Source organism: Pinus tabuliformis, chromosome 9 (assembly GCF_031772625.1).
Source record: "Pinus tabuliformis cultivar Carrire ecotype Pingquan chromosome 9, CPIR1, whole genome shotgun sequence".
NCBI lineage: Eukaryota > Viridiplantae > Streptophyta > Pinopsida > Pinales > Pinaceae > Pinus > Pinus tabuliformis.
In genome coordinates, this window is record NC_142307.1 from 1,020,446,536 (window position 1) to 1,020,590,714 (window position 144,179).

The following is a 144,179-nucleotide window of genomic DNA, read 5'->3' on the forward strand; positions in this document are numbered from 1 at the left end:
AATGCATACAAGCACAAACTAAAAAAAATTCAATGTTGGTCCCTTTCACTAGTCACTTTGTGTGGGGTAAATTAATTAAAGCATAATTTAAAATAATTGGTAAATGTTAATTAGTAGTGGATTTCTACTTAGGGATAGGCCTACAACAAGTAACAATAAGCTTGACACAAAGAGCATGAGAGAGACATATAATAAATTATGTGTGATTCATTAAGGCATTATGAAACCCCCTTGTAGGAACACTTTTCATGGGCAGTCATGGGCCAAAATTACTTCTTTTTTACGGGGGCCCCTTGCCAATTCGGGCTGACCCACCAACTCATTGTACAAACACCCTTGATGGGTGGGCACCCTAGCATGCCCAGCACGTGACACCCCCATGGGTGCTGAGCATGCTGGCATGCCCAACACACAATGCCCCCATGGGCATTGAACATCCTGGCGTGCCCAACACGCGACACCCCCATGACACGCCCAAGGCATAGCCATTTTCCCTACTATGCAAATAAGTGAACAAAAATTATTAGCGCATCAATGACAACAATGTATCATCATTCATTATTTCCATGTTGCACGATCAATCAATTATAAACTCACTTTTAACACATAAACATTAATTTAGCTAATTTTTCTAAAAATCATTATGAGACCCCCTTGTGGGAACTCTATTCATGGGTAGTCATGGCCTTTAGATTACTTCTTTTTTGCAGGTGCCCCTTACCAAGTCAGGCTAACCCACCAACTCATTGCATGGGCGCCCCTGTTGGGTGGGTGCCCTATTGTGCCCAACACATGATGCCCCCATGGGTGTCAAGTGCCATGGAATGCCCAACATACGATACCCCAATGGTTGCCAAATACCTTGGCGTGCCTAGCACACAACCCCCCCATGGATGCTCGGGTGCACCACCTTCATGTAGGCAGGCCTAGGGCATGGGCATTCGCCCTATTGTGCAAATCAGTGAACACAAATAATTAGCTCATCAATAAAAAACAAATATTGTCATTTGTTATTTCCATGTTGCATGATCAATAAATTATAAACTGACTTTTAACACTAAAACATTAATTTAGTTAATTTTCTAAAAATCATTATGAGACCCCCTTGTGGGAACTATGTTCATGGACAGTCATGGGCCGACATTACTTCTTTTGTGCAGGTACCCCTTGCCAAGTTTGGATGACCCACAAACTTGTTGCGCCGGTGCCCTTGGGTGCCCAACATGTGATGCCCCGATGGGCACCTGGATTCCCCTCCATGTGGTTGCACCCATGGTGCGGGCACTCACTATGTTGTGCAAATCAGTGAACAAAATAATTAGCTCATCAATGACAATAAAATATCCTCATTTTGCATTTCTATGTTGCATGATCAATCAATTATAACTTTCTTTTAAGACCTGAAAATTAATTTAGTTAATTTTCTAAAAATCATTATGAGGGAGCCTCTTTCCAAGTCGAGCCAATCCGCCAACTCATTGCATGGGTGCCCTTGCTGGGCGGGAAGTCTGGCATGGCCAACACATGATGCCACCATGGGCACCATGTGCACTGGAATTCCTAGCACACGACACCCCCATGGACACCGGATGCCCTAGCGTGCTAAGCACATGACGCCCCCGTGGGAACCTAGGCGCCCCGCATTTGTGTGGGCATGCTCAGGGTGTGAGTGTTCACCCTGCTATGAAAATCAGTGAACACAAATCATTAGCTCATTAATGACAACATAATATCATAATTTGTTATTTTCATGTTTCATTTCAATCAATTATAAACCAAATTTTAACACCTAAACATTAATTTAGTTAATTTTATAAAAATCATTATGAGACCCCCTTGTGGAAAATCTATTCATGGGCAGTCATGGGAAAAAAATACTTCTTTTTTGCGGGCACCGCTTGCCAAGTTGGGCTGACCCACTAACTCATCACATGCGTGCCCCTGTCAGGCCTAGAGCACAATGCCCCCATGTGCGCTAGGCTCCCTGGTGTACCTATAACATGACTCCCCCATGGGAATAGACGCCCTATCATGCCCAGCATGCAATGCTCCTATGGGCACCCGGGCACCTCACCTTTGCGCAGGCACAGGCACGAGCATTCGCCCTATTTTGCAAATTAGTGAACACAAATCATTAGCTCATAAATGACAACAAAATATCATCATTTTTTATTTCCATGTTGCATGATCAATCAATTATAAACTGAAGTTTAACACCTAAACATTAATTTAGTTAATTTTCTAAAAATCATTATGAGACCCCTTTGTGGGAACTCTATTCATGGGAAGTCATGGGCTGACATTACTTCCCTTTTTTAGGTGCCTTTTTCCAAGTCGGGTCGACCCACCAATTCTTCACATGGGCACCCTGGCGTTCCCAATATGAAACACTCCCATGAGCGTCGGGCACCTTGACGTGCCCATCACCTGAAGCCCCCATGGGTGCCCATGCACCTCGCCTTTGTGTGAGCACGCCCAGGGCATGAGAATTCACCATGTTATGCAAATCAGTGAACACAAATCATTAAGTCATTAATGACAAAATAATATCATGATTTGTTATTTCCATGTTGCATGATGAGTATTCAATTATAAATCGACTATTAACACCTAAACATTGATATAGTTAATTTTCTTAAAACCATTATGAGACCCCCTTGTGGGAACTATGTTCATGGGCAGCTATGGGCTAACATTAATTATTTTGTGTGGGCACCCCTTTCTAAGTCGAGTTGACCCACTAACTCATCACATGGGCACCCCTTAAACCCCTAATCGTTAAGTCCTTAACCCCTAACCCCTAAACTCTGAAACAATAACCCCTTATCCCTAAGCCCATAAATTAATTAACCTCTAACTCGACCTAACCCCTTAAATGACCCTAACGAAAATAATCAAATACTATTTCTAGTCGACATCAAGATGACAACATAATTCAAACATAAAATCTCCACGATGCCCTTGGGTTTAGGCCTTGCTAGTTTGGCTGATGAGTATATCCTTCAGGTTGATCTACCTAGATTTTCCCGTGAATGTAGCGGCCACTCAGTGTCCATGAACCACCTTTAAGAAAAAAATAACATATTTCAAACACCTCTCAAAAGAATATTATAAAATACATTTACAATATAAAGATAATATAATTTACATTACAAATATATACAATTTAAATACAATATACATATAAAAATTTACAAAAATAATCTACAATACAAATACATATAATAAATAACTTACAAATGGATGATATTCATGTCTTCCTTCAACATGTCCATAGTCTCTACAATGATTTTTAGCTGATTTTATTAAAATTCTCCTTGGACTCAATCCCTTGCAATTTATACAAGGGAAATAACATTTTCCATCCTCAGAAGCCCTCGATGTCGATCCCACGTATCCTTGGTCTCCTTGAGGAATGTTATGTGACATTTTTTGTCACCAAAATTTCAGTGATGATTTTGTTCAAAAATTAACCTCAAAATAAGCCTACAACCTTTCAAAACAATCACAAATAATATATATAGCAACTATGTCAAAGTTATATGATGTTAGGGCCTCCACACACACACACACACATATTTAATTACATTATATATATATATATATGATATATTTAATTATAATATTAATGTTATATTTATTTTAATTAGTCAAACTGATCAATGTAAAGTAGTCCCATATTAGACATTGTTAGCGCAAAAAGCCATTAATGGTGGAATTGAACGTTATGCAATAGTTATTTTCCATTTGTAGGAAATTGGACAACACATTTTTATATTGGATATAGCGTCAGATATCCAATGGTCAACACCCATCGATTATTAGATGCGAGGAGGGATTATAGGAAAACATTAGATACTCGACGGGACAGGGAATTTCATTGAACATCTAACCTTTAAAGAACTCTCATCATATATTCGTCGGTTGTTGGGATTTTATAAAAACAAAAAACAAAGAAATCATTTAACTTCTGACACTTTTTCTGATTTTAGCCATTCTGTCGGATTCCACTGTCAGAAATTCTGCTCAAATGTGATATTGGACAATGGTAACATAAATCCACCTAACAATTTACAACATAATTAAAAAAACAGTACTACTTAATATAAATAATATTAATTGTACATATTGCATCAAAATTTTACAGATGATCAAGTAGCATTAAAAATAGAGGAAAAACCAAAACCTTTATCATAAAGTACTAAATGTCACAAAATATATTACATACCATAGGAGCTATGTGACTCAAGTTTCTGACAAACCCTTCATAACCTTTAAGTTCACCAATAGAAATATAGCAAACAGAAGAGTTGTTTTGGAAACTTCATAAAGAGGTTTTGTTGCCTTCTCAATTAAAGGTCTATAAAAAACAAAGTATACTTATTCATCATCATCATCCATTCCAAAAATTTCAAATGTATCATGGGTCAATATATTTGTACCCTTTTCTTCAACTATGTTATTATCATCATCATCTTCTTCCATAGGATCATTAACTTGATATTCAATATTCTCTCCATGTTCCTGAGCAGGGGCTTGTATAACGACCATGACATCTTGATCCATGGTTAGTGCCCTAGGTTGTTGTTTCTTTATAGTTATAAACAATTAAATGATAAAAATAAAATAAAAAATATAATATAGCAAAACAAAAAAAAACAAATAAATGATTAATCTTGTACAATTTATCAATACGTTGAAAAAATATATGAAAATTGTTAGTTTTCTTAACATTTAGAAAGAGATACACTTTATGAGATATATTCTCACAACTAGAAAAAAACAACCAATTCTTATTTCACCTTCATCATTATGTCCTATTTTTTCTTTATTTCACTTGGAGACTGCGAGTTTGATTTCGATGGCAACTTTCCTTGCCCAACTAATTCAAGACAATGGTTTAATTTATAAGGGGTTCAAAGCTGAGGGATTAGGGGTTAACACATTAGGGGTTAAGAGGTTATTAGAATCCAAGTGTTAGGGGTACTTAGGAGTTGGTAGTCTAGATGGAGCAATCAACTTAGGTGAGAGTGATAAAAAAAACAAATCAATGATGAAGCTTGTGCAATTTATCAAGATGTTTATGGAATATGTTGAAAAAAATTAGGAAAAATGTTACTTTTCTTGACATGTAGAAAGAGAGACACTTTTTGAGATAGATAGTCACAACCAACAAAAATAATCTATTATTATTTCATCTTCATCATCATTTCATATTCTTCATTGATTTCACTTGGTGACCACACATGCTTTTAAGTTGTGACAACTTTCCATCTAATCCCTAGCCATTAACCCACCCCTAACCTTTAAACCATTAACTAGCCCTAACCCTTTAATCTGGCCTAACCCCTAACCCCTTATACCCTATCCCCCTAATCCTTAACACCTTAACCCCATTCCCCCTAATTAATCCCTTAAACCCCTAACCCCTAATCCCTTAACCATTAACACCTAAACCATTCAACCCTAAACCCTTAACCAATAACCCCTTACCCCCTAAGCCCCATTAACCACTAAATCCCATAGGCCCTAAACTTGATAAACCTAACTTAAACCATAACATATTATCCCCTAACCCCTTAACCTATTAACCACTAAGTACCCTAATTTATAATTTGGAGTACCCTAATTTTTTATAATTTGAATATTTTAATATTTTTAAAGGTGTAACTTTATGATACATTTTAGGTAACTTTTTTGGTTGATATTGTTTCAAATTTAATATGTATTAATAAAAAGCTATAAATTTTAATTATACAAGTAATTTTTATTTTAAATTATACACACACACAAATATTATATATTCCGACATTGTTATATCTGACCTGGTCAGTGTTAAATTTTTAGATTGTTTTATGTTGTATCAATTACTTTAGCCCAATTCAGTGTTCCAATTAGCAACCATTTTAATAACAATTAGTCTTTACAAGCATCAACAATAATTGAATATAGAACAATAAATGCAATGACAAAGGAGACAATCAACACATCAACAAGAGACACCATGTTTGGTCAAAGACCAGGGAAAACCCCGTGAGGGGGAAAACCCTTTGAAATTATTATTCTATTATATTGTCATATAATGTTCAACAAAGAGTACAATGAGACCAATATAATATCATTAGAAAAACAACCCAATAACTTTCAGAAATATGTTTCCAGCATCAGAATATATAAGAGATAACTTTTCTTATTGAAAGAAATCCTCTTAACCCCAGAATTTACGGCCTTCCGAAGGTCCATAAGATTGGGATCCCCTGAGACCTATTGTCAATACAATAGGTGGGCCCACTTATCTTCTTGTTAAATTCCTAGCTCGAAACCTCAAATCTCTTATTGGTTGCACAAAGTCCTTTGTTAAAGACCCTTCTTCATTTATCAAATAGGTGAAGAATATAAGCCTTGACCTAGGGGATTTGTTAATAAGCTTTGATGGTGTCTCCATTTATACAAAAAATCCTATTCAGGAGGCCATCAATGTCATTAATTAGATCACCAATAATGACACAACCAAATTGGTTGGTCTTTTCCTTACCTCCACTTTTTTCAGCTTCCAAAGTGAGTTACTTGAACAAACCTGTGGGGTAGCGATGGGTTCTCCTCTTTCTGCTATAGTTGCCAACTTATTCATAGACGATTTTGAGACCAAAGCTTTGGCATCTGCTCAATTTCTCCCTAAGCGATGGAATATGTTTGTTGACGATGCATGTGTCGTTTGACCCCATGGTCATGAAAAATTAAATGTGTTTCTCAATCATCTTAATTCCCAATTTGAGTCCATCAAATTCACAATGGAAGTCGAGGTAAATGGGTTCCTTCCTTTCCTTAATTTTATACTCTCTAGAATGGATTATGTTTCTGTTTCTCACCAAGTTTTCCACAAACAAACTCCCATAAAACATTATTTTCATGCCATTTCTCATCATTTTCTGGCACAAAAGTTAGGATTTCTTAACACTCTTACCACCCGTGCTCTTATGATTTATTATGAAAATCACTTAGAAGAAGAAAAATCTCATCTTCTAATTTTTTTTTGAAAATAATGGCTATAACAAACAATAAGGCCTCAGAGCGTTTCGATGAGCTAGTAAAGAATCTTGAGTTAAGCCTGCTCGTGATGGTCAAATTTCCAATGTGCAACTTTCCTTTATCTAAGGGACCACAGATAAGATTCGTCATATTATTAAGAAGAATAGAGTTTTTTATATCTTCAAGCCTCGTAATACCATCATAAATTCTCTTAGATCTGTTAAAGACCCGGTCAACCCTAAAGACATGAAAGGGGTCTACTCAATTCATTTTTCATGTGGGATTCCTTACATTGGTGAAACTGGTCACTCCATTAACCAAAGAATCCAATAACATGAAACAGACATTAGGCACAATCATTCCCATTCCTCAAATTTAGTTGAACATGTGGTGAAATATAAGAACCATGTCTTCAATTGAGGATTCACAGGTCATTGCAAAGGTTGATCACTTCCATCATAGAAAAATATGAGAGGCTATTGAGATTGAGAAGCATGCGATCAATATCAACAAGGAGGATGGTTGGAAATTAACCAAGAGTTAGATTCCTGCCCTCTCCTCTTGATGGCCTTTTATTATTTTATTTTTATTTCTATTCATTTTATTTTACTTTATTCTATTTTTTTATTGATTTATTTATTTATTTGACTAAGTTCTTTTAATCCCTTTTAGCTTTCTTAAATAATTATTCCCCGATAGTTTAATATTTAATAATAATATTAGAATCTTTTTTGGATTTCTTTTTCTTCTATTAAATATTAATTTAACTTAATTTAAAATAACAATAGTAATAATAAATAATTAATAAATTAATTTTTCTTCTAAAATTCTAATGCCCAACCGCTATTTCCTAACATATTTCTTTATTCTATTTTAATTAATTAAATTTTATTGTATTTAATATTAATTTAATAATTAAAAGAATAAATAAATAATAAATTTTCTTTTTTTCTTATTCCCAACAGCTAATTCATAACAACCAATTCCTAACAGCTAGTTCATAATGGATAACTTTTAACCAAGATGCATCTATGCTATTTAAACATTTGCGAAGATTGATTTTTTCATCTTTGTCCTAAGGATGAACCACATTAGATGGTTCGAAACATCGACCAAATCTCAATGATGTGATTATTCCAAAATACAATCTCATTATCAATATGGATCACAAAAGTCTGAGATCTACCATGAGAACTTTTCTTGTTTGCGGTCAACTGCGGTCAACCACAGTCAATGTTCAATTTCAGTCAAACTTCCTCGTTGCATGCATGAGGAGTTGTGTGAGTGACTGGAAGCTTCCATTCATATCCTTAATACAAGCAAGCTAGCGACTGTTGTCAAATTTTCCCTGTGATGTGCTTGTGACTGTATTTCAAAAATCCTAAAATAGATGCAAGCCTTAGACCCTGTAATTTCAAACTTTTGCAAACTTCTTTTGCTGTCCTAGCCTCAGACCTATGTGAACCAATCAATGAAGAAGAGAAGAAAATTATTCTTGGTCATGTACAAATGAGCTTGTGGTCACTTGTGTTTATAGGCTTCCATGGGTGTCGAATTTTGTTTAGGGTCGACCTGTCCAAATGTGCATATTTGGGATTTTCTTCATAAGTACACTTTCCCTTGTCCAAATTTGATGATCTTTAGGTCAATTTTTGTCCTCTCAAAAAGATGAATTCAATGAAATCATAATCTACATAAAATAAGCTATACAAAGTAGAATTTGACCATAGTTACATAATTTAATAATCCCTCTCTACTAGGGAGAATTCCACTTGTCAATATCTAACCATCAATCAATATGTCATGAATTTCTTGTCATCATATCATGTCCCATCTCTCATCAACTCTATCTGCTGAAACATTCTCGAATCTAAAGAAGAAGTATCATGGAGGAGCTAATGCTACTACCCTATATATCATCGGAGAGCATATATTAATCCGAAACTACATCAGGGAGTACATCTCAACCTCAAATATCATGGGGGAGCTAAATATATCCAACCCCATATCGAGAAATTGGTGATATAGGGGAGCACATATCAACCCATTCTATTGCTACTGATCTTCCAAACAATGACCATCAAGAATCATGTGGCAGAAAACCTACATCATAATTCGTGCTTGGGCGAGATACCCGACTTACCAAAAGGTAAGGATCACACGCCCCCAATCCTCCTCAACCCATTGGCCAGATGTGGAGGGACAATGCCAACAATACTGATCCAGATTTAAACAGGAATGCAACAAATTACAGAGATAACCATAAATATAGATATGCAGTGGAAATAATACTTCATTTCATTGCTGTAAAATATTGAAATATGCTTACAAACAGAAATGGAAAGAAACCAGCTACGGCAATGGTAGCTTATCTCTGAGAAGAGATGTGGCGGCTACATGCCTCTGAACTGTGTTACAATGAGGCTCGAAGGCCCTTTTATTGTTGAGAAATAATGGAAAACCCTTAACATCCCAAAACCTAACCCTAGAAGATGAAACGCCAAATTGTGGGCCCCGTTTTGGGTAAGTTGGTACATCAACTTCCAGGGGTCGTAACTTTGGCACCGGATCTCCGTTTGACGCATACAATAGCTTGTTAGAAAGATATATCCGAGCAATACAACTTTGGGAAGAGAAACATTAGTCCATGGACCCATGTTGCTCCCAAAGTTCCCAAAAAATGTCGTTTAGGGCCTCAAAACGGCTCCAGAAGTTCAAGACCCGAAAAACGGCTAAAAATAATAAATTGTGCTACAATTACGAAAACTAAAAAAATGAAAGTGACAGTTGTGGGGGTCCAAATGGGACAGGTGGGTGGCCACCAACATCCACCTGGATCATTCCTCCTCCCTTAGGAAGCAATGGTCCCCATTGCGTTGAGTTCCTCCATCTGCTGAACTTGGTCCCTGGTGAGATGTTATGCAATCTCGAATGTGTCTAGTAATGGTGGGAAGAATGGTTGAGGGCGGTACACATTGAACACTCAGTGCAATCAAACGAATGGGGGAATACTATGCTTCAAAGCATTGTTTCCTGTAGCCTTGTTACTGGTGTAAGGACCATGTCGGAGTGGTCTAGTTTTCTGATGGGCTCTTGTAAGGCATTCTTTCTACAGATGCAACCAAACTTTGTTTCCCACCTGAAGCTTGTGTGTTACCCTTGTGGTTGAGGAGAAGTTGTTCTTGTGTTCTGCCATGACCGTATCCCTTTGCTGCTGCTGCTGTTGCATGGAGGAACCCTTCACGGGGGTCATGGATGTGGCGATGATATTCCCCTTACTTTGGGAGCAAACCAGACAGAAAATAAATTTCCTAGTTTGTGAGATGAGCTTGCTGCCTTTCTTGGCAGTGATCAAAGAGCTGGCGATAGGTGGGGCTACCTCTGGTATCTTGTATAATGAATTACACAAAGAAATAATGACAACACGAGGCCTTGACTCATACACAGCATGTTGCCTCCACAAGTATGGCTAGCATAATAGTACATCACAAACATCCATAGGTGTAACATCACACAATACCTCGTCTATGAAGGGCTTGATGTTGTAGGGAAGGCGGCACTGCTGGCAAACTTTGAGATCTCGTCCTTCATGAAGCCACCTGATACTATACGGCTGCAGGTGTGGTTTAGTTGGTAGGCCCAACCGCTTCACAACCTCTGCTGAAATGAGGTTCTTTTGGCTGCCACTATTGACAATGAATTGCAGCGGCGAACCCTTCACCCACATCTATGAGTGGAAAAGACGCTTCCCCTCCTCTGGGTCTTTGGGCCCATTCTTCTGGATCTTGGTGGTGGCAACAGTGACGCTGGGCTCTGCATCAATGATCTGCTTCCCTTTGCCATTCCCCTTGTCAAGTTCTGACTCAGGGTCGGAACATGCATCTGATTCTGAAGCCTTCAACTCTGCCATCAATGGCTACTTGGTCTGATACTCACTTGTATTGTGAGTCGGGCTCTTGTGGAACTCGCACCACTTTCCTGTGTCGTTCTTTGACTTTGTGGTGTTGTTCTTTTCTTGCCGCTTCGATGGGATGTCTTGGGTGACCCTGCCTTGGCTTCGTCCTCTGGTCTTCAGATTTGCAGATCCAAAGTCTCGCTTCTTCTATTTGAACTTTTGCTCGATTTTGACAGTGTATCGGTATGTTGTGCTGAGCGAGGAGATGTTCCGGAACTCCATCTCTTCCTGGATGTATCTGTGTAGGCAGTCACGATATTTGAGTACCAAATTTAGCTCAGAGTAATTAATACCCAACTGTGTGCGAAGGGAATGAAAAATGTTTGTGAACTCTGGCACATCTTGGTCCCTTCCCTTCCGCAATGTGGTCCATTTGATGTATTTGTCCTCATAGCTTTTGATAGGGTAGTATTGCTCCTTGATGGCATCCCAGAATGAATCCCAAGTGGGTGTGGCCGAAATTAGTGAGCCCATACTTTTATTCTTCTACTCGCAGTAGGTTTCCCACCAGTCCTTGACATGGGGGGCTGCTTTGAGAAGAGCGAAAACAATTTTTTCTCGACTCGAAAATTCATGAACAGAAAAATACCCATCTAGCAGATTTAACCATTTATCTATGGCATCTATGTCTATCTGACCCTCAAATATGGGGATTTCAAAATTAACTTGTACCTTAAAGGGCGTGGCATTTCCAAAGTAGTTGTTTGAAGCCAATGCGTCGCCCCTAGGTAGCCAGTGAAGGATTTGTGCAAAGCTGTCCATCATCGCGTTCCTTTGTCACTCGAGGGCTTCTTTGAGCAAGATTTTGATAGGATCTCCTGCCCCCTCATCTTTCTTCTCATCTGCCATGGGAGGGCATGAGGATTTTCGAGGTTGGTATTGCAAAGGTTCGACCAGTTCAAGCCCTAACTCCTTATATCCCGACCTCGTTGGGGACATGCAAAGAAAAACAGAGAAAAATCAAACCGCTCTGATACCGCTGATCCAGATTTAAACAGGAACGCAACAAATTACAAATAAGCATAAATAAAAATATGCAGTGGAAATAATACTTCATTTCATTAGTCTAAAATACTGAAATATGCTTACAAACAGAATGGAAGGAAACGAGCTAGGGCAATGGTAGCTTATCTCTGAGAAGAGATGTGGTGGCTACATGCCTTTGAACTGTGTTACAATGAGGCTCGAAGGCCTTTTTATTGTTTAGAAACAATGGGAAACCCTTAACATCCCAAAACCTAACCCTACAAGATGAAACGCCAAATTGTGGGCCTCGTTTTAGGTAAGTTGGTACATCAAAGTCCCGGGGTCGTAACTTTGGCACTAGATCTCCGTTTGACATGTACAATAGCTCGTTAGAAAGATCTATTTGAGCACTAACACTTTGGGAAGAGAAACATTTATTCATGGACCCAAGTTTCTCCCAAATTTCGCAAAAAAACATTGTTTAGGGCCTCAAAACGGCTCTGGAAGTTCAAGACCTGAAAAACTACTAAAAATAGTAAATTGTGCTACAATTATGGAAACTGAAAAAATGAAAGAGAAAATTGTGGGGGTCCAAATGGGATAGGTGGGTGGCCACCAACATCCACTTGGATCAAAGCCAAGCTTGTGGGTATGATTCCAACTGGGGTATACTTTGCAAAGAACAATATAGGGGAGTAACATCTCCAACCTTATGGGTAACATATAGGGATGATACCCTATTTTCTGGAGATCCCTCAACCCCAGGAGCCCTCTATCTCAATTCCACACCTTGGGAACTCAAATAGGGGGGAAGAGTTGGTTCAATATCCTGTATCAACGATGCCCCTTATCAGGAGGGGTCACATCCATCAGTTCAAGATGCTCTCTGAAGACTTGTCATGAAATACGTGATTCTCTGCCAGACGAATCCCACTCTTGTTGTCACAATATATCATTGTAGTATCTAGGACATGCTCAAATAGCTCTCTAAAGAGCTTCATCAACCAAAATGCTTCATAACTAGCCATGCTAGCGGAAATATACTCTAATTCAGTAATACTCAATGCTACATACTTCTCCTTCCTGCACATCCAAGATATCATGGCAGATCCAAGGCTAAAACAACTTCCATTCGTACTCTTCATGTTGACAATATTTCCTTCCCAATCAGCATCGGTGTATCCATGAATTCAAACATCTCTGAAAAAATATCTCAGAGCAAGTGTAATCATCCCATGGAAATATCTCAAAATATGTTTGGTAGCGATCTAGTGTGCATGGAGAGGCTTAGTCATGAATTGGCTCAATGTATTCACTACATACAATATGTCTGAACGAGTGTTCACTAGGAACGTAAGAGCCCCAATTAACTATCTATACTTGGATGGATTTGCCAAATCTGGTCCTAGAACCTGTCCACATAACTTCTTGAAGATCATTTCCATCAGTGTAGGTAGTGAATTGCATTTTTCCATTCCAATGTTTTCCAACAATTTCACAATATATTTTCCTTGTTAAAGAAAAATCTCATCGGGCCTTTGCCACAACTCAAGGCCTAGAAAGTAGTGCATGAGTCCATGGTCCTTCATCTCGAATTCATATGCTATCTCCCTATTACACTTGATCATCAATGGATCACTACCTATCATTAATAGATCACCAATACATAAAACCAAAATCAACGACATACCTTGGACTACCTTGAAATGGAGTTTGGGATCGACATTTCTTCTTGTGAATCCCAACTTTATCAAGTAACTGTCTATGCAGTCTTACCATTCTCTGGGGAATTTTTCAAACAATACAATTCCTTCTTCAGCCTACAAACATGTGTCTTTCAATCCTCTACTTCAAATCCCTGAGGTTGCTCCATTTACACTTCTTCTTGTAACATTCCATGGAGGAATGCAGTCATCACGTCCATATGATGAAGGGTCCATCCTTGATTTGTGGCAAGGGAAAATATTGAAGGTATGGTTGTATATCGAGTCACAGGTGAAAATATATCATCATAATATTCTCCTTCTTTCTGGGAGAATCCTCGGGCCACGAACTGTTCCTTGTATTTCTCAATGCTACCATCGACTCCATGATTAATCTTGAATAGCCACTTTGAAGTCACCATAAATTTCCCCTTTGGTCTAGGCACAACATCCCATACATAATTCTTCATAATCGATTCATATTCTTCAGCCATAGCATCTTTCCAAACTTTTTCCTTCACGACTTCTTCGAATGTGGGAGGTTCGACTTGAATCATAGTGCTCATGGCTGCAACATATCTCTCGTACCTTCATGGCTTCTTCCTTTCTCTAAATGATCTTCAAACGAGAGATCGTCTCTCATTAACCTATAATATGTCTCGAAGCCAAAGTGGCCCCTTCTTGGTGCGAGGATCGTTATACAGGAAAATGACCTTTGAAATCTCACAAAACTTGGGTAACGTTATCCCTTAGGTAACACAGTGAGTTATCCTATGGACTAACACCCCTGACTTATGCATAGGGATTGTTCTAACACTTATTGCTAGTTCTTGGGGAGCATTACCTTGGAAAATAGGCCTATGAACTAGGTCATTTCTTCAGTCAAAATGCCTTTCTCCTCTAAGCTCATGAGGAGGTCATTTTCCTGTATAGCAGATGTCCCCTAAAGTGTGAGGTTAGAGATGAAGACGATGGCTAACATACTTTATAACTTGTTGGAAAAAAGAGAGAAATGATTAGAGATTCGGGACTATGGGAAACCTGATTAAAACCACAATATGTTAAAAATCTAAAATCATGTTCTAAGTCAAGCATTCCCATGCTTAGTAGCTCTGTTAGAGTGATTTCTCAAAAAAGAGGTATGACGATCATGTCCATTGATAAACACAATGTGGATCTGTGTCATAATATGATCATCCTCACGAGTTCTCTCTGAAAATAATACACACAAATTGGGAGAGGAAACAAGGCTGATTGATGTAAGCCTCTACCGAAGGCCTTGATCACTACTTTCTCTCAACAACATATTTCTACACATGTGAATAAAGGAGTTGATGTTGAACATGTGAGAAATTGTTTGATTACCAGTTAATAATGAAAACTATTGACATATGCGAGGATGACCACCAATCATAATGATGGTCTCCAAGATGCATAGTACAATATATCGAGTGTGAATAATGATGTTGTCATCGAACACTCGTAGAATCATTCAATTGGGAGCCAATGATGAAAACCCCCAATTAAACACAAGGTAACCTGCCACTGGTGACTGCAAGTTCCAGGGTACTGATATGTTTTTGGATTTTCTTCCTTGATAGAATGTTGAAGTTGATAGGAAGAGACCTGTCAAAAGGTAGGCAATGATGTGTCCTACATTAGTTGACATGAAATGGGACAAGAATGATTGTTTTGGAGGATAAATTTTGAGTAATGGTTCAAACATATATAGGGAATGATGGAAGTACACGAGCGATGGTTGATATAGGAAGCAGAGGATAAAGGAATCCCTTGAATAATAGAAGGCATGACACAAAGGCTTACCAGGAATATTTAGACTCATGAACACCAAAGAGTGTTAGGATATAGGGATGCAGGAACATCATAATATATAGGCTAAACTCATAGGATGGTAAGGTTCATCTGAGAGGCTGAAAAAAAGGAGGTTTTGCTAAGGGAGTGCCATGTTCAAGGGAACGAATGTTGCCAAGAAATCTTTCCAAATATAGACATAGAGCCATTGTGTTGTCTAATTTTTCCCAGATGATTAAGTTTAATGAGTCCAAATGGGTAAACTCGGTGGTCTTTTCATATTTAGAGAGTCTGAAAAGATCTTAAAGAGCAACTCCACGGGGGTCCCTTTGTCATAGTTGATAACCAAGTGCAACAAAGGTTGAATAGTATACCTAGCATAGTCCCTTTTTTGTAAGTTAGTCTATTGAGTCTGGAAAAACTGATAAACCTATTCTCAATAGACGTTTTCCTCATTTTGTTACGAGTATGAGGGGAAGAAGTAAAATTGATATTCTTCGTGAAATTTTAATGAGTCATGCAAAGACAAACTCAATAGATCTTCATCGAATTTTAATGATTCAAATGAAGAAAACTTGATATATCCTCATCAAATTTTAACGATTCATATTAAGAAAACTCAATATATCTTCATCAAATTTTAACGATTCAAATGAAGAAAACTTGATGTGTCATTTTCTGTTTAATGAGTGAGAGAAAAGATAAAAGAAATATTGATGTCTTCTTTGTAAATGTTTACGAGTCTGAAGGAGATAACTCGGGGATTTTTCAATTTAAGAGCGAGAAAAGGTCCCAAAAAGAAAGTCCTCATATCGTCTTCATAGGAGTTTTACGAGCCCGAAGATGGTAACTTGGGTATTTTTCATTTCAAGAGTGAGAAAAGGTCCCAAAAAATATCATGCTCATATGGAGTCAAATGTGGTCGATTCTATATTTCAACACTAAAATTTTGTCATGGCATGAGCAAAATTTAACAACACATCAATATGGCATCTAATTAACAATCTAGGAATGAAAAACTTCAATTTTAATGACTATAAGGTGAGTCATACCTCTAGAGTGACTATAAGAAAGGGAAAATGCCTTCATTTTCACTGTTTTGAGTTCCGTGAGACTTTTCTCGAGTAAAAAGGAGTAGATCTTCCACAAGCGATTGTGAGGAATCCAGGAAACCAACGCTGTCTATTCCTGGTAGATGGCCTATCCTTTATCTTGCATTTCATTACCTTTTTCATTTCAGTTTGGCATTAAAAATTATTTTTTGGGTAGGCCCTAAATGGCTGGCATGGCTAACATTGTCTCCCAGGCCTGGGGGGAGCATTAAACACTCTTCCCATTCCACTGGGGTGCGTTAGCATTCCCTGTGGGCCTTAGGGGGCAATGTTAATCATGTTAGGTGCAATTTCGAAACCTCAGCTTGATTTTTGATGAATTTAAATGGCTGAAAGTCTGATTTATGGGTGTTTTTATGCAGATTAGGAGTCAACAACATGAGTTTGTGGTGCGAAAGATCCCATGATAGTGAGGAACTTCAAATACTAAATGATCCAACAAGTTTAGTACCACTGCGAAGATGCGATTTGCTAAAATATGCCAAACTTGACCTGATGAAGGATCAGGAAGACCTTCTCAACTGGATCATTGAGCAGTGGGATGAACATCAGTGTGTGTTCAGGATTAGGGATCATGAGCTCTCTATTGAAAGAGATGAAATTTACTTCCTCACTATTTTATTATGCAGAGGCGCCCGAGTAAACATAACAGGAGGGAGACCTGATCCCAGGACCATTGCAGATTTGGTCTGGATACATTGTAGACCAGGAAGTGCACTAGTGAGCAACTGGGTTCCTATTCAATGGATCAGAATTGTGCCAATGAGTGAAATTATATGGATGATCATACAGTTGGTAAGGTCCAAGAGCTAGTATGTTTCTTCAAAGGCTCATTTTCTACTAGGCTTATAGCCACAGGTATTCAATTGGTGCAAGGGAGTCCTTCACCAAATGAAAGCAAAATTGATAGCTTGCAAGACTCAGGCCCAAAGAGAGTTTGGGTATGGTACTTTGATAGTGTCATTTTTCCTTAAGAGAGTTCCCATGCTAAGGCCTCGCATGAGTCTAGACATAGCTGGTCCGAGGGAGCCAAGATAGGAGCGATGGGCTTCCTTAGCACCTCGTATTGAAGGGGGGCCCACTAGACACTTTTTTGAGCATGACTTCTTCGAGTGGCTCAGTGACCAGATCATCATGATAGATGATTATGCCTATGCAGGTATGGATTACACAAGAGATCCAGAACTGATTTTTCCACCTAGCACTCAGTGGGGACCACAAGGTAAGAGGTTTAATCACAGTACAAAAAGTATTTTTTTAACTTTTGAAATTTATGTAATGTTTTTTATTATGGGTGAAAAATTACTAACATGGAGCATTTTCTTGACACATATATGGCACCAGTATGTCCTGTAGGCATGCCCCTCCATGCTAGGTGGGGTGATCAGCTACCTAGGGCTGGAGTAGGTGCGATAGCTATCAAAGAGGGAGATGACACACAGAGTCTCCACAAGGTTGCTAGGATCATCGAGGGTTTGAGCATGGGTGTGCCGCCTCTTCCCATGAGGAAGATACCGTCTCATATGCAATGACACACTGTGGGTGTGCCAAAGCGATTTTTGGTTCCTCTTAGGAGGTTGGCTAGAGTTGTTCAAAGTTATCATGAGCAAAATGCTTAGCAGTACTATGTTATAGACAACGGGTGTCATAGAGAGACTTAGTAAAGCCATTTTGTACTTACAAACACCCAATTTTTGAGAATTTTTTATGTAAAAAGACTGGACTCGATATATATGCATATATAGATATTTTGGCAATTTATGTTTGTTTTAAATTTTTTGTAAATTTTTAACTATGTAAAATTTTACTTTCATGCATGGATCTATAATGAATGAGACATATACCAATCTAATACATAATTTTCTAACGATTCAGCTACTACATCAAATTCTCAAGGAATGTGTTCATATGTAATAAACTAAAATTGATGTTCCAAGAGTCGTACCCTTAAATAATGACATAACAATATTACATTGTGAATGTGATAATGGTTTGTCAATTTCATAATAACTAGCTGAGAGTTTAACCTAACCACCAAATTGGAGATGTCCCAATATGATGCTTCTATAAGAAGTGCAATTACAAACATATACTCATCAATATTGTTGGTGGCAGTGCCGAGAAAAACTCCCCCATAACTAAATAGTTCTGGCTCAGTTGTGTAAATGATCCAAGCATCTAATGCAATGTGTCATGTGTGACGATTAGCACCATCTGAGTATCCTACGTATGGTAAGGGTAATGAAGACATCTGTGTAACAAGAGACATACATGAAACAAATACCCATAAAAAGCCAAAAAGTCTAGTCACAACAAAATTAACAAAACTTATAAATACATAAAATTACAAAGCAGATGCCCAGTGTGTTATCACCAAAAAAGTTGATCATCTAGCCTAATTTACTAGATGGATTGATGTACAACATGTAAAGCAAATTTTACCATAGTAAAATTACCTTCACTGTGAGAAATTACTTAGTAAACCACCTTTGTTAAGTAATTTATAGTTAAACCCATGAAGAATAATTAAATAAATCATTATTTATTTGATTTTATTCTAGGAATAATTAATTAAACCATTGTTTTATTATTATTCCTTGTCATATTTTACCTAATCATGAAAAGTAAACAGATAAATCATTAATTATCTTATTTTTCTACAAGAATAATTAATTAATCACTAATTAATTATTATTCTTTGTCAAATTTGACTAAATCCCTTAGGAATAATTAAATAAATCCTTATTTGTTTATTATTCCTTAACTAATTCCTTGAGATGATAAATAAATCATTTATTTATTTATTATTTCTAAGTAAAAGTTTAAATACTTTTTCCCTCCTAAACAAATATAATAAAATATTCCATGTCGTTATTCCAAGAATGGGATCAATAATGTTTTATTATTTCTCATTATTTGAGGATAACTCAATATTTTTTTATTAATAGAAGGGTTTTCCATTCATTATTCACTTTTGATTATTTTCATTGTCGCACACCACATTTTTTCTAGGTTTACACATTACAAAGCAGAGAGACTCTACACAGGTTGAAGACGTTTGAGGATAGCCAAGAACCTATCCTATAGAGGGGGACTAGTAACATTTATTTGTTTCCTTCACATGTGTTATAATAAAACTATTCTTTTTATATCTGGTTTCCATTGGTTTATTGGAGTTATTACTCTTTCTTTTTGTTGTTTAACTATGATTGTGGCATAGATCTGGACTTTGGCAGGTTTTGTTTCTATCAGTTGCTGCAGATCTACAATGTCTAGCAGCCATTTATATTGTTGAGATTGTTTGTCATCAACAATATTAAGTGGCTTCTTTTCTTATATCTTTGAGAATAAAACACTACAACAAAATTGGCGACTCTGTTGGGGATTTTTTTAATGTTTCCAATCACAAAATTGGCAACTCCACTGGGTTTTATACTTTAGATCCAGAAACCTAGGTGACCTTCGTTTTTCATCTTAGGGTTTCTTATTTTTTCAGTTCTCTTAATTTTTCCTAGTTTTTTAATCCTAGATCTATTAAATTTTTGACTTCCACAAGCTTTCTGGTCTTTTCCATAGGTCACAAGAACCAGCTGTGACAAAGGCAACACATTTTTCTGAGATTTGCCAACTGAGATCCATGGAGAAGAAATCACACTTTTTCGCCCAAAAGTGTGATCTGGAGGCCAAAACAAACTTATCAAACCAAAAAGTGCAATCCCCACAGAGAAACAGGTCAGTACCTGCGATTTCTAGGTTTCTCTCAGATCTATTTCTAGGTTTTACATAGAGCTATATGCTGGGTTGTTTGACCTCTATCTCATCCCACTTAGGCTTTGATCCACTATGATTTACTTGTCGAAGTCAAATTTATCCTCCCCTATGGCTTATAGTACACTTCCACCTTTCTAGGAGGAGTTTAGATGAGTGAGTAGTGGCGAGCATGAGTATTGCAGCAATAACGCTGCAACTCCTAGGCTTCATAATTTACTTTTATCAACCCGGTAGTTTGTAACAAACTTGTAAGCGATGGTGTTATATGCACAAGTACTAGTTCTTACTGCAGGCTGTCACTTGGTCAGCTGGTGCAAGATCACTAGGAGCTCAAGGCAACTTGTATGGATTCGAGAAAAAGCTCTATATGTGATGAAAGAAAGGAAAGCTTACTCTACAGAGGCTACTCTACCTGCAGAAAGGAAAAGAAGACTGAAATGTAAACTAAACCTAGCAAACCCTACTTAACCAAATAATCCTACTTTTGCAGAAAGAGAGATGAAAAACCATGAAATGAATGCCATTACCTACTTAGGAAGTAAAGAACATCTACTCAAGCTATTTCTAGAAGTAAATGAGCAAAAACATCTTTTTGGATTTTTATGTATTTTTATGTGAAATTGTCATGCATGTAATTTATTCGATTGTGAATGTGGTAGTGATTAGGTGGCGATGGAGGGAAAATTTAGGATTTGTAGAGGTGTAGGATGGTGTGGATGGGTCCTAGGAGGTCTCAGGTGGCCTTCTAGAGGTTTTTCCCACAATTGGACTTCAAAAATAAGCTAATAGGAAAATCTACAGGAGGTATACAAGAGGATGCCGAGAGCAGTTTTGGAGGTTTTGAAGGTAGGAAAGCAGGTGGAAAGGGTAGATGAAGGCTAGGATGATGTGTTAAGGTCTCTAGGGTTCATCAAGAATGATTAGGAGGGAGAAATATGGTTGGATTTGTTCAAGGAAAGAGAGGAAATTCTATGGAAAAGAGCAGGAAACTAAGGCAGATTTGAGATGAACTGTGGGCAACCTATGGGGCATAGATCAAAGAGAGTTTGTGATGGCTGTTTGGATAACTTGTTGTGAGAAGATATTTGCTGCAAGAGAACTAAAAATCAAACAATGAGATTAAGCAAGCAAGGAAACTAGATACATAAAAAAAACAGAATTTTGCATCAAGCTAGTCTAAACTCTGATCTAGGAAAGTAAATGTTGAGAAATGCTATAATGAGAGAAAGCATGGAAAGAAAATTATTGCAAGACAAAAATGAGCATGGTGAAAGAGATCTAAAGCAAAGCATTAACCTTCTAACAAACTGCAACACTAGAAATCCTATGGAGAAGGCAAATCTGTGTTTTTTGTGGCAGCAAGAGGGTCTTGGCCTCAGTTCATGGTCCCAAGGGAAGGAAAGGAGGCCAAGGCTTTGTTGATTTCCTTTTATATCTTCTTTCTATCACTGTTCAATATTCTATGGAAAACTCAAATGGAAACAACCTTCTAAATCACCGAAAGCAACCTATTCTTAACCAAGCAAGAGATTTATCTAACACCAACTAATTCATAAACTGAAACAAAGCATATAAATACAAGCATATAAATACAAAAAAGAGGAGATTGGCTGCTTGGATTGGGCCCTAACCCAAGAGATTCAGCCCTATGAGGCAACTCAGTGCTAGCTCAAAAAGGATCTTATCTTTATTATGAAAATAATAATAGGATTACATGAAACTATCAACAAAAGTAAGCTCGAAGTTTCTTAGAGCAAAGTTGCAACAAAAATTCAAAAATTTGACTAACTTCCTAATGAGGCCCTAGGTCTCTCTACTTATACAACTGAAGCTCCCAACAGCTTCTTTAAAATTATGGAGGTTTGGCTCCCAAAACTTGAGATAAACAGAAGTTATCCTCCACTTGCTCGGCTGCCTCCTAGTGCATTGATGTGGCTGTTTGTGCTCTGAGCTGCATGATGGAGAATTCAAAGTGGGGAGTCATAAATGAGGGGGATACCCTCCTATAAATCCTTTCCCTTGTCTACTTTGAATTATTGCTGCCAATTGTCCATTAAATCTTTGACTTTATCTCCAAAATTCAACAAAAATCTACATTAAACACATATTAGACTCCATGGCATAATGACCAACCCAACTCACTCCATAAGCATAAATATAATCAAAAAACATGTAATAAGCTAAGATAATGGTTGGTTAAACTATGTTAGGAGGCAATATGAACCCATATCATTACCCATTTACGGGGCTCATCGTCACCCCCTACTGAAGGTGTTGCTCATCCTCTGAGCAACTCAATCCATCTCCTCATATTTGATGGCCCTGATGGCGTCCCTAACATTCCATGCTTCTGATGTGAGGTACTTTTCTTTGTCATGGAATCCTACCTTTTTGTCTACCTCTTCCCGCTGTTGTTGTTCTTCTTCCTCTTTTCTGCCTTCTAGCATGCCTAGCAGCAGTGGGGGAATCAATTTGAGGCCAATCCAATTGACCTTCAAATTCTGCATAGAGCGCTCGCACAGTGGCACTCTCCTTAATGCTTCTTTCATCCTTTTTCGGGAGTGATACTCCCTGATCTGTAGACTATGTGGTAGGGTGTTCCATCTCCTCATACAAAAATGAACACAATCCTCCCCAAGTAACCTTTCCATGTCCTCAAAATGTGCAATGGCCTGAGCCTAATCATTGATATACTTAGGGGAAATTTGGGGATTATTTGCAAGCAGTTGGTGTGTGCTGATGAGAGCCATGGGGTCTGATGGCTTAGCTCTGATCATTAAGGGCTCATTCTGCTCCTTTATCATCAACTTCCTTATCTCTGTTTCCCTTAATTCCTCATGATTCATCCACCATTCCTTCTTCACCTACGGGCAAATTTACTCTAGAAAAAAGTCAGCAACAACATTTTCTTCCAAAAAGTGGTGAGCACCAGTATTGTAGCAATAGGGCTACAACTCATGGGCTTCCTACTTTACTTTTATCAACCCGGTAGTTCGTAACAAACTTGGAAGCGACAGTGCTGTATGCACAAGTACTAGTTCTTACTGCACACTGTCACTTGGTCAGCTGGCGCAAGATCACTAGGAGCTCGAGCCAACTTCTATGTATTCTAGAAGAAGCTCTATATGTGATGAAAGAAAGGAAAGATTACTCTATAGAGGCTACTCTACTTGCAGAAAGGAAAAAAAGACTGAAATGTAAAGTAAACCTAACAAACCCTACTTAACAAACTAATCCTAATTTTGCAGAAAGAGAGATGAAAAACCATGAAATGAATGCCATTACCTACTTAGGAAGTAAACAACATCTACTCAAGCTATTTATAGAAGTAAATGAGCAAAAAACATCTTTTTGTATTTTTATGTATTTTTATATGAAATTGTCATGGATGTAATTTATTTGATTGTGAATGTGGCAGCGATTAGGTGGCAATGGAGGGCGACTTTGGGATTTTCAGAGGTGTACGATGGTGTGGATGGGTCCTAGGAGGTCTTAGGTGGCCTTCTATAGGCTTTTCCCGCAATCAGACTTCAAAAAGAAGCCTAAAGGAAAATCTATAGGAGGTTGCAGGGGATCTACAGGAGGTCTACAAGTGGTCTACAAGAGGATGCCGAGAGCAATTTTAGAGGTTTTTAAGGTAGCAAAGTGGGTGGAAAGGGTAGCTGAAGGCTAGGATGATGTGTTAATGTGTCTAGGTCCATCAAGAATGATTAGGAGGGAGAAAGATGGTCGGATTTGTTCAAGGAAAGAGAGGAAAGTCTATGGAAAAGTGCAGGAAACTAAGGCAGATTTGAGATGAACTCTTGGTGGCCTGTGGGGCATAGATCAAAGAGATATTGTGATGGCTATTTGGCTAACCTGTTGTGAGAAGATATTTTCTGCAATAGAACTGAAAATCAAACAATGAGATTAAGCAAGCAAGGAAACTAGATACATAAAAAAAACAGAATTTTGCATCAAGCTAGTCTAAACTTTGATCTAGGAAAGTAAATGCTGAGAAATTCTATAATGAGAGAAAGCATGGAATGAAACTTATTACAAGATAGAAATGAGCATGGTGAAAGAGATCTAAAACGAAGCATTAATGTTCTAACAAACTGCAACACTAGAAATCCTATGGAGAAGGCAAATCTGTGTTTTTTATGGCAGCAAGAGGGTCTTGGCCTCAGTTCATGGTCCAAAGGGAAGGAAAGGAGGCCAAGGCTTTTTTTACTGCCTTTATATCTTATTTCTATCACTATTCAATCTGCTATGGAAAACTCAAATGGAAACAACCTTCTAAATCACTGAAAACAACCTATTCTTAACCAAGCAAGAGATTTATCTAACAACAACTAATTCATAAACTAAAAAAAAACATATAAATACAAACAAGAGGAGCTTGGCTACTTGGATTGGGCCCTAACCCAAGAGCTTCAGCCCTTTGAGGTAACTTAGTACTAGCTCAAAAAGGATCTCATATTTATTATCAAAATAATAATAGGATTACATGAAACTGTCAGCAAAAGTAAGCTCAAAGTTGCGCAGAGCAAAGCTGCAACACAGATTCGAAAATTTGACTAACTTCCTAATGAGGCCCTAGGCATCTCTACTTATACAACTGAAGCTCCCAAAATCTTCCTTAAAATCAGGGAGGCTTGGCTCCCAAAACTTGAGATAAATAGAAGTTATCCTCCACTTGCTCGGCTGCCTCCTAGTGCATTGATGTGGTTGTTTGTGCTTTGAGCTGCATGATGGAGAATTCAAAGTGGGGAGTCATAAATGAGGGGGATACCCTCCTATAAATCCTCTCCCTTGTCTACTTCGAAATTATTGCTGCCAATTGTCCATTAAATCTTTGACTTTATCTCGAAAGTTCAACAAAAATCTGCATTAAACACATATTAGACTCCATGGCATAATGACCAACCCAAATCACTCCATAAGTATAAATATAATCAAAAAACATGAAATAAGCTAAGAGAATGGTTGATTAAACTATGTTAGGAGGTAAAATGATCCCATATAATTACCCATTTATGGGGCTCATCAAGTAGTCTGAGTTTCTCCAACGCTTTCAACCACATTTTCCAGATTTGTACCTTTTCATTTCAGATCCATTAAGATAGGTTGTTACCATCTATAGTTTCACATTTAAACTTGTTTGGTCATTTTCCTTAGGGTCCGATCGATTACCCTAGGTGTTTCACCCATCTCCCTATATTTTTGCAGTGATCTTCCCCTATGGTTTTTTGTTGTTGCTGCAACACTTTCCAGCAGCTTAGTGTCACTTGATCCCCTTCACACTGAAGTTTAGATATCTCGACCTTTTCAATGTATTTTCCATTGGTTTAGCCACCAACCAACATAGTGTTTGCAAACCCAGTTTGGGTGCGGTTTAGTTAATTATTTTGCTATTCATTTTCTCTTATTAATTTCAGTTTATTTTCAATAAGATTTTTTCTTTTTACAAACATGGTCTGGGCTAATCAATTAATACACTTGCACACATAAGCACACCTTAAGCGAAGGGCTCTTGGTCTACACCGCCAAGACTTAACATAATAAATTTATCTCCCCTCGTCGAGACAAAGAAATTTTGTTGATCTCCCTTCACAATTTCCATGTCACATGTGTCTTACCACCATTACGCCACCAAGGTGTTTTTCACGGAGATTATTAGGTCTTCACCCCCAGTTTTCACTTGGGCATATTACCCCTCCCCATCGAATTATAGTTCATAGCCCTCCGATTCCCCATGCCAACTCTTCTCCTAGTTCTTCTGATTCCTCGTTTGATTCTGAGCCTCCTTCTCTGAATATCATCACCATGCCTGGACCCACAGCTGGTGCAGAAACCCAACCTGGTGTTGGTTCCAGTTCTATCCCGGTGGTCACAAACAAGTGGAACAGTCTCAAGAACTATTCCAATAGCCCCCATGCTCCCCTTTATGGCTGGGTTAAGTCTACCAGATTTTAACTAGTTGATAAACGACCCCATACACCACCATGCTGGTTAGCCTTCTATGCCGACTAAGCTTCCCTCTGACATCCCAAAGTTTGAGGGTAATGCTAGAGAGGATCCTACCAACCATGTTCAATCCTTCCACATGTGGTGTTCATCCAATTCCATAACCTATGACTCCATTCGTCTTCAGCTCTTCCAATGCACGCTCACTCGAGATGCTGCAAAATGGTATGTGGACCAGCCCTTCGCCTCTCATTCCATTTTCCCTTTCATATTTCTAGTTACCTCTCCGATATGACACTGATGGTCTGGTACGGAGCTATTGATCACATTTCGTGAGTCCTCCACCACTCGCCATTTCGACCATGTTCAAGAGTGTCGTCAAAGGATGAGCACATGTCGTGCCCCGGCTTCCAAAGATTGTGTCTATCTAGATTGGTTTCTTAGGAGCCTTTTATCTCCCATTGGAAAATATGTCGCGTCCCATTTTCCATAGACCGAGGAAGAAGCTCTCCAAACTGCTCTAAGATATGATATGATTTATGCACAATCTGGTTATGTCTATATCGTCATTCCAGACCTCCCTCATCCTGTAAGTTCCAATGCACCGAGGGCATCTCACGCCGCCGACGGTATCGTTGGATCCCTTTCACACTCTTCGCCATATACTCAGCAGAGTTATGGCTACTTGTAGGGGTGCACCAGTTCCTCTAACACTTATGCCCCTCTTGCTAGCAAAGTGTTTCTAGGGCCCCAACCCATATACCAAACTGTTTCTTGTCCTTATGCACAACGTGGCACTCCAACCCCTCAACCATTAGCGTCGCAGCCTCCCATGCATCCTCAGCCCCAGCAGCTGCTCCCCTCTCAGGGTCAAGTGTTTGCGCAGTACAGTGCTACCAATCCCCAAAATTTGAAGAAAAAGAATAAGGGGAAGGGTAACAAGGGTAACCAGGGTAATCAAGGTAACTAGCCTGGTGAACCCCAAGGGAACCAACCAACAGCAACAACCATCAACAGGGTAGCCAGCCCAAGCAGAAAAAGGCTATTCATATGAACAAGCCTTATGCATGTTGTGGTGTACATGTCCATTATACACATGAGTGTCCTCTCTTAACCCAAATGTGCCAAATGTGGGAATCTCAAGCAGCTTCTAGAGGTCAACAATCACCTCATAATCCTGCACCAACTCAACTGAAAGTGCTCACAAATCCTTTCCATCAGCAAAAATTTGTTGCTACTCAACCTCAACCAAGTCAAGCAACCCATCTCTCCCAACCCTCTGGTCCTGGTGACTACTGGATTCTTATGATGAAATCTGATAAGGTTAACCCCTCCAATATCAACCTGCAAACTCGGTCACGTCAATATGACAAGCCCTCGACTTCATCTACCCCTGAGTCCAAAACCAAAGCATATGATGAGCCACTTATGACACCAAATGGTCCTTTACAGATCCCTCAACCTAAAGTTGAGGTCATTCCTATGATCCCAAAGGGACCATTACATCGTAATCCAACTTCTAACAGAGTTGCACATACATACAGTATAGTAGATGACTTGGTGCAATCACCTACTACCATGTCGATGCTAGAAGTCCTCCAATCATGCCCATCTCAAAATAAATCTCTATTAACTTCCTTGGGTGCAGTAGATCCTTCTGACAATCATTTGATTGTCTTCCTAGTTGATGCCATCAGAGCATCCCCCATTTCCTTCATCTTTTGCTTTCAAGATATCAATTAGAGTTTGTAATGCCATCATCTCCCGATGCATTATTGACTAAGGTGCATCCACCTGTGTGATGTCCACTATTGTTTGGACACAACTTAAGTCACCTAAGTTGTCCCCCTCCACCATGACTTTGCGTGCTTGGGATGGACACTCTTTCCAGCCCCTTGGCATGTACCGCAACTGTCCAGTGATCCTTGCGGGCAAGACTGTCCATGTCGACATTGAAGTCATTGATGCCCCTTTGGATTAAAACATTCTCTTAGGTCAGATTTACACATATGCCATGTCAGCTGTCGTGTCTGTGGTGTTCCGCAAGATTAGATTTTCCCAAGAAGGGAAGATTGTTACCATTGATCAGTTGAATTACTACAAGTTGGGATCTGGGACCTCCCCCAAGTCCATTATCGTGTCAATGTCCGACAAGAGCTCTTCAACTCCTCCCACCAATTTTTCACCCATATTCTATAAAGATTCCTCATTATTGGGTGCTTTTCCTGGTCCTCCCCCTCCCATCTCAGAGCCTAACTCTATGAGTGTTTGCATGTTACAAGCGTCTTGGTCTACCCTTAAGCAGTCTATTACACCTAATAAATAGCTAGCTCCTCAACACCTTGTTGTTTATCTTCCATCTAAGCCCTCTAAATCCACCCCCCTAGGACCTCCTTTGTTGGTGGGTGCCTCTCCTATGTTTCCACAAGGAACTATTCCTCAAGGCCTCAACCATCTAGGAGCTATTCTGCTAGGAAATTACCTTGCAAGCCAGATACCTTTCTTATTCCCCCCTCCAAGAGTATTTTCTATCCCTATAATGGCTTTGTTGGTCCTTCCTACCATGACTTTGGGATCCCAGTATGGTACATCGATCCACCAGCGAACACTTTTCCTGGTCATATCAGACCATATCATTCTTTGACCCTGTTCAACAGTCCATACGACCCCTATTGATGCTCCAGTTCCATCAAAACCTCAACGCGAACCAATTCCTGTTGCGAAAGCATCTAGAAAGGGGGGAAACACTAAGAGGAAAGAACCTAAGAACAAGGCTCCCCAAGATCCTCTAGCCCCTAAGGCCCGAAAGTCGTCACCTTTGTTCGCTTTGTGTAAAGTTTTTGGGCATGCCACCAACAATTGTCCTGTACTTCCTCAACTTAATCCCTTGGTTCATGAAGCTTTCCTTGAGTCAAATATCCCAGAAGTCCATGCTAACTTTCCAGACCCAACTAAGAAACTCAAAACGCTATGCAGAAACCACCCTTGTGCCCTGTGTGATAATCATGGTCACTATTCCTGTTGTTGCCCTCGTCTTGATGTATTTCGTGATTACCTTGGGGTGATTCGCGAATATGAGGCCACTCATAGTGGATCATCTACTCCTCTACCCATGGATTCTGGTACCACTATTCAACCAGAACAGGGAGACTCTGGCCCCACTATTGTGATCCCTCCCCCCGATGTCGAGATGATGGACACCACAGGCCCCATCCTTTACCTGTCATCATCCTTGAGTTCCTCGCAGAAAAACCTTTCTAAGGTTTCTGCATGCACTTCTATCGAACCTTTTTTGACAGAATCCCAGGTCTCAACATCCGTAGATCCTCCATATACTAGTTCGTCATCTACCATTCAAGATGATGCATATGTGAACCTTATTTCTCAGGTTGATGCACCAGGTAACATCACCACATCATGTAGTCAATATTCCTCCCGTCCGCCCATCTCTCAGCCTAATGAGGACACCATGGAAGTTATGTCTACTCCTGATTACCCCTACATTAAGTAAGGGGGCATTTCTTCAAAGGATTTTGAAGGCCATTCCCTTCCTAATTCTCCCAGTGTGCTCTACCTCAAGAAATTTTGCTCATAGCACATCTGTCTGATTTGTGTGTCTTTATTTCTTCCATAAAGTTAGGTAGATTGCATCATCTCATCCATTTTCCTTTTCACCTTTCAGATGCATCCATCATCCACACCGTATATCGCTCATGCCGACGGTGCGAGTCAGTTCTCCTAGAATCTAACCTCGGCAGCCTCGACCATTTTTACCCCCTTGCATATGTTAGTCCTTTCGAACAATGTGTGCATTGGATCTACCGCCAATAATCAGGCCGAATATGATGCAGTGACAGGTTTGTTAGTCAATACCCTTGCTCACTGCATCCTTCATCTTCATGTTTGTTTAGATTCCTTGCTACTTGTCATGCAATTGAGTGGTGTGTATCTTGTGCATAACCAAGTTCTATTTAAAAAGTATCTACAAGTTAAGCTATTGATAAGTGAATTTGAAACCATTGCTTTTAGCCATGTGCCTAAAGCCAAAAATAACTACATAGATGCCATTGCAAATAACACTCTAGATTGGAATTTATCACATGTATACCACATAAGATAACCATAAACAAAAGGAATGGTGAACCATACTCATCATGTAAAATGCATAATCATATTGTGTATCATATAAGTATTTGGATTCCACCACTCTAAATACATCCAGTACGCCCATAGCATTCTGGGGGGCACATAGGCCCCTACATCTCCTTATCATACTTTGGAGGATATCTTGCCAATTTGGGCAAAGATGCTTGAAAACCTTTTTTCGAGCACTTGAAACACAATGGCGCTCCACAAACTCCTCCTACTAGGGGGCATCATATCCAACTTTGCATACTAGAACAATCCCCTCCATCACATGTGTTTGTGAGCAGTATCCCATATTTGGGGGAATAATGGTTTTCCCCTTACAATATTCTCATAAGTCTCAACCTAGATCCCACCAGATCTAGGTATGGTTGATTATCCTCCCATTCCTTGATTAGTTTGTCCTACCGGCCTCTCCGGCGAGCCATATGCACATTGCATATCGTAGACATTTGATACCATATCTTCAAATATTCTACTCTATTTCCATGTAGTCCCCATGTTTGACTTAGTAGATGAGAATGATTCTAGACCTCTTCGAGTAGTTCATTCTCATTATTGTCTTCCCTTAATTCTTCACTAGGAACTAGCATTCCAAGAAGCATTTAGGCCATCTTTAGACAAGTAAGGCCACTTACCTGAAAGTTGTAGATCCCAATTTTGATGGTCATTTTTTCCACTATGATCTCCACAAGATTTAGGGCCTTTTCCTCCTCTCCAAATTCACCACAGCTCACTTAGCAACTAAATCTACATTGGAGGGAAAACGTCATTTCATAGAAAAATCTTCAAATTTTCTATCGCCCATTGTGCCTAAACTGTAGCTTAGTTTGACAAACTATCAACACCGTTGGAAATCTCTCATTGAGTTCCATAATGGGTCTTCCTCAATGTTTGATTATTTGACACTTCACCAGGAGGCCATTTTCCCATGAAAGGTCACCTTGTTGCCTCAAAAAATCGAATTTAATCATAAAGCGACAATTGTACTTTCAGTTCCACCCCCTATTAATATTTTTTGTACCATATGTCGACTTTCGTCATGAGTAATCATCATTTACTCATGTTTTCACGGTCCCCACCGGGCCTAGTCTGTGTGGCAGCGTCATCGAGTCACCCTTGTTCAGAGCATCCGCAATGAGTCGCCGTTGAATTCTTGGAGTCTATTTCATGTCCTATCATATCATGTCATAGTATTCCATCCATATTTGCATATCGTTCATCCTGTGTTGCCCATTTTGGCCTCTAATCATACTGTCCCAATGATCCAGATTTAAATAGGAGCACAACAAATTACAAAGATAACCATAAACACATATATGTAGTGGAAATAATTCTTCACTTCACTAATGTAAAACACTGAAATATGCTTACAAACAGAATTAGAAATAAATCAGCTAGGGCGATAGTAGCTTATCTCTGAGAAGAGATGTGGTGGCTACATGCCTCTGAATTATCTTACAATGAGGCTCGAAGGCCTTTTTATTGTTGAGAAAGAATGGAAAACCCTAAACATCCAAAAACCTAACCCTAGAAGATGAAATGCCAAACTGTGGGCCCCGTTTTGGGTAAATTGGTACATCAACTTCTCGAGGTTCTAACTTTGGCACATGGTCTCCGTTTGACATGTACAATAGCTCGCTATAAAGCTCTATCCAAGAACTACAACTTTGGGAAGAGAAAAATTAGTCCATGGACCCATGTTTCTCCCAGATTTCCCAAAAAACATCGTTAAGGCCTCAAAACGACTTTGGAAGTTCAGGACCCAAAAAACTGCTAAAAATAGTAAATTGTGCTACAAATAAGGAAACTGAAAAAACTAAAAGAGACAACTTTGGGGGTCCAAGTGGGATAGGTGGGTGGCCACCAACATCCACCTGGATCATTCCTCCCCGCTTAAGAAGCAATGGTCCCGTTTGCGTTGAGTTCCTCCATCTACTGACCTTGGTCCTTGGTGAGTTGTTTTGCAATCTTTAATGTGTCTAGTAATGGTGGGAAGAATGGTAGAGGGTGGTCCACATTGAACACTCGATGCAAGCGAAAGAATGGGGGAATGGTGTGCTCCAAAGAATTTTTCCCGTAGCCTTGGTACTAGTGTAAGGACCATGTCGGAGTGGTCTGAACTTCTGATGGGCTCTTGTAAGGCGTTCTTTCTATAGATGTAGCCAAACCTTTTTCGCCCACCTGAAACTTGTGTGGTACCCCTATGGGTAATGAGAAGTTGTTTTTGTGTTCTGTCATGACCGTATCCCTCTGCTGCTATTGCTGATGCATGGAAGAACCCTTTGCAGGGATCATGGATGTGGCTTCAATCTTCCCCTTACTTTGGGAGCGAACCAGACAAAAAATGAATTTCCTAGTCTGGGAGACGATCTTGCTTCATTTCTTAGCAGAGATCAAAGAGGTGGTAGTAGGTGGGGCTACCTATAGTATCCTGTATAATGAATTACCCAAAGTAATAATAACAGCGCGAGGCCTTGACTCATACACAACATGTCGCCTCCATAAGTATGGCTGGCCTAATAGTACATCACAAACATCAAGAGGTGCAACATCACATAATACCTCATCTGTAAAGGGCTTGATGCTGTTGGGAAGGCGACACTGCTAGCGGACTCGAAGATTCTGTCCTTGGTGAAGCCACCTGATACTGTATGGCTACGGTTGTGGTGTAGTTGGTAGGCCCAACTGCTTCACGACCTCTGCTGAAATGAGGTTCTTTTGTCTGCCACTGTGGACAATGAATTGTAGTAGCAAATCCTTCACCCACATCTATGAGTGGAAAAGACGCTCCCCCTCCTCTATATCTTCGGGCTCATTCTTCTGCATCTTGGTAGTGGCAATAGGGACACTGGGCTCTGCATCAATGATCTGCTTCCCTTTTCCATTCCCCTTGTTGGATTCTAACTCAAGGTCGGAACATGCATATGATTTGGAAGCCTTCAACTTGGCCACCAGCGATTGCTTGGTCCGAAACTCACTTGTGTTATGAGTGGGGCTCTTATGGAACTCATGCCACTTTCCTATGTCCTTCTTCGACTTTGTAGTGTTTTTATTTTATTGCAGCTTCGACGAGTTATCTTGGGTCACCCCGCCTTGGCCTTGTCCTTTGGTCTTTAGATTTGCAAATCCAAAGTCTCGCTTCTTTTGTTTAAACTTCTGCTCGATTTTGACAGCGTATTTGTACGCCGTGCCAAGTGAGGAGATGTTCAGGAACTCCATCTCATCCTGGATGTATCTGTGTAAGCAGCCACGGTATTTGAGAACCAAATGTATCTTGGAATCCTTGATACCCAACTGTGTGCGAAGGGTATGAAAAATGTTTGTGAACTCCGACACATCTTGGTCCCCTCCATGTCGCAGTGTGGTCCACTTTATGTATTTGTCCTCATAGCTTTTGACAACGTAGTACTGCTCCTTAATGGCATCCTAGAATGAATTCCAAGTGGGTACGGCTGAGAATAGTGAGCCCGTAATTTCATCCTTTTCCTCGCAGTAGGTTTCCCACCAGTCCTTTACGTGGGGGACTGCTTTGAGAAGAGCAAAGATAATATTTTCCCTACTAGAAAAATCATGAACAGAAAAATAACCCTCTAGCATATTTAACCATTTATCTATAGCATTTGCATCTATCTAACCCTCAAAGATGGGGATTTCAAAATTAAATTGTACCTTAAAAGGTGTGGCATTTCCAGAGTAGCTGTTGGAAGCCGACACATCGCCTCTGGGTAGCCACTGAAGGATCTAGGAAAAGCTATCCATAATTGCATTCCTTTGTCACTCGAGGGGCTCTTTGAGCAATATTTTGATAGGATCTCCTGCCCAGGGAAAATTTTAAGAACCCCCCCTAAATTTACATGTATAATAAATGGGCGAATTTTCATGGTGTATAGGAAAAATGGAAGGCGATATTATCAATAATATGATATATATATATATATATATATATATATATATATATAATTTTTTTAGCGAATCTCTCACCAGGCATGGCGAATATTTTACTCAATTATAAAATCTTGTGTTTATTGAATACACAAATGAAATCATTGCATTTCTTTAAAATATCTAGCGAAATCAAAATTACCAAAATTACATATCGATAACCTAGTGGGTGTAGGATAAAATTCACCCGTGCCATTCACAGAAAGCATGAGAAAAAACCTAATACTATATATAAAACCGAGAAAAATACAAATTCATCACTTCTAGGGACCTCGTAACCACCTTGCCAATACACAAGTATGTTCCTGTTTGCAATTAGAAAAATTACCCAAATTACAATCTGTTTACTCCAGCATATGTTGGAAAGTTATAGAAGGATGACTAGTGCAATTAATCCATTCCTTTAGCCCTAGATTTGTTTCAGTTTAAAACAAAAGTATACAAATATATTTGTCCAATGTTTATGCTTTAACCATTCACCTTAAGATGTTTTTACAATATAATTTCCTAAGTCTATTTAATATCTTCATTATCATAAAAACCAACCTATATCCATCTTAACTCCACATCTACCACTCTTAGGGGGATGAAATCTATTTATCCCTCTGAGCACTTGGTAGACCCAGAATTAAGATGGATCTAAGATGATAGAATTTCCCCTTTAAATAGTCTATGCTCACATGAATACCATGGTATTACCATGGGTCAATACCATGGGTTATGATAAACCTGGAGCTTAAAAATTACTATTAGTAATTTATAAAAATTAATAAAATTAATAGTTGATTTTTATTTTGTTTTTTATTTTAACCAAGCTAAAATGTTTAACATACATTAAATTACAACATCCATTTTTACTCTTGATCAGATCAAATATTTTTTCACTCTATGCTAGTGTGCATATCACGATATTTGATACCTCTCGGGGGTTAGTATATCCAGAGTAAAGATGGATCTATGCTGGTTTAATTCCCCCATTTAAATAAGCTACATTCCAGGTGAATACCATGGGTCAATACCATGTGCCATTTTGGTGAATACCATGGGTCAATACCATGTCCCATTTTTATTTTTATTAATACTAATGTTAGGGTTAATAATGTTTTTTTGCATGGTATTAATAACGATCTAGTCCATGGTATTTGTCCCATAGTATTTTGCCCATAGGTTTCACCTAAATATAACGCATTTTTTTATTGTCCGTAAATATAAGGTGACTTATGGAGTAAATATAAAAAAATGTTTTATTTCTTTACCATACTGATGAGCCCCAATTTTGGTACAATTTGGGCTCATTTTTGGCCTATTTTGCTTGCTCAAACCATTCATTTTTATTGTTTATGCATACACTTCTTAGTTTATTCATGTTGTTTGTAGGAGAAAGGATAGGCACTTTATCCATGTAGCTAATGCATTGTGATTCCAGGTTTTGGCATTAAAAGGGAGCAAAAGACAACGAAAAGGTGGCAAGGAGACAACGAGTTGGCATTGCTGACATAAGGAGAGGTTGTCCACGGTTTTGGGGGACATTCCTCGTGATCCTCACCAAGAACTCCGAGCCCACTTCAGCCTCCCTCCGAGCTTAATACACGGCCAGCTGTTCTACAGGAACAGCAGTTCAAAACTGCTCTACAGGAAACAGCATTTATGACCATCCTACAGGATCAGCAGTTAAACTATAGATTGAACAGCCGAGCTCCTAGAATCATGGATATCTGTTGGAGCATCGTTTTGTATAAGTATAGAAGCCTTAGCCTTGGTTAGGTTGTTGAAACTCTCGTATTACTATTGTAATTTTGGAGCACAGCTCAAGTTTCATTCTCTTTTGTAAGCCAATTTGGCATGTTATCAGATTATGAATAAAGAAGGCCACTTTTGAGTTAGTTCTGAGTTTTCTCAAGGAGCTATAGCTCTCAGGTGAGGGCCCAACCTGAGAGCCATAGTCCTCCTCCGTGTTGTAATGCATTTACCATTAGTTCCAGCACTTGAGTTTGTTTAGTTTCCTATGCAATTCAGATTTCCAGCTTGTTAGTTTAGTTGTTTTCATTAGCATAGATAGGACTGGTATGATGCTTTGCTTTCAGTATTCGAGTTTGATAGGTTGGTAGAATAAATCTCTTGGAGCTCCATCAAAAACAGGTTGCAAAAGGCTCACTGCCATCTCACTGTTGGGATTGGGGTGTAGACCATGATCAGCCACCAAAAAGAACAACAGTCGTTTCATCTCCATGCAAGTTGCCACATGAACGTTTTTATTGAAAATCCATTCATATATTCTCGACATTGATCCATACTGCACTCTCACGCATTAGTTTCATTTCTTGTTTTCCATTTCGGATTTGTAGGTTTCATGGCATAATAGGTTAATGAATCTCTTGTTTTGATGCACAGGTCATTTGTTTCATTTACGCTGCTCTTTCTCAAGCCACTTCCTTCATCGTTTTCTCCATCCACCTGCAAGTTCTATTCATCCTCTACCTCACTCACTTGCCCTCCAACTCTCTCATTTCACGTACAGCTCCATCTCCTTCACTCTCGTTGATTTCACCCTTCCAAAACATCAACCCATTGCATGCACCCTTCCTTCATCTGACTTGCCATTTCCTAAGACATCATTAGGTCCATCTCCATCTCCCTTAGCCTCCCACACCACTCCAACACTCCATCAAATCCTAAAACCTCCACGACCAACCATCCTGTAGACGTGCACAGCCATCCTGTAGAAAACAGAGTATCCTGTAGAATTCCCAGCAGCCTTCCTGTAGGAGGCCATTCACTTCGTTGCCGAGCTTCTGAACGTGAGGGACCTCTGTGGATGGGTGCTGAGGATCCTTAGGAACCTCTCCAAGCCTCCCCAACCTGTCCCACACTTTCCTTCCATCTCCATCCCACCTGCACAATCAAACCCTAATTAGCACAAAATCACAATCATTCCATCCACTTAATGAAAAAGTACAAAAACATGTCTTTTATGATGCAAGTAGTTTAGATCCATGCATTTTCACTTATTAGAGGTAGTAGCAGCATTGGTAGAAGTTTCATTCACATTCTTTGCATTATAGAAGTTAGACTAGTCAAATTAGGGTTTCCTAGGTTTACATGCTTTGATTTGCTTTCAGTTCATTTTTGTCAAGTAGATTAGTCTCCTCTGAGCTAGCTTTCGTCCATCATTGATAAAGCTTCTTCTGTGAGCCTATAGAAGTTGGCTTGAGCCCTAGCGGACTTGCGCCAGCTGACCAAGTGACAGCTGCGACAAGGGCTAGTACTTGTGCATACAGCCCTGTCGCTTCCAAGTTTGTACGAACTACCGGGTTGATAAAATTAAGAGACAGGAAGCCCCAGGAGTTGTAGCATTGTTGCTACAATACTGGAGCTCACCATCTTTTTGGCGCCGTTGCCGGGGAAGCGTCAGAGTATTAGCACCTATTGCTTTTCCTCTACTTTCCTACTCTTACCTTCTGCTAAGTAGTTTGCTTCATTTCCATTTTGCAAAAGTAGCATAGACTTTCCTGCTTTCCTAGACTAATCTTTCCTGTTTTCTTAGATTAGTATTTCCTGCTTTCCTAGATTAGTATTTCCTGCTTTCCTAGATTAATATTTCCTGCTTTCCTAGATTAATATTTCCAATTCCACAAATTTCATTTGAGCAATCTAGTTAGTTGTAGATCACTTTGTTTCAGTTTTGCAGGTACAAGAAAAAAACAAAAGCACTAAAAACAGAGAAGGGTCCTTTCCCTTTCATGCCTCGTAGGAACCGAGATAGATCAGACAAATTCCTACCAAACACCCCCACCACATCACTAAGTCACCCTTCTCTCTTCTTTGGTGACAGTGACCCAGAGGAACCTATAGGTGAACATCCCGAGATATACCAAGACCCTATAGACGAAGAAGAGTTAGAAACCACTCCATCTGAAGCCATGGCTGATAATGGGAGAGAAGATGAGAGAATAGAAGGAGCTTTCCCCATCCGTGAAACCAATGGGGATATGAAAATGAAAAACATTAGCCCCTCTGCCTTGCCTCACTTCCATGGACTGACCACTGAGGATCCGGATACCTTCTTGTTTGAGTTTGCTGTCCTTTATCGAACCTATGACTATACTGAGGATGAGCAAAAGTTGAAGCTTTTCCCTTCCACTCTCAAGGATGCAGCACTACGCTGGTTCATGGGATTACCTGGGAATAGCATCACCACTTGGGCTCAGATGCAGCAAGCCTTCAATACCAAGTATAGGGATTATTGTAGGTCCAAGGAAACCAAGGGAGAGATCTTTCGAATGACCATGGGGAATGATGAGTCTTTAGAGGACTATGAGGAGAGGTTCCAACTTAGCTATAAACGGGCCAGGTGCACACTTGACCCTGAATCCCTCAAGTTGGTTCTACTCCGAGGAGTCCCTGAAGATCTCCTAGACACCCTTCACATGTTAGCTGGGGGGGACATTTACCAACTGCCTTATGAGGACATCAAAACTGTGTTTCGAAATCATTCCAAGGCAGCTAGAAAACGAGGTAGAGGAAACCTCCTCTCCACCGGTGTCCCTTTCTCCAAACATGAGCTTACAAACCAATTAGAAGATCTTAAGAGTGAGGTGAGGCATACCATTGCCATGCAGCTGGACACATTCAGGATCCAGCAAAAGAAAGAGGAAACTGAGAGAGCCTTGGCTGTCTTCTGCCCTAGGTGCACCAGAAGACACCCTAAGAATGAATGTCCATTGCATTCGGTTGAAGTGTGTTTCGTTTGTGAGGAGGACCACCCAACAAATCAGTGTCCAACCTTGCCTGGGTTTAAAGCCATGTACCAGGGAACTGAAGCCCCCACTGAACCTCTCTACTTCATCAACCAAAGGAGGCCTCAAGGATCTAGACCTTATCAGCAGGGGATGCAAGGGGCATCTCAAGCTTATTACAACCCCAACCACTTGACTCCCATGCCTTCCTGGGGTCCCCCTGCTCATCCTTCTTGGTCAATGCCTCCTCCATGGTCTTATCAACCTCAGTACCCTACTCAACCTACTTCTCATCCATATCACTCACATACCCAGTCGTAACCTCAATGGAGTGCTCCTCAGTCGGGGTGGAGGCCCCAATACAACACTCCTCCTGCCATTTTGCCTCCACCACCAGTTCAACCTCAGCCTTTACCTCCTGCTCCTCCAAGGCAACCTCAGATGCCTGCTCAACCGAACCCGAACCCCAACAATAGACAGGCTCAGCAGGTATATACTGGGGAGACCTCGTGCCCTACCTATGCTGTGGAGATCCAGGAGATCAATCTTAGATCTGGAAAGATTCTTCCAGATCGCCAACCTCCTCCCCCAGAGGATGGGGAAAACCATCAGGAGAGTGAACCAAAGCCTACTCCACCCTTTCCTGAGAGATTAACCGCCACCACACAACCGAACCCAGAAGAAGATGAGCTTTTGGGTGAGCTCAAACAGTTGTGTGTTAAAATCCCACTTCTCCAAGCCATCAAGGATGTGCCAATATATAACAAGCTGATTAAGGAGAAGTGTTTCAAACACCCAGGCAGATGGAAGAAAGATGCCTCAACTATCAATGTCATAGGACAACTGTCTGACCTTATGCTAGGACAAGTCATCTGCCCAAAATACCTAGATCCTGGAAGTCTTGTAGTAGATGTACACATCAATGGCACCATTATCCCCCACACCTTGATTGATCTGGGGGCAGCCATCAATGTGATGACCAGGGATACCATGCTTAAACTCAATCTTCAGGGTTCCTTGAGAAAGACCTCGACAGTACTGCAGTTAGCAGATCGCTCCACCGTGACTCCCGAAGGGATTGTGGAGGATGTCTTGGTCTCAATTGATTCTTGGGAATACCCTGCAGATTTCCTGGTCCTGCAACCAAAGGCCAAGCTTACTGGATATCCTCTCATCTTGGGAAGGCCTTGGTTAGCTACTGCAGATGCTTACATAAGTTGTCGGGCAGGGAACATGACCATCAAAAATGGTCCCATGTCCAAGCAGCTAGTCCTATACCCTCCTGCCCAACCTTCTTTAGAGCATGATTTACCACTCTGGTTGGAGGATGGAGAGGAAGACGAGGTGTACTCTGCACCTCTGTGCACCCTAGATACCGCTAGAAGAAATTCTCCTACCGAGGATGATTTGATTGAGACCCTGATCCAGAATCCACGTTCCAGTGCACTATCTTTAGAGAAGTTGGTGGAGGATGCCCAAGCTAGCACCTTAGTGGACCTTTGTACAACCAGCCCTGTAACTCCCAGAGTCAAAAGTGTGGAGTTCGGCCCTGAGAGAGCGTTAAAGATCAGCTCCTCTCTGTCTCCTTCCCAGGAGAAGGAGTTGTGTAGCCTATTGGCCAGCCACTTAGATGCTTTTGCTTGGAGCTATAAGGAGATGAAAGGAGTCCACCCCTCGGTCTGTACCCATCATATATACATCAAAGAGGATTGTAAACCAGTTAGGCAACCCCAGAGGAGAATGAATCCAGCCCTTAAGGACATTGTCAAGGAAGAATTGCAAAAACTGTTGGACGCCGGATTCATTTACCCCATCTCCGATAGTGAATGGGTGTCCCCTCTGGTGTTGGTTCCCAAGAAGAATGGGAAGTGGAGGATCTGTGTAGATTACCAGGAGCTGAACAAAGCTACCAAGAAGGACCATTTCCCTCTACCCTTCATAGATCAAGTGTTGGATGGACTGGCAGGAAAGAAGTTCTTCTCTTTCCTGGATGGGTTCAGCGGGTACAATCAAATCCAAATCAGCCCGGAAGACCAAGATAAGACCACCTTCACTTGTCCTTGGGGTACCTTTGCCTACCGAGTCCTTCCCTCTGGGCTATGCAATGCTCCTGCTACTTTTCAGAGAGCTGTCTTGAGCATCTTCTTGGAGTTGGTCCATGATGCAGTGGAAATCTACATGGATGACTTTACCCCTTATGGGGCCAACTTCCAGGAAGCATTGTCCAACTTGGGAAAGGTCCTAACCAAGTGCATCGAGATGAACTTGTCCCTTAGCCCTGAGAAATGTGAATTCCTAATGACTGAAGGGATAGTGCTAGGCCATACCATTTCTTCTCAAGGATTGCAGGTGGATCCTAACAAAATTGCTCTCATCAAGAGGGTTCCACCTCCTCAAAAAGTAAGGGATGTCCGGAGTTTCTTGGGATTAGCAGGATACTACCGGAGGTTCATTAAAGACTTCAGCAAGTTAGCCTCACTGTTGTTTGGTTTGTTGGCAAAAGATGTGGAGTTTAATTGGACTGACGATTGTCAGAAGAGTTTGAATGAATTAAAAGACAAGTTAGTGTTAGCTCCAATCCTAAGAGGTTCAAACTGGGCCCTACCTTTCCACATCCACACTGATGCCTCGAACAAAGCCATAGGTGCAGCCTTAGGACAAGTTGAGCAAAAACTTCCATATGCCATTTACTTCGTTAGCAAAAACTTGTCCAAAGCAGAGCTGAATTACACTGTAACCGAGAAGGAATTCTTAGCTGTGGTTCATGCACTGAACAAGTTCCGACATTACATTACTGGTTACCAGACTTTTGTACATACTGACCATGCTGCTATTAGATACTTGATGAATAAACTAGATGTGAATGCTCGTATTATTAGATGGTTACTTTTATTGCAGCAGTTTGATCTAACCATTGTTGATAAACCAGGAAAAGAAAATGTTGTTGCTGACTTCTTGTCTAGATTGGATTTGTCTGCAGGTGAAGATGGGACAGTGGATGACCAGATGCCTGATGAGCATCTGTTTGCTATCTCAGTACTCTCTCCATGGTTTGCTGACATAGCAAACTACCTTGTTTCAGCTTAGTTTCCTCCGCACCTCTCTTCAAAAGAGAAGAGCAAAATCATCAGAAAGAGTGCCTCATTTACATGGATTGGGGGCAACCTATTCAAGCTTGGCCCCGATCAGATCTTAAGGCGTTGTGTAAGGGAGGAGGAAGTATTTGACATTCTCCTCACCTGTCATGATGGGCCTTGTGGAGGACATTTTGCAGCAAAGAGAACTGCCTTCAAGATCCTGCAGGCAGGCTACTATTGGCCCACACTTCATCAGGATGTCAGAAGATATGTTAGCCAGTGTGACCAATGCCAAAGAATGGGGAAACCGACCCAAAGGGATGAGATGCCTCTCCAACCTCAAGTGACTGTCGAGCCATTTGAGAAGTGGGGCATGGACTTTGTGGGCCCAATCAATCCCTCTTCGAGGCAGAGATCCTACATCATAGTGTGTACTGACTACTTGACAAAGTGGGCAGAGACTAAAGCAATCAAAGTAGCAACTGAAGAAAAGGTGGTCGAGTTCTTAAGAGAGAACATCTTCTACAAGTTTGGCTACCCAAGAGAGCTGGTGACCGATCAAGGGAGCCAGTTCACCTCTAACTTGGTTGAAGATCTATTGGCTCATCACAAGATCAAGCATAGGACTTCCACCCCTTATCATCCTCAAGCCAATGGGTAGGTGGAAGTCACCAATAGAGCTCTAGAAGGGATCTTGACCAAAGTGGTAGACAGCAGCAGAAAAGACTGGGCAGATCGCCTAGTTGAAGCCACATGGGCTTACAACACCACTTGGAAGACCACCACCGGTTTCACACCTTATGAGCTGGTCTATGGGAAGAAAGCTTTGCTGTCCATTGAATTTGAGTATAACACTTTGAGGTTGGCAGCTCAGCTGGACCTAGATCTCAGCCATGCACAGCAAGAAAGGCTATTGCAGCTGAATGGACTGGATGAACACCGCATGTAGGCCCTCCTTCACTCAGAGGTGGTTCAACTTCAGAGGAAGGTGTGGCATGACCACCATCTCCATGACAAGCAATTTCAGCCGGGAGATTGGGCTTTGTTGTATGATTCCAGATTCAAAGATTTCAAGGGGAAGTTGAGAACCAGATGGCTAGGACCATATGTGGTGGAACAGTGCCATGACAATGGATCTGTCCTCATTCGAACCATTGATGAGGAATCCATTCCCATGCTTGTCAATGGGCACCGATTGAAGATCTATAGAAGACCTCTCTCAAGATAAGAGTTTATCAGCACTATGGAGAAATCTGTTTTGGTCATAGAGAAGGGTTCTGCCTCCACTTTGGGCATACCCTGAAGGATCTAAAACACAAAAAAAAAAAAAAAAAAGAAAAAAAAAAGGAAAAAATAAAGATCCTTGGGTGAAAACCTCTCTGAGGCGCTCAAGGCAGGCAGTAGGGGTGAAAACCTCATTGAGGCGCTCCTATTGTCTTTCAAGAAAAAAGAGGAAAATAAAGATCCTTGGGTGAAAACCTCTCTGAGGCACCCAAGGCAGGCAGTGGGGGTGAAAACCTCATCGAGGCGCTCCTATTGTCTTTCTAAAAAAAAAAAAAAAAAAAAAAAAAAGAAAAAAAAAAGAAAAAAACAATCAGCACAATAAAAGGTTTGCATGCAGATGTTCTATGGAGGAGAAGAAGCCTCTCCACTCCAAGCCAGGGGCCTTCATCATGCTAGCAAAGGATGTCATCAGCACCTCCTCCAAGAACATCATTGTTTTTAAGGTATGTGCAATTATTATCATGCTTCGGATCTTCTACAGGAGGATACAGTTTTTCTACAGGAACAGACAGTCTTCCTACAGGAACAGACAGTCTTCCTACAGGAAGACGTGGATCTTCTACAGGAAAGTGCCAAATTTCTACAGGAAGCTCTGTGTCCTACAGGAAACTTCCTGTAGAAGGTTATGATGGTCGAAATGTGTTTCAAATGAAGATCTAGCGACTGAGGAGTGGATTGAATGCATGCATGTCAATGATGGCACCCCTGAACATTGCCATTATCGTCCTCCACCACCCTCGTCGCCATGCAACCAAGATCCCTGCAGCAGCACACCAAAGTAATCAGTTCTCGTGAGAAAGCACCTGTCAAAGGGAAACTAAGCACCGAGAACCATACCACATCCACGTTGATACATCAGAAGCACTGGGATCATGATCGAGAAGCCAGAACCGCCAGCATGCAGCAGCTTACACTCGAGGAGAAAGAACGGTGACAAGACCCCTTGCGGGGATCCTGTAACAGTTCGACCTGCTCAAGTGAAGACCGTTCACAACACCGCCATCTGAGATCAAACACGGGCGCATGAACGCAGATCCATCCACTCCATCGCCAGCATCCTGTAACCACGAGCCTACAGGAATGTGCAGCCACATGCGGCAGGTGGATCCATCGCTAAAAAAATCTGGAAATCATGTGCAGCCGCGCGCAGGTAAGTGTTCTAATCCTTCTCTCCATCAAACTGCATGATTATTACTTCGATTTGTTTTGCATGGCATAAAGGTGAATGGTTGAGCGGCCTAAAGGCCAGTGATGGGCCACGTCGGTTAGTAAAGGGATAGTCAGAGGACGAGGTGGCAGCCACTACGAGAGACACACGCAGCAAGCACGTGAAGATCAGTCCTGTCAACCGAGAAGTGAAGTCTAACCGAAAAGGGCGGTGGCAGATCTGTGGGAATGAATCCGGCAACAAACGAATGTGCAGGCGGATGAGGGGTGACATCACCCAACGGTCCGGCGGGGACAGCTCACCCCCGCGCCACGAGCTGCACCGATACAAAATCTAATCGGCTCGATTAAGCGTGTATCTCCATCAACCTCACTTCAAAACTCGAGTAGATCCTCTGCTTACCTCTGCATGTTGACACGCCGAGCTCTCGGCTACCTGAACGCTGGTAAAACACCTCTCGACCGCCAGCCAGCTAAAAGCTCTTCCCGAAGCCTGCACACTGCTCCTACAGGAACAGTTTCTACAGGAACGCCGTCCTATAGGAAGCAGTTTCTACAGGCACGCGGCTCTACAGGAAGGTGAAGTCTTCACGTAAAAAAAGGTGGCAGAAAAGAGGTAACCCTGCAACTCCTTCCGCAGTTGGTTTTTTAAAAGGTGGCAAGGCAATTAGTCACAGTGTGGTCATAAAAAATTTGGTTTGCCGTGCCTATACTATCGCTCCTACAGGATAGCTGTATAATCACACTGTGGTCTGAAAATTCATTGCATGTTCTGTCTTTAAGACCGAATTTCCTGTGTATCCACCACCTCTGGTACAAACACTGTGTTCATCATGCCTGGCGGGTTTATCAGGCGAGAGCCCACTAATTCAAATGCATTAAGGAGAAACCCGGCAGTGGTTGAGCTCTTCACTAGAGCACAATGGATGCCTTTCTGTGATAAACTACAGGGCTACGATGAGGAAGTAGCCGAGGAATTTTTGCAGGCTCTGCAGCCTAAATCACAGACGTTGGCCACGGTAACCTTCAGAGGTCTCAGCCTCAAACTCACCCCCGAGCATATCAGTCAGATTACAGAGTTGCCCATGGGTCTGCCGTGGGACAAAGAAGAGCGGAAGCAGAGCCAGCAAGCAAAGAAGGAGTTCTTTCCACCGGAAGAGTCATTCACCGAAGACAAAAATGGAGTCAAGAGGGCAAGCCTGTTGCCGCCATGGAACAAAGTCAATCTACAAATTATGAAATATATCACCTGTGAGGGCCGATATAGCATTGTATATGCGTATCACTTCAGGCTGCTTAATGAACTAAGACACCAGATTGACCTCCCTGCAGCACAGAGGTTGAGCATTCCTTACTTTCTACTACAATCCTTAATGGAGTGTTCCACCAAGCTCAGGGACGGAATTCCGGACCAGATAGCCCACCATGGGCTAGTCAAGCTCCTCGTGGAGGATGCTCTCCGCTCATATAAAGTCCCCCTCACTTGGGAATCATTTAGGAACTTATCAAGAACGGGGAACATAAAAATGTTGCTTGAAGAAGCAGAATCCTCTAACGAAGAAGAAGAAGAGCCGGCAGCCGGGAGAAAGAAAGGAAAAAGCCAAAAAGTTCCGGCTCCAGCACAGGAAAAGGAACGAAAGAAGAAGGGGGAGGGAGAAGATGACAAAGTCAAAGAGGACACCCCCATCCTATCAGCAAGGGAACAGAGGTTGAAGAGCAGGGCAGTCAAAGCTGAGGTGGCCCCTGCCAGCCCAAGCACCTCGTCAGCTTCTGCAGTCAAAGCCAAACGCAAAAGCCACGCAACAAGGCAAGAGAAGGTGGTGAGAATTGCATCTGCAGGAACGCAATCACAGGCTTCTACAGGAAGCCTGAAAACGCAAACTCAGGCTTCTACAGGAAACCCGAAAACAAAGGCCAAGGCTTCTACAGGAAGCCCGGAAATTGCTGGGAAACAGGCTTCTATAGGAGGCCCAAAGATGGAGACAAAGGCTTCTACAGGAAGCCCGACAATACAACCACAGGCTTCTACAGGAAGCCCGAAGACAGAGACAGGGGTTCCTACAAGAATCACAAGGCTGGAAAGAGGGGTTCCTACAAGAGGCCCGAAGGTCATTGAGAAACAGCCTCCTATAGAGAGCCCGAAGACAAAGAAGGAATCTTCTACAGGAGGCCCGAAAGCGGGAAAAGAAGGGTCTTCCACGGGAAGCCTGAAATTTAAAAAGGAGGGACCCTCTACAAGGAGCTCCGAGAAAGCAAAACACAAGAAAGAGAAGGCTGACATCCTCGATAAGGAGGCAGCAGCGGCACTGGCTGCCCTCAGCACTCCTCCAAAACCGAAAGAGAAAAGGGAGAGGGAGACCCCTCTGCCACCTGAAGCCACGAGAAGCAAGAGGATGTCCCCAAGCAAGCCACAGCCTTCACCCAGTGGCCATACCACTTTAGGGGATGTACCTACTTCACCCATTGCAAGAACCCCCTCTAAACAATCAGCTACCCCCGAAAAAGGGAGCCCAAAAATAACTTCTTGGACACGAAAGATAGGCTAGTCGCCTTCTGAAGCCCGACTCAAGGAAGTAGAAAAAGGGAAGCAAGCATCACCCTCATCACCATCAGGGGAAAAAAAGGCAGGACCATCAAAAGCAGAAAAGAAACAGCCTGTTCCGGTCCCGAGTCCTCGGCCAAGGACAAGGAGCAGGGGCAAGGTTGCTCAAGGATGAGCAAATGGTTCAGCTGGGGGGTGATGATGAGCCCCAATTTTGGTACAATTTGGGCTCATTTTTGGCCTATTTTGCTTGCTCAAACCATTCATTTTTATTGTTTATGCATACACTTCTTAGTTTATTCATGTTGTTTGTAGGAGAAAGGATAGGCACTTTATCCACGTAGCTAATGCATTGTGATTCCAGGTTTTGGCATTAAAAGGGAGCAAAAGACAACGAAAAGGTGGCAAGGAGACAACGAGTTGGCATTGCTGACATAAGGAGAGGTTGTCCACGGTTTTGGGGGACATTCCTCGTGATCCTCACCAAGAACTCCGAGCCCACTTCAGCCTCCCTCCGAGCTTAATACACGGCCAACTGTTCTACAGGAACAGCAGTTCAAAACTGCTCTACAGGAAACAGCATTTATGACCATCCTACAGGATCAGTAGTTAAACTATAGATTGAACAGCGGAGCTCCTAGAATCATGGATATCTGTTGGAGCATCGTTTTGTATAAGTATAGAAGCCTTAGCCTTGGTTAGGTTGTTGAAACTCTCGTATTACTATTGTAATTTTGGAGCACAGCTCAAGTTTCGTTCTCTTTTGTAAGCCAATTTGGCATGTTATCAGATTATGAATAAAGAAGGCCACTTTTGAGTTAGTTCTGAGTTTTCTCAAGGAGCTATAGCTCTCAGGTGAGGGCCCAACCTGAGAGCCATAGTCCTCCTCCGTGTTGTAATGCATTTACCATTAGTTCCAGCACTTGAGTTTGTTTAGTTTCCTATGCAATTCGGATTTCCAGCTTGTTAGTTTAGTTGTTTTCATTAGCATAGATAGGACTGGTATGATGCTTTGCTTTCAGTATTCGAGTTTGATAGGTTGGTAGAATAAATCTCTTGGAGCTCCATCAAAAATAGGTTGCAAAAGGCTCACTACCATCTCACTGTTGGGATTGGGGTGTAGACCATGATCAGCCACCAAAAAGAACAGCAGTCGTTTCATCTCCACGCAAGTTGCCACATGAACGTTTTTATTGAAAATCTATTCATATATTCTCGACATTGATCCATACTGCACTCTCACGCATTAGTTTCATTTCTTGTTTTCCATTTCGGATTTGTAGGTTTCATGGCATAATAGGTTAATGAATCTCTTGTTTTGATGCACAGGTCATTTGTTTCATTTACGCTGCTCTTTCTCAAGCCACTTCCTTCGTCATTTTCTCCATCCACCTGCAAGTTCTATTCATCCTCTACCTCACTCACTTGCCCTCCAACTCTCTCATTTCACGTACAGCTCCATCTCCTTCACTCTCGTTGATTTCACCCTTCCAAAACATCAACCCATTGCATGCACCCTTCCTTCGTCTGACTTGCCATTTCCTAAGACATCATTAGGTCCATCTCCATCTCCCTTAGCCTCCCACACCACTCCAACACTCCATCAACTCCTAAAACCTCCACGACCAACCATCCTGTAGACGTGCACAGCCATCCTGTAGAAAACAGAGTATCCTGTAGAATTCCCAGCAGCCTTCCTGTAGGAGGCCATTCACTTCGTTGCCGAGCTTTTGAACGTGAGGGACCTCTGTGGATGGGTGCTGAGGATCCTTAGGAACCTCTCCAAGCCTCCCCAACCTGTCCCACACTTTCCTTCCATCTCCATCCCACCTGCACAATCAAACCCTAATTAGCACAAAATCACAATCATTCCATCCACTTAATGAAAAAGTACAAAAACATGTCTTTTATGATCCAAGTAGTTTAGATCCATGCATTTTCACTTATTAGAGGTAGTAGCAGCATTGGTAGAAGTTTCATTCACATTCTTTGCATTATAGGAGTTAGACTAGTCAAATTAGGGTTTCCTAGGTTTACATGCTTTGATTTGCTTTCAGTTCATTTTTGTCAAGTAGATTAGTCTCCTCTGAGCTAGCTTTCGTCCATCATTGATAAAGCTTCTTCTGTGAGCCTATAGAAGTTGGCTTGAGCCCTAGCGGACTTGCGCCAGCTGACCAAGTGACAGCTGCGACAAGGGCTAGTACTTGTGCATACAGCACCGTCGCTTCCAAGTTTGTACGAACTACCGGGTTGATAAAATTAAGAGACAGGAAGCCCCAGGAGTTGTAGCATTGTTGCTACAATACTGGAGCTCACCACATACCTCTTGTTTATTTATATTTTTATTAATTTACCATACCTCTTTTACAAATATGGTATTTGGCCCATAGGATTCACTTAAATAAAACCTCTTTCTTGAGCCTTCCATGAGTCTAGTTTATTTATATTTTTATTTATTTACCATACCTTTTGAGTAAATATAAAAAGACATTTTATTTATTTATCATACCTCCACTTTACTTATATTTTTATTTGTTTACACCCTTGCATGTATATAAGGTGACTTATGCAGTAAATATAAAAAATGTTTTATTTATATACCATACCTCTCATTTATTTATATTTTTATTAATTTACCATACCTCTTTTATAAATATGGTATTTGGGCCTTTGGCCCATAGGATTCACTTAAATAAAACCTATTCTTGAAAATGGGCGAATGGATTCACTTAAATAAAACATATTCTTAAAAATGGGCGAATGGAAGGTTGTAACTCCTAATTTCAAGGGCTAAATTTACCTTTTTTACCCTCTCCCTTAAAATAAGGTGGGCTATTTGAGGTGATTTGTAAAAATGTACTATGATACAAAATATTCGCCCACTAAAAATTTAAAACCCCTTAATTTCGCCAAAGGGCGAACATTCGCCTCTAAAATTTTCTATGCTCCTACCCCCTCATCTTTCTTTTCATCTGGCATGGGAGGCCATCGGGATTTGTGAGGCTGATCTTACAAAGGTTCAACTAGATCAAGCCCTAACTCCTTATATCCCGACCTCGTTGGGGACATGCAAAGAAAAATAGAGAAAAAGCAGACCCCTCTGATACCACTGATTTGGATTTAAACATGAATGCATCAATTACAGATATAACCATAAACATAGATATGCAACAGAAATAATACTTCATTTCATTAATGTAACATACTAAAATATGCTTACAAACAGAAATAGAAATAAATAAGCTAGGGCGATGGCAGCTTATCTCTAAGAAGAGATGTGGCGGCTACATGCCTCTGAATTGTCTTACAATGACGCTTGAAGGCCTATTTATTGTTGAGAAACAATGGAAAACCCTAAACATCCAAAAACCTAACCCTAGAAGATGAAATGCCATACTGTGGGCCTCATTTTGGGTAAATCAATGCATCAACTTCTTGGGGTCGTAACTCTGGCACCCGATCTCTATTTGACACATACAATAGCTTGTTAGAAGGATCTATCTAAGAACTATAACTTTGGCAATGGACCAATGTTGCTCCCAGATTTCCCAAGAAAAATGTCGTTTAGGGCCTCGAAATGGCTCGAGAAGTTCAGGACCTAAAAAAGTGCTACAAATAAGGAAACTAAAAAACTGAAAGAGATAGTTGTGGGGTTCCAAGTGGGATAGGTGGGTGGCCAGCAACATCCACCTGGATCACCCCATCCCATCCAAAGTTGAGGCAGTTGCTCCCAGGTCAACCATGCACTTTATACTCTAACTAGGGTAGTCGGTTGTTTGTCCCTCTATCCAATTTTTCCCCATTATCCCTAGTGTCAGTCCATCATTCACGTTGTTATTTTCCCTCGTGCTTTAGTTGAGGATTCTCATTGCCTCATCTATCACGGGCCCTCTTCTATCGACATCAACTCATTTATTCTAGAAGAACGGCCTAGAGGGTGGTATATGTCACTTCCAACTTCCATCCTTGTTCGACACCTTGGATCGAGCAGAGGGTCTCATTATTTCCCTTTGACTTGGTCATTTTCATGATCGTAATCCATACACTTAATGGTCCCCACATGCTCGAATTCATACCTACTATGCTACAGACTCAAAAGCAGTTCTGCGGTGTTAATGGGTTTGGTTTCTACTAATCATAGTGTTCATAGCATGCACGTCTCCTTCATATGATCCATTCAATTTTGCAAAGCCCTTCCTTGTTCAGCAGGGCTTCTCGAGTTGTTCTACCCTCCCTCCCACCCATTTTTTGAGGGAAGGGTCTTTGTATCTCATCTACTCAGATATTATTGTATTCAGTCCTAGCTCATGTTTTTTCGAGATGGATTATGTATATGGAAAACATTGTATTATTTTCTGGCTCTGTTATGCTAGCATGTGATGTACCATTTAGCATGTATTTCATTGCTCAGTTTTATATTTCTGGGAGAACCATTATTTTTGTACTAAGTTATCCCGGCGGGTATGTGTATGCATCCCCCGCCTCATTGAGGTCCAGTACCACAACATAAAAGGAGACTTGCATTAGTCTCGCCCCCTCTATCCCTATCCCCTTTCAATTAAGCTTAATTGGTCTCTCTCTCTCTCTCTCTCTCTCTCTCTCTCTAACTCCCCTTTGTTGTCTAGTGCTTGTGTCTTTACAACGTACTTTGATCATATGTTTTTCTCCTAACACTCATATGTTGGGGGGAAATCTGTTATCACCAAAAAATTGATCATCTAGCCTAATTTACTATATGGATCTAAGTAAAACATGTAAAGCTAATTTTACCATAGAAAAATTGCTTTCACTGTGAGAAATTACTTAATACACCACCTTTGTTAAGTAATTTGTAGTTAAACCTATGAAGAATAATTAAATAAATCACTATTTATTTGATTTTCTTCTAGGAATAATTAATTAAACCATTGTTTTATTATTATTCCTTGTCATATTTGACCCAATCATGAAAAATAAACAGATAAATAATTAGTTATCTTATTTTTCTACAAGAATAATTAATTAATCACTAATCCATTATTATTCTTTATCAAATTTTACCACATCCCTTAAGATTAATTAAATAAATCCTTATTTATTTATTATTCCTTAACTAATTCCTTGAGATGATAAATAAATCATTTATTAATTTATTATTTCTAAATAAAAGTTTAAGTGTGTTTTCCCTCCTAAACAAATATAATAAAATATTCAAGGTGGTTATTCCAAGAATGGGATCAATAATATTTTATTATTGCTCATTATTCGAGGATAACTCAATATTTTGTTATAAATAGAAGGGTTTTCCACTCATTATACACTTTTGATTATTTTCATTGTTACACTCACTATTGTAACTCTAATTATATTCATTTTCACACACCATATTTTGGTTGTGTTTACACATTATAGAGGAGAGAGACTCTAGACAAGCTGAAGACTTTTGAGGATAGCCAAGAACCCATCCCATAGAGGGGCACTGGTAACATTTATTTGTTCCCTTCAAAGGTATTATAATAAAACTATTCTTTGTATATTTGATTTCCATTGGATGATTGGAGTTATTACTCTTTCTTTTGTTGTTTACCTATGATTGTGGCATAGATTCGGACTTTGGCAGGTTTTGTTTCTATTAGTTGTTGCACAACTACAATTTTTAGCAGCCATTTATATTGTTGAGATTGTTTGTCATCCACAATATTAAGTGGTTTCTTTTTGTACATCTTTGAGAAGAAAATACAACAACAAAATTGGTGACTTCGTTGGGGATTTTTTTATTGTTGCTAAACACAAACTTGGTGACTCTAGTGGGTTTTATACTTCAAATCTAGAAACCTGGGTGACCTTCGGTTTTCAGCTTAGGGTTTCTTCTTTTTTCAATTCTCTTAATGTTTCCTAGTTTTTAAACCCTATATCTATTAAATTTCTGACTTCCACAAGCTTTCTGGTCTTTTCTGCAAGTCACAGGAACCAGCCTCGATAAAGGCGACACCTTTTTCTGAGATTTTCCGATTGAGATCCACGGAGCAAAAATCACACTTTTTGGCCTAAAAAGTGTGATTTGGAGGCTAAAACGCACTTATTAGCCAAAAAAATGAAATCCCTACAAAGAAACAGGTCAGTACCTGTGATTTCTGGGTTTTAGGGTTTTTCTCAGATCTGTTTTTGTGTTTTGTAGAGAGTTATCTGTTGGGTCATCTGACCTCCATCACATCTCGCTTAGGCTTTGATCAACTCTGATTTACTTGTCGAAGTCGAATTTAGCTTCCCTTAGGACTTCTAGTACACTTCCACCTTTCTAGGATGAGTTTAGCTGAGTGAGTAGTCTGAGTTTCTACAGTTCTTTCAGCCACATTTTCTAGATCTGTACCTTTCTTTTTCAGATCTGTTAAGATAGGTTGTTACCATTGATAGTTTTGCATTTAAACTTGTTTGGTCATTTGCCTTAGGGTCCCATCGATTTCCGTAGGTGTTTCACCCATTTCCATATATTTTGAAGTGATCTTCCCCTCTGGTTTTTTGTTTTTGTTGCACCACATTCCAACAACTTAGTGTCAACTGATCCCAGTCACACCGAAATTTAGATCTCTTGACCTTTTCAGTGTATTTTCCATCGGTTTATCCGCCAACCAACACAATGTTTTCAGACCCAGTTTGGGTGGGGTTTCGTTAATTATTTTGCTGTTCATTTTCTGTTATTAATTTCAATTTATTTTTGGCAAGATTTTTTCTTCCTACAATCACGATCTAGGATAATCAATTAATACACTTGCACACACAAGCACACCTTAAGCGAAGGGTGCTTGGTTTAGACCGCCACGACAAGACTTAAAATAATAAATTTATCTCCCCTCATCGAGACAAAGATATATTGTTGATCTTCGTTCGCCATTCATGTCACGTGTGTCTTACCACCATTGTGCCACCAAGGCATTTGTTGCAGAGACTATTAGGCCTTCACCCCCAGTTTTTGCTTGGGAATATTACCCCTCCCCGTGGGATTTGAGCTCATAGCCCTATGATTCCCTATACTAACTCTTCTCTTGGTTATTCTAATTCCTCATCGGATTCCGAGCCTCCTTCACCGCATATCGTCACCATGTCTAGACCCACAGCTGGTGCAGGAACCCAACCTTGTGTTGGCTTCGGTTCTATCCTGATGGTCACATCAAGTGGAACAATCTCAGGAACCATTTTAGTAGCCCCCATGCTCCCCTTTATGGTTGGGTTAAGTCTACTCGGATTTTAACCAGTTGATATAGGACCCCATACACCACGATGTTGGTTGGCCTTCTATGCCGACCAAGCTTCCCTCAGACATCCTAAAGTTTGAGGGTAATTTTGGAGAGGATCCTACCAACCATGTTCGATCCTTCCACCTGTGGTGTTTGTCCAATTCCATAACTGATGACTCCATTCATCTTCTCCTCTTCCAACACACACTCACTAGAAACGCTACAAAATGGTATGTGGACCATCCCTCTGCCTCTCATCCTGTTTTCACTACACTTTCTAAAGCGTTCCTTTCGTATTTCTAGTTACCTCTCTGGTACGACACTAGTACAGAGCTATTGACCTCATTTCGCTAGTCCTCTGCCACTCGCCTTTCTGACCATGTTCAAGAGTGGCGTCGAAGGAGGAGCACATGCTGTGACCTGCCTTTCGAAGACTGTGTCTATATAGATTGGCTTCTTCAGAGCCTTTTATCTCCCATTAGAAAATATGCCATGTCCCATTTTCCTCAGACTGAGGAAGAAGCAATCCAAACTAGTCAGAGATATGATCTGATTTATGCACAATCTGGTTATTTCTATACCATCATTCCAAACCTCCCTCGTCTTAGAGGTGCTAATACACCGGGGGCATATTACACTGCCGACGACATCGTTGGATCCCTTTCACACTCTTTTCCATATACTCATCAAAGTTAGGGCTACCCACATGGGGTCACCAGTTCCTCTAACACTTATGTGCTCCTGCTAGCAACATGTCTCTAGGGCCCCAACCCATCTACCAAAATGTTGCTTCTCATTATGCACAACATAGCGCTCCATCCCCTCAAGCATTAACGTCGCAGCCTCCCATGCATCCTTAGTCTGACTAACCGATTCCCCCTTAAGGTCAAGTGTTTGTGCAAAAGAGTGCTACCAATCCCTGAAATTTGAAGAAAAGGAATAAGGGAAAGGGTAGCAAGGGTAACTAGGGTAATTAAGGTAATCAACCTAGTGAACCCCAGGGGAAATAGCCTAACACTAACAACCAGCAACAAGGTGGCCAGCCTAAGCAGAACAAGGTTATTCGCACGAACAAGCCTTATGCATGTTGTGGTGTACATGGCAATTTTACACATGAGTGTCCTCTCTTACCCTATATGCGCCAAATGTGCTAAGCTCGAGGAGCTTCTAGAGGTCAACAATCGCCTCAGGATCCTGCACCAACTCAACTAGTAGTGCTCACAAATCCTTTCCCTCAGCAAGGATTTGTTGTTGCTCAACCTCATCCAGATCAAGTAGCCCATCTCCCCCAACCTTCTAGTCCTAGTGACTACCAAATTCTTATGATGAACTCTGATGAGGTTAACCCCTCCAATATCAACTTGCAGACTCGGTTGTGTCAATATGACAAGCCCTCGACTTCATCTGCCACTGAGTCCAAAACCAAAGCATCTGCTGAGTCTCTTATGTAACCAAATGGTCCTTTACAGATCCCTGAACCTAAATTTTAGGACATTCCTAAGATCCCAAAGAGACCATTACACCGAAATGCATCTTCTAACAAAGCTTCCCATACACACATTATAGTAGACGACTTACGCAATCACCTACTGCCATGTCGACACTAGAAGTCGTCCATTCATGCCCATTTCAAAAGAAATCTCTACTAAATTCCTTGGGTGCAGTAGATCCTTCTAACGATCTTTTGATTGTCTTCTCATTTGATGCATTAGAGAATCCCCCATTGCCTTCATCTGTTTCTTTCCAGATATCAGTTAGAGTTTGTTATGCCATCATCTCTTGATGCATTATTGATGAAGGCACATCCACCCGTGTGATTTCCACTTCTGTTTGGAAACAACTTAAGTCACCTGAGTTGTTCCCTTCCACCATCACTTTGCGTGCTTGGGATGGACACTCTTCCCAGCCCCTTGTCATGTACCGCAACTTTCTAGTGACCCTTGCACGCAAGACTGTCCATGTCGACATTGAATTCATTGATGCGCCTTTGGATTACAAGATTATCTTAGGTCATAGTTACACATATGACATGTCAGTTATTGCGTCTGCGGTGTTCCAAAGTATGTGCTTTCCCCAGGAAGGGAAGATTGTTAGCATTGATCAGTTGACTTACTACGAGCTAGGATCTCTAACCTCCCCCAAGTCCATTATCTTGTCAATCTCCAACAAACAGTCTTCAACTCCTCCCACCAGTGTTTCACTCGGATTCTATAAAGATTCCTCATTATTGGGTGCTTTCCCTGGTCCTCCCCCTCCCATATTAGAGCCTAGCTCTATGAGTGTTTACATGATACAAGCGTCTCGAGCTACTCTTAAGTAGTCTATTACACCTAATCAATAGCCATCTCCTCAGCACCCTATTTTTCCTCTTCCATCTGATCTCTCTAGATCCACCCCCCAGGACCTCCTTCATTGGTGGGTGCTTCTCTGTTTCCACTAGGAACTATTCCTTGCGGCCTCAACCATCAAAGAGCTATTTCATCGAGACATTACCCTGTAGGCCAGATACCTTTATTATTCCCCCCTCCAGAAGAATTTTCTATCCCTATCATGGCTTCACTGGTCCTTCCTAACATGAATCTAAGGATCCCAGTATGGTACATCGATCCAACAACGAACACTCCTCCTGGTCAGCTCAAACCATATCATGCTTTGTACCAAGCTTGGTGGTAGATATGGTGATGGACACCTGACGATAGATCAGGGTGACGGTCACCTGGTGGTAGATACAGCCACATGTGGTGTTCGTCGAATTCCATAACCGATGACTCCATCCGTCTTCGCCTCTTCCAATGCACACTCATTGGAAACACTGCAAAATGGTATGTGGACCAACCCTCTGCCTCTCATTCCATTTTCACGACGCTTGCTAATCGTTCCTTTCATATTTCCAGTTACCTCTCTTGTATGACACTATTGCAGAGTTATTGACCTCATTCCATTAGTCCTCCACCACTTGCCTTTCTGACCATGTTCAAGAGTGGCGTCGAAGGAGGAGCACATGTCGTGCCCCGCATTTTGAAGACTATGTCTATCTAGATTGGCTTCTTAGAAGCCTTTTATCTCCCATTGGAAAATATGACGCATCCCATTTTCCTCAGAATGAGGAATAATCTCTCCAAACCGCTCCGAGATATGATCTGATTTATGCACAATCTGGTTATATCTACACCGTCATTCCAAACCTCCCTCATCCTAGAAGTACCAATGCACCAGGGGCATCTCACGCCACCGACAACATCATTGGATCTCTTCCACACTCTTTTTCATATACTCAGAAGTGTTATGGCTACTCACAGGGGGTCACCAGTTCCTCTAACACTTATGCTTTCCTACTAGAAAAAAGTTTCCAGGGCCCCAACTTGTCTACCAAACTGTTGCTTCTCCTTATGCACAGCAGAGCGCTCCATCCCCTCAAGCATTAGTGCCACAACCTCACATGCATCCTCAGTCCCAACAGCTTCTTCCCCCTCAGGGTCAAGTGTTTGCGCAGAAGAGTGCTACCAATCCCAAAAATTCAAAGAAAAAGAATAAGGGGAAGGGTAGCAAGGGTAACGAGGGTAATTAAGGTAACCAACCTAGTGAACCCTAGGGGAACTAGCCTAACACCAACAACCAGCAATAGGGCCGCCAAACCAAGCAAATCAAGGCTATCCATATGAACAAGCCTTGTGCATGTTATGGTGTGCATGGCCATTATACACATGAGTGTCCTCTCTTACCCTATATGCGCCAAATTTGTGAAGCTCAAACAGCTTCTAGAGGTCAATAATCACCCCAGAATCCTGCACCAACTCAACCGACTATGCTCACAAATCCTTTCCCTCAACAAGGATTTGTTGCTGCTCAACCTCATCTAGGCAATGTAGCACATCTCCCCCAACCTTCTAGTTTGGGTGACTACCAAATTTTTATGATGAACTATGATGAGGCTAACCCCTCCAATATCAACCTGCAGACTCGGTTGTGTCAATATGACAAGCCCATGACTTCGTCTTCCACTGAGTCTGAAACCAAAGCATCTTATGAGTCTCCTATGACACCAAATGATCCTTTGCATATCCCTCAACCTAAAGTTGAGGCCATTCCTAAGATCCCAAAGAGACCATTACATCGTAATGCGGCTTCTAACAAAGCTTCCCATACATACATTATAGTATATGATTTGGCGCAATCACCTACTGCTATGTCGACATTGGAAGTCCTCCAGTCATGCCCATATCAAAAGAAATCTCTACTAACTTTCTTGGGTGCAGTAGATCCTTCTGACAATAATTTGATTTTCTTCTTGTTTGATACATCAGAGCATCCCCCATTGCCTTCATCTGTTGTTTTCTAGATATCAGTTATAGTTCATTATGCCATCATCTCCTGATGCATTATTGATGAAAGTGCATCCACCTGTGTGATGTTCACTTATATTTAGAAACAACTTAAGTCACTTGAGTTGTCCCCCTCCACCATCACTTTGTGTTCTTGGGATGGACACTCTTCCCAGCCCCTTGGCATGTACCGCAACTAACCAATGACCCTTGCGTGCAAGGTTGTCCATGTCAACATTGAAGTCATTGATGCACCTTTGGATTACAACATTATCTTAGGTCATAGTTACACATATGACATGTTATTTTTCACGTTTTCGGTGTTCCAAAAGATGTGATTCCCCCAGGAAGGGAAGATCGTTACCTTTGATTAGTTGACTTACTACGATCCAAGATCTGTGACCTCCCCCAAGTCCATTATCTTGTGAATCTCTGACAAGCAGTCTTCAACTCCTCCCATCGGTGTTTCACCCGGATTCTATAAATATTCCTCATTATTGCGTGATTTACCTGGTCCTCCCCCTCCCATCTCAGAGCCTAACTCTATGAGTGTTTTCATGTTACCAGCATCTCAGGCTACACTTAAGCAGTCTATTACACCTGATTAACATCTAGTTCCTCAGCACCGTGTTGTTTCTCTTCCATCTGAGCCCTCTGAATCCACCCCCCCAGGACCTCCTTCATTGGTGGGTTCCTCTCCTATGTTTGCACTAGGAATCATTCCTCGAGGCGTCAACCATCTAGGAGCTATTCCACCAGGACATTACCCTGCAGGCTAGATACCTTTCTTAGTCCCCCCTCCAAGAGTATTTTCTATCCATTTCATGGCTTCACTGGTCCTTCCTAACATGACTCTAGGGATCCGAGTATGGTACATCGATCCACCATTGAACACTTCTCTTGGTTAGCTCAAACCATATCATGCTTTATGCCAAGCTTGGTGGTAGATACGGTGACAATCACCTGACGATAGATTAGGGCGGAATCATTGCATGTGGAGGTAGACAAGAATGTCTCTGTACCAAGGGTCAGTTGAGTTAATCATATAGAAATATTCTTTCAAAATAGGATCATGGGATATCTCATTTGGATTGACTATGGGAAGGTCCAACAATAATTCTGCGAAGGCTATAGATTTTTTCGCCTTGGCACTCGCGAAAACCAAATCAAAGTGCTGGAGGATAACAATCCATTTGGAATATTTTCCTCCGATGACTTGACAAGAAAAAATATGTCTCATGGGATTCTATAAAGTGATGATGGTAGTTTTTCGTAGCACTATATAGTGCTGGAAGCGATTGATAGCAAAGACAACTACCAAGGATAGCTTTTCCACATGTGAATATCAGATTTCAAGACTAGCCAGGCCTTTCGAGAGATAATAGATCACATTCTCACTAATATTATTATGGGTTTGAACCAACACCATACCAATGGAGGATGGTGAGGCTTCCAGGTATAGGAGAAAGTCACGCAAATAGTTGGGATCACTAAGCAGTGGGGAAGATATAAGTGCCTCTTTCAAGGAATCAAATGATTGTTGGGATTGATCATTCCACAAGTATGGTACTCCTTTCTTTAGTAGGCACATGAATCCTTTCATTAGCTCGACATAGTTTACGATGAATCGTCATAACAATTTTTCCTTCCCCTGCAAATGTTGGAGCTGTAAAATGGGTTGTGGCGCGGGAAATTGCGTAATTACCTTTATCTTATCAGAATCAAGACTAATCCCATGTTTGGAGACAATCAAACCAAGTAGGCATCCAAACTAGACAAAGAATACACATTTGTGTGGATTTAGACGTATGTTGAACCTACACCTAAGAAAAATTGCTCGGAGATAAACTAGGCGTTGTGTTTGCTTCTTGGAATGGGCTGGGGGGTCATCCAAGTAAGCTTGAAAAATTTATTTGATATCATGGAATGCATATTCCATGGTCCGTTGAAAGGTTTCTCCAACATTCTTTAGACTGAATGGGATTTTTCTATATGCAAATATTCCCCAAGGGAAAATGAATGAGGTTTTGTGATGGTCCACTGTTTTATGGTGGTTTGGTTATAGCCTAATAAAACCATCCATAAAGGAGAAGGATTCACAACCAGCACAATCGTAGATTATTTGGTCAATGAATGAGTTTGGATAATTATCTTTTGGAATTGTTTTTTATATACATGAACCAGATTGGAAAGCCATTCCGTCAAAGGAATGGGGTAGATGAAACTAGCATGTAATAATTTTTCCACCTCTGTCTTGATGGCTGCAGTTTTACAGGGGTGAACTGGTCGGAGTCTTTGGAAGATAGGCCTGGCATTGTCATAAACCTTGATCTCATGCTCGATGATAGATGGATCTATGACGAGAATTTCCTCATAAGACCAAGTGAATACATCACGAAATTCCTTGGAAAGGTAGGTGAAGATTGCAATTTCCTTAGGATTGCAATCACCTCCAATTTGTATATCTTCCAAGATGCCTGTCTTGACTAAGATATCAATGAGAATTTTCTTAGAAATATTTTCCATTTTCCCTTCCGAATCCAAAGTTTGGACAATTGTATAACTCGAGGGAACAAACTCAGGTGATTCAAGGGATAGGATTTGTATAGGGGTTGCATCCGAATCAGATATCTAAAAGTGATGGTGACAGTTTTACGAAGGTCACTCCTTTAAACACATGATCTCTTGAATAGTTTTGTCCGAAGGTAGGAATTGATCGAGGAGATCGTCATAGGGAGAAGTTGTGGGAGAGGAAATGGTACCATTGGTTGTGACCAAAGTGACTGGATAATCTGATGCAGATTGAATGTCTTAATAGGCCAATTCAACTCGTGACAACGAGATTTGTTCTTCGTAAGAGTTAATGTCTGAAGAGGTCGGGAGGACCTAGGGATTAGTTGAGGCATGAGGATTAATGGATACAATAGAAACCATTTGTGTAACCTCAGGTGGCGGGAGAGGAAAGAAACCCATAAGGGAAGAACCCTTCAAAAGACTAGTACCATTATTGACATAAGAGTTAGGAATGCCACCCACTAAAGCTACGGTGCCAGTAGGCAACGGGGAGTAATCTAGGCTACAAAAGGATGGCTAGCCCACCGTGACTATTCTCCCATCTAATGGAAATAGGACGAGGTGGAAAACCGAAGACACGATGGCAGTCATGACATAAGTCCAACTGTGTCCCAAAAGAAGATTATAGTAGATTTTTCAATCTACGACTTCAATGTCCACCGTTGCCATTTTCCCACTCAGAATGATGGGTTAGTTGGAAAGGTAACCTTTTGGGATGAATGTATGGCCATCAAATTCTTTAAGGGAATTCGATGGCAGAGAGGGGTTTAGAGAACCCAAGGTGAGCCAGGATTAAGTAGACATGATGGAATTCAAAGCACCTTCGTCAATGATAGTTCTATGTGATGAGCACCAGTATTGGAGCAAGAATGCTATAACTCCTGGGGTTACCAGCTTTACTTTATCAAATCGGGGTTCATACAAACTTGGAGGTGACAGTGCTATATACACAAGGAGATGCAATGGGTCCACTCTTTGTCATTGCTAGGCTCATGATAGACCACTATGGTTTCTCAAACCAACCTTTTATTGATTCAGAAGAAGCTTGATTACCAATGAGGAAAGGGTGAATTTCCACTGATTGAAATATTGTCTACTGTAGTAAGGAAAGACTGAAATCAATGCTTAAAAATCACTCATCTAACTAATTTCTAAGAGGATTTACTTCAAAAGAATGCTAAGTTGACATGTCTGCAATCCTACTATCCTAGGTATACAATATGAAATAAACAAACACTCTACTACTGTGCATATAAATGAACACAATAACTCTTTTTTTCTTTTTGTCTTTTTTTGTGTGAAAAATATGAATGCTAAATCCTCTTGGTGATGTGGCAAGTGGGTTAGAGATGGTGGTGAAAGGTCAGATGATTTGGGAGGCAAGTAGGGGTCTTCTCCTATATTCCTAGATGTTTTTTCACAATTCGGCCTCAAACCAGGCCACTACAAGTCATCCTATAGGATGTCTTAATGCTTCCTACAGGATGTCCTAATTCTCCTACAAGATCCCTTGTATTTGTACAGGATCCGACCGAGAGAAATAAGAGTGATTTGGAAGGTGGTGTAAAGCTTAGGGAAGGTGAATGGTGGGAGAAATAAGGCAAGGGAGTGACTAAGACTTCTTCAAAGCTCAAAATAGAGTTTGTAAGATGGTTGGATTTGCTTAACAAACATGGAAAGTTGTTCTTATGGAAGGATGAAGTGTTTGAGGGACTTAGTGGAAAAAGTCATGCTCATGGATGGATGAGGTTAGGATGCGGCTGTTGGTCATGAGATCTCCCTGCATTGTTTGAACTCCTGCACTGCATCAATCACTGGCATTTATCCATGACTCATGTGAAACAAGAAATATTTTCAATAAACTAAAGAAAACATAAATTCATTATCTAGTTTCCTAGTTAATGCATGGAAATACTTGCAGAATAGTGTGAAACACTAGGAGATCTAATACAAGTATGAAGATATCAGAAATGACAATTGAATCCTATTCTCAAAAACTAAAAAGATGTTGGCCTAAGTAGCATAAATCCCTAAATTCCATAAGAAATCATAATTCTGTCTTTTTGGGGCTGCATAGGAGTTCTTTCCTCAAACCATGGTCCCTAAAGGGAGGAGTGAGGCCAAATCCACATGCTAACAACTTTTTGGTATTCCTTTATCTTTCTAAGCTATTACTAAAGTAAGGCACAAATGGAAGCAAACTAATCCAAATTCACAACTACTGGCAATGAAATAATGCTAAAACCAATTCAACCTTAATATATGAAATCAACTAGGCATACAAGTACAAGAAGAGGAGCCTTTGATACTAGGGTTGGGCCCTAACCCAAGAGCTTCAGCCATTTGATTCAACTCAGTGTTGGATCAAGGAAATGCTCATTCTCATTATCATATCAGAAAAATTACATAACAATGTCTTCCACAAGTCTTGAACTCGAAAATTCTTAGCGCTCTTAGATAAAAAAAAAATTTGAATCTTAATGAGGCTCTAAGCCTCCTTTTTTATACAACTAAATTCTCCAACGAATTCCTTAAATCTAAGGAGGCTTGGCTCCCAAACTCAAGATGAACTAGCTCTTAACTATCACTGACTCGACTGCTTGCAAATTTGAGCTAGTGTGATTTAATGAAGGAATATGCAAATGAGTGAGGATTAAATGAGGAGGATATATCTCCTACAATATCTCCTCCTTGTCTCATTCGAGTTTCTGCCCTTAATTAGCCAAAATTGCCATGATTTTCTCTCAAAAACCTGCAATCAATGCACATTAGACCACTAGACATAACATCTTACTTTTACTCATCTCATTAAGCAAAATATAATTAAAATATGTAAGGAATTATGAGAAGAGTTGATTTTAATAAGCTTGGAGGTGTACTAAGGTCCATATAGTTACCCAATGATGAGGCTCATCATCACCCCCTACTAAAAGTGTTGCTCATCCTCTGAGCAACTCAATCTATATCCATGTCCTTCATTCCTCTGGTGGCCTCCCTGACATCCCATGCTTCTGCTATAGTTCCTTCTTCCTGTGAATAAATTTTTTCCTTCCTCTCTATCTCTTCCCACTGCTTTCCTTCTTCCTCTTCTTTCCTTCCTTCCTGTTATCACTCAAATTTTCCTTATAAGTTATTGAAAGAAGGAAAGGATCCAAGGTAACTACAAACCAACTTTTAGACTCGGGTGCTAGCCCACCTAAGTCCAGAGAGGGCTCTCTCTTTATGATTTAGCTATTTTTGAAAGGATTTTAGGCTAGTATTAATGTTCAGTAGGGTTGTTTTGTTTGAGAGTGGTGGAGTTCTGAAACAAATGGGAAAAATAGGCTTTTAGGCCATTGGGCTATGGAGTCAATCAGGGAGAATTCACTGGATCAAATCAAATTGTTGAGGTATGAGTTCAATTGGTAGGATAGCATAATAGAAACAAACTTTGGGGCTTGAATGGATGATAGTTCTTCTCAAAACTAGAGGCCAATAAAAAATTCTCAAGTTAGGATCAGAAAGAGGAAAGGAAGATAGGTCAACTAGAAGAGGGAACTTAAAAATCCTATACCAGGGACTTATTAGAGAAAAACTTCAAGGATAGAGGAGCATTTAAGAATTCCTTTATCGAGATAGTTTAGAAGAAAACATAGAAATGGTATACTGTTGATAGCAGAGAGAAATAAAGCTAATTCTGATATACTTTGACTATTTTACCATTCGGATTTAAGATGTATGAAACATTGAAACATATAGAAAGCACATAAAATCACAAGGATAGAATACTTATTTGTAATTATGCTTGCACGTGAATCTGATAAAATGTCCTCAACTTTCATTCCTTTTCCAACAAAATCCAAATTTGAGTAGAAAAGCTTTCTCAGCTTTATAGCATAGATTTACAGAGATGTTATAGAATCCACCCACAATACTTCAAAAAGAGAAGTATTATACCAAAATTACATCAAAAATATCTCATAACTACATGAGATTTACTCTAGGGAATACAAAATATCTTTTACAAAAAGATAGAGACATATGTAAAATTGATTGCTGCTATCCCTTTATTTATGGAAGAGCTGGAGGTTGAAACTCGAATTTGCCTCTTGCTGTTGCTTTAGTAATTGTGTGCTGGATCTTTTCTTACTTTTCCCTACTGATACTCTTTACCTGTTCCTGATACTCTTTACCTATTTACTAGACTTTACCTTAGTAAATATTTTCTATTTACCTCAGAATTACCATAGTAAATTATAGGATTTCAGTCATATTGGTCCACCATTCTTCATTTGGTATCTTCATTCTGATTAATTTCCTATAAACTTCGTCAGCTTTAGTGTATTTTTCAAAATTGGGCTGGACTATGAACAGGTGCTTAACTTCATGCTCAATATAGAAAATATTTTCCAAACCATCATACAACACTTTTCCTGTAGGTAGTGCTTTCACTGTGGAAGAGCTAACTTGACTTTTGGCTTGTTTGTGCAGTTTATCAATGTAGTCATCATGAGTCATCAGTTTGTCATTTATGACCAGTGGGCTTGGAAGTCCTTTATCCCTCAGAATGTCATATTTTAACATAAAATCATCTATGTCCTCTTGAATACTTTGACATCTTTTTTCCAGGTTAAGCAATAAGTTCTTTCTAGTAAGAACTTTCTTAATTTCAAGGATAGTACTAGTTTGACCCTTGATATCACATTGTTCTAGCTGTTTCTTGCTTTTTCTATTCAAGAAGTTGATCAATTGGGTTGCCTCTTCAGGTTTCTCTCCCAATTCTTCCCTGGTCTTCTGTATAGCCTCTGTAGCTAGTTTAACTAACTCAGTTTGTTAAAAAATTATCTGAATAGCAGACCAAATATCATTGATAGAATCAATGATATTGGTCCATAAAATCTCTCTAATATCTCTCAAAGGCTTTTCCAATGTTAAGTCCTTTTCTAATGTTTTAATTCTTTCAGTCATCCTTCTATTCTTTCTCTCTTCTTCAGTGTAATTAATCTGTGATAGCTCATATTTGTTTTCCAAGTTGGTAACCATTTATTTTAGTTTCTTTATTTCAGTTGCTTGGATTTTCATTTCCTCCATGGACTTTATTAAGTCCTCTATTTGATTTGTTGAAGTTGCTGCTGCTTTTGATATACTTGTTGTTTTTGTTACTGGCGGAGCTGTTGTTGGAGGAATGTTGGATGCCAAAGATGCTGCAATAGTAGATGGAACTACTATAGAAATTATGGGTATTACAGTCTCAGACATGGTGGTTGGCTCGCCCTTTTTGGATTGCAAAGCTTTTTCTAGTTCTTGCTCTGTTTCTTTCAACTGCTCATTCAACTTAAGGATCAAGTCCATTAGTTCTTCCTCATTTTGTTTCTCAATTACTTCTGCATTTTGTGGATGTATGAGGGGAGGGAGTTTAGGTTGTTTCTTGAGTGCAGTAATCCTCATTCTTTTTCTTTATCAAACTTTCAGCTGCTTTAACATCTTTGGGATCATGTCCCAACTCAATCAACAGATCTTCTAAGGATTTTATCCTTGTGTCCTTAGCCTGAGAAGACGCTTTTTCTAATTGTAACTGTGCTATAGTATTACTCAGAGAATTCTGAAACTGATGTGCAGTGATGGCTTTACTGGTCAATGTGGAATAGACCATCTCACCTATTTTCTTATGGAGGTCAATATGATCAATTGGGTGGATTTCTTTGGCAATAACTTCAAAATCTGTTTTTAAATAATCGGCCATGGACTTTTTTTGTTGTACTGTTGGCTTCACAAAGCTCATCTGCATCTTTCCCTCTTTGATGTCAAAGGCTGAGATCAACCTTGTCTGATTTGTAGGAGCCATTTCCAGATATTTGGCATAGGTTTGAGCTTTGAGTTTCTCATTCCTAGCCTTAATCTCTTTGTAATTTTCTTTCAAATCTTGGCTCTGCTCTGAAGTTGTCCTTAGTGATGACACTTCTACACTTGGCTGCCTGCTTAGTGCCTATGTTTGAGAGGTAGATGGTGTCTCCCCTGCTAGTGTTGTATGCACTATGCCTCTTCACATATACCTGGTCCAATGGCACTGTAGAGGGGCTAACCTCATTCCTACTTCTTTTTTGAATTCGCTGCTCATTAAGAAGGGTCTGCAATACCGAAGGGTTGCCCATGTTTGTATCAGTTTGGGTCAACTCCTTAGAAATGTTATGTGACCTTGGATCTTTTCCATGTCCTGTAGTCTCTGGTTGTCCTGATGTTTGCGCACTATGCTCCTGTGTTGGTTTCTGTGAAGATTCTCCAGGCACATGTACAAAGGAATCCAGATCAAGTCTTTTTTTCTAAATCTTTCATAACATTTTCTACTTCAACTTGTGTACTATCTTGTTCTATAAGTGTTCCTTCCACCCATACATTTTGATTTGCATACTGTTCTATCTCTGGAATTCTATGATGGATGTAGGGGGATAGTTTATGCTTCTGCCTTCTGTCACAGATGAATCTATGAGGATCATAAGGCCAGATGAAACTCTTTTTCAATCTCATTCTCTCAAGGATTTCCTTTGCCTCTTTCCCTACTGTTCTTTTGTCGCAAATAAATGGGCCTAGGTGATCCTTTATCCTTAGCTGAGCTTTCTTCTTAGCCTTCATAAAGTGGATTTCATAAGAATTTATCATTTTCCTGTAGTACTCTAGGCAAGTAATCTCATGGGGAGGTATTCAGGCAATTTAAAGGGAGGCAGCTCACACCCATAAATTCTAATCTCGGTATGGTTCTGGTATAAGTACCAGTATCCAACCTTGTATTGCTTGGATAACTGAAGAATTCTCTTAATATCATCACTGATTCTAGGAGGGGGACTTCCTATCAACATGGTAGTTACAGGATGCACAAATTGATCAATAAAATCTGTATAAGGATGGGGAGAAGAATGTGAATAGTGAAAAATAGAAGTCCAGAAGATGACTGACCTAGGGTTCCCTTTGGTGTCAAGCTTTTGTATAGAGAAAGGGAATTTATCAGTTTGGTAATAGAGGAAAAGATGATATAGGATTGAAGAATATTTAAATACCCTCTCATTCTCTAATCTCATGAATTGGTCATGCATCTTATCAAAAATGAATGCAACATAGTCATATTTGCATGCAGGAGGTTGGCCAGAGGTAAAAATAGTCATGTAGGCAAAGATCATTTCATCTACATACTCACTAGTGGTAAAACCCATAATGCAAGCAAACATGGTGACAATATCCCTGCCCAGACCAGTAAAGGCACAAGACATATAAGGAAGGGGATCTTTTAATCTGTATTGTTCTTAAATGAAAGTTTGAATTACTTGGTTAATTTCGGAATTGGACAGCCTTGAAGATTTATCAAGTAAATCAACAATGGAAAGGGGAGTGAGGTTCTGGCCAAGATGTAATTGCAACATTTCTTTTATAGACTCAACTGTAATGGTGAAAAGAAATTGCTGGTTAGGGGACATTACATCTCTGAGATTGGGGTCGTTGTTTGCTTGGCATTGGTGGTCAATATCTGGGAAAATATGGACAGTGGGGAATTGATATTTAGGTAGGTTAGATTCCCAAACACCTATTTTATTAGCATTGTTCAGATAATTGTCCTAATACCTGTAGTATAGCTTCAATGGGGTTTCATCAAAAGTAAGGTCCTTAATTTGAAAATCTTTATCGGTCAAGGGAAGGTAGTCCAAATCTCTGTGGGGAGTAGTGATTGGTGTGACATTTAGGGCGACAGGAGCTTCCATCCTTGGTTCTTGTGTATTCAAGGAAGAAAGTTGGGGCTTTCAAGGATTTTGGATAAAAAAGGTGCTTGGGGAAGCTTTGGGGCTAAGAAACAACTTAATTGTACTGAATTATTCGAGTTTAGAGCAATTTGGTGGAGATTTCAGTTCAAAAACAGGGTTTCTGAGAAGGAAATGTGGTAAATACCTGTTTATGGTTGACTGTTGGGACAAATGGCTGTGGTGAAGGATTTGCATAGTAGTCTGTAGTGGCCTGGAGTTCAGCAAATGATAGTGGTTTGTGGTTGGGAGTAATTTGCTAGTCTGGACGTACTCTGTGCATGCATGGAGGGTAGCAGTTTTGTTTTTGGTAAAAAGGGAAAACAATGAATATTTTTGTTTCTATGCACAAAGTTAATGAATTTTGGTGGGTGAATGAGAAAACACAATTAGCGTCAACTAACCGATGGGACACTTTGTCTTTTAGCGGAGGCGGTTAGCGGGAAGTGTTAGGGAGTTAATGGAGGGGACCCGATGGCATATTCAACATAGTTAAATTGACTTTAATTATATCAAGGATGATATGATTGGACTAATCAAGGTTTAATAACTTTTAATGATATCGGGAGTGATGGTATTGGTGGAGAGGTTATTAACTAATCCATATGACTAATTAATCCCTTTTTTAACGCGTCAGGGGTTTTCGCTCTTAATTAATCGCGATTCGATTAACTAATCCAATTTAATTAACTTTATTTATGGTTTATTTTCTAAACCATCGGGAAGGTATATTTGTTTATTTTGGGATTTTTATTAATAATACAGGAAAGCGTAATTTGCTTCATGATCTAAATAAATAATAGGAATTAAGAGTTAATATTACCATGGAAAAAAAATGCGCTAAGTAAATGTTTCCGAAAATATGTTCATCATCCAACATTATGACTTAGGCTAAAATGTGTTTGGGGGTTTTTATAAAGAACCATTTATTTGTCCTAAGTAAAAGAGTGATTTTACCTTAGGAAAAGGATTTGAAGGTGTTGTGGTCACCAACAACCCCCCCTCTTTGCTTGATATTAGCAATAACGTCGAGCAAAGGGGGGACCCTGAACAAAAAAATCCCAAAAAATTATTTTGTTAAATTTTTGTATTTTTCTCCCTAAGGCTTAAAACGCATCGCAAGGAAAGGTCGAAGCGTTGCTGAAAGCGCGAAAAGTAAAACTGCGAGAGAGCAACGCGAAGTTCATCGCGTCGCATACATCTCAAGCGCGCTCTAAAAGGAAAACCTCCAAGAAGCGCCGATCGCTGATATGCGACATCGCACATCGCGAACATCACGCTATGGCACCATGAACCATTGAATAAAATCCGCGATCTGCGATCACTGCGATCTGCGATCACCGCGATCTGCGATTTCTGCGACCTGCGATATCAGATAACTGCGATCTGCGATGACTGCGATCTGCGATCTGCGATCTGAAAAGACTCATCACACGATAAACCCAAAGACCAAGCGCGCGCCCTAAAGGAAATTAATGACCGCATGCTTGAGTATCAAGGAATGATTGCATCGCATTTATCGAAGAGTCAAGTCATGATGCATGTCAGGATTATGCATTCATTAGAGTTTAATGCTGTTATGTCAATCTTTTCATTTCCCTTCTTCTTTGCGTAGACTGCAAGGCACGCAACTGATATAAATCTATATGCAGGAAACATCTGAAAGAAAGGGGAAAGCACCAATCAAATAGCAGAGAGAAGATGCCTCTACAAATGAACGCCGCATGCAGTAGGACCGCGGATTCCAGACTATCAGACAACCGGCACTGGTGAAATTAGACTATCTAGGACTCAGAGTCAAAAGCGCACAAAAGCAGCGTGTTCAGAAAAGATCTTAAAGCTCAGGCTGGGTAAAGCAAAAAGAAAAATGCAAGGGAAGGAGGACGCTCCAGAAAAGCCTGGAACAAAGAGTGGAAACAATTCTCGAAACAGGGGATTGTCCATACAGCGCGACTCCTAACCCACTCAGTCATTCGTGCAACCGGAAACCAAAACAGCAACAGCAAAATCAGTTCGAGAAGAACCTGTGTTGTGCTAAGTATACACGCGGCGAATACACCCAGCTAGAGAAAGGTTTTCGAAAATATCTTCTGGTCTGTCAGAAAGAGGTGCCAGCTCTTGTCATTTCCACTTTTATCTCCCGAGTAAAAGAAGAAGGCAGCCAGCCGACTCTTCCCAGGAAAGCGTTGCACAGTTGACAACACTAAAGAGAATATACAGAAACGGTCAGAAATTAGATTTAAAGTTTTAGAAATAAATTTGCTTTTAGTGAAGGGCGGTCATTTGAAGCCGATTCCCTAGATTCGTGTAATTAATATCAATTAGCTATTAGTATTTAACCCTTCTCATGGAATTTGGAGAAGGGTCCGGAAATCTGTCAAAAAACTTATCCTCAGAACATGCACTTCTGCACCCTCAGAGGAGGTTTTTGATGAATGGATGGATCGAGATTTATTTATGTTTGCATTTTAATGTCTGTTACTGATGTTGCACTTCTGTACTCTTAACAGATATTAGAACAAGTAGAAGTAAATCATTATTGCTTGAAGTTTATTAGTGAAATCAGTCATAAATGGTACTTTTATCTCTTGACTAAATTCTGCTAGTATCCCTAAAGTGATATACAGTTGAGTTCTTTATATGTTACTGTATGAATGTCTGTATTACCATTTGGCACTTCTGTACGGTGGAGTCTTTTATTTATGCTTGACATATAGAAAACTGATTATGCGATATGTTGTTCACAACTACTCTGCCTAACTTCTTATGCAGAATGGTTTATCTTTATCGATTTAGATTCTGATAACAGTTGAATGATCTTTATTACCAGCTGTTGTTAGAAATCTTTCTAGATCACATAACAAAAGAGAACACCCCGGGTTAGCGTAGATTAGATGTATTGTTTCTCTCCATTAGATCACATTAGTATAGAAGTAGTTTAGCTGTTAGAATTAAGACTAGTTCAGAGAAACCTTTTAGATTAATATCATCAAACTCTACACACACACGCACACCCTTCACATTGGGAAACTGGTCCCATTACCCCCAGTCGGACCCGCTACTCCAAACAGGCAAGGAGCCGCCAACCAGGTTCCGGACCGGGTGGGTATCCCCCTTGTTGTCGACCCGACTTCGGGGCCCTCAACAGAAGGGAATGAATGAATTATGAAGGGGGTGAATTTTGATGAAGGGGTTTTAGCACTTAGGCCTTACAAGTTATTGGGCTGAGGGTCTGGTCCCTCTAGAAGTCAGAGAAATGCTCTGAGCCCCTTTAACTTTCAGGTTGTTGGTGCCTTTAGTACTTATGGGAAATTAGTAAAATTTAGGGAAAAATGAGTGAGGAGGTTAATTAGTTTGACTTTTGTCTATGATGTAAATGTCTTCATTGTCATCCATATCTTTAAGTGCTTTTGATGATGAAAGTATATGACTTGATATCTGGATAATCATTCATCATACATAATTCTGCAACCATTCATCTACTTACCCTACCTACTTATCCTACCATTTTTTCTTCTTTTATTAGGGTGCACTTAAACTGGCAAACCCTTATCAAAACCTTTTATTTTCTTTTACAATGGTATTCTAACTAAGTCTATCCTTATTACATCCAAGGGCTTAGATTAAACTGTTGAGCTCCTTTTATTTACTCTACCTATCTACTTATCTGCCAAGATTAAACAGTTTGGTCAGATTTTATTCTCTATCTCTAAGCAAGAAATTCAAAACATGGAATAACCAAGATTAAACTGTTTGGTTACCATGGGTTGTGGCATAAGCACACAATATTTTATTTTGCATCAAAGTAAATGGTAGTGGCATTTGGGCTTGCACACTTTCATGGTCCTTTTATTTTTCTTAGGGTTCATTTTTCATCTTTTTTGACCTTTTTCCTTCTTTTTGCCCTTTGATTTTTCTTTTAGGGCATACCCTCTTTACATTTTTTAATTTTTTGATTTTTTTACAAATATGGAAAAAATTTGCAACAAGCAAAGGTATGTACATATTTCAGAGATAAACTAAGTCAATCATGATATATGACACCTATTGGTACAGGAACATAACAGTGGCTCCATTTGGGGATGGATTTTCCTAGTGGAAAGTCAAGAACTGTAGATTAGTGGCCTTTGAAAGACTTTGATTGTGCTCTGAAAATCTCCTTTTTCCTGCTGCTTTATTGATATTTATGACAGTAAAACTTTTGAAACTTGGGGCCTTCTCTTTGGGCTTCAACTTCAAAATTTTACCATCCAATCAACACTGAACTATAAAAGGATATAATATATACAGTTTAAAAACCTGGTAAGATTAGAAACTAGGATCAATGTAGTGCTTTAACATTCGACCATTGACTGGTCCTCCTTCGATCTCTGCACCATCCAGTTCTTTAAGAAAATATGAATTATTTCCTCTGAAGGCATATATTATGTATGGACCTTTCCATAGGAAGTCAAGCTTCCCATGTTTCCCTTTGTCCTCTCTTCTTGAATCCCACTTTAACACTTTGTCTCCTAGATAGAAGTCTTCTACATTGGTCCTTTTGTGAAAAATCTTCTTAAGTTTTTCTTGTAGTACTTGGGCTCTATTGTATACTTCCTCCCTAGTTTTCTGTAAATGGATAGTCTGGTTAATTCTCCTCTGTATATCATTTGGTTCCACTTGGGCTTCCTAAAGTAATTTCATGACTGGAACTCCTAAAGATGAGGGGAAAAATGCCTCCATTCCATACACTAGCTCATAGGGATTGGTTCCAATGGATTTCTTAGTTGTAAACCTATCCCACAAAGCAATGGTTAATTTCTTGTTCCAAGTTTTCTTATTGTCTTCCAATAGTTTTTTGATAATATTCATTAGACTTTTATTGGAGGATTCTGCAAGTCCATTCCCTTAAGGATAGTAAGTTGTGGAATGACCAAGTGTTATATGATACTTGTGACAGAAATCAATCATTTTCTTTGACTTGAACGCTGCAGCATTATCTATGTTGATTTTGTTAGAACAACCAAACCTAGACAGAGTATTAGCCTCTAGAAAACCTATTATTACAGTATCAATGGCCTGTCTAGAGGGAATAGCTTCTATCCATTTGGTAAAGTAATTAGTGGCAGTGAGTATCCATATATGCTAAGTAGAAGAGGGTGGATGGATTTCTCCAATGAAGTCAAGACCCCATTGTTGAAAAGGCTTTTCTGTGGAAATGGGTTTCAAAGGCAAGCGTAAAAGTTTTCTTTTGCCTTCGAAGATCTGGCATTTATGGCAAGAAGTTACAAATTTTTTAACATCTGAAAACAAGGTTGACTAGTAAAATCCAGCTCTTAGAATTTTGTCAGTAGTTGACTTCCAGTAGAGATGTCCACCATAATCCCCTGCATGAAATTCTTGGAGTACTTTGTCAGATTCTTCTTTTAATAAACAGTTTAACAGAATGTCTTCATGATTTTTCCAAAATAAAGTATTATCCATAATGCAAAATTTTCAAGCTTTCATTTTCAAAAACCTACTCTTAGTTCTAGATAACCCTGGAGGAGCCTGCAGGTTTTGTAAAACATATATTATATCACCATACTAAGATGAGTCTAATGCTGTTATGTCAATCTTTTCATTTCCCTTCTTCTTTGCGTAGACTGCAAGGCACGCAACTGATATAAATCTATATGCAGGAAACATCTGAAAGAAAGGGGAAAGCGCCAATCAAATAGCAGAGAGAAGATGCCTCTGCAAACGAACGCCGCATGCAGCAGGACCGCGGATTCCAGACTATCAGACAACCGGCACTGATGAAATTAGACTATCTAGGACTCAGAGTCAAAAGCGCACAAAAGCAGCGTGTTCAGAAAAGATCTTAAAGCTCAGGCTGGGTAAAGCAAAAAGAAAAACGCAAGGGAAGGAGGACGCTCCAGAAAAGCCTGGAACAAAGAGCGGAAACAATTCTCGAAATAGGGGATTGTCCATACAGCGCGACTCCTAACCCACTCAGTCATTCGCGCAACCGGAAACCAAAACAACAACAGCAAAATCAGTTCGAGAAGAACCTGGGTTGTGCTAAGTATACACGCGGCGAATACACCCAGCTAGAGAAAGGTTTTCGAAAATATATTCTGGTCTGTCAGAAAGAGGTGCCAGCTCTTGTCATTTCCACTTTTATCTCCCGAGTAAAAGAAGAAGGCAGCCAGCCGACTCTTCCCAGGAAAGCGTTGCACAGTTGACAACACTAAAGAGAATATACAGAAACGGTCAGAAATTAGATTTAAAGTTTTAGAAATAAATTTGCTTTTAGTGAAGGGCGGTCATTTGAAGCCGATTCCCTAGATTCGTGTAATTAATATCAATTAGCTAGTAGTATTTAACCCTTCTCATGGCATTTGGAGAAGGGTCCAGAAATCTGTCAAAAAACTTATCCTCAGAACATGCACTTCTGCACCCTCAGAGGAGGTTTTTGATGAATGGATGGATCGAGATTTATTTATGTTTGCATTTTAATGTCTGTTACTGATGTTGCACTTCTGTACTCTTAACAGATATTAGAAAAAGTAGAAGTAAATCATTATTGCTTGAAGTTTATTAGTGAAATCAGTCATAAATGGTACTTTTATCTCTTGACTAAATTCTGCTAGTATCCCTAAAGTGATATACAGATGAGTTCTTTATATGTTACTGTATGAATGTCTGTATTACCATTTGGCACTTCTGTATGGTGGAGTCTTTTATTTATGCTTGACATATAGAAAACTGATTATGCGATATGCTGTTCACAACTACTCTGCCTAACTTCTTATGCAGAATGGTTTATCTTTATCGATTTATATTCTGATAACAGTTGAATGATCTTTATTACCAGCTGTTGTTAGAAATCTTTCTAGATCGCATAACAAAAGAGAACACCCCGGGTTAGCGTAGATTAGATGTATTGTTTCTCTCCATTAGATAACATTAGTATAGAAGTAGTTTAGCTATTAGAATTAAGACTAGTTCAGAGAAACCTTTTAGATTAATATCATCAAACTCTACACACACACGCACACCCTTCACATTGGGAAACTGGTCCCATTACCCCCAGTCGGACCCGCTACTCCAAACGGGCAAGGAGCCGCTAACCAGGTTCCGGACCGGGTGGGTATCCCCCTTGTTGTCGACCCGACTTCGGGGCCCTCAACATTTCTGGCGCTAGAAGGAGGGCACGAGCTATGAATGGCGCATAATTCAAAATCCAAATACCATTCTGAGAGCAAATCACCCTCACCAACTTCCCCGACTTCTCCAGTACGACTAAACTCGGAACTAGAAGTCGCTCGGACATCCACCGCTGCTATACACCCCGATACATCAGACCGTCCTATTATCGATCCCCCTGAAGTTCAAACGTTGATCCGTAAACTCCAGGGATTCTCTATCTTCACCCACAAGTCTGATAAATCTAAAGGCAGCCTGACTTCGCAATACAACCCTGCTTATCCCCTGACCCGATTGAAGAGTGAAAAGTTTGGCATCCAGCCAACTGAAACCCCTCTCCCTACTAGGAAAAGAGCAAGGAAAGCACTTCCAGAGTCTGACAGAGAGACTCTTTCATCCACTTCGTCCATCTCAACTCCCTCTCCGCGAAGTCTACCACCCACGTCGTCACCTCAAAACACTCATCCATCTCCTACAACCCTTCCTCCGCAATCGTCGAAGGTCGTAACATCTCCATCTTCTCAACATCAAAGATCATCTTTTGCACTGTTGTTGACTAGTCACTCAGCGATGGCCCAATCTCCATGGAACAATCCTGGGGCGGTTTTAATGCCACCACCCCTAAGTCCAATACCTGCCCATCCTGAGAAATGGCTGACGAAATTCAATCCGGAAACAGGAATGCTGGCTGAAGAACATATCAATAATTTCATGCTTTCCGTTAATCTCAACGGAGTTACCAACGAAGATGCCGTGGTCCGACTTTTCCCCTATACAATGCAAGGGACAGCCGGGTCATGGTACTTTTCGCTGCCCTCCGGATCTATCACCAGCTGGGAAATTTTTCAAAATCAATTTCTCACCAAATTTGGCGATGATAGTTCTACAGCGACACTAATCAACGATTTATCCAATCTCAAAGTTGAGGCTAGAGAACCCATTAAAGATTTTAACTTACGGTTCAACAAGATCCTCAACAAAATCCCCGCTGCTTCTCAACCCAGCGAGGAAGTAAGATGCGAATGGTACATCACGGCCTTACCTTCAAACTTGGCCATCTTCGTAGATAGGGCGAGCAAGACAACCTTAGTCGAAAACTTGGCTGAGGCGTTAGCAGTTGAAAGACGCGTAGTAGCCCTAGAAAAGAGATCTACAATCGAAGAGCGTAAATCTAAGAAAATCTCTTTCAAAGAAGACACCAAGAAGAAGCAGACGAAAGATCCTTTCGACATGGAAGGATTACAAAAAGTATTAAAGGCCATGTCCAATGAGATGATTGATATAAGGAAACAAGTAGCAGAATCGTCCCCAAGAAAGCCTTTTAGGAGTTTTAAGAGAAATCCTCCTGTGGAGACGAAGCCACCCAACGTGGTCTCAAACGTGGAATCTGAAGAAGAAGAAGAAGAGAGCATCATCGAAACGCAGACCGACAATGAAGAAGTGGTGGAACTGCAAGGAATGTGGGATTTCATCCTCCCACAAGAGGAAGATCAAGAGGCACTTCCGGTCAACACACGAAGCAGAAATCAGCTTGATCCTCCCCAGAATATCCCAAGACAGAAGGGTGCAAGCCCTGCAGCAAAAGAAAGGGTCGCACCAAAGAAAACAACTGCTAAAGCGACCTCTTTTAGCCCAGTCCAATCAGAGCAAACGCCTCCCTCAAAGACACTAATAGTGTCGGATGAAATGGAGTATAACATCATCGATGACATGAAAAAGACTAGGGCCAATATCACCCTGTACGAGTTGAGCAAATTGAAACACCAACAGAAAATCATGATGAAAGAGTTACACGCCGTACCTACTATGCCTTTACCTACATCCGTAGCTTCCCATAACATAGGAAGACCTCCAATCAACACGATCAATAAAATCGATCCAAATGACATCGCTTTGATTGGAGGGAGATCTAGATCTCATACTCCTCCTTTCCTCCTCACTTATGAAATCTTTAACAGAAACGTGCACAACTGCTTGGTTGATTCTGGTGCGTCAACCAATATTCTACCCAAGTCAATATGTGCCAAACTCAACGTTCAACCGCAAAAATCCGCAGTGCGCATAGTTCAACTTGATCGATCACAAGTCGAAGTGATAGCCGAACTGAATCAAGTGACCATAAGACTGTCGTCTAATCCCAAGGTATACCAAGTTATCGACATCCTAGTGGCTGACATCCCTGAATTTTATGGCCTGATTCTTAGTAGGGACTGGTCCGAGAAACTCCACGGATACTTTTCAACCGACTGGTCGCACATGTGGTTACCCTTCAACGGGAAACCAAATCAAATAAAGGTTGAACGAGAATTGCACCAAAAATACATAGTGACGGATTTGGAAGGAGAGAATGAAGCCATAGCATACAACAGCAGCATCATAGGCAACTACTCGGTAGACTCTTTCCTCGGAAATTTCAATGCTCACATATCACCATATTTAGAAAATTCAGTTTTGTCCCAAATAGAAAACTTTTCCCAGACTGATGATTCAAAATGTGTTAGTTTCTTAGATAACCCTGTAAATACTTCTTTATTTTGGAAATTATATTTTGATGGCTCTAAATCCAACGAGGGAGCGGGAGCAGGATGCGTTTTGATTAGCCCTGACGGAAATAAGACCATGCTCACATGTAGACTGGAGTTCGATTGCACGAACAACACAGCGGAATACGAAGCCTTGGTGCAAGGCCTATACAAAGCAATCGGCTGCAACGTCAAATATCTTCAAGTCTTTGGAGATTCCGAGATCGTCGTCAAATAGGTACGTAACACCATACACTGCCTGTCTAGTCATTTAAAGCATTATCAATCTTTAGTACAAGATCTCACTGCACATTTTACAGCATTCAATATTTCGTCAATCCCGAGACTTCACAACGCAAGCGCAGACCTGTTAGCTAACGTAGCCTCCAGACTCATTCCCTCCGAAGACTTTAGTCCAGATAGGTTTTCGATAGAATTGATTTTTAAACCATCTATTCCTGACAACATCACTAACTGGAGAGTATTCAACGACGACCCAGACATCGTAAGTTTCCTCAAATCCGAAGGATCCTACTCAAACCAGATAATCGACGAAGACTGTCATGACCACCAGATACAACAAAATAGCAATGATAATGCTATACCCAAATCGGTGGTCAAGCTAGAAGATTTGTACGACTTGAAAAGTCGGTTCAAAAGGTCAGCTAATGCCAAAATTTACAGTTCGACTCTGAACTATGAATCAGTAAACCTAGGAACCGATGAGAAGCCGCAAAACGTTAATCTAGGCCAAGGCCTGGCTCCTGAAGAAAGATCAGCATATATCCGTCTTCTACGACAGTACAAAAACGTCTTCGCCTGGAATTACGATGAGCTGAAAACCTACAACACTTCTATCATCCAACACACTATCCCCATGATTGACAACGAGAAACCTGTCCAGCAGAAGCTCAGGAAAATCCACCCCAACTTGGAAAGTCAGATAAAAACTGAGCTGAATAAATTGTTGAGAGCCAGAATAATCTTCCCGGTCAGACATTCCAAATGGGTATCTAATATGGTACCCGTTAGGAAGAAAAACGGAGATATTAGAATCTGCATCGACTTTCGGAACCTCAACAAAGCCTGTCAGAAAGACAATTTTCCCCTCCCACCGATGGAGCAAGTATTGCAAGCGGTCGCAGGCTCAGAGTTAATGTCTTTCCTGGACGGATTTTCAGGATATAACCAAGTGTTGGTACACCCAGATGATCAGTTAAAAACCACCTTCCGAACTAAATGGGGTACCTACGCGTATCGGAAAATGCCGTTCGGTCTGATCAACGCCGGCGCTACTTTTCAAAGGGCTATGGACATCGCGTTTAAAGGTTTAGTCAACAAATCGGTAGTGATTTACCTGGATGATATAACTGTGTACTCCAAGAACCAAAACGACCACCTCAAACATTTGAAGCAAATCTTCCAGAGATGTTTGAGATATGGGATCTCGCTTAACCCGAAGAAATCTTTTTTCGCGTTGAGTGAAGGAAAATTACTAGGATTCATAGTGTCCAAATCTGGCATTCACATTGAACCGGACAGAATCAAAGAAATTTCTGAGATATCCACGCCCCATAACAAAAAGACCATGCAATCTTTCCTAGGACAGATCAATTTTGTCAAAAGGTTTGTCCCAGATTTTTCACGTATTATTTCTCCTTTACAAAAAATGATAAAAAAGAATTCAAACTTTAAATGGGGTCTAGACGAGCATGAAGTGTTTAACTTAATCAAACAAGCCATCATCAACGCTCCATCTCTAGCAACCCCAAACTTTTCAAAGCCTTTTGTCTTATACACGTTTGCCTCAGAGAATTCTTATGCTGCAATCTTGACTCAAGCGAATCGAGAAAAGGTAGAAGCTCCGATCGCATTCTTTAGCTCAAACTTACAAGGTGCTGAGTTGAAATATTCGGACGTAGAGAAATAGGCATATGCCATTTTTAAAGCGATTAAATATTTCAGACCATTCTTGCTAAAGGCCCACACCAAGGTCATAGTACCGTTCCCAGCGGTAAGGAATCTCCTGATACAGAAAGATGTGGGCGAAAAGAGAGCGAATTGGATCACCGCCTTGCAAGAATATGACCTGGAGATCAAGCCGGCACACATCGTTCGGGGCCAAGGCTTCTGCAAGATGTTAGCTGGAGCATTGCAAATCCCCGAAGAATCGTCTGAAGAGGTGCACGCGTATGAGGTAAGCCTAAACGGCGCAGAATCATTATATGCTGATATCATTTATTTTCTAAAGAACGGGCATGCTCCATTTCACCTAGATCACATCAAGAAGAGAGCCCTGAGATTAAAAGCCAAACAATACCAACTCGTGAATGATGTCCTGTTTAAAAGAAATTATGATTCTGTGCTTCTTAGATGTCTTGAGAAAACTGAAGCCGAAAAGGTTTTGCAGGAACTCCACGATGGACCAGCAGGTGGACACTATGCTGGGGAAGCCACCGCGCACAAAATCTTACGTGTAGGATACTACTGGCCCACGTTGTTCAAAGACTCGTACAATCACGTAAGAAAATGCCAAGTCTGCCAGACTGCTGCAGGAAAACAAAAGAAGTCATCCATGCCACTGCAGCCGATTAACATCGAACAGCCATTCAGCCAATGGGGTCTGGACATAATAGGTGAGATCGTTCCTCACTCCTCTAAACAGCATAGATATATCCTCACGGCAACTGACTATTTTACTAAATGGGTAGAGGCAGTTCCTCTCAAGACAGCTAATTCTGAAAATATTATTGAATTCATAGATCAGTTTATCATTACTAGGTTTGGATTGCCAACGGCCTTAATATTCGATAATGCTTCATATTTTTCTGGAAATACCATGACTGAGTTCGCGCTCAAAAGAGGGTTCAAACTTAAGTATTATGCCAACTACTATCCGCAAGGTAATGGGTTGGCTGAATCAACGAACAAGAACCTAATCAGGATTATCAAAAAGACAGTCGACCAAAGCCAAAAGAATTGGCATAAAGCGCTAGTAAATGCCCTATGGGCAGACAGAATTACAAAGAAATCCTCTATCGGCACTTCTCCCTTTAATTTAGTTTATGGGAGAGAAGCAGTTCTTCCTACTCACTTAGTCATTCCCTCCTTGTCCTTAGTACAATACATTGATGAAGTATCCACTTCTCCCTTACAACTAAGGCAAACGGAAATAATCAAGCTAGAAGAACAACGAGAACAGGCCAAGAAAACCCATGCTCACCACCAAGCGCTGATAAAATCCTCTTTTGATTCGAGCATAATGACCAGAAAAAACTTTCAGATGGGAGATCTAGTTTTGAAGTGGGATAAGGCACATGAAGAAAAGGGCAAGCATACAAAATTCCAGAAGCTATGGCTTGGTCCTTTTTAGATTGTAGAGGTCATAGGCCCGTCGACTTTTGTGTTGTAGGACTTAATAGGCAGAAGAGATTCTCTGCCTGTAAATGGACAAATCCTCAAAATGTATTTTCCATAGAAGGTTATCCTTCTAATTTTTGTAGGATAATTTTAGTTTTATTTTTATAAATAAGGTTGGTTGTGAGTGATCATAAAATTGTATTTATGAAGAATATATCATTTCTCTATCAGATTTTGATTTCACTTGTATAAATAGTAAAACTTTTCGAAAAATCTGACTTTTATTATTGACAGATAGAGTTAACTTTAGCCTGAATATGTTGTTAGTTTCAAATTCACAAAGAAATCTGGGATGAAAGTAACTCTTGGTAAAAAATTGTTTTATGCCAACGCAATGAAAAGTATCATCAATAGCAAAATAAGTATTCTCTGCAAAACTGCTGTTCTTAAACTCTATTATTGTCGTCCAGAGCTTTCTTAAGGAAAAATAATGACTTCCTCCCTGTTAAGGAAAATCGCAGCATCCAGAAAAACAATCCAAGAAAACACTATATCTCAAAGAATAAGAGGTCTCATCACAAGCCGGCTTATCATGATCACAGATATTATAACTTGCTGACTTTGCCACTACTGTCTATCAAAACAGGGCAACGAATCAAGATTGTTGCAATCAAAAGACAAGGGGTCTCATCGCGAGCCAGCTTGTTCAGCAAAAGTGTAAATCAAGTGAATGACTGTGTCATAATTTGGCCACCAAACCAAGACATTGTTCTTTAGAGAATAAAAAAAATCAAAAAAGAAAGAAAAGTGTCAAAAGGATTTTTCTCTGGAATGTTGTAGATAACCTCAAGCAGGAAAAAGGATCATTACTGGATAATATGGTAACCCTGTCGAGGCTATGGACGCTTGCGGGCAGCAGAGGCTCTACCTACGACAAATGAGCATACTTTACAAAGCCAGTACACAGAGAAGACCTTATTTTGTCTTTGAAAAGACTGAGTAATGTCTAGGTGAATACAAGAAATAACCCAGAGGAAGCAAACGATCGGAATGAAATAAAAAGTTGTGACGAAACATCATTGACAGGATAAGGGATAATACTCTATCCGTCCATAACAAAATTTAGACATAAGAAAAAATTTTCTGTTTTGGAAGTGAAAATGCAATAGAACAAGCAGAGATAACTGGTTCTTCACAGTGAATCGCCATTGTTGTGGTCACCAACAACCCCCCCTCTTTGCTTGATATTAGCAATAACGTCGAGCAAAGGGGGGACCCTGAACAAAAAAATCCCAAAAAATTATTTTGTTAAATTTTTGTATTTTTCTCCCTAAGGCTTAAAACGCATCGCAAGGAAAGGTCGAAGCATTGCTGAAAGCGCGAAAAGTAAAACTGCGAGAAAGCAACGCGAAGTTCATCGCGTCGCATACATGTCAAGCGCGCTCTAAAAGGAAAACCTCCAAGAAGCGCCAATCGCTGATATGCGACATCGCACATCGCGAACATCACGCTATGGCACCATGAACCATTGAATAAAATCCGCGATCTGCGATCACTGTGATCTGCGATCACCGCGATCTGCAATTTCTGCGACCTGCGATATCAGATAACTGCGATGACTGCGATCTGCGATCTGAAAAGACTCATCACACGATAAACCCAAAGACCAAGCGCGCGCCCTAAAGGAAATTAATGACCGCATGCTTGAGTATCAAGGAATGATTGCATCGCATTTATTGAAGACTCAAGTCATGATGCATGTCAGGATTATGCATTCATTAGAGTTTAATGCTGTTATGTCAATCTTTTCATTTCCCTTCTTCTTTGCGTAGACTGCAAGGCACACAACTGATATACATCTATATGCAGGAAACATCTGAAAGAGAGGGGAAAGCGCCAATCAAATAGCAGAGAGAAGATGCCTCTGCAAACGAACGCCGCATGCAGCAGGACCGCGGATTCCAAACTATCAGACAACCGGCACTGATGAAATTAGACTATCTAGGACTCAGAGTCAAAAGCGCACAAAAGCAGCGTGTTCAGAAAAGATCTTAAAGCTCAGGCTGGGTAAAGCAAAAAGAAAAACGCAAGGGAAGGAGGACGCTCCAGAAAAGCCTGGAACAAAGAGCAGAAACAATTCTCGAAATAGGGGATTGTCCATACAGTGCGACTCCTAACCCACTCAGTCATTCGTGCAACCGGAAACCAAAACAGCAACAGCAAAATCAGTTCGAGAAGAACCTGGGTTGTGCTAAGTATACACGCGGCGAATACACCCAGCTAGAGAAAGGTTTTCGAAAATATCTTCTGGTCTGTCAGAAAGAGGTGCCAGCTCTTGTCATTTCCACTTTTATCTCCCGAGTAAAAGAAGAAGGCAGCCAACCGACTCTTCCCAGGAAAGCGTTGCACAGTTGACAGCACTAAAGAGAATATATAGAAACGGTCAGAAATTAGATTTAAAGTTTTAGAAATAAATTTGCTTTTAGTGAAGGGCAGTCATTTGAAGCTGATTCCCTAGATTTGTGTAATTAATATCAATTAGCTAGTAGTATTTAACCCTTCTCATGGAATTTGGAGAAGGGTCCGGAAATATGTCAAAAAACTTATCCTCAGAACATGCACTTCTGCACCCTCAGAGAAGGTTTTTGATGAATGGATGGATCGAGATTTATTTATGTTTGCATTTTAATGTCTGTTACTGATGTTGCACTTTTGTACTCTTAACAGATATTAGAACAAGTAGAAGTAAATCATTATTGCTTGAAGTTTATTAGTGAAATCAGTCATAAATGGTACTTTTATCTCTTGACTAAATTCTGCTAGTATCCCTAAAGTGATATACAGCTGAGTTCTTTATATGTTACTGTATGAATGTCTGTATTACCATTTGGCACTTCTGTACGGTGGAGTCTTTTATTTATGCTTGACATATAGAAAACTGATTATGCGATATGTTGTTCACAACTACTCTGCCTAACTTCTTATGTAGAATGGTTTATCTTTATCGATTTAGATTCTGATAACAGTTGAATGATCTTTATTACCAGTTGTTGTTAGAAATCTTTCTAGATCGCATAACAAAAGAGAACACCCAGGGTTAGCGTAGATTAGACGTATTGTTTCTCTCCATTAGATCACATTAGTATAGAAGTAGTTTAGCTGTTAGAATTAAGACTAGTTCAGAGAAACCTTTTAGATTAATATCATCAAACTCTACACACACACGCACACCCTTCACATTGGGAAACTGGTCCCATTACCCCCAGTCGGACCCGCTACTCCAAACGGGCAAGGAGCCGCCAACCAGGTTCCGGACCGGGTGGGTATCCCCCTTGTTGTCGACCCGATTTCGGGGCCCTCAACAGAAGGGAATGAATGAATTATGAAGGGGGTGAATTTTGATGAAGGGGTTTTAACACTTAGGCCTTACAAGTTATTGGGCTGAGGGTCTGGTCCCTCTAGAAGTCAGAGAAATGCTCTAAGCCCCTTTTAACTTTCAGGTTGTTGGTGCCTTTAGTACTTATTGGAAATTAGTAAAATTTAGGGAAAAATGAGTGAGGAGGTTAATTAGTTTGACTTCTGTCTATGATGTAAAGTCTTCATTGTCATCCATATCTTTAAGTGCTTTTGATGATGAAAGTATATGACTTGATATCTGGATAATCATTCATCATACATAATTCTGCAACCATTCATCTACTTACCCTACCTACTTATCCTACCATTTTTTCTTCTTTTATTAGGGTGCACTTAAACTCGCAAACCCTTATCAAAACCTTTTATTTTCTTTTACAATGGTATTCTAACTAAGTCTATCCTTATTACATCCAAGGGCTTAGATTAAACTGTTGAGCTCCTTTTATTTACTCTACCTATCTACTTATTTGCCAAGATTAAACAGTTTGGTCAGATTTTATTCTCTATCTCTAAGCAAGAAATTCAAAACATGGAATAACCAAGATTAAACTGTTTGGTTACCATGGGTTGTGGCATAAGCACACAATATTTTATTCTGCATCAAAGTAAATGGTAGTGGCATTTGGGCTTGCACACTTTCATGGTCCTTTTATTTTTCTTAGGGTTCATTTTTCATCTTTTTTGACCTTTTTCCTTCTTTTTGCCCTTTGATTTTTCTTTTAGGGCATACCCTCTTTACATTTTTTAATTTTTTGATTTTTTTACAAATATGGAAAAAAATTGCAACAAGCAAAGGTATGTACATATTTCAGAGATAAACTAAGTCAATCATGATATATGACACCTATTGGTACAGGAACATAACAGTGGCTCCATTTGGGGATGGATTTTCCTAGTGGAAAGTCAAGAACTGTAGATCAGTGGCCTTTGAAAGACTTTGATTGTGCTCTGAAAATCTCCTTTTTCCTGCTGCTTTATTGATATTTATGACAGTAAAACTTTTGAAACTTAGGGCCTTCTCTTTGGGCTTCAACTTCAAAATTTTACCATCCAATCAACACTGAACTGTAAAAGGATATAATATATACAGTTTAAAAACCTGGTAAGATTAGAAACTAGGATCAATGTAGTGCTTTAACATTCGACCATTGACTGGTCCTCCTTCGATCTCTGCACCATCCAATTCTTTAAGAAAATATGAATTATTTCCTCTGAAGGCATATATTATGTATGGACCTTTCCATAGGAAGTCAAGCTTCCCATGTTTCCCTTTGTCCTCTCTTCTTGAATCCCACTTTAACACTTTGTCTCCTAGATAGAAGTCTTCTACTTTGGTCCTTTTGTGAAAAATCTTCTTAAGTTTTTCTTGTAGTACTTGGGCTCTATTGTATACTTCCTCCCTAGTTTTCTGTAAATGGATAGTCTGGTTAATTCTTCTCTGTATATCATTTGGTTCCACTTGGGCTTCCTAAAGTAATTTCATGACTGGAACTCCTAAAGATGAGGGGAAAACTGCCTCCATTCCATACACTAGCTCATAGGGATTGGTTCCAATGGATTTCTTAGTTGTAAACCTATCCCACAAAGCAATGGTTAATTTCTTGTTCCAAGTTTTCTTATTGTCTTCCAATAGTTTTTTGATAATATTCATTAGACTTTTATTGGAGGATTCTGCAAGTCCATTCCCTTAAGGATAGTAAGTTGTGGAATGACCAAGTGTTATATGATACTTGTGACAGAAATCAATCATTTTCTTTGACTTGAACGCTGCAGCATTATCTATGTTGATTTTGTTAGAACAACCAAACCTAGACAGAGTATTAGCCTCTAGAAAACCTATTATTACAGTATCAATGGCCTGTCTAGAGGGAATAGCTTCTATCCATTTGGTAAAGTAATTAGTGGCAGTGAGTATCCATATATGCTAAGCAGAAGAGGGTGGATGGATTTCTCCAATGAAGTCAAGACCCCATTGTTGAAAAGGTTTTTCTGTGGAAATGGGTTTCAAAGGCAAGCGTAAAAGTTTTCTTTTGCCTTCGAAGATCTGGCATTTATGGCAAGAAGTTACAAATTTTTTAACATCTGAAAACAAGGTTGACTAGTAAAATCCAGCTCTTAGAATTTTGTCAGTAGTTGACTTCCAGTAGAGATGTCCACCATAATCCCCTGCATGAAATTCTTGGAGTACTTTGTCAAATTCTTCTTTTAATAAACAGTTTAACAGAATGTCTTCATGATTTTTCCAAAATAAAGTATTATCCATAATGCAAAATTTTCAAGCTTTCATTTTCAAAAACCTACTCTTAGTTCTAGATAACCCTGGAGGAGCCTGCAGGTTTTGTAGAACATATATTATATCACCATACCAAGGTGAGTCTAAAAAGGCCTAGTTGATCTGTGGAGTCACCATCTCCTGTTCGTTATCCAGTTCTGCAATAAAATTTATGTCTAGGGCTTGGCAATTTGTTTCTGCCATAAGTTTGGCCAACCCCTGACCTTTAATTAACTTGGTAGGTTTTATCTCTATATCATATTCTAAAATAGTAGCTATCCATTTTCCCCTCTTGCCATCAACTCCATCCTGTGTCAGGATGTCTTTGACTACAGCATTGGGAACATAAGCTATTACATGAGAATACAAATATACACTCTGAAATCCTTAATAGCTTTTACCAAAGAAAAAGCTTGTTTCTCCATTATTTTATACTTTAATGAGGCATCTCTAAGAGCTTTACTAAAAAAGGCTATTGGTTTTTCACATCCTTGATCATCCTTTTGTAGTAAGACTGCAGCTATGGTGTGTTCTGATGCAAAGGAAAAGATCATGAAGTCTCTGTCAAATTTTGGGCTTGTAAGGACTAGTGTTCGAGTTAAGGCTAATTTTATTTCTTCGAATGATTGTTTAGCCTCTACTGTCCACTTAATAGCCGAATATTTTTTCAACATATTATTCAATAATCTAATTAGTTCAACTAAATTAGAGATGAATCTTCTTAAAAAATTTATTTTTCCTAAAAATGCCTGAAGTTCTTTAATGTTTCTTGGGTGAGGTATTTGCAAGATAGCTTCAATCCTGGTTGGGTCAATCCGGATTCCATCTTTAGAGATAATGTGGCCTAACAGTTTTCCTTCTTCCAAACCAAATAAAGACTTCTTTGGGTTCAAAGAAATGCCATATTTTCTGCATTTAAGAAAAACTTGCCTGAGATGATCTAGGTGTTGTTGATCTGACTTAGAAAAAATTGTTATATCATCAAGGTATATAACCAGGAAATCATGGATTTCCTTTGCAAAGGCAATATCCATTGCCCTTTGAAAGGTGGCTCCTGCATTTTTTAATCCAAAGGGCATTTTGACATACATGAAGGTGCCCCATGGTGTTGTGAATGTAGTTTTTTCTTGGTCATCAGGATGGACTAAAATTTGGTTGTAACCCGAGAATCCATCTAAAAGTGAAATCCTTGTGGAACCTACTACCCTTTGCAGTATGTGATCCATTTTAGGTAAGGGATAATTGTCTTTGAGTGAGACATTGTTCATATTTCTAAAGTAAACACACAGTCTGATTTCTCTTATTTTCTTTCTTGTAGGGACCAGATTAGATACCCAATCTGAAAACCTAATGGGGGCAATGATTCCTGCTTCATACATTCATTTGATCTCCTTTTCAATGGAAGGTAATAAAACAGGATTGATTCTTCTTAGCTTTTGCCTAAAAGGTTTCTGATCTTATTTCAAAAGGATAGTGTGTTGTATAATACTGGTATCATAGGATTTTAAGTCTTCGTAACTCCAGGAAAAAACATCCTGGAATTATTTCATTAGCTCAATATATTTCAGCTATTCATTGAGGGGTAATGATTTGGACAATTTTATCAGCTTAGGATTCTCTTGAGTTCCTATGTTGCATTCTTCAATGTCTACTTTCAAGGGCTCCATATTAGGCTTTTTAGGAATATCATTGGAGTCAAATAAGTCCTACAAAGGAGTCAATCCCATGGGTAATTGGTTATCTTTGAGATTTATGAATTCAATTTCATCATCAATTATTTCATCAATATCCATTTTCTTTAAGTCCTGAATATCTGTTTTTATGAATTTAGTAGGGTGAAGCATGTTTATTGAGTTTTCTTCCAATTTGTTAATGTCTAACTCATCAGTGTGATCAAAACCTGAAATTATGTCTACATCTATATTAATGCTAGCAAATTCTTCATATAACGTCAGAAAATGATTAATCTTCTTATCGTTTTGAAAAAATTGCCAGTTCTTGAGATTATCAGGTATAGCTGGCCCATGCCTTACCTCAGTAGTATACTGGTGATTGGGCTAAAAAGAAAATTTGCAGGTCCTGGAAAACATAGCCAGACTATGAACTTGCATGTTATGTTTTCTAGGAATGGTTGGAAGCTTGGTTTCCAAAAAAGTGTTAAGGATTTCTACAACTATACCTCTATAAAGTCCTAATCTAGGGTCTCTGGTTATGTAAACTCCATTAATCTATTTAACTATCAGTTCATAATCTCCCATGATTGATACCCTTATAGCTCCTAATCCTTTGGCTAGCTTGAGGCTTAGCAGGAGTGCTTCATATTCTACCATATTGTTTGTGCATTTGAAATTTAACCTATAGGCATTACCTTCTACATGATCATTCTCTAAGTTATAGATCCATACCCTTGCACCTAGTTTGCTTACTGAACCATCAAACTCTAAATGCCATAAGATTTCATGTTCATAATTTGTATCCAGAGTAGTGTAATATTTCTTAGCTAAGGTATCTGGATTTTCTTTGCCATCTGATATCTCTTGAATTTGGATAGTTGACTTTTCTTTTACAATTTCTTTTGGTTCTGCTACTATATATTTAGATTTTTTAAGTTCTTTTGGTTCTACTGCTATATCTTTATATTTTTAAATTTCTTTTGGTTCTACTGCTATACCATTTGGAGTATCTTCTGGATTAGTTTTTGCATTATAGAGAATAAAGGAACCCATATGAGAATGTACTGAGTAAATGGGAAAGTTTTGAGGTTTCTCTTGACTACTCACTACATACTTCATTAAAGTTTCTCTATATAGCTTCTTTGGTTGTCCAAAAATAGATATGGTAGCATATGACATGTCTAATTTTAGAAACCCCTAAAGTTTGGCACCCCAGGATCTGGGCAACAGCATGCCATACTTGGGTGGAATGTGTGCTGCCACTATGTCCATGAGTATAGTTTTGGCAGGGTATTGAACCAAAGAAACACATAAATCCTTTATAAGTCCTAAACACCTCACTTGATTGGAATCAAAGGAAAATAAATCCCTATAGGGTCTAGTGATGTCTAAGTTAAGTTTCTTCATAACAGATTTGGGCATGAGATTGTGCAAGGCGCCAGAGTCAAACATGGCATTATGCAAAATTTTGTCATGGATATTGAGACTGACATAGAAGGGTGGTATCCCTCCTTCCATTGGTTTCCCATTTACCTCAAGGCCAAAAATTAATTCGGGCTGATCATGAAAAAGATTTACAAAATCTTCATTTTCAATGACATTTAATGATTTTCTTATCTGAGATGTATAAGAATCATGTTTTACCAGTTCTGTCAAAGGAACTGAAATTTTAAGCTTGGCCACCTCTGCTCCAAGATTAAAGGGCAGGACTACTTTGTCTGTTTGAACTTTTGGATTTCTGGCAGCAACATTTTCTATGTTTTCTTCTCTTTCAAAATTTGGGGCATCCTTTGTTGATTTTTATAACACGATCCTTGGAGACTTTTCCATCGTTTCCGTGGAGGGAAGTGAAGTGGAAGGTTGTTCATTGTTGGGTTGATTATCAGAAACATCTTCTATGGTGGGGCTAGACAGATTTTGATTTGTTATTGAAAGGATATGAAGTGTTTTTGTCACTGGAACTGTTTTACCCTTTTTAGGTTGATTAGGACTTGTTTTCTGGTTTGGTTCTGGGGCATCAATACTTTTTCTGCTTCTTAAATTATACTGCTTATGTACCTCAAAAATAGCAGAGTCATATCCCTGTCTGAAATCAAATGAATCTCCTGTTTGGGTTTGGAATTGTTGCAATATATGGGATTCCTGGTCGTCCTGAGTTAGGAAGACATCTTCCTCATCATCTAGACCCATTAAATTTATCTGAGTGTCCTGTTCAGAGTCTTCTAATTGGGAGGCCTCTGCATAGTTTTCTTGGAAGGGTGGTCTGATATTCTGGTCAAGAATATTCTTTCCAACATTTTGGTTTTGATTTTTTCTAAAATTAGGACTCCTCCCTAAATTATCCTGTTGGCCATCCCAAGGAGATTTTCTTTCAATTGTTTCAACTCTGTCCAACAATCTATCCATTCCTTTAACTATAACATCCATATTTTGTTCAAAGGGTGTATTCTCTTCTTTTGTAGGTATTCTTCTCTCGTTCCTAGATTTGGCTCTTTTGGAAAGTAGGTTAGCCTCAACACTTACTGCTACACTTTAGATTTCTTCCAAAGTGGGGGGGTTCCTTTCTCTTAACTGGAAAGCCATATATGAATCAAATCCATCAGGAAATTTGATCAGGGAAAAACCAGGTGGGGGTCTAAGGTCGAGTGGAATGACACTATAAACACTATTGAACCTAGTGCAATAGTCTTGAATGGTTTCATGAGGTCCCCTTTTAAGGTTCTCATATTTAGATAAAATCTATAGGGGGTCCTTCCTTTTCTACCACCTATTCAAGAATTGTTGGTGAGAACTCTTAAGCTATCTATAGTTTGTGGGGCTAAAGATCTAAACCAAGTTCTAACTTCCCTAGTCAGATCTGAACAAAAATTCTCATTTGAACGTCAATTGTGTCAATTTCATATATCTCAAAATAGTCGGTCATTTTCTTAGTGTGTTGCTGAGCTGTGTAGGTTCCAGTGCCATCAAAAGTAGTAATTTTACTCTGATATTCCTGAGGCATGGCACCTAGGGGAGCAGGCATCACAAGCAGAGCATATCTATTGGCCATGACTCTAGGTTGGCTAGTAGTATGAACGGGAGTTGGGGTAACAGGAGCTGTTTGGGCTATGGAGGAAGAACTAAAGGTAGTGGTGGGATGTTGTGTAATGATTGGCTAGGGAGGAAGTGAAGGGATGAAGGGAGGAGTGGAATATATTTCAGAAGAGTGAGGGAATAATGATGAACTAGCAGAAAGAGAAGTAGTTTCAGAAAGTTCAGGTGTTCTATCAATGGTAAGAGATGACTGAGTGGAATTTTGCAGATATTGGTCAATTGAAAAATTGGCTCGTTGGGTTTCAAGTTCTCTAAGGAATTCTGGATCTTTGACTAGGTCCAATAATTCACTGTCAGATGTGGTTCTAAACAGAGAGAGTTCAAAGTGTTCGTCAAAAGGAAGATCTTCTGGGAAAAGCCACTCGACAGGACATGATTGTGATCTGAACAAAGGTCTAGGACTTAATGAACTTTCTTGCCTTCTAATGATTCTTGGAATCTAGTTAGGATTTTCAAACATAGGGGGAGGATTTGGATCAGGGTTAACCCTGGTGTAACAAGTTCTTCCTGAAGCTAGATTTCAAGTTTTCAATGCTATTCTTTTATGGATTTTCAAAATAACTTCTAATAATCCTTTAAGATATTTCAAATCGAGCTTTTTAGGTTTCTTAAAGGTTTGTTTCAACTGAGGATTAGTTCTTCCCCAGTATGCTCACCACTATGTTATCACTCAAACTTTCCTTAGAAGTTATTGAAAGAAGGAAAGGATCCAAGGTAACTACAAACCAACTTTTAGACTCGAGTACAAACCCACCTAAGTCCAGAGAGGGCTCTCTCTTTATGATTTAACTATGTTTGAAAGGATCTTAGGCTAGTATTAATGTTCAGTAAGGTTGTTTTGTTTGAGAGTGGTGGAGTTCTAAAACAAATGGGAAAAATTGGCTTTTATGCCATTGGGCTATGGAGTCAATTAGGGAGAATTCACTGGATCAAGTCAAATGGATGAGGTATGAGTTCAACAGGCAGGATAGCGGAATAGAAACAAACTTTGGGGCTTGAATGGATGATAGTTCTTCTCAAAACTAGAGGGCAATCAAGAATCCTCAAGTTAGGATCAGAAAGAGGAAAGGAAGATAGGTCAACTAGCAAAGGGCACTTAAGAATCCTATACCAGGGACTTATTAGAGAAAAACTACAGGGATAGAGGAGCAGTTAAGAATTCCTTTATCGAGATAGTTTAGAAGAAAACATAGAAATGGTATACTGTTGATAACAGAGAGAAATAAAGCTAATTCTGATACACTTTTACCATTTTACCATTTAGATTTAAGATGTATGAAACATTTAAACATATAGAAAACACATAAAATCACAAGGATAGAATACTTATTTGTAATTATACTTGCACGAGAATCTGATGAAATGTCCTCAACCTTCATTCCTTTTCCAGCAAAATCCAAATTTGAGTAGAAAATCTTTCTCAGCTTGATAGCATAGATTTACAGAGATGTTATAGAATCCACCCATAATACTTGAAATAGAGAAGTATTTATACAAAAATTACATCAAAAATATCTCATAACTACATGAGATTTATTCTAGGGAATACAAAATAACTTTTACAAAAAGTTAGAGACATATGTAAAACTAATTGCTGCTGTCCCTTTATTTATGGAAGAGTTGGAGGTTGAAACTTGAATTTTCCTCTTACTGTTGTTTTAGTAATTGTGTGCTAGATATTTGCTTACTTTTCCCTACTGATACTCTTTGCCTGTTTACCAGACTTTAACTTAGAAAATATTTTCTATTTACCTCGGAATTAACATAGTAAATTATAGGATATCGGTCATGTTGGTTCACCATTCTTCATTTGGTATCTTCATTCTGATTAATTTCTTGTACACTTCATCAGCTTCAGTGTATTTTGCAAAATTGGGCTAGACTGTGAACAGGTGCTTAACTTCATGCTCAATATAGAAAATATTTTCCAAACCATCATACAACACTTTTCCTGTAGGTAGTGCTTTCACTATGGAAGAGTTGACTTGACTTTTGGCTTGTTTGTGTAGTTTATCAATGTAGTCATCATGAGTCATCAGTTTGTCATTTATGACCAGTGGGCTTGGAAGTCCTTTATCCCTTAGAATGTCATATTTTAACATAAAATCATCTATGTCCTCTTGAATACTTTGACATCTTTTTTCCAGGTTAAGCATTAAGTTCTTTTTAGTAAGAACTTTCTTAATTTCAAAGATAGTACCAGTTCAATCCTTGATATCCCATTATTCCAGTTGTTTCTTGCTTTTGCTATTCAAGAAGTTGATCAATTGGGTTGCCTCTTTAGGTTTCTCTCCCAATTCTTCCCTGGTCTTCTGTATAGCCTCTGTAGCTAGTTTAACTAACTCAGTTTGTTCAAAAATTATCTGAATAGTAGACCAAATATCATTGATAGAATCAATGATATTGGTCCATAAAATCTCTCTAATAGCTATCAAAGGCTTTTCCAATGCTAAGCCCTTTTCTAATGTTTTAATTCTTTCAGTCATCCTTATGTTCCTTCTCTCTTCTTTAGTGTAACTAATCTGTGATAGCTCATATTTGTTTTCCAAGTTGGTAACCATTTCTTTTAGTTTCTTTATTTCAGTTGCTTGGATTTTCATTTCCTCCATGGACTTTATTAAGTCCTCTGTTTTCTTTGTTGAATTTGCTGCTGCTTCTGATGTACTTGTTGTTATTGTTACTGGAAAAGTTGTTGCTGGAGGAATGTTGGGTACCAAAGATGCTGCAATAGTAGATGGAACTGCTGTAGAAATTATGGGTATTATAGTCTGAGACATGGTGGTTGGCTCGCCCTGTTTGGACTGCAAAGCTTTTTCTAGTTCTTGCTCTGTTTCTTTCAACTGCTCATTCAACTTAAGGATCAAGTCCATAAGTTCTTCCTCATTTTGTTTCTCAATTACTTTTGCAGTTTGTGGATGTATGAGGGGAGGGAGTTTAAGTTGTTTCCTGAGTGCAACAATGTCCTCATTCTTTTTCTTTATCAAACTTTCAGCTGCTTTAACATCTTTGGGATCATGTCCCAACTCAATCACTAGATCTTCTAATGATTTTATCCTTGTGTCCTTAGCCTAAGAAGAGTCTTTTTCTAACTATAACTGTGCTGTAGTATTACTCAAAGAATTCTGCAACTAATGTGCAGTGATGGCTTTACTTGTCAATGTGGAATAGACCATCTCACCCGTTTGCTTATGGAGCTCAATCTGATCAATTGGGTGGATGTCTCTGGCAAGAACTTCAAAATATGTTTTTAAATAATCAGCCATGGACTTTGGCTGTTGTATTGTTGGCTTCAAAAAGCTCATCTGCATCTTTCCCTCATTGATGTCAAAGACTGACATCAACCTTGTCTGATTTGTAGGAGCCATTTTCAAATATTTGGCATAGGTTTGAGTTTTGAGCTTCTCATTCCTAGCCTTAATCTCTTTGTACTTTTATTTCAAATCCTAGCTCTGCTCTGAAGTTGTCCTTAGTGATGACACTTCTACACTTGGCTGCCTGCTTAGTGCCTGTGTTTGAGAGGTAGATGTTGTCTCCCCTGCTAGTGTTGTCTGCACTGTGTCACTTCTTGTTTCTTCATATTCCTGCTCAGATAGAGGATTCAATCTCTGCCTCTTCACATATACCTGGTCCAATGGCACTGTAGAGGGGCTAACCTCATTCCTACTTCTTTTTTGAATTCGCTCCTCATTAAGAGGGGTCTGTAATACTGGAGGGTTGCCCATGTTTGTATCAGTCTGGGTCAACTCCTCAGAAATGCTCTGTGACCTTGGATCTTTTCCTTGTCTTGAAGTCTCTGGTTGTCCTGATGTTTATGCACTATGATCCTATGTTGGTTTCTTCGAATATTCTCCAGGCACCTGTACAAAGGAATCCATATCAAGTATTTTTTCCAAATATTTCATAACATTTTCTACTTCAACTTGTGTACTATCTTGTTCTATAAGTGTTCCTTCCACCCATTCATTCTGATTTGCATACTATTCTATCTCTGGAATTCTATGATGGATGTAGGGTGATTGTTTATGCTTCTGCCTTCTGTCACAAATGAAGCTATGAGGATCATAAGTCTAGATGAAACTCTTTTTCAATCTCATTCTCTCAAGGATTTCCTCTGCCTCTTTCTCTTCTCTTCTGTTGTTGCAAATAAATGGGCCTAGGTGATCCTTTATCCTTAGCTGAGCTTTCTTCTTAGCCTTCATAAAGTGGATTTCATCAGAATTTATCATTTGCCTGTAGTACTCCAAGGCAAATAATCTCATGGGGAGGTATTTAAGTAGTTTAAAGGGAGGCAGCTCACACCCATAAATTTTGATCTCGGTATGGTTTTGGTATAAGTACCAGTCTCCAACCTTGTATTGCTTGGATAACTGAAGAATTCTCTTAATATCATCACTGATTCTAGGAGGGGGACTTCCTATCAACATGGTAGTTATAGGATGCACAAATTGATCAATAAAATATGTATAAGGATGGGGAGGAGAATGTTAATAGTGAAAAATAGAAGTCCAAAAAATGATTGACCTAGGGTTCCCTCTGGTGTCAAGATTTTGTACAGAGAAAGGGAATTTATCAGTTTGGTAATAGAGGAAAAGATGATAGAGGACTGAAGAATATTTAAATACCCTCTCATTCTCCAATCTCATGAATTGGTCAAGCATCTTATTAGGAATGAATGTAGCATATTCATATTGGCATGCAGGAGGTTGGCCAGAGGTAAAAATAGTCATGTAGGCAATGTTCATTTCATCTACATACTCACTAGTGGTAAAACCCATAATGCAAGCAAACATGGTGACAATATCCCTGCCCAAACCAATAAAGGCACATGACATATAAGGAGGGCGGTCTTTTGATCTGTATTGTTCTTCAATGAAAGTCTGACTTACTTGGTTAATTTCGGAATTGGACAGCCTTGAAGATTTATCAAGTAAATCAACAATGGAAAGGGGAGTGAGGTTCTCGCCAGGCTATAATTAGAACATTTCATTTATAGACTCAGTTGTAATGGTGAAAAGAACTTCTTGGTTAGGGGACATTACAGCTCTCAGATTTGGGTCAAAGTTTGCATGGCATTGGTGGACAATATCTGGGAAAATATGGATAGTGGGGAATTGATATTTAGGTAGGTTACATTCCCAAAGACCTATTTTATCAGCATTGTTCAGATAATTGTCCTGATACCTGTAGTATAGCTTCAATGGGGTTTCATCAAAAGTAAGGTCCTTAACTTGAAAATCTTTATCGGCCAAGGGAAGGTAGTCCAAATCTCTATGGGGAGTAGTGATTGGTGTGACATTTAGGGTGACAGGAGCTTCCATCCTTGGTTATTGTGTATTCAAGGAAGAAAGTTGGGGCTTTCAAGGATTTTGGATAAAAAAGGTGCTTGGGGAAGCTTTGGAGCTAAGAAACAACTTAATTGTACATAATTATTTGAGTTTAGAGCAATTTGGTGGAGGTTTCAATACAAAGACAGGGTTTCTGAGAAGGAAATGCAGTAAATACCTGTTTATGGTTGATTGTCGGGACAAATGGCTATCGTGAAGGCTTTGCACAGTAGTCTGTAGTGGCCTAGAGATCAGAACTGATAGTGGTTTGCGGTTGGCAGTAATTTGCTAGTCTAGATGTACTCTGTGCGTGTATGGAAGGCAACAGTTTCTTTTCTTGGTAAAAAGGGAAAACAATGAATATTTTTGTTTTTATGGACAAAGTCAATGACTTTTGGCGGGTGAATGAGAAAACGACATTTGGCGTCAACTAACCAATGGGACACTTTGTCGTTTAGCAGAGGTGGTTAGCGGGAAGTGTTAGGGAGTTAATGGAGGGGGCCCGATGGCATAATAAACATAATTAAATTGACTTTAAATATTTCGGGGATGATATGATTGGATGAATCAAGGTTTAATAACTTTTAATGATATCGGGAGTGATGGTATTGGTGGAGAGGTTATTAACTAATTCAGATGACTAATTAATCCCCTTTTTAAAGCGTCAGTGGTTTTGGCTCTTAATTAATTGCGATTCGATTAACTAATCCAATTTAATTAACTTTATTTATGGTTTATTTTCCAAACCATCGGGAAGGGATATTTATTTGTTTGGGAATTTTTATTAATAACACAAGAAAGGGTAATTTGTTTCGGGAGCTAAATAAATAATAAGAATTAAGAGTTAATATGACCATGGAAAAAGAAAATGTGCTAGGTAAATGTTTCCGAAAATACATTCATCATCCAACATTATGACTTAGGCTAAAATGTGTTTGGGGGGTTTTTATAAAGAACCATTTATTTTTCCTAAGTAAAAGAGTGATTTAGGCTAAAATGTGTTTGGGGGGTTTTTATAAAGAACCATTTATTTTTCCTAAGTAAAAGAGTGATTTTACCTTAGGAAACGAATTTGAAGGGAATGAATGAATTATGAAGGGGTTTTAGCACTTAGCACTTACAAGTTATTGGGCCGAGGTTCCGGTCCCTCCAGAAGTTAGAGAAATGCTCTGAGCCCCTTTTAAGTTTCAGGTTGTTGGTGCCTTTAGTACTTATGGGAAATTAGTAAAATTTAGGGAAAAATGAGTGAGGAGGTTAATTAGTTTGACTTCTGTCTATGATGTAAATGTCTTCATTGTCATCCATATCTTTAAGTTCTTTTGATGATGAAAGTATATGACTTGATATCTGGATAATCATTCATCATACATAATTCTACAACCATTCATCTATTTACCCTACCTACTTATCCTACCATTTTTTCTTCTTTTATTAGGGTGCACTTAAACTGGCAAACCCTTATCAAAACCTTTTCTTTTCTTTTACAATGGTATTCTAACTAAGTCTATCCTTATTACATCCAAGGGCTCAGATTAAACTATTGAGCTCCTTTTATTTACTCTACCTATATACTTATCTGCCAAGATTAAACAGTTTGGTCAGATTTTGTTCTCTAAGCAAGAATTTCAAAACATGGAATAACCAAAATTAAATTGTTTGGTTACCATGGGTTGTGGCATAAGCACGCAATATTTTATTTTGCATCAATGTAAATGGTAGTTGCATTTGGGCTTTCACACTTTCATGGTCTTTTTATTTTTCTTGGGGTTCATTTTTCATATTTTTTGACCCTTTTCCTTCTTTTTTCCCTTTGATTTTTCTTTTAGGGCATAACCTCTTTACATTTTTTTATTTTTTTATTTTTTTACAAATATGGAAAACATTTGCAACAAGCAAAGGTATGTACATATTTCAAAGATAAACTAAGTCAATCATGATATATGACACCTATTGGTATAGGAACATAACACTTCCAACATTCCTAAGAGTAGTGGCGCATTGAATCTCAAGCCAATCCAATTGACTTTGAGTCTTTGTAGAGCTTTCTTGTACATGGGTGTTCTATTTAGTGCCTCTCTCATTCTCTGAGGAGAATGGTATTATTTGATTTTCAGGCTGTAACGCAAGGTGTTCCATCTCCTTTGGCAAGATTGCATGTTGTCATATCCTAAAATCCTGAACATGTCTTCAAAGTGTGTGACTATTTTCTCTTGGGCAGCAAGGTACCTTTGTGCAATCTTAGGATCATTTGCAATCAGGTTGTGGGTACTGATAAAAACCATTGGGTTAGATTTCTCAGCTCTTATCATGAGGGGTTTTGTCTCTTCTCTTGCCATTACCTTCTTCATCTCTGTAGCTCTTGCCTCCTCGTGATTTCTCCATGACACTAAGTCCATCAATTGCAAGTCCCCTAGTTTTGAATTTAGGTCCCACACATTTACATCTGTCAAGGCCAAGTTGTGTAGGTAAAACTCAAACATTTTTTCTCTATATTCCAAGGTGCTTTGATCAGAAAGATCAACGAATTTTCTATAGTCTTGGAAGGACATAATGCCTCTTTGTGCCAAAGCATTAATTTGTAATTGCAACCACTATTCCTTAAGATACAAGGCATACGACTTTGTTGGCATCTTGCATTGGATTGCCTCTAAGGATAAACTGGCCATAGTTGCCAACTAGTTTTCCCTTTCTTGTAACTGTCTCCTTAGCCATGCATTCTTTGCTTCCAACTGAGCTTTCATCATTTCCTCTCTGTCCCTTATGCTGCTCAGTTCCAAGCCCATCTCCTTTACTTTCTCCTCCATGTAGCCCACATCCTCCACTCCTTTGGATTTGGAAATTTGCATCCACCTATGTGTTCTTGCCCTTTCTTTTTCATGCTCAAAGAAGAAGGTGATGGAAAATTTCTATGGGATGACCCTACCCCCTTCAATGAACCTGTAGTAAGAGTCGAGGTTGGGTTGTGGACTAGGTTCTCTCAGTTCTGGGTCTTCCTTCTTTGTTTCTTGCAGAGTGATACATTCTTGGTCCATTTTTTGAGTTTCCTATAGGTTTAGCAGAGTTTCCTATAGGATGGCCTCTACTTCTTATAGGTCTTTCTATGTCTCTTGTAGGAGACCTTTTCCCTTTGATGAGGCAGACCTTGTGATAGGCCTCCTAACATAGGTGATGGGAGATTTGGGAGAGGGTTTCCCTAATGATCCTTCTCCTTGATTTTTCTCAAGAGGAGCTATCTTTTCTTGTTTCCTTGGTGAGTCTTCAATGACAATGAGAATTTTGGTTGGTGTTTGAGGTCTTCCTTGCCCGATTCTTGTGCTTTTCCTTGTCCTAAAGTACAATGGGGTTTGTCTCTGTCTCTTCCCCTTTGACTTGATAGGTGTACTTAGGGTAGTAAGAGTAGTTGCTTCCTCTTTCCCAGTGGGTTCTAGAGATTCCCTTGTTGATTCTTTCCCTACTTTGTCGTGAATTGTAGATCTATATTCTTTTTCCTCTTTCCCATTCTCCTTCTTATCCTTGTCTTTTTCTTCCTCTTCTCCCTCCAGTTCCTCACTCTGTTCATTTTTTTCTTCTTTTGTTTCTTCTTCTATCTCTTCATCATTTTCCTCCTCCTTTTCTTCCTTTTTTCTTCCTTTGTTTCCTCTTCGTCCCTCTCACTAGCAATGGGGCTTTTGTCATATTCAAGAGCTTTTATTTCTCCCTCTGTCTGCATGTCTCTGAAAGTTGTCCATGTAATAGGGAGTCTTAGGTTTTGGAGAGAATCTTCTAATATAAGTTTGATTAACCCATGATGGGCTAGCTATTGATGTTTTCCTTCCTTAACTTTGATTCTCATATCTATCATTGATTGAAGAAGAAAGTAGGGTATACTTAATCTGTTTTGAGGAGGTGTGTCTGCTCCAAATCGCAGTTCTTGGAGAAGCCTGAAATGGTATCCATACACCACACTGTATCTCCCTTTACCTGATATATATTTAACGAGGTGGTAGCTAACTTCATTCCAAGGGTATAGAAGGCTTCCTCTTCTAACCCCATTTTTTTCCTCCATTGCCTCCTCCCCTTCCGAAAGGAATATCTTCTTTGCAAGGTTGTTGTCACCCTTATCTTATTTTCTCCAAGGCAACCCTAAAGAAAGTGTGGTGATTCTGCTTATGACTTCAAGGGTGATTTCTACTGATAGGCCTTTCACCACAGTAGTGGCATGGGTCCTAGTGAGGGGTATGAGTGAGAGATCAAAGTCTCTGGCCACCTCATCATTGTATCCCCTCATTATTTCAAAGAAACCCATCCAATTGTGCCTTGTGAAGATTTCTACTACAGGAGGGTATTGATGAATTCTTACTGTGTTTGTGGGTTCCCTCTTGTTAAAACCCCCTGTCATCTTTCCCTTGGTAATTGTGGAGGCTTGTATGGGTATATTTCTAGAATTCTAGTGGGTGTGAGATTTAAAATGATAACTCTACAATATAATTCCCCTAGAATGAAACTTCCTTAATCAAATGGAGGATTGTTTCTTTATTTTTAACTGGAAAATATGGGAACGTATAGCTCCAACCTCTTGGTTATTGTCTGATGAGGCCAACCTTTGATCTTTCCTCTCTAAATGCCCACTGATAATTCTGTAGATGACTGCTTTGTATCCTATAGGTATTCCTATAGGATCTTGTAGATTTTCTTGTAGGATCCTGTAGGTGCCTCTGCGCTGCAAAATACTCACTATCTTTCCTATAGATTCTTCTTCAAGAGGCTGAGAGCAACCCTTTTTGATGAATCCTAGAGATTGCAAATGCCTTCTTTGCATGGAAATTAATGTTTTATTTCCTCATATGGGTAATCATGTTGGATGGTGTGTTGGTTTCCTAAGTACGAGCACCCACTTTTGGGCCATCGGTCCCAATATCACTCCATCATTCCTCCTTTCCTCGTAATCATCTCCCACTTTGATCATCCATAATTTAACCATTTTTGGCCTTATCTCCCTTTTCCTCTGATTTGACTGCTACCACTTGTGGAGTGGCCTAACTGTTTTCTCCTTGTCGACTGGCCGATGGTGGCCAAGTTTAGTGGCCACCTTTGCTTATAAAACCAACTATTGCATAATCATACATTTTTTATGATATCGTGCTAATGAGAGATCATAAGCAATATGACATACCTGTGGGTAAGATGCTTTGATTTTGCTGCTTGTTGAATAATTATGTCCCTGTGCTGTGTATTTGTTGCATATTTTTTGTATTGGCCTCTTTTGATGTTTGTTTCCTTTGATGTGTAGGTACTAGAGAGTGATGCTTATGATCCTGCTGCTACTGCTGAGCTTTGGAGGAGCTTCCTTGACATTGGGATCCCTATGTTGAAGATGACTACAACAATGTGAAATTTCCTTTTATGGGATAGGCTGCTACATGATTTCCTACAGGAAACCTATAGGATGTCCTGTAGTTGCCTCTCCTCTAAAATTTCATTCTTTTCTTCACTTCTGGAGCATAAGGATTGTTGTGATGGGTAGAGAAGGGGTCTAGTTATTGGTAGGTGAGAGGTATATTCTTTAGGTATTGTCCCCTTGTCCTCTGTTCTCACCCTCTTCTATTTGTTTTTTTCTTTTCTTGAAAACCATAATTATTATGGAATTGACTTATTTGATGAATGTAGGGGTAACATGGTGGTGAGAGGCATGGTGATGAGGTGGTGGAGTAAACATTTTATTTTTTGACACAGGCTGGTCATCCCCTTTCTCTAGGGTCACTTTTCTTGGGATTCCCAAGCCACTGTAATTCCTACAGGAAACTCCTGTAGGTTTTCAGGGAATCTTGTATAAAACATAGAGCCTGTATAAACTGAGTTGGAGGAGTTGATAAATGGAGGGGTTGATGGGATAATGAAGAATATAATATGGAGGAATGAAAATATGAATTGTATAGGTCCTTCTTCTCCTCTCTAGTTCCTCTGATCCTCCTCCTGCTAACATGCAAACAACATTTTCAAAATTTTCTTTTCTCTCTTTATTTTTAATTTTCTTTTTCTTTTTTTAAACAACTAGTCTGCCTCCAAGAGGTTGTCATCCTAGCTGCTTGCCTTGGGTGCCTCAAACAAGCTTTTGACCCAGAGATCTTTTTTTCTTCTTTCTTTTTTCTTTTTTTTTTCTTTTTTTTTTTCTAGCATTGGGTCACTCAAGAGGTTTTCAACCCAACAGTGGGACTCAGGTGCCTCATGGAGGTTTTCACCTAAGTCTCTTTATTATTTTTTCTTTTTCTATTTTTTCAGGGACTTTATGGGGTAGAAGTAGAGGCTTGCTCCACCACCATCACTGTCTTTTTGATGCCATTGATGAATTCTTGCTTTGAAAAGGGCTTTTTGTAGACCTTCAATCTGTACCCATTAACAAGCAAAGGAATAGCCTATGCATCAATGGTTCTTATCTGTATTGAACCATTATCATGACATTTTTCTGCGACATAAGGTCCTAACCATCTAGTCCTTAACTTGCCTTTAAAATCCTTGTATCTGGAATCATACAACAAATCCCAATCACGTTCATGAAATTGTTTGTCCTTTATGTTCTTGTCATGCGAAATCTTCCTTTGAACTTGAGTCACCTCTGTGTGCAGGAGGGCCTACATTCTAAATTAATATAACTCATTCAGTTAGAGAAATATTTCTTGTTGTTCCCTGGTGAGATCTAGATCTAGTTGTGTTGCGATTCTTAAGGTGTTGTATTCAAATTCAATGGACAGTAGGGAATTCTTCCCATAGACTAGCTCGTAAGTTGTGAATCCAGTGGTGGTCTTCCAGGTGGTATTGTAGGCCTAAGTAGCCTCAACTAATCTATCTGCCCAGTCATTTCTGCTGCTTCTAATCAATTTGGTCAGAATTCCTTCTAGCACTCTATTGGTTACCTCCACTTTCCCATTATCTTATGGGTGGTAAGGAGTGGATGTTCTATGCTTGATCTTGTGCTAGCTTAACAAATTTTCAATCATGTGAGATGTAAACTGATTGCCTTGATCAGTGACTAGTCCTCTAGGGTACCCAAACTTGTAAAATATATTTTCCCTTAATAACTCAACCACTTTCTCCTATGTTGCTGCTTTGATGGCCTTGGCTTCAGCCCACTTGGTTAAATAGTTAGTGCACACAATGATGTATTGCTTTTTCTTGGATGGAGGATCAATGGATTCAATGAAATTCATGCCCCACTTGTCAAATGGCTTGAAAGTTACTTGAGGTTGCAGAGGCATTTCATCCCTTGGGTTAGGTTTACACATCCTTTGGCACTAATCACACTGACTAGTATACCTCCTCACATCCTGGTGAAGAGTGGGCCAGTAATAACCATCTTGTAGTACCTAGAATGTTGTCTTTTTGGCCGCAAAAGTGACCTCCACAGGACTCATCATGATATGTTAGGAGGATGTCAAAGACTTCCTCCTCCCTGACACATCTTCTCAGAATTTGATATGGGCCTAGTTTGAAAAGGTTGCCCCCAATCCAAGTGAATGGGGCACTCTTCCTCCCAATCTTGCTTTTCTCTTTGGAGGACAAATTTGGTAGAAAATGTGCAGACACCAGGTAATTTGCTATGTCAGCAAACCATGGAGAGATAACTGAAATGGTGAATAAGTGTTCATCCAGTAACTGATCATCAACCATTCCTTTCTCCCTTGCAGGAAAAGTCAATTTGGATAAAAAATCTACAACAACATTCTCCTTTCCAAGCTTATCAATAATAGTTAGATCAAACTGTTGTAATAAAAGTAACCATCTAATAATCCTGGCATTTACATCAAGTTTATTCATCAAGTATTTAATTTCAACATGGTCAATATGCATAAATGTTTGGTAACCTTTAATGTAATGCCTAAATTTGTTCAATGAATGCACAATAGCTAGGAGGTCCTTTTCGGTCACTGTGTAGTTCAATTCGGCTGTTGAAATATTCTTACTGATGAAGTAAATGGCATAAGGTAACTTTTTATCTATCTATCCTAGAGCTACTCCTATGTTTTTGTGAGAGGCATCAGCATGTATATGGAGAGGAAGGGTGGGCCTCGAAGAATAGGTGTAGTGGTGAACTTGTCCTTTAGGGTGTCCAAGGCCTCTTGACAACTTTCTGACCATAAAAATTCAGATTCTTTGGCCAATAACCCAAATAAAGGAGAAGATAACTTGTTGAAGTCTTTTATAAATCTCCTACAGTATCCAGCTAAACCTAGAAAAATTATGGCATCCCTCTATTTTTGTGGAGGTGGGACCCTTTGGATGATGGCTATCTTATTTGGGTCCACCTACAGTCCGTTCTAGGATATTGAATGACCTAGAACATTCCTTGCAGTCACCAAAACCAACATTTTTTGGGACTAAGGGACAAGTTCATTTCAATGCATTTGTTCAACACCTTACCCAAGTTGGAGAAAGCGTCCTAGAAATCACACCCATAGGGTGTAAAATCATCCATATAAATCTCCACTGCATCATGGACTAGTTTGGCAAAGATACTCAGGACTTCCCTCTGGAAAGTGGCAGGGGCATTGCACAGGCCAAAAGTAAGGACCCTATAAGAGAGAGTACCCCAAGGACAGGTGAAGGTGGTTTTATCCTGGGCCTTTGGGCTAATTTGGATTTGATTGTACTCGTTGAACACATCTAGGAAAGAGAAAAACTTTTTCCCTACTAGGCCATCTAGCACTTGATCAATGAAAGGTAGATGGGAATGGTCCTTCTTTGTTGCTTTGTTTAACTCTATGTAATCAACATAAATCCTCCACTTACCATTTTACTTTGGGACCAACACCAAAGGAGAAACCCACTCACTGTCCGAGATAGGGTAAATGAATCCTACATCAAACAAATTTTGCAGTTCTTCTTTGACTATATCCTTGAGAGCTAGATTCATTCTCCTTTGGGGTTGTCGGACTAGTTTGCAACCTTATTTGATATAAATGTCGTGAGTACACACTAAGGGGTGCACTCCTTTCATTTCATTGTAACTCCAAGCAAATGCCTCTAAATGTTCCCTTAGCATGTTGCACAACTTTTCTTCTTGGTGTACAAAAAGGGAGGGGTTGATTTTCAAAGTTCTCTCAGTGACAAATTTTATTGTTTTGAGATGGGTAGGGTTTGAATCATCTAAGCATAGATCAATCTGATGATTGCTCTTGGTTTCATTTACTACTTCCTCTAAGGACAAGGTGCTCAGAGTTGGACTTTGGAGTATGTGTTCAATCAAATCATCTTCATCCGGTTATCCTCCTCCCATGGCAGTTTCTAGGGTATAGAGTTGGGCTAAGTAGATTTCATCTTCTTCCTCCTCTTCTAGCCATAAAGGTAAGTCATGTTCTAGAGATGGCTGAGAAAGAGGGTACAAGACCAACTTCTTGGACAGATGCCCATTTTTTATAGTCATATTTCCATCCCTGCAGCTGATGTAGGCATCGACAATGGCTAACCAAGGCCTCCCAAGTATGAGAGGATAACCACTAAGCTTGGCCTTAGGCTGGAGAACTAGGAAGTCTACAGGGTACTCCCAGGAGTCAATGGAGACCATCACATCCTCAACAATCCCCTCAGGGGCTATTGTGGAACAGTCTGCAAGTTGCAAGACTGTTGTGGTCTTTCTTAATGAACCCTGGAGATTGAGCTTGAGCATGGTGTCCTTAGTCATTACATTAATGGCAGCCCCAAGATCAAACAAGGTGTGTGGGACAATGGTACATTGATGTGCACATCTACTACAGGGCTTCCAGGGTCCAAATATTTTGGGCAAATTACCTACCCCAACATTAATTCGGATAGTTGTCCAATGACATTAATCATAGGGGTGTCTCTTTTTTGCCTCCCTGGATGTTTGAAACACTTCTCTTTAATCAATTTTTTGTAAATAGGTACATCCTTAACGGCTTGGGGAAGTGGAATTTTGACACATAGATTTTCAATTCACCCAGAAGTTTATTCTGTTCTGGGGTAGGCTGGACTGGATGAGTTAATCTCTCAAGAAAGAGTGGTGGATTCACTCTAGGCATGCTTTCCTCTCTTTCCTCCTCCCTCTCCCTAGATGGAGATGGAGGTTGCTTTTCCAAGAGTACTCTCCCAAATCTTAGGTTGATTTCTTGAATCTCCATAGCATAAGAAGGATAGGATGTCTCTCCACTGTATACTTGTTGTGCCTGTCTATTGTTTGGGTTTGGATTTGGCTGGGCAGACATCTGAGGTTGTTTAGGTGGATCAGGGTGTAAAAGTTGTGGTTGTGTAGGAGGTGAAGGAAATAAGGTTGGAGCATTATTGTATGGGGCCCTCCACCCCTGGGGTGGTGCATTCCATTGAGGTTGTGGTAGAGTATATGGCTAAAATCACTAGTTGGTCGGCTGGGAATGATACTGAGGTGAAAAATAACAAGTTGAAGGTGTAGACTAGGAGGGATGTGTAGGGGGGCCCAAGAGGAAATGGATGTGTTCTGGTTAGGGTTTTAATATGGATGGGATGACCCTTGCATGCCCTGTTGGTATGGCCGAGGCCCATGGGGTCTCCTTTGATTTATGTAGCAGAGCTGTTCAGTCACCCCTTCAATTCCCTGATACACAGATTTTAGTCCAAGTAGAGAAGGGAACTTGTCTGTGGAGTGGTCTTCTTCACATACGGAGCATATTTCAATCAGGTTTAATGGACATTCATTCCTAGGGTGCCTCCTTGTGCATCTAGGGCAGAATATGGCTAATTCTCTCTTTTCTTCCTCCTGCTCTCTCTTGATGTGCATAATGTCCACTTGTAGGGCAAGGGTTTGAAACATTTCGCTCTTGAAATCTTCCATCATATTTCCAATTTCACCTTTTATGGATGTGCTGAAAGAGGATGAGCTGGCCACTGGTTGACTACCCCTACCTTTTTTCCTAGATTCCCTAGAATGGTTCCTAAAGACAGTATTAATATCTTCATAGGGTAGCTGGTAGATGTCCCCTCCTGCTAGTAGGTTTAAGGTATCTAGGAGATCTTCAATTACCCCTCTAAGCAAGATTAGCTTTAATGACTCAGGATCAAGTGTGCACCTAGCCCTCTTGTAGCTAAGCTGGAATATTTCTTCATAATACTCTAGGGATTCATCATGCCCCAACATCATCCTAAAAATTTCTTATTTAGTGTTTTTGGACCTGTATTAGTCTCTATACTTGTTGTTGAAGGCTTGCTGCATCTGAGCCCAGGTTGTGATGCTATCCTCAGGTAAACCCATGAACCAGCATAGAGCTGCATCCTTGAGAGTGGATGGGAATAATTTCAACTTCTGCTCATCAGTGGTGTAATCATAATTTCTACATATGACAACGAACTCAATCAAGAAAGTATCTGGATCTTCTGAGGTCAGGCCATGGAAATGAGGAAGAGTAGAGGGGCTTATGTTTTTCATCTTGGTATCCCCATTAGTTTCTCTGATGGGAAAAGAACGCTAAATTCTTTCTCCATCTCCTTTGTCATTTATAATTTTAGCAATTAGGTCAATTGGAATGGGTTCTCCTTCTTCTTCTCCCCATGTAGGCTCTTCGAAAATCTCTGGTTGTTCGCCTAAGGGGTCCTCCAATTCACAGCCACTGAAGAAGAGGGAAGGTTGGATGTTTGAAGTGGTGGGGGTATTTGGTAGAAATTTTCCTAAGTTGTCCCTATTCCTATGAGGCATGAAAGAAGTGGTTCTGTTCTGTCTTATGGTTTTTTTAAGCTTTTAGACTAATTGCAGAATTGAAATAACAAGCTGAATGGAAACTAACTTCAAAATGAAATCTCACTTGCAGAATAGAGAAGGAAGAAAACCAACTTACAATTACTTTTGCATAAATGAAGCTAATAGCAGAATGTCAGAGATGAGAAATGGAAGAAAGAAAGTAGAAATCACATATTACTCAGAAACCTCCCAGGCAACGACGCTAAAACGTGATGAGCACCAGTATTGTAGCAAGAATGTTGCAACTCCTGGGGCTACCAACTTTATTTTATCAACTCGGGGTTCGTACAAACTTGGAGGTGACAGTGTTGTATACACAAGAAGATGCAATGGGTATACTCTTTGTCACTGCTAGGCTGGCGATAGACCACTATGGTTTCTTAAACCAACATTCTATTGATTCAAAAGAAGCTTGATTACCAATGAGGAAAGGGGGAATTTGCACTAACTGAAATATCATCTACTGTAGTAAGGAAATCCTACAATCAAATTCTTAAACACAACTCATCTAACTAATTTCTAAGAGGATTTACTTCAAAATAATGCTAAGTTAACATGTGTCTAATCCTACTGTCCGAGGTATACAATCTAAAATAACCAAACACTTTACTTTTGTGCATATAAATGAACACAATAACTCTTTTTTCCTTTTTGTCCTTTTTTTGTGTGAAAAATATGAATGCTAAATCCTCTTGGTGATGTGGCAGGTGGGTTAGAGATGGTGGTGAAAGGTCAGATGGCTTGGGAGGCAATTAGGGGTATTCTCCTATCTTCCTAGATGTTTTTTCACAATTCAGCCTCAAAACAGGTCACTACAGGCCATCCTACAGGATGTCCTAATGCTTCCTACAGGATGTCCTAATGCTCCTACAGGACCCCCTGTATTCCTACAGGATCCGATTGAGAGCAATAAGAGTGATTTGAAAGGTGGTGTAGGGCTTAGGGAAGCTGAATGGTGGGAGAAATAAGGTAAGGGAGTGACTAAGACTTCTTCAAAGCTCAAAATAGAGTTTGTAAGATGGTTGGATTTGCTCAACAAACCTGGAAAGTTGTTCTTATGGAAGGATGAATTGTTTGAGGGACTTAGTGGAAAAGGTGATGATCATGGATGGATGAGGTTAGGTTGGGGTTGTTGGTCATGAGATCTCCCTACATTGTTCGAACTCCTACACTACATCAATCACTGGAATTTATCCATGAATCATGTCAAACAAGAAAGATTTTCAATGAACTAAAGAAAACATAAATTCATTATCTAGTTGCCTAGTTCATGCATGGAAATACTTGCAGAATAGTGTGAAACACTATGAGATCTAATACAAGGCTGAAGATTTCAGAAATGACATTTGAATCCTATTCTCAAAAACTGAAAAGATGTTGGCCTAAGTCGCATAGAACCCTAAATTCCATAAGAAATCATAATTCTGTCTTTTTGGGGCTGCATAGGAGTTCTTTCCTCAAACCATGGTCCCTAAAGGGAGGAGTGAGGCCAAATACACTTGCTAGCAACCTTTTGGTATTCATTTATCTTTCTAAGATACTTCTATAGTAAAGGCACAAATGGAAGCAAACTAACCGAAATTCAAAACTATTTGCAATGAAATAATGCTAAAACCAATTCAACCATTAATCTATGAAATCAACTAAGCATACAAGTACAAGAAGAGGAGCCAATTCTACTAAGGTTGGGACCTAACCCAAGAGATTCAACCCTCTGATTTAACTCAGTGTTGGATCAAGGAAATGCTCATTCTCATTATCATATCAGAAAAATTACATAACAATGTCTTCCACAAGTCTCATTGGCTTGGCTACCCATGATCTTTATGATTTGGCTGCTTGCAACTCCAAGCTAGTGCGATTTAATGGAGGAATATTCGAATCAGTGACGATTAAATGAGGACAATCTATCTCCTACAATCTCTCCTCCTTGTCTCATTCGAGTATCTGCCCTTAATTAGCCAAAATTTCCATGATTTTCTCTCAAAAACCTGCAATCAATGGACATTAGACCACTAGACATAACATCTTACTTTTACTCACCTCATTAAGCAATATATAATTAAAATTTGTAAGGAATTATGAGGAGAGTTGATTTTAATAAGCTTGAGGTGCAATAAGGTCCATATAGTTACCCAATGATGAGGCTCATCACTATGTACACCTCAACCTTTCGAAAAAAATTTCACTTGAAATGCAAGTTGGTGGGAAAGGCGGGGTTTAAATTTCTTCGTGTTGAATATTGCTAGCATGGAATCATGAGGGTCAACCACAACAATAGCTGAAAGTAAAGCTTTCCATTGTGTTGGAAAATTTTGCAATACTTCGAGTGTATACATAGTAGACGATGCTTGCACCAAGTCTTCTACAATATTGTAGTTCTGGGTAGCACATGCAGATGTATTATGTGTTGTGCGATGAAGTTCTCCTTTTGGGGGTTGAATTACAAGATCATCAATAGGCCCTTTGATATGAAGATAATTTGGTGACGGTGGGTTTGAACTCGAGGCAACATCCTGAGCATTAGCGACTAGAGCTCCAAAAGTTTTGGCTCGCATTTGAATATGAACCATTTGAAAGGTGTAAATGGTCGACAATCCTTCACTAGAGGAAAGTTGATTTGAACTCTCATTTCCCCCTTGTGGAGGTTGAGGTGGTTTCACAATAAGATGTTGTTGCTGCTGAGGAGGGAAAGGGTTGTGTAGGACCGCGGGGGTTCTTCTAGTGTCCTTTTGAGCAAGAAGACCCATACATTCTTTGAGATATGGACATCGATGTGTCATAGTGGTCTTCAACATAGATTTTGAAAGGGAACTTGACAACCTTGTCCTTTCTATTGTCAGGTGATGCAACATTTTTCTTCTCAGGGTTGGATTTCTTGGTTGGTTTCTCTTTAGAAGGAGAGGTATTTTTCTTATTCTTCTTGTTCTTGCCACTGGGTTTTTTCCTAGACTACACAGAGTTTATCGTGGTAGTATGAAGAGAAATTGATTGGGTAGAAGTAGTGAGATCAATAGACAACTGGGAAATGTGCCCTCTAAGTTGTTTTACACCAGACCTAGAGGTAGCATTGATGATACTGTAAGCGTGAGCGTCAAGTTGCTAAGTATGAAGAGAATTGGAAGTTTTGGGGGCAATGGGGATTATATCGCATAATGTGTCGGACTGAAAATAAATCAGATCTAAGTGTTGGGGATGACGAATGGATTGGTCTTCAATGAATGCACCACCTAAGGCAACGCCCTTGGTGATTTTGGGAAGAAGAGATTTACAAAACCCATATGCTAATAGATAATCGAGAATGCGTGCTTTGAATAGCCTCCACCTACATCTCCATTCATGAATTTGATCGGAGATGTGGATGGAGGTGTCTCGGTGTAAGGTAGTAAGAAGTTTCATCCGTGTTTCATAGAGGATGGGCTACTAAAAGTGATTTAAAAATTCCATCGCTAAGGCACCAAAGGTATTAAATCATGCACGTGGTACCTCAATGTATGTGTTAGGTGTAGGAATTGTGATCAGTCAGACTCCTTCAACACTTAATTGTCAACTCAGGGGTTTCGTAAACTTAGAGATGAAGCATAGGAAATGCCAGAAATGATATGAAATTTTCCAAACTCTATTCCTACTTCCTTAATTGAAATCTTGTAGAATCAAAAAGAAAAGATCACCCGACAATTTACACCAAAGATATTCTAGTGCTAGAATATGAAAGAAAGTACTTTTGTAGGAAAGTAAATGAAAGGAATTCTCAAACTTCTTGTAAACAATATTTGATTAATGAAAATGTAAGTCTATGTTCATCTTCAGTATAGTTGTATGCCAGGTTAATAATTGGACCCTTGAAGATATCTGACTCCTTATAGATTTTTCTCCCTGCACTAAGCTATTATTCCTGTACTTCTGCAATGTTCTTGCACTAGTACCAAAACAAAGCTTAGGTGTTGGAAGTATATTTTACACCTGTACTGAAGATTTATGTCTTCATGCAGGAGCTCTAAGCCCCAAGGCTAGAGCACTCTATTCCTGTATTAGGAGATCGATTCCTATACCAGGACAGAGGTTCCTGCACCAAGTTTTCCAATCCTTCTTTCAAGAAAATAAAGAATGTGTTAACTAGGAAAAAGAACTTGCAAAGGTGAACAAAACTTCAAAATAAATTCTTCAAACCAAAATATGCTTCAACCAATATTAATGTCTAGAACAAGAATTAATTTCCAAAGTCAAAGCACACTCTTCTTTAATTAAGGAACTTCTGCATGTAATCTAAAAGATCATTTAGTTATGACAGCAGGCTTCAATCCTATAATAGTTATCCACACAAACTGATATGCACTCATAACCTTCTTAACTCAGAAAGATTCCCTTTAAGAATAATTACGCATAAGTCTGATATTTCCTAAACGGAATAAAGTGTAGGCACAAACCAGTGTGTTGCAACATCATTCGGTTTCTGATTATCAAAAGTATGTTTAATTCAAAATATCAAGAACACTTCGGAATGAAAATCACACTTTTTAGAATTGCATTAAGACTCATCAAATACATATAAGAATCAAAGGCTATTACGGTAATGAACCAGAGGAATCAATCTGCGAGATTGTAAACACACTAGTGCAAGAATGCATGCTTGCACGATCCAAGAAGAAAACGAGATTAAACTTCAAAGAAGGAAATCATAAGATTAAGTGTCAATCGAGCATGCACACCATAGATCCGTCACACTATAATGAAATTAGATTCAAACTTTGCAGAAGAATAAAAGAAACATCTATTTACTTCACACTTTGCATTAAAATAAATTAACACACCTTAATCGAAAAACAAGAACACGAGGGAGAACGAGCTGGGTTGGCTGGGCCCTAGCCAACCAACTCATTTCCCTATTTAGGAAATGTAAAGATTCAGCTCTTTAATCAATGCATCAACACAGAATTACAATGCAAGATTGAGAAATCATGGCGTAGTTCCTTTCTATTAATGATCAAAAAATATACATCATGAGTTCGAATCCAACCCAAAACGAGGGCGATACCAACAAAATTACAAAAGAACAGAATCATAGTATCCTTGCTATAGCTATTGCTCGCTACCATTTTCTATCTTAGTCCTATATTTTATACATTCATTTAGGCCTGTGGCTGTAACCAAATTACATCAGGTATTCTAATCTGAGCCCTTCGGCTTTGATGAAATAACAATAACACTTCGTACTAAGCCTTTTGCCTATAACAAAATGATATTCTAGGCATTCAGCTAGCGACCCAATATCCACCATATCCCGGACATTCCTCTCCACTCCGAGCCCAACTTGAGTTTATTGTTCTAGAACATGGTGCCTGCATGGAGTGGTGAGTTGTCACGGAAGTTGAAGATTTGCCAATGGTGCATGAATCCTACCTGCACTCGACCTTTCTAACAAGATGATCAATTCATTGTCTATCAAATACTTTTAGGAAGAGAATTATTAGTTGCAAGGATTTAAAGGTATAAAATCTATGAAAATGATTAATTAAGCACATTCGTAACCCCTAAACATGAAACATAAGGCTAGTGCAGGAATAGGGACATTTGCAAGGTTAAAACAAAGGTATAAGGTTATGGTTTTGAAGTGAAAAAAGGTTAAAAAACGAAGCAATTTAGCCAACCAACATCCTCCCCTGCTTAAGTTGTTGTGGGTCCTCACACAACCATTACCTGTTGCAAAAAAACCAAAACAGAAGGGCCTCCCTTTAATTGTGAACTTGTATACTGATCCCTACTTTCATTATCTTTGCCTTCCTACTTCACCTTCTTAAGACGTTCATAACACTTGGAAGCCCAATACTTCCATATCTTAACTTGTCATTTCTGTTCCTTCACCTCCCTTTCCAACTCTGTGTTTTCTCATTTCTGCACTGTATTATGCTCTTTCATGGCTCAGTTTAATAGTTCCAAGCCATAAACTGTTAAAATTGGCAACCAGGGAAAAAATTCATGTGGGTCATCTTATTCATGGCTGATAATATTTTTATTAGATTCCTCTCATCTAGAGGTATAGGATTGATATAAAGATCATCCGATTCCGATAAGTATTCATGGAGATATGAATTTATTTTGATTATGGAATTATTATCAAGCCGACCTACAACTCATGTAGGCTCAGAAGCCCAACAGTCGCATCTATTCAAACACCAACGTTGTGTATAAATATAAGAGGAATTTTCCTGATTTTCACTCACTCTTCTCATCACATCTCTCTCTCTCTCTACTGCACAGAAATGAGTCTCTTCTCTACTGCGCAGAAATGGGTCTCTCTCTCACACATGTGAAGCCGGAAGTTGTTGAACTTGAAGCTGCAACTACAGAAGTAAAGATTGACCTACGTGGCCAAGAATATCTCCTCCTTGGAACTACACTATAGGTTCATCTGAACCTCCTCTGAAAGCCGCAACTTTTGGTGGTGGAATGAAGTCAATCTGACGAACGGTTTGCAAGATATCGACTGCCCTAGTTTGAAGCCGGAAACTACAGAAACTGAAGCTGCAACTGCAAAAGTAAGGATTGACCTGCGTGGCCTAGAATATCTCCTCATCTGAACTGCCCTGTAGGTTCATCTAAACCTCCTTTGAAAGCTGCAACTTTTTGTGGTGGAATGAAGTCAATCCGACGAACGGTTTGCAAGATATCAACTGCCCTAGTTTGAAGCCGGAAACTACTGAAACTGAAGCTACAACTGCAGACGTAAAGATTGACCTGCGTGGCCTAGAATATATCCTCATATGAACTATACTATAGGTTCATCTGAACCTCCTCTTGAAGCTGAAACTTTTGGTGGTGGAATGAAGTCAATCCGACGGTCGGTTTGTGAGATATCGTCTGCCCTAGTTTGATAATGAAGCTGCTAATGTTGATGCTACTGATCTAGGGTTTGCTATTGCTGATATGAATCAGTTTTATTGTACTATTTCTCTCTACTGAATTATTGAAGATAAAATAATATTTGATCAAAGGGTTTCCCCACACATTGTGGGGTTTGTCCCTGGCTAGCTGCCACATCTTGTGTCTCTTGTCTTGGCTTGTTTTCTATCAATCGTTTAATGTTCTATCTGCACTTTACTTTATGTACATGTGGTTTCTAATCTGTGGAATATAATAAGAAAAAGAAGTAAACTGTTATAAGCATAGAACATACCATAACTAAACATAAACATGTTGCTTGAGTTCTTCTATCCGACTGTTCAGACAGAGGGTGGAGTTCTCCACTCTCAATTCCTCAGGCACAGACATTTCGGCAGTCGATTCCAGACATGTACCATCATCATCAAGGTCAAAGTTTTCCTGGCAACCTTTCAATTCCTACATTGCAATATCATCAAGGGTTTCAACACCCAAAATCTCAATGTTAATAAGGGTCTCATGCCCTGCATTTCTACTTTATCAGGGGTTTCCTTACCTTGTCCATTCAATTTACCAAGGGTTCCAGTACCCTACTCCTCAAAGTTGTTAAGGGCTTCAATATCTTGCTCATCTATCTCACCAGGGGGTTTCAGTACTGTACTCTTCAAAATCGTTGAGGGTTTCAACACCCTACTTGGCCATTGTACCAAGGGTTTCAATATCCTTCTCTTAAAAATCATTGAGGGTTTCAACACCTTGCTCATTCATTGCACCAATGTTTTCAGTACACTACACTCTATCATCCATCTGACCCTCTGTCGAGTCCTTACCTGTACTCAACATCACTTTTCTTTTCTTCATTCTACCAAAGAGGATCGATAAGGGTGTGTCATCTTCCTCCTCAACATAGTCACCCTTAACCACTGTATGAGTCGTTGCCTCAGTGAGAATCGAAAGATTATCTTTACCTGGCGAAGCAGGTGGTGAGTCATCCAACAATATCAGAGAGGTCGAATGAACGTGACCCACCTTTGAGGAGGTAGTTCTTCGCCTAGCCAACCTCCTGGTCTCGGTAGGACGCAGGGTCATCGTTTCTGATTTCTCAATATTTCCTACACTCCTCTTCTAAGTCGACTTCATATTTTCTGCACTCTTCTTTTGAGACGGCTTTTCCACACTCTTCTTTTGAGCCGACTTTTCTGCACTCTTCCTTTGAGTCGACTTCTCTACACTCGGCCCCTAAAAATCCTTCAAGAATTCCTCCCAAGTCACATTTTAAGCTTCCAGTTCTTTCTTAACTAAGATTGTGATCAACCCGTGGTGTAATAATTTGTATGCGGTCTGACTGGATTTTCCCTTCTGAACCCTTTTCGCCATCTTTTCTAAACTTCTGAGCAAATAATACGGGAAATTGATGAGCTTACCGCACTCAAAGTGCAAGAGTAGGCATATGTGGTAGAGGAAAGTTAGTGAGTAGCGGCCCTCGCAAGTAAGGAACTTCTGTAGCACATACAGGAGATCCTTCCACTTCCTGATCATAGCATTCCGCTAGAGTCTGTTCTTCCAATCCACCTTTTTCTTTGGGTTGACCATGAACCAGTGCCACATTTTGTTTACTAACTTCTCCTTCTTGAATCATTTCTCCCCCACTGCTGGCAACCCTATAGCCTAAGATATGAATTCTTTCGTTACTGCAAATTCTAATGAACCAACCTTAGCTCGGCTCCCATCGAAGGTCCAGGAAAATGTTATTGCCACAGCTAAGTCAAACCCACTGAGCTTCTACAGGAACGGGAGCAACCCATATTCTTGCAACATTGCAAGACTATTCCTGTACTGAACTGTCTGTTCCATCTCTTGTATGGATCGTGGCTCAATCTTTAAATGCACCATGTCTGTTTGAATTCACCCGCTCTCTATCTCGAGTTATAAAAAGATATTACTGCAAAAAGAACTCAAATGGTGATTAAGCTACACATCTGCCGTTGTTTCAACCATTTCCTGAAAGCTCGTGATTCATTATTAAAATTACATAGATGTGAATGTGAATCGATGCAAGTATAGGCAGACGATGATGATTGGGAGAGGCGGCTATTTAGACAATAATTTCACATAATGGTCATGCAAGGTCAGATATGGGGTGAGGCCATTATTATTAGGTGATGAGTTTTCTAATGGAAGGTAAGTATTTAATTTCGGGAGAATCGTAACACTCCACATTTACTCCATGATTTCACATAAGGTGTGCTTAGTTCTCATTGAAAAGATAAGCTTTCATAACCTAAAATATCCTTGTACTTAAACTATTTCTTCCTAATTTAGTAAATGATGAAACAAAGTGTCAATCATAATATAAAGAGAATGTCATGATCTTCAGGTGGTATAGTTATTCTTCCTGTACAAAGGTTCACGAAAAAAATATAAGCTTTGACACACATTTTTGCACCATGTGTTCCTAAATGAGAACATGTGTTTTCTTGAATTGGGTGCATTGAGCAGCGAGGATTCCTGTATTGAACATGCCTACATTGAATGTTCTTGCACTAACCATGTCTGCACTGAGTATGCTTGCACTTAGACATGCTTGCACTACCCATGCATGCACCAAATCTACTTGCACTCGAACACACATTCCTGCACCAAGGATATTTGTAGCGTAATAAGAACCAAAAGAAAATTCTGATAGAATGCAATACATAGAATGGATTAAAAGATTTTTTGAATATACAAAGGAGATTTTATTCACCATTGTTTGGTGTTAACATATGCCTTTCGATCGGATTTTTGAGTTCACATCAGATCCTACAATCAATCCATGAGGGAAAAAAGAAGTGGGAAAAGGGTAGATTTTTAGAATGGGAAGGAAATTACAACATGGAATTCAAGAGTGAAACCACCAAGAGGGATAAATCGAAAAAGGGATTTTGGGGAAAAAATTTCAAGGGAAAAGAGGGAAATATGAAATCGGATAGGGAAACTTCTTTGAAGAAAGGGATGGTAAACTTTTTGGGATAAAAAGAAGAAAATAAGGGGATTTTTTTACAGAAGTATCAACCTGCATAGTGTCAATCCATAAAATAAATGCAGAAGGAATTGAGTGTTACCCAAATAAGGATTTCCGTGCCAGCTATCCCAAACTTGGATAAGGGCCTAGTTCCTGTACTTGAGCCTATTTCTTCTTGGTGACAGTTAACACATCTAAAGGTCAAGAAACATTCCCATTTTATTAGAACTAATCTTCCTACTAGCAAGTTGGTTTTCAGGTTGATCCTTCTGTAATCATGTCAGTAGAACTTATTTTCACAATCACAAGAAATTTTTTTTTTTTATTTTTTTTTCTTTTTAATTATTTATACAATTTTTTTGGATTTTTCTCAAATTTCATTTCAAGAGAAAAGAAAACATATTACAATACACTGGCATAGCCACGTACTAGCTAAAGTTCAGACTGTTGCTGCACTTGTTGCATGAATCTTCCTTTACGATAGGCTGAAAATATACTTTAAGCCTATGCCCATTCACAAGGAAAACTGAATCTTGCCCATCAATGGTTTTGACTTCTATAGCTTCATTGTCAAAGACTTGAATCACCTCATACATTCCCATCCAATGAGTATGGAACTTCCCTTTAAAATGTTTAAATATAGAGTCATAGATAAGTAACCAATCACCCGGTTGGAACTGTTTCTTCCTGATAAACTTGTCATGCCACTTCTTGTGTTGCTGCTGCACCAAAATATTCTGTTGAACAACATCGCTTCAAAATTCATCCAACTAGTTTAGTTGTAATACACGTTGTTGTTGTGCCTCCTAGAGATCCAGACCCAACTGAACTACAGTGCTAAAAGTTTTTATCTGAAATTGAATTGGCAAAAGGACTTGTGTTTTGTACACCAACTCATATGGTGTATGCCCTGTTTTGTTCCTCAAAGTGATTCAATAAGCTCATAAGGCTTCATGCAATTGACTAGCCCAATCCTTCTTGTGCATGTTTATTGTTTTGGTGAGGATGGATTGGATCACCTTATTTATGGATTCCACTTGGCCATTTGCTTGCAGGTGGTACAGTGTAGATTCCATGTACTGAATATTATATTGATTCATGACTTCCTGTACCAAGTTAGAAACAAACTGCGATTCATTGTCAGAAACAATTTCTCTAGGAACACCAAATCTAGTAAAACTTTCATTGAACCAAAAATCAACAACCTTTTCAGTGGAAAAAGAAACAAATTTAGCCTGTACCCATTTAGTAACAAAATCAATACAAATGAAGATATGATTTTTATTTAACGATGTGGGATTTATGGGTCCTACAAAAGAAATAACCCATTTTTCAAAGGACTCAATCATGACTTGAGGACATAAAGGTATTTCTGGGAAAACTAGTGTCTTTTCTATCTGCTAGTCCCACTAGGATTGTAGCTATCCTAGAAATAAACAATCAAAGAAATTTACAATTTCCTTTATGTATGATAGATAAGAGAGAAGCAAAGGGACCAACTTGGATCTTCCGCTTGACTCCTTGCTCGATTTTCTCTCTCCCTTGATAGAGCTTGCACCTCTTCTCCTACTTATCCTGCTCAATGAATACCTGTAGAGACAAAGTAACAAAACACCATCAAAGCATCTCGATCTATTATATAATAAACAATGCAGAATCAGAAATACATTGATCATACAGTGGCATTCACAAATAACAATATTCACAAATACATGATTGTATGGAGGAAAACTCAAATAACTTTATTAATAATTGAAGGGATAATTACAACCCAGCTGTCTGATCCAACATCATTCTCCTAACATCAAAGCCCTCTTCACCTCATGAAAAGCAAGATCACCCAACAATAAAATGCCTTTTCTTAAAGACAAACTATCAGCACTTCCGTACAAATTACCAAATTCCATCCCCTAGATCTCTCAGATGAGGGATCCATTTATAGATGTCTACAAGGGTGTGATTCATCTTTGGGTTTTTGATTAGTGTCATTCCACTTGTTGTTCTTGGTTCCAATTAGAGATTTCTTGGATCTCTTACTCATCCCTGGGTGAATTTAGAGAGGCAAGTGTCATAGGAGAAGTTTCTGGAAGATTCCATGAGCATCCACTTAGCAAACTGCCTCTGACATTTGTCCATTCTCACTCATCGCACCCCATAGAAGGCCTCTTCAGTATGAATCACACCTAGCTAGTGTAGGAGTCAGTATGCATCGCACCTTGATAGTGGGGTAGTCAATATGGTCTAGTTTTGGCCAGTTCTAAGTGGTTTTTCAGGTGGAACTTTTGGGGAATGTTGTAATTATTTGACCATGATCCTTTAGGGTATGAAACAACACTTTTAGGGATTAAAGATCCCTTGGTTTATTGACATATAATATTGGGGTTGAAGTGCCCAAATATGTCTATAACAATTGCCCCCTAAATCATGGAGTCGTAAATCTTTTAATGTTATGTGAAATTCTTTATCATGAGGATTCGAGGTATTCGAACTGGAAGGTGACCTGTATAAGATACAATACAATACATCACATCATATTATTTTCATGATCTATCTAAGGTAGGCATTCCCATGCTCAGCTTTATAATTTCATTTTCATGTACATAGGACAGATAATTGTCTGCAATTGTAGACTAGTTCTTCTTATGAAGAGTCATCTTCCCTGGCTTAGATGACTATCTGTGCAGCTTCTGTGTACATTTGATGTCTTTATATCCATGAATATATCGTAGCCTGGATGTATGAAACTAGATCCGGGGTCTTCAAACTCGTTCAATATTCGCCCAATGTACAAGTTGATCTATGTGAAAAGATGTCCAGAAGTCAAAGATGGAAAGACATCACCTGATTACCAACCAATAATGTAAGTTGTTAATAGGCGTGAGAGGAATCACTGATGATGATAATGACCCTCAAGGTACTGCAGTACAATTCATGTGGTGTGAATATATGATCCGATGTCAAACACCACGCAAAATCTTTCGATCGAAGGCCATTAATGTAAACCTGTCGCCGGAAGTGAGAAACTTGCCATTGAGGCATGCAAGCTTCAAAGTATTGAAAGGGTTGTTTCTAAGTCAACTTCTTGGATAATGAGATAATTTCGACAAGAAGTGACCCGTTGTAGGAGGGCCTTGATGAATCCCACATCTACGACACGAAACGAAGCAAATGATTTTCTGGAGGTGAAAAACGATCTGACGATACAAGGTTCAGGAATGGCGGTCATGAAAAATGGAGGGTGAAGGTATTGCAGTGGATGAGACATTAACTGGATGGTGAATTCTCTGAATGACTTCTCTTGAACATATCGGCGACACTAAGATGGATTGGTAGCGTTAACCCCAAAAATGGATGGTGTGGAGGACCAATGGTGATATGACCGGTGAACGGAATAACCCAACCCGACTCAATCATGGTGATGGAGTGAAAGTGTCATGTTTAAGAGCGACCTGCTACCATAAAATTCTTCAAGTTTTCTTCCCTTTTTCCCTAGTCATTGCTGACTAGTACCTCTTTATTTTTGTCAAGCTTGAGGAGGATAACATTTTCTTGTTCTATAATTTTCCCTTCGGGCAAACCTGTCGCTATGTTTTAGCGAGTCTAGCAACAGTGAAACTCGTTCTTGTCTGGGTGGACAAGTTTGTCGCTATTGTTTTAATGAGTTTAACGACAAAGACAACTCGGTCCTTTTCATGTTTAGAGAGTTTGAAAAGGGACGAAAATAAAACTCTAGTAGTTCTTTTTCGTAGCATAATCCCTTAAGTTCGAAAAAATTATATTAAAATAATACAAAAGGGATGACTTTTTTGATCACTTTAGCGAGCCGAAAAAGACAAGCGCTCAAACTTTTTCATGAGATAATCCCTCAAGTCTGAAAAGTTTAAAATATACAGGAGGGATGGTGCTTCCAATCACTTTAGCGAGCTGGAGAGGCCAATTGCTCGACAATCTTTTCATATTTAGCGAGTTTGAAAAGGGTTTAAAGTGGACTCGTTTTTTGAGGAGCGAGTGGCGTTTCAGAGTAGCAAATGGTTCCAAGTGAGCTTGGAACTTCTCAAAACATGGTGATGTGAAGAGGGTGGCTAACAAGACCACTCATCGCGGTTGTTCTCAAAATGGTAAACAATCAAGTGGAAGCATATGATTGGCCAAAAGAATGGAGGTGATGGCAGGAACACAACCAAGGTTAAAAAGCTCATATAATTGCAATCACAAGGGTTATTTACCGAAGGTGGGTTGATTTTTTAACGAGCTTGAACTCTGGGGGAACATATGCTCAATGGTAGGTTTATTTTTTAACAAGCTTGAACCATATGATAACATTGCTCATTGCCTTTGTATGTAGGCTAGAAACGACCAAACTACAAAGCTAAAAACACTAAAAAGCTAAGGAACTACTGAGGTTAGGTAGGATGGTTTTATCATTAGTTTAGACAAAACCCTTCCTTTTCCTTGTCTGCAGCATATACAATGGTGAATGGTGGATTAGACCAATCACCTAACCTAAGAAGTTAAAAAACTAAAAAAGCTAAAAAAGCTAAAAAGCTAAAAAATGAAATTGGTCGTTTTTCGCTTGCATAAAAAGGTTTGCATGCCCCCCGGCATTGTGAAAAGGAGAGTCTCCAGTAACCATATGGGAATCACTGTGGTTAAGAAATATTTTTTTTGTCAGCAGTTACACAAAAACACTTCCTTGGCTTTGTCTGCCAATTAGACAAAGGTGAGTGGTGTGTTAGACCAATCACTTAACTTACAGGGACATTCATATGGTAGGATGGTTTCATCAGCGGTTAGACAAAACACTTCCTTGGCTTCGTCCACAGAGTGGACAAAAGTGAATGGTGTGGGATGGCACTTCCAATCACATAACCTACAGGGAAACCTATCTTTTCAGCTGGGTTCGTCCGCCAAATGGACAAGGGTGCATGCCCCCTAAGCTTCATTACATTCACCATACTACCCGCGGTAATTAGGTGGATGGAATGAAGGTTGAAGAGACACTCTCGACGCAAAAGGACCATTTAGGGATGATGTTTGACTTGAAGCTGTGTTTGAATCGGGAAATGAAAGCTGGTCAATAGTGACAATTTTTCCTTCATGCGGGAAGCACATCACTCGAAAGAGTGTTGAAACAATAGCTTCCATGTTGTAAACATAGTCGTGTCCAAGGAGTAGATTGTAATCTAATGGTCCTTGGACTACCATCACGTTCAAGTGAACGATTTTCCTTCTCAAAGTAATTGGTAACTTAGGAAGGATCCCTAATGGTCGACTGGTTCCTTTGTTAAAACCTGATAAATTTTGAGTAACAGGCATAAGCGATGGCGAGCCAAGCTCTTTCGAAGCAGTTGAGGAAAGGATACTCACTGATGCCCCTTCATCTATGATAGTGCTAGACACGATCATTTTGTAAACTTGTACTATGATCAGGAATGGTACATCAGAAGGAAGACAGGATCTCGCTAGTTGATTCCAATCGAAGTAACTGACTAGACTGCTTTGAGGGGGTACCGAATAAATGGGTGAAATAACCCCTTGAGTAGCAGGAACTAGGGGATTCTCTTCCTATTGTGAAGGAATGGGCGGATTGTCCCCAAATTCATCAGACTATGAAGTGACAAAAATAATTTGAATAGTATCGTTCTCACTCTCTTTATGAATGATATCATCTAAAGGTGGAATTTCTGAAAGAAAAACCGGGTCGACTGTTATCTTGACCTGCTAACTTTGGTTCGATATGGACTCAGAAGACTCACTTTCAATGATAGGTGTTTTGAACAACGATTCAATTAATTCAGTCGGATTTTCAACTAGTAAAGGACTAGGAGAGAGTTTCTTGTATCCAGGTGGAAGTTGCTGCGGTGAAGCAGGATGGTTATGAAAGACTCTTTTGGCCTCACCCAAAAAAGGACAACGCGGAAGTATATGATTCCCCTCACATAACGCACATGGAACTTTTACTTTCCTTTCCTATCCGTGGACTTCACTATCACTAGTTGATGGTGTATTATCAACATGATCAGTAGAGGTTGATGACACCGGTTGGTGCGAACATGGGGACCATTCTCTCAAGATCCGAGGAATGCACGGACAATCTCCATGAAACTGGTTTCCTTTGCAGATTAAACAAGGGTATTTAGGAAATTTAGTGTGGGGATTTTCACCAGTTGATGCATCCAAATCTATGGTTGGTTGGTTGCCCCCTTGTTGAATTGGCTTTTTCTTATTCTCCTTACCTTTCTTCTTCTTCTTAGTCACTTGGTTATTAGCATCACTACTTTCACCAGGTGAAGAGGAAGAAGGGGAGGGAGAAACAAACGAGGAAGAAGGCAAGGGGTCAATTTTAACATCAACTGGGTGTTGATTTTATTGTTGAGGAATCACGTTATTTTGAACCCCAGAGGTCGAGAATAGCCATACTGGCAGGCCAATAGTAAGTCCCAGAAGGGACAAAGTGGCCATATGAGGTGCATCAATATTTCCCCAAGATGTGAAAGGACTAGGAATCCCCTCCAAAGGGATTCCTTGATTGGTCGACTCCATTATCTCAACTTAAGACCAATGAAGGAATAGGGATGTTATTCTGAAATTTAAATAAATTTTAATGACACTTTGACATAGCTTTTACTTTTTCAATTTTTAAGAGTCAAGAAAAAGCTAAAGATGACTCTAGTCCCCTTCGATTTTTAATGAGCTTGAAGTGACAAGTGCTCAGATGGACCTTTTCTTTTAAGGAGTCGAAAAGGAACAAAAGTGACTAATCTGGAGATCTAGACAGAGGTATTACCAAACCAATCACAAAACTGCAAAAGACACCTTGGTGATAAATTATAGAGAAATTACCAAGGACTTATGTACGGTAGTCAATCTTCCCAAATGCTATGTTCAGTGCATTACGATCGATAGGGCAGAAGACACGGCTTCCTATGGATAAAGGATATAAACCTATTATGTTCTCCCAATATATACTCGACGGTATGGGGAGCACAAGTCCGTGCTAGCACTTGTCGTATCAAAGAGGAGGAATCACCCAACCTATGATGAAAATGATAGTTACTAGATTTTATGACGTTGGAACACGTCTCTAGCCTAGACCTCTAGATGTGTTGCATTAGGTTCCAAAGCATTGTTAAGTTCATTGAAATTTATTTTAGAGTTGATCTTGCTTAGAAGTTTGTATTTTGAGGTTCGCCGTGTGATGTAGATGTAAAATTCCTAAATATGCAATCTAAAATGATAAACAATCGTTGTTTATTTTTAGCAATCAAAATCCTAGCTACTAAGGAAAAAAGATTACGATTCTTTTAAACAAAGAGAAAAGATCATACACTAAATGCACTTTTCCTAAATCATTTTTCGCACACAGTATAAATGCAAATGCAAATTTATGTATTTGTTTTTCATTCCCTTTAATGTGAGGAATGCCAAAAAGGAAAACTAAGTATAGAATGAAATATTTTCTTCAAAGCGACACTTCGACAATTTCTCTTCAAAATGAAAGGAAGACTAAATGACACTTTTTGATTTCGAATAGAGAATTCTTAAGACACTTCAAGATATCAACAAATCAAATCAAATACATGACAAAAATCTCAATTGACTATCTAAGGAAGGAAGACTTAACGACACTTCAGTTTTTGATACAAAATGACAGTTACGACACTTTTTGCACCGAAACAACAGTTCAATTTAAGCAACTTTTCTACAATGGATTGAAAATGATGTACAAATACATAAAAAAATTTGCTAATCCTAATCAATGGAGGCTGAACTATGTAAAGCAAGGAGGCTTCAATAATGAGGTATTGTTCATAAGTAGCAAAACAATTGAACAGAGTTGAAAACAAGGACAAAAAACCCAAATTTCAAGGAGAGAAATAGGATTACTCAGTCATCGCACCTATGCTTCATAGAAACAGGGATGAATCTCACTTGCTACACTCGAGAAGTGCGATGCATACTAGCTTCCAGTGACAGACAATGCGATGGGCCAGGGAGTGCAACTGAGGTGGGTTTTGGCTCAAATTTGCAGCTGAATTCAGTGAGTTAAGCTGAGCTATTATGGACAGTAAAGAAAAAAGTACAGGGGTATGATCTTGGAAGGTTATTGAGCTACCAACAGGGCATCTAGAATGCTTGTAAGTCAGATGTTCAAATCATAAACTAAACCAGAGATTGACTAAAGCAACATTCATCTACTTTGCAATTGTAGAGCAAAAGCAGTTCGAAGGCTATCTGGCTAACTTCAGGCTCCGTCTATAGTTTATAAAACAAACAATCAACAACAGACAAACAAACTATTTGATCCCTAGTGGAGTCGCCATTTTGTTTCCAGGAAAACTAGTGTCTTTTCGATCTGCTAGTCCCACTAGGATTGGTAGCTATCCTAGAAACAAACAATCAAAGAAATTTGTGATTTCCTTTATGTGTGATAGGTAAGAGAGAAGCAAAGGGACCAACCTGGATCTTTCGCTTGACTCCTTGCTTGATTTTCTCTCTCCCTTGATAGAGCTTGCACCTCTTCTCCTACTTATCCCCCTCAATGAATACTTGTAGAGAAAAAGTAACAAAACACCATGAAAGCATCTCATTCTATTATATCATAAACAATGCAGAATCAGAAATACATTGATCATACAATGGCATTCACAAATAACAATATTCACAAATACATGATTGTATGGAGGAAAACTCAAAGAACTTTATTAATAATAGAAGGGAGAATTACAACCCAACTGTCTGATCCAACATCATCCTCCCAGCATCAAAGCCCTCTTCACCTCATGAAAAGCAATATCACCCAACAATACAATGCCTTTTCTTAAAGACAAACTATCAGCACTTCCTTACAAATTACCAAATTCCAGCCCCTAGATCTCTCAGATGAGGGATCCATTTATAGATGTCTGCAAGGGTGTGAGTCATCTCTGGGTTTTTGATTAGTATCATTCCAATTGTTGTTCTTGGTTCCACTTGGAGATTTCTTGGATCTCTCACTCATCCCTGGGCAAATTCAGAGAGGAAAGTGTCATAGGAGAAGTTTCTAGAAGATTCCATGAGCATCCACTTAGCAAACTGTCTCTGACATTTGTCCATTCTCGCTCATCACACCCCATAGAAGGCCTCTTCAGTATGCATCGCACCTAGCTAGTGTAGGAGTCAGTATGCATCACACCTTGACAGTGGGGCAGTCAGTATGGTCCAGTTTTGGCCAGTTCTGAGTGGTTTTTCAGGTGGAACTTTTGGGGAATGATGTAATCAGTTGACCATGATCCTTTAGGGTATGAAACAAAACTTTTAGGGGTTAAAGAGCCCTTGGTTTATCAACATATAAGATTGGGGTTGCAGTGCCCAAATATATCTATAACAAAAGGCATTTCATTGTCTTGAACAGGCTGACCCATTCATTGACAACTATTACAATGCCTAACATACTGTTTGTCATCCTTAAACAAAGAAGGCCAAAAATAGCCAATGCGTAAAATATTATATGCAGTTCGTTTGTTAGCAAAGTGGGCACCGCAAGGCTAATCATGGGAAAATTTTAAAATATAAAACATTTCTTCCTCCCTTACACATCTACGAATAACAAAATCTAGTCCAGTGTAAAAGAGGTCTCCTTGTATCCAAGAATATGAAGCACTTTTCTGAATAATATTCCACTTTTCACGAGTGGATAAGTGAGGTGGTGTCTTTCCGGTGACTAAATAGTTGGCTATGTCAACAAACCATGGAGATTTTGTTGACATAGAAAAGAGATGCTCGTCAGGGAAATCATCATCAACAGGAATTGCTTCACCAGGATTGTTTAATCTGGAAAGATAATTAGCTACAACATTAGACTTTCCTAGTCTATCAATAATTGTAACATTGAATTCCTGTAATAGAAGTAACCACCTAGTCACTCTACTGCTAGTTAAAGGTTTATTCATTAAATATCTTATAGCAGAATGATCAGTATGCACATAAACTTCATATCTTGTAATGTAATGTCTAAATTTATTAATAGCAAAAATAACGGCTAAAAATTCTTTCTCGGTCATTATATAGTAAAATTCGGTAGGTGACAAATTTTTATTGTAGTAAATAAAATTGGGTTGTTTATTCTGCTATTGTCTTGATGTTGTGCCAATAGCAATGTCTGAAGCATCAGAGGAAATATCAAATGGCAGGGACGAGTTTGGTGCTCTAAAAACTGGTGCCTGTACTAATTTTTCCTTCAATGTTTCAAACGAATGTTGCCAAGTTGTGGACCAGGTGAATTCACTATCCTTAGCTAGTAATCGAAAAAGGGGGGTAGCAATCTTTGAAAATTTTTCAATGAATCTCTGGTAATAACCAGCATGTCCCAGAAAACCTCTCACTTCCCTTTGAGTTTTGGGTGTAGGCAGACAAATAATGACTTCAATTTTAGTGAGGTCTACTTGAATACCTTTGTCAGAGATCAAATGACCAAGAACCACTCCTGATTTGCACATTAATCTACATTTTTTTATCACTCAAAGCAAGATGGGCCTCTTGGCAACGTAAAAGAACTTTTTCTAAATTTTTAAGAGCTTCATCAAATGAGTTATCAAACATAGAAAAATCATCCATATAAATCTCAACACATTCAATATCAACAAAAATGGCTAGCACAACCCTTTGAAAGGTAGTGGGTGCATTACACAACCCGAAAGGAAGAACTCGATAGGAAAATGTACCCCAAGGGCATGTAAAGGAGGTTTTTTCTTGACTTGAGGGTGCGATCTAGATTTGGTTATACCCACTAAAGCCATCTAAAAATGAGAAGTACTTTTATCGGCAAAGGTATCTAACACCTGATCAATGAAAGGAAGGGGAAAGTTATCCTTGAGAGAAGCTTTGTTTAATTCTCGATTGTCAATGCAAATATGCTATCTCCCATATTTCTTTGGGACTATCACTAATGGATAGACCCACTGGCTGTCAGAAGTGGGGTAGATGAAATTAGCATCTAAGAGATTTTGTAATTCTTCCTTAACAATATCTCTTAGTGTGGGATTCATTCATCTCTGAGCTTGTTGGATGGGTCGGGCTCCCTCCTGGATATAGATATGATGAGTACAAGTCTCAGGAGGAATGCCTTTCATGTCTTCATAACTCCAAGTGAATGCATCCAAATGATCTCACAAAAAGGTAACAAGCTGCTCTTGTTGAGATGAATCTAGGTCTGAACTAATGTGTAAGGATTTGCTTGGAATAATTTCAAAAAGAGTGGTCTTGGTCTCAAGCGAACAGGAAGATGATGCCACATTATGGGATAAGGAAGGTTAGGAATCATATTTTTCTTGAAAATCTAGACTAAAGATCTGGTGAGTTGTATCAAAACTAGGCATAGTGTCTAGATTGTTCAAGAAATCTCATAATTGAGAAAACTCGATATGATGCTGAATCGAAGAAATAGGTCGGATCTCCTCATCACTACTGTCATAATCTAATGACAAGGTATCCTTGAGTTCCTGAATAGATCTAGCAGGTGGGTATAAGGTGACCTTCTTCCTAGAGTCTCCATGTGAAATGTACATATCATCAGAGTGACATCCAATATAAGCATCAGCCATGGCAAGCCATGGTTGTCCCAAAATCAAAGGATGTCCTCCCACTAGATTCTTTGGCTGAAGCATAATGAAATCCGCAAGGTATTCCCATGAATCTATAGAGACAACCACGTCATCCAATACTCCATTGGGCTTGATTTTAGATCTGTCTACAAGTTCAAGCACGGTAGGTGTGGGACGAATATGGCCCAACCTAAATTGTTCCATAGTTTTCCTAGTCATCACATTAATGGTCTCCCCGAGGTCTATTAATACATTAGAGACAATGATATCACCTATCTGGACATAAAAAACTGGGTTTCCAAAATCTATATATTTCTCCATCAATACGCATCTTGTCATTAACTCAGCTTCTCTACCAAAAAACTGAATGGTCTGAGGTTCTACTCTCTTCCTCCCTGGCTTTTTAAGACATAATTCCTTAATGATCTTTGTACATATGGGAATTTCTTAGATATCCTGAAGTAAAGGAACCTTTATACAAAGATTCCTTAATTCAGAAGCCAGAGTGGAATCGGGGTCGCTCTTCTCCATGACCAACTACTTTGGATAGGTGGGTTAGTTTGAAGAAGATGGTGAATCTGAAGGTATGGGAATGGGTTGAAGGGTGATATTTTTTTCGAATGATCAGGAGTTACCTCCTCATTTCTCCTCTCAATAATCACGGTGGACTGTTTTCTTTTTCTCTGGTTTAACCACCCTTCCTGATCTCAATTGAAGCTCATTTATCCCAACTGACAGGGTTCGATAGGTAGGAAGAGGGGACGGTCCAACCGAATGAATCATTTGTACCGCCTTATTATTAGGATTCGGTACTGGTTGAGCAGGTAGTTGAGGTGGTATGAATGGTGGTGGAAAAGGAAATGGTTGCAATGATTGACTTTGCTGAGGTAGAGAGGAAAAATATGGTTGTGACATATGGTGTGGTGGATAGGAAGGAATATATGATGGCATCTGAGCACGATAGGAATGGTATGAATGGTTTGGACCTCTACATCCTTGTTCCCAAGGTTGAGAGGATTGTCCATGATGAAAGTGATTCCCATGCTGCCAATGTTGAGAGTGATTATTATTATTATAATAGGAATATGGAGGTGCATTATAACCATAAAAATATGGTTCAAGAGCCATACCTGCACTTACCTGTGGCCAGTTTCTTCGTGTTCCCATGGAATGTAATGGTTCACATTTGGAATACTCTCCTTCACGTAAAACTTTTAATCATGGTATGGAGGGGCACTCCTCAGTGGTATGGTTCTTTGTAAAAATCACACATCTATTAGCACCTTTCATATCAGCAGGAAATTCTCGTAAACGATGCTTTTTTCTACACTTTGGACAAAAAATAGACAATGACTCTTGTTATTTTTCTAATTTTTGTTGAAATTTGAAAGAGTCTATTTTTTTTCTAATAGTATTCATTAAATCATTTTTCATGTTGACCATTTTATTCTCCAAGCCAATGATCATAGCATCCGTAGATACCAGTTTGTTAGTTTTTCTTCGACCTCCTCTAGTGGATCTAGATTGATTTCTCGAGAACTTCCTGCACAAGTCACAAATTTTTTCAAAAGTCTTTTGAGAAATATCTCCTTGTCCTAACAAATTTAGATTATGTCTAGAATCCTCAGTAAGTCCTCATAGGAACAAGGTTCGAATAATACTTAAATCAAATTTGTGTTTGGACCTTTGGAGTATATACAAAAATATCTCTAAGTAATCCTCCAAAGTCTCATCATCACCTTGTACAATAGTGAAGATCTTGTCCTACATTTCTCTAGTTTTACAATATTCTTGATATTTATTCAAAAATATTCTCTTCATTTGGTTCCAAGAAATTATAGTGTTTCCTCCTAGTCCCATGAACCATCACAAGGCTCAATCCTTGAGAGTTGCAGGAAACAACTTTAATTTCTGGGCATCAGAAGAATAATAATAACTCTGACACAATATGTCAAATTTGAGAAGAAATGAATCTGGGTCTTCGTGAACCTTACCATGAAAGTGTGGAAGAGCAGAAGGTGAAATATTCTTCATTTGCACATTTTTTTATCAGTTCGCTATTGGAAATCCAAAAGTGGACTTCTCTTCATGTACTTGGTTTTCACGAGTCCCTTCTACATGGTCTTCATGATCAACCAATGTTGTGCCTCCAATCGAACCACTTCTAGAAGGCAAAGGTTGACTAATTCTAAATTGAACTTCCTGGTCACCTTTAGCCTCCTTCTTTCCCTTGTCGGGTTGTGTCACACAAGAATCACTATGTCCAGAATCCAAGTGGACTAATCTGGCGTGATAAGTCTGAGTTTGCCTGGAATTTCTACCTGCAAAAGAAGGTCCAATATGAGAAGAGTTTTCAGATCTTTCAGTATTTTTTTGGCCCTTATTGGGCTTTGGACCCCTACCTTTCTTAGGCATTCATTTTAAAAAATCAAATCCAAAAAAAATAAATTCAAATGCTTATAAAGAAAAAGAATCTGTTAATTGTTGCAATGAAAAAAAAAATCAACACTCGTAAAATCCTCAAAACAACAGAAGAATACTGCAGAAAAAATAATAGTAGACTTACCCCTATTGCAGAAAATGGAAAGTTCTTACCAATTCAAATTGCCTCCCCGACAACGGCGCCAAAATGTTGGGTGTAGGAATTTTGGTCAGGAAGACTGCTTCAACACTTAATTGTCAACTCGGAGGTTTCGTAAACTTATATACGAAGCACAGGAAATGCCATAAATGATATGAGCTTTCCCAAACTCTATTCCTACTTCCTTAATTGCAATCGTGCAGAATCAAAAATAAAAGATCACCTAGAAATTTACACGAAATATATTCTAGTGTCGGAATATGAAAGAAAGTAGTTTTGCAAGAAAATAAATGAAAGAAATTCTCAAATCTGTTGCAAACAATATTTTATTAATGAAATTCTATGTTCATCTTCATTATAGTTGTATTCCAGGTTAATAATTGGACCCTTGAAGATATTTGACTCGTTAGATATTTTTCTTCCTACACTAAGCTATTATTCCTATACTTTTGCGATGTGATTGCACTAGTACTAGAACAAATCTTACGTGTTGGAAGTATGTTTTACGCCTGTACTAAAGATTTATGTCTTCATGCAAGAGCTCTAAGCCCCAAGGCTAGAGCACTTTGTTCCTGTATCAAGAGATCAATTCTTGTACCGGGACAAAGGTTCCTGCACCAATTTTCCCAATCCTTCTTTCGAGAAAATAAATAATGTGTTAACAAGGGAAAAGAACTTGCAAAGGCGAACAAAACTTCAAAATAAATTCTTTGAACCAAAAGATGCTTCAACCAATCTTAATTTCTAGAATAAGAATTAATTTCCAAAGTCAAAGTGCACTCTTCTTTAATTAAGGAACTTCTGCATGTAATCTAAAATATCATTTAGTTATGACAACAGGCTTCAATCCTATAATAGTTATCCACACAAACTGCTATGCACTCATAACCTTCTTAACTCGGAAATATTCCCTTCAAGAATAATTAAGCATAAGTTTGATCTTTCATAAATGGCATAAAGTGTAGGCACAGACCAGTGTGTTGCAACAATGTTCGGTTTCTGATTATCAAAACAATGTTTAATTCAAAATATCAAGAACCCTTCAGAATGAAAATCACACTTTTTAGAGTCACATTAAGACCCATCAAATACATATAAGAATAAAAGGCTATTATAGTAATGAACCATAGGAATCAATCTGGGAGACTGTAAACGCACTAGTGCAGGAATGTGCTCTTACACGATCCAGACAGAAAATGAGAATAAACTTCAAAGAAGAAAATCATAATATTAAGCTTCAATCGATCACGCACACCACGAATCCATGACACTGTAATGAAATCAAATTCTTGCAGAAGAATAAAAGAAACATATATTTACTTCAAACTTTGAACTAAAATAGATTAACACACCTTAATCGAAAAAGAAGAACACGAGAGAGAACGAGATGGGTTGGCTGGGTCCTAGCCAACCAGCTCATTTCCCTGTTTAGGAAATGTAAAGTTTCAGCTCTTTAATCACCACATCAACACAGAATTCCAATGCAAGATTGAGAAATCATCTCATAGTTCCTTTCTATTAATTATCAACAAATATACATCATGAGTTGGAATCCATCCCAGAACGAGGGCGCTAGCAAAATTACAAAAGAAAAAAATCATAGTATCCTTGCTCTAGCTATCACTCACTACCATTTTCTATCTGAGTCCTATATTTTATACATTCATTTAGGCCTGCGGATGTAACCAAGTTACATTAGGTATTATAATATGAGCCTTTCAGGTATGAAGAAATAACAATAACACTTCATACTAAGCCTTTCAGCTAAAAAAAAACATTATTTTTGGTATTCAGCCAGCGACCCAATCTCCAACATATCCTGGACTTTCCTCTCTGCTTCGAGCCCAACTCGAGTTGATCGTTCTAGAACACGGTGCCCACATGAAGTGGTGATCTGTCACGAAAGTTGAAGATTTGCCAACGGTGTAGGAATCCTACCTGCACACGACCATGCTAACGAGATGATCAATTCATTGTCTATCAAATATTTTTAGGAAGAGAACTACTAGTTGCAAATATTTAAACGTATAAAATCTATGAAAATGATTAATTAAGCACATTCGTAACCCCTAAACATGAAACATAAAGCTAGTGCAGGAAAAGACACAATTCTTAGACTAGTGCAGGAATATGGATGTTTACAAGGTTAAAACACAGGTCTAAGTTTATGGTTTTGAAGGGAAAAAAGGTTAAAAAATGATGCAATTTATCCTACCAATAGTGCCACTTGGCAGCATTTTGAGTAAGGGTGCAAGGGAAGAGCCTGAGATGGATATTGTAATCCACCATGGAGTTTGATATGCACCATAGATGATAAACGGTGATATGTGTACCTAGATCATCCCCTTGTTTTCATTCAGACTTCGGGATGTCAGTAGGTATTTTGTGCGGGATTGGGGGCCAATGTAAGTTATGGTAGATGGGGTCATTGGTAAGTTTGTACATATCGGGGATGTCGAGTGTTGCCATAAATGACAAAGTATTTGGTGCCCCTGAATCTAACCAGGGTGATGACGAATGACTTCAGGGACTCGGGGGTCCACTAATCATATTTTTCCCAACAGGATACATAGGGTATGCTGGATAATATTTTCCTTATAGTGGTGGAAAAATAATATAGTGTGGTTGTCCATACGGGATGTTAGGCTGGGGGATATAAGCTTAATTTCCCCTAGGATAAAAATTTCCCCCTTGACTCAATTGAGGTTGAGAAGGGGGTGTCCAAATGGATTGAGCGGGACCAGGTTGAGGGATCCTGCTAGCTACATTGTTGGCCATAGGCACATGACTGACACTATGGTAGTGTACACCTGGAGGCTTTATTTCAATTAATGATGGTCCATCTTGTCCTATAGGTTGGGGGAATAATAATTCCCCCTACCAGTATGTGCATGTTGGGAACATTTTCCCCTAGCATTTGAGCCTTGGGGTTTGAACTAAATAGAGGATTCCAACCAAGGGATTACTGAAGGGACCCGTGCTAACAACGCTATTTGGAGAGACAACCGGAGGTCCAATAGAAAATAAAAAAGGGGTAGAAACTAGTATGTACGGGGTTACACTCATGGTAGGTGTAACTAAGTTTCTTAGACTTTGCATAGTTTGGATAGCGGGGTAACCAATTAGTTGTGTATTACTGACTATCGGCTAGGGAAGTGATGGTGGACCAAAGTTGTCCATAAAAGCCCATGACCCATTAGTTTCCAAGGGAATGGTGGATGTACGTATAGTCAAAGACATGGTAGGTACAAGTGCTACCTGAATCAATATTAGTCCCAAGGGATCAATGAGAGGAGGATTATGAGGAGGTAAAAATCCTTCAGTGAAAAATTCCTCTGGCAGTATAGTGTTGTTGTGGTCACCAACAACCCCCCTCTTTGTTTAGTATTAGCAATAATACCAAGCAAAGGGGGACCATTAACAAAAAATCTCAAAAATATTTTTATCAAAATTTTTGTATCTAACTCCCTAAAAGCTATATCGCATCGCAAAGAGAGAGTGAAGCGTTTTCCTATGCGCATAAGTAAGCTGCAATGAAGCGATGCGATATTCATTGCATCGCATATTTTGAAAGCGCCCTTAAAAGAAAAACCTAAGGAATCGCCGATGGCCGATATGCGACGTCGCATATCGCAACGTCGCATAAGCAGCGCACAATGAGCAAATGAAAATTGCGATATTGCGATTTGCGATCTGCGATCTTACAAACTGCGATTTTGCGATTTGCGATCTGCGACGAATGAGACTATTAATTGCTGCGATACGAATCACAGAAACCACTCATCGCAAAGTTTCTTCGGCATGATCTGTAAACCCAAAATCGAGCGCTCACCTTAAGGGAAATTAATGATTGCACGCCTGAGTATCCAAAGATGATCGTGTTGCGTTTTTCGAAGAGTCAAGTCATTATGAGTGTCATGATTATGCATTCATTAGAACTTAAAGCTTTCATGTCAATCTTTTCGTCATTTCTCTTCTCCTTTGCGTAAACTGTAAGGCAGCAACTAATATAAATCTATATGCAGGAAACATCTAAGGAGAAGGGGAAAGCGCCAATACTTGAAGAACAGAGAGGAGATGCCTTCGCAAATGGTTGTCGCATGCAGCAGAGCCGCGGATTCCAGAGTATCACTCCACAGACACTGATGAAAATAGACTATCCAAGACTCAGAGTCAAAGGCGCACAAAAGCAGCATGTTTGCAAAAGATCCTGAAGCTCAGATTGGATAAAGCAAAAAGAAAAACGCTAAAAAGGGATGATGCTTCAGAAAAGCCTGGAACAAAGAACGGAAGCAATTTTCAATACGTAAGATTGTTCAGGCAACGAAATCCCTAACTCATTAAGTGATTCGCACGGCCGGAAACCGAAATAGCAACAACACAATCAGTTTGAAAGAAATCTGGGTTATACTAAGTATACACACAGCAAATACACCCAGCCAGAGGAAGATTTTCAAAAATATCTTCTAGTTTGTCAGAAAGAGATGCCAACTTTTGTTATTTCTACTTTTATCGCCCGAGCAAAAGGAAAAGACAACCAGCCGACTCTTTCCAGGCGAACCTCACATTGCTTACAGCACTAAGGAGCAGATACAGAAACGGCTAGAAATTAGATTCAATTTTTAGAAATAAATTTGCTTTAGTAAAAGGGCGGTCATTTGAAGCCGTTCCCTAAATTTGTGTAATTAAGATTAGTTAGTTAGTAGTATTTAACCCTTCTCATGGCATTTGGAGAAGGGTCCGGAAATTTGTCAAAAAACTTGTCCTCAGAACATGCACTTTTGCACCCTCGGAGGTGGTTTTTGATGAATGGATGGATCGAGATTTATTTATGTTTGCATTTTAATGTCTGCTACTAATGTTGCACTTCTGTACTCTTAGTAGATGTTAGAAGTAAGTAGAGATAAATCGTTATTGCTTGAAGTTTGTGAGTAAAATCAGTCATAAATGGTACTTTTATCTCTTGATTAGTTTCTGCTCATATTCTCAGAGTGATATACAGCTGAGTTGTTTATATGTTGATGTATGAATGTCTGGGTTACCATTTGGCACTTTTGTACGGTGGAATCATTTGTTTGTGCTTAACATATGAATAACTTATCATGCGATATGTTGTTCACAACTATTCTGCCTAACTTCTTATGCAGAATGGTTTATCTTAATTGATTTATATTCTTATGATAGCTGAATGATCTTTATTACCAGTTATTGTATGAAATCTTTTTAGATCGCATGATGAAAGAATCCTACCCCGGGTTAGTATAGATTAGATGTGTTGTTTTTGTTAGATGACAGTAGCATAGAGTCAGCTTAGAGTTTAGAATTAGATTAGCTTGAAAATTACCTCTAGATTAGCATCATCAAAATCTACACACACACACACACATCCTTTAAATTGGGAAGCTGGTCCCATCATCCCCAATTGGACCCGCTACACCAAACGGGCAAGGAGCCGCCAACCAGGTTCCGGACCGGGTGGGTATCCCCCTTTTTGTTGACCCGATTTTTGGGCCCTCAACAAGTGTCTTGGGATGTATTGTTTGATTCAGTGTTAGATACCAGAGACTAATTACCTGAAGAGGGGAAATCTAGTTAACCAAGGCTCGACGGATCCTTCGTAGTCAGTGGAGGAAGACCTTACTGTTGCCGAGATTGATGAAGAGGGTCATATGTAGCCACGATGAAAGATATATTTTATAATAAACAAATTATAGTGATATTGATTATAGTCTCAGTGATAACAACCCAACACCTAAAAAATAAAAAATACTCTAAAAGTCAATCAACAAACAGTCAGGGGATATGGCTCTATCTGATAACCACCATTTGCTGGAGATGAAACCCAGTATCACAATGGCTAAAAGAGAGAGCTGGCCAAATGTACAGTTACAATTACTCTTGAGCTTTGTCCGAACCTCAAATTAAGGGGCCAAGTACTCTCGTGAAGACGAGCACCCTCCAAAAAACCAAAGACATAGTAGGTTCATAAATTTAGGTAGGAGGGCATCCCGCCCCAGTCACCTTATGTTCGTCCCTAAAAACGTTTGGCCAGTATAGTTACCTCAAATCATAGACACTATCGGGGGGACATGGTTATAGATAGTACGCTGTATGGGCAGGATACTTGAGTCCCCGACTCAGCTCCGATATCACCGAAGGGATCCCTGATACATAGAATACCCAATGTAGATGCAATCAAAGGTGGGATAACTTCTTTCACATTCCAATGTTGTGTCGTATTTAACTCTGCTTTGACTGGATCAGTCCCAGATAATATGAGTGCAACGTGATTTTTCTCTCTTTAACAATAGTAATTTCTTTTTTACGATCTTGGGTAGTTAACTCACATCTCCCTAACCCAAGATCCTAGCCTGTAATAATATGTGTGTATACTAAAAAAAGAGTTGTTGATTACTTTTATTATGAGATATATTTTAGAGGTTCTTTATTAATGTCTTTGGAAGGGGAGTTGATGTATGGAGTTTTGTGAGACGTTGACACAAACCATGCAAAAAATTCTTTTCAATTTCAATTCGATGAATGATTTATTTCTACAAGGAGAGAATCAGCTATACATCAATAGACACCATGCATCCAATGTAGTAAACAAAAGCAAAAATTGCAAACATGCAATGCTATCTAACAGCTAACCCAATATGCAGATGCATAATTTAACCAACTTAAACAAAAAATTAAACAATTTTTTCTTTTCTTTTCTTGAAAAACATAAGCACTTAAGCTATTTTCCTGAAAAGAAAAAATTCTCAAGAAATAAGCAAACAAACACAGTGCACAATTTTAGATCCTTAAACAAACTATAGGCAGCTTCCCCAACAAAGGAATTCATGGAACAGGCCGAAAATCAAGATATTGGATGGATACTGCACTTCAAGAGAGGCTAGAGAGAGTTAATGGTAGGACTAATGCTTTGTTTGCAAGCCAACATAGAATTTTAACTAATTGGTTTGCAGTACTTGGGTGCGTTACAGGGCAGAAGTTGTAAAAAGAGTCTTTTAGGGTCAGATCAAGGGATGAGCATAGCATAGAAGGTTATGAATAATCCTGAGTGGTAAGAAAGGGAACCAAGAAGAACAAGAGGGACCGAAAATAAAGAGAGATCCGGGAACTTGGAAGGAGAAAATCGAGAACTAAGTGTAGTCCCTAGCAGAGTCACCAATTTTGCTAAGGGGATTAATGCTCGGGTCGTTGTGGATGGAATACCCTCAAGGATCTTATCGGGATCCAAGGAAAACTGTCCAGTTTAGCTGTATATGGCACAAAGAAGCATATACATTTCTATATCAATGCATGATATTTGAAGCATAATAGGAAAGATTACCTCATATCTTGATGCAGTCTTGCTGGAGAACCCAATGTAGCAGAGCGGAAGACCCCTTGCTAGCTCCTAGACCAACACTTGCATATAAACAAGACAAAGAGTAATACTACAATATATAAACTCTGACAATCAAAGCATCAATAAATAAAGATACAAAAATGACATGCATCTAAGATACTCATAAAACAATGGTACTAAATCAACTTGTAAATAATCACAACATTGGCACCATTAAGTAGACAACACAATAACAGGTCTATATTATTAGATGGGAAAGAATGATTACAACCATCTGGTGAATCAATCTTCCCTTAACTCTCCAGCTCCTTTCTCTCTCTCTTTTATTAACCTCTTGGTGATAAAGAAACTATATCTCATACAAAGCTTGGAAAATTAGTTGACAATCCTTCAACCTCTTCCACAATGCCCAAGCCTCCAATATATAGGTGATGAGAGGCTTATCATTGCCAATTCTCTCATGAATTACCTTTGGAAAAATATAGGGTGTTTCCCCTTCCATTAGAATCCATAAGAAATGGAAATAGCCTTAGATAGGTTGAAGGTAGATGTTTCCTTCTTTTTGAGCTGACACTTGAGTAAAAAGTGGAATACTAGTCAGTCAACCCACTCAATTGACCTCCGAAATCTCACAGAACTTGGGTAATGTTGTCCCTTAAGCAACACAGTGAATTACCCTAGGGACTAACACCCCTAGCTCATGCTTAAGGAGCATTATAACTCTTCTTGTTAGTTCCTGGGGAGCGTTACCTTGTCAAATAGGCCTGTGAACTAGGTCATGCCTTCAGTCAAACTGGCTTTCTCCTCTGAGCTGATGAGGAGGTCATTTTCCTGTATAACGAGGATCACACGGAGGAGGATCTAAGGGATCCATGGGCTCCATTGGATCATCAACAATATCTATCTCATATTCGTGCATAGAAGGACCATCTAAAATATCCACATCATCATTCTTCTCAAGAGGAGGAGGCGAAGGAACATCCCTTACTTTTCCAAGGGATACATCTTCATCGAATATAACATCCCTACTAATTTAACCCTTCCTTTGACCAGGAATATATATTCTAAATGCTTTATAATTTTCACAATATCCAACAAATGTACCTTTTCTTCCCGAGGCTTCCAAGTTGTTCCTTATGTCATTCGGCACATGAAAGTATATGGGGGAGTCAAAGATATGGAGATGAACAACATCAGGATTAATTCCTTCGAATACTTCTTTGAGGGTTTTGCTATCCAATACTTGATGAGGTACCTGATTTTGAACATATACGACACCATTTGTTTCTTCTCCCCAAAAGAACTTTGGAAAATTTTGATCATGGAGCATGGCATGGGCAACTTCTATAATGGACCTATTCTTTCTTTCAGCCACTCAATTTTATTTGGGAGTATAGGGCGCAATTCTTTCTTTCTTGATTGCTTCCTTCTTGTAGAAATCAATGAACTCATTTTATGTGAACTCTCCACCATTTTCGAACATGAATATTTTGATTTTCTTCCTTGTTTGATTTTTTATCAAAGTTTTGAACTTCTTGAACATTTCGAAGGCTGCATCCTTTTGCTTCAAATAATATATCCATGTATTTATTGAGAAGTCATCCATGAAAGCAATATAGTAGAGATGACCACCAATATAGTGCATGGGCATCAGACCACATATGTCATATCGGATGGGATAGAGGATGTCATTTGTATTGTTCTTGCTAGAGGGGAATGGTTCCCTTGTATTTTTTCCATTGGCACAAACTGGACATACTCCATAATTATGGGCTTGAACCTTGGGAATCCCTGAGACGAATTTCTCCAATTTCGGAAGAGAATCATAATGTAGATGTGCCAATCTTTGATGCCATAGATCACTTGGATGATTAGTATTATGGACCAATGCTAGAAGTGGTCTTCCAGTAACCTTGTAGAGTCTTTCATATCTTGATCCCAATGTGAATGCATTTCTCATAGGTGATCAAACAGGCCAATAAAAAAACTTTCCCTTGACGAAGGAAACCCACATCCATTTGTCTTCCAAAGTAGATATTGATACCAAATTCTTCTTAAACCCTGGCACATACATCACATAATGGAGCAAAATAGATTCTCCAAAATTAAATCGAAATTTGACAGACCCAAAACCTTTAACGGGATGAGTGGAGTTGTCTCCAAGAATGATCTTCAAATTTGACTCCCTCTCTACCAAATTAGAGAGAACTTATAACCAGAGAAGTGATGAGTGGCCCAACTATCAACCAACCAAGTATCCCATGAATCAGGAGGAGATGAACTAGTAAGGGCAGAAATAAGAATATATTCATATTGATTCACAATATTGCTTTCATACCTGGATAATTTTGACTTTTTTGTGGATGAAAATCTTCTTCATGATCACTTGCAGCATCTCTTATTTTTTTTTCATCTCTTCCATTGTGATCATTCCTTTGGTCATCTCTCCTTCTTTGATCATTGAACCTATTTCTATTTCTCCTAGTAGTAATAATGGTTTCCGAAATAGGAGGGAAACCTCTTAGAGTCACAATTACCAATTCTTTTTCAGGAACATATTCCCCAACGCTTTGAAATTGATCTCTAAGAGGATATATTCTCATTATGTATGATTTCACAAACTCTCCTTTGTTCATCTTTGTTTCTTTGAGTTGATCTTTCACGAAGTTGATTTCATTCAAATTGTTGACTTCATACATGCCAACTACCTTATCATGCATTTCCTTAAACCTTCTCTAGTTTTTAACATATGCAAGTAAATTACCGTGTAAACGATCATCTATTATTTTCTTTGCTTTTAACTCACCTTTCTTGTGCTTATTCTTGACAACAATCCGACTTTCCATGAAGAAAAATTGGATGAGTCACACAGATATTCATTTTCCTTGAAGTAAGAAGACATCTTGACTTGAATAGATCGGCTCCTTCAATTTTCTCAAAGATGATTGCTTCAATTCTTATCTCCTTTTGGTCTTTTCCTTCACCTTAGCTCTCATACCATATTAATTTTCAGATTGTTCTATGTTGTATCAATTACTTTAGCCCAATTCAATGTTTCAATTAGAAATATTTCCAATAAGAATTAGTATTTCCAATCATCAACAATAATTGAAGATAAAACAATAAATGCAATGGAAAAGGAGAAAATAAATACGTCAACAAGTCTAGATACCAGGTTTG